The sequence below is a fragment of the Mya arenaria genome, chromosome 8 (assembly GCF_026914265.1).
Source record: "Mya arenaria isolate MELC-2E11 chromosome 8, ASM2691426v1".
Classification (NCBI taxonomy): Eukaryota; Metazoa; Mollusca; class Bivalvia; order Myida; family Myidae; genus Mya; species Mya arenaria.
Window position 1 is genome coordinate 37,156,024 of NC_069129.1, and position 121,896 is coordinate 37,277,919.

Here is a 121,896-nt window from a genome sequence, read left to right on the forward strand (position 1 = left end):
AGAGTTAATGTTGGCGTTGTCAGTGCATGTCTTGATTTTGTTGTCTTTGCATCTATCGCAGGTTCGGTACATACATGATTTTTGCCGATCATTACAAGTTATGTCCTTTATAAGTTTTCTCAGATCCCTGTGTTCAATAGCTTTTTCAAAGTTGAGCTTGTTTAATTTCATTAAAGGGTTTTCATGGACTTTACAAAGACACGTTTGTCGATCTTTTTCGCTTGCTTGAATAACCCAAAACGGTTTCAAGCGTGCAAATAGGCTGTAACTAATTTTTGATTTATTTTCAAAAAGGTATTTTTGGTGAAGGTTGGCAATAGTGTCATTGAGTAATCTTACTTGCATTTTTCTCTTTCTTTTTGTTCTAGTGGACTTTTTACCTGCCTTAAATCTGGAGTTGTCATCTCTTACAAGTAAAGAAACTTTCAATAGTTCTCCTTATAGCTATTTGCTTGAGTCTGAAATTGCTCTCTCTTGTTCTTGTTTCTCTCATAGAAATCCCTGTTGCTTTGCCCGTATAACTTTTCAGTTTATATTTCCTCAGCATAGACTCTCTAAATACAAGACTTTTCAGTATTTGTTTTATTTTGCGGTTGGATGAAGCATATTTTGTTCGCAAGTTATTGACAAGGAGACAGTAAAGTGTCAATGTTGATTTCATTGTTTTCTGAGATGACATGATATTTTTAACAGTTTCTTCTACGTCATCCTCTTTCTGGGACCTAATCAGCCTATAGTATCTAGTTTTATACTTATTTTTCAAGCGTCGCTCTTTGTTTAGTTCTATTTTCAACCTGAACTGTGCTCTATACGCTCTAGATCGATTCAAATTCTTCTTTCGTCGCCCCCTAACTTTATTACATTGTTGCTGTTGTTGTTGCTGTTGTTGTTGTTGTGGAATTGGTTGCAACCCTTCGGGTGAGTTTGGTGGCGTGCAGATAGATGCTAAGGCAGTTTTAATACTTTTTTCTTTATCTCTTTTGTTCTTGGCATGTGTTTTCCAATTCCGACGCTTTTGACGTTTTTCTCTTTCTGTTAGATCTTTAATTGGTTTTAGTTGCCCGAGCGCTTTTCTTTTTTTGTATCTTTCCCTTTCTTTCCTTTTGTACTCCTCGTGTTTGGTCTCGTTTTCCCTTTGCCTCTTACGCCACAGCGCTGATCGTTCTCCAGAAGTAAGAGCCATTGTTCAATCTGTCGCATAAACAAATCACGTCGCTCTTTCTTTGCTTCGACCGTACTTTTTAAGGATTCAAGTTCCTCTCTTACGGTGACCGAGTCACTTATTTGCACTTGGTTAATGAGCCTTTCGGTGCGGGCGATTTGATTATCTAGACTGGTGATTAAATTTCTTACACTGTTCATACGTTCCTGTGTTTCTGGAAGAACAAAGCGCAATACTTCTAATTTTCGTCATTACCGAAACGTTACAAACATGTTTTAATTCTTTGTTAGTATGTGTACATTGCACCAATTTACAAAAGCTAAGTATTTAATTGCTTTGTGTTATAATGTTTAAATGCATTGACACCTCATATTCAATGCATTATATTTTTAAGACCATATTTATTAAGAATGTTTACAAACTTATCAAAGTTGTAGTATTTTTTGCAAAGAAAGTTAAACTAATGGGAGTTTCCGCAATGTTCAAAATCACGTTATGAAAACCTTAAAGTTTAAAAGTTAAGTTTTATGATTGCAATTGATTTATTTGTCTAATATATAAATAAAGTTATTAATCTTATATTTAAAGAAGTTGTTAAACACTTAATTGTCATTTCCGAAACGCCCTTGTCATTACCGCAACGTTTTATACGTTGTGGTAATGAACGTTTCGGTAATGATGTTTTAATAATATTTTTCATAAAGCGTCTACATGAACTAGAGTGTGCACTGTAAACATTGTTGAATATGATGATTAACTCACATGATTTCAATACAAAAAACTTAATATATAGTAAAGGCCATTTTGCATTTGTAATATGACGTTCGGTAATGATGCTTTAAAAACATACGGTTGCAAAAATGTAAACTTACCGACGATCTGGAACTGTTCGGCCATTTCATTTAAACTTCACCCCGCGCCAAAACTTTTCGCGCCAATCACAGGTATTGATGACGTAGGCAAAACATGTGAAATGCTGCCTATCATGAATTTTCATTTAAAAATATTGGTCTGTTGCGGTAATGACAGTTTTTCTAGTTACAACACAAGTTCATAATTTTCTTAAAATGTATTGGTTCTTTGGGTTGTATACGCATTTTTATTTTAATGATTTAAACATTACAATGGTATATAGTAGAAAAATAAATGCATTTATGCGATAATTAATTGTATTATTTGTTCCGGAGTCAAAGTACCCCCTTTGAGTGACACGCATATTTTGGCATAGCTGCATAGATGAAGTTGTAAAAACAGCAGAACAAACTTAGATATTTAGTATTTCTATTGTGGTTATCTTTAAAGGGTTTATAACCATATATGAAGGCTACCACATATTGGCATATTTCTTTTTCTTTCATTTAATTCTCAGATTCGATGTCAAGTGACAGCGTTTCGGTATTTTTTATAGAATTGCCCAACAGCGTTATCGGTCTGTAACTTTTGCATTCATTCTTTGGCTTATTTGCTTTGTGAACAGGTATGATAATGCCCATTTTACAGTCTTTTGGAACGTATGACTTTGTTAGAATCATTGTAAAGAGTTTTTTGTAGATACATGCGAATAATTGTTCCTCCGTAGATAAGATGTTCATTTACAACTTTATCATGACCGCCGGACTTTCGCTTTTTGAGATTACGTAACAATGTTTCAATTTCTTCAGCGGTTACGTCGCAGTCCAGTATATTGTCAGTGTTGCAGATTCTAGAATCAGACTATACTTTATATCTTTATCTCTTTGCATGCTGAGTATTCCTGTGCAGTCTGTTGGTGTACATTGCGTAGTGTAGTTCATAATAAATAGTTAGAGCACACTTGTGTTTCTTATTTATTAAATCACATTAGTGAGCATTGAACATACACTACAACAAGGAAAACAAAACATGGTGTCAGAAGTTATTTGCACAGTGACTTGAAGGGAATGTGCTGAATTTTGACCTCTACAAAATTCATCAAAGGGGTCACTCATACCAACTATCTAGCATAAATAACTATGAATTACGGCACTTTTACAAAGTCAGAAAATCTCGATTTGTCTAATAATATTTTTTTTATTTTTTTTTTAATTGCTTTTCAATGTGTAGTTTAAAACCTTTAATGCTTATACAGGAGATAACTTTAAGCCTACCTACCCTACCTTTTGAAAAGGATGTAACCCTAACCAAACATTATTTTTTTAGGCCTTACAATTGACTGATGCATTAGCTTGTGTATTCAGATAAAGTTAAGAATATATATTTATTTATATAAGTTATACTTTGCAATCTAAATCAAAGACTTGAAAAAGGTATCCTTTATCAATAAATGCAAGTATACATAAATGACTGTGCAAATCTTTATGTATCATCCAAATATGAGTACCTTGCAGGGTGAATGTTATTTGTAAAAAATATACCAAGTGAGCTTTCAAGATTACTTTTCCAATCGCATACACAATGCAGTTTGAAACCTGGATAATTAAAACAAATCTTGGTTGTAGACCATTACTATTAAATATTTGATAAGTCACAGACATTATAAGGTACAGTTTAAAGGGGCTGTACTCAGTTTATGATGAAAAAGCAAAAATTTAAAGAAAAATGTAGAAAATTGACATAAACTTGGTATCGATGTGTACAATTAACATTGACTTACTAACTGATGATCCCCATAGTTTACAAATGATTTATTAATAGCAGTTATTTCGTGTTTTTCCATTTAAAAAAAGATTACTAGGTATGTCTACCGAGTAGAATTCATTCCTTATGCGTGATCTGCCGTTGATGATATTACATGATATTAGCGAGTTAGGTATACATCTGGAAAATTCCACCCAGTAAAAGTAAGTCTTCATAGCATAGTGGATACGACACTTCACTGCATTTTTGGGGGTATTTTATTTACAATAACGATATCAAAGAGTAAAATATTTTATTCAAAAAGTGTCCTTAGATTCGTTACAGGAAAAAAACAACTTTTTTGGTGCCAATCTGGTGTACAGTCCCTTTCATAAACAACAAGTGAAGCCAATGCTGTATTAATTTGAGACAAACAAAAAGAAGACAGAACAAAGTTTAAAAAGTGTGACCAATGTGAGAATACCTTACATAATTTATCAATTTTCATGCGATTCAGACAATTTTAATGCTAGAATTCACAAAAAAATCATTCCCTTGAATTATTCCTGTCATAGTTTAAAGCTGCACTCTCACAGATTTACCGTTTTTACAACTTTTTTTGTCTTGAAAAGAGCATATTTTTGCGCAAACATCTTCAAACCAATGATATCAGATTGCTGACAAACAATCAGCTCATAGTTTGTCATATTTCCGTTCGAAAATTAATGTTTTATGGCTTAAACCGTTACTAACAGTTTAAGAATAATGCTTAAAACATCAATTTTTTAACTTTGATATAAAAATCTGCCATCTAAATTTTGGTAAGCAGTCTTATAGAACTGGTTTCCATGGATTTTCGCAAAAATTGGCTCGTTCCAAGACAAAAAAAAAGTTGTCAAAATGAGAGTGCAGCTTTAAACTCATAATAAAATTTCAATGCACTACATTTGACATAATTTTAAACAGATGTAAAAATGTTATTTTTAAAACGCACAATATATCCTTTATGTGACCTTACATTATAATGAATTTATTCAGATCATTAATAAGTGACTTTTCTTGCACTTAAATGTGAACAAGAAAGCTTGGGATTGAACACTAAATGAAACAAGAATGAAATTAAATGAATCACAAAATATCATCAAAATTATACACACAAATGTTCTTTGATAAACAAAAAAAAGGAAACTTTTTGACTTTCAAAAATTAACATTTACTTTATACGGTTATATAAAATGATGAATACATTTGTAGGATTTGATATCCTACTAGATGTAACTCGGCTTCTTTCATTTTTCTAAACTTTCGCTCTGTGATGAGGAATAAATTTTATTCACTGCAGTTGTTTTCTAAGTTAATGAAATAAGAACAATAAGAACAATTGAAACAACTCATTAACTACCGTTGATCAGTGCAGATTGTGGGAGGTCATGATTGATTTCAATGAACCACCAATAAGCCTTACCAAAATTGGATACTGATTGGTCAGTCAGGTGCTTTTGGTTGGCATGATTAGCATGAATGTTAATTTTAACCATCATTTATGAATGTTTACAAAATCATTGAATATTGAAATAACAAGCGAAATGTTAGTTTGAAAGATGAAAGCCATGAAATATGTGAAGTATTCAAAAAGAGACCATTTTTTCAGCTTGTGTAAATAATGAGAAAATTGTTAAGTAATTTTTTTTATTGTTTATCAGGAAAATGTTGAAATCTCATGTTTAGGCTTGGTTGCTATGTTATTGCAATATGTTTTATTCATTGCAATATTAATGTAAAACATTTTTATGTTGACTTAAGTTTGTAGATAAAAACTAATGGTATGATGATATGAGAATGATCTGTTAAGTCTTTAAAATCCCTTTTGGTATTAATCTCATGTTTAGGCCTATAGTGATCATACTTGATTGCTATGTTATTGGCACTTATTGCAATATGTTTAATTCATTGCAATATTTATGTAAAACATTAATTATTATGTTGACTTAAGTTTGTAGATAAGAACTAATGGTATAGGTGATGTTAGAATGATCTCGTAAGTCTTTTAAACCCCTTTTTTGCTCCAGTCTTGTTCAGTTTAGCTTTTGAAGATTTTTAAAGTAAATGCAAAACAAGTCCAGCACGCTGTCTAGAAAGACTATGTCAAACCCTGACCAGATATAATTTCTTGTCTTTTCAAATTACCAACTTGGCAATGGTTTTATCATAACATAGGATATTGGTTTTAAAGAACATGTTAGTGTTTTTGTATGTGGAATGAAATATCATAAGTGACACTAAATTGAACATAATTTATAGTTCTCATTGATATTACACATAGCCTCAAGTACATGTTGATCTAAGATTTAAGGCTTGGATGGAGTCAGGGCAAGAAAAATGCATATTAATACATTGTACTTTCCAACGCAAGAACTGTTTGTTTATTAAAGTAAATAAAGCAATCCCCACACCAAGGAACTGCAGTATTGCTTAACCAGCTTAATTGACAATATGAGTTGGAGTTCAAATTGCTGCAATTAAAGGCACATCTAGTTTGTAGAATTATTCAAACTCTGATTTAGCAACCTTAATATAGTTATATGAACTACTTTTGCGAAATGAAAGCTTTTTTAGATTTACAAGGACGGGTGAATTGTATTTTCCAAATGTACTGCAACACCTGATACCTGTTGCCTAGGAATCCAACAAATTCTTGGCACTCCAAATGTTACAGTACTATTCAATTTGGAGTGCCTGAAAAGAAAGCTTCTTGATTCTACATTCAACATCTTCTTTCTGTATGACATATTGGACCAGGGAATCATGAACCTACAACCTTTTGCATCTATTGAGATAGGGAGCTATCAGGACAGTGACAGAAGACAATATAAGAATGGCCAACTGCTGCATTTATTGAGTTATCTAATGCATACAAATTAAGACGGAGAAAATAATTCTAGAGGCCATTGAGTCTCTAGTGGAGGAGAACAAGGAAATACAAGAGGAGCTTGTGAATTTGACTCCGAAGAAGGAGACCTCTTACGACTCTCTGGATGCTTTACGTCGTGAACGCTCGGTTCTATAACAGCAGATAGAAGAGCGGCGTACCGACGTCACAAGAGTGGTATATGGCCGTATTGCACTGGAGCGGAATATGGGTTAAAATATTTTGTGATATGTTTTGCATGTGGATTGATGATGGGTATAAAATAAAGAATAAAATTATGTTTGGTATTCCATTCTCACTAGCAGTGTGATGAACTGCTGATACCATGTTATTAAATTTGATGATCAAAGTATTTAAAAGACATTTCACTATTTCATACTTTAAAAACGATATTCATCTCATCTTAGTCTACTCAACTTGCTTTGCTATGTACAAAAGTCTGCAGCAGTTATATGAAAAGCATTAGACAGAAGGCAGTGCCTAATATTTATCAACAGCACTAAGTTATCATGGTAACATGTTATATGAATTGAATACCAAGCACAAATTAAGAGGGAGAAAATAATTATTCACTTTTTAAATAAAAACTACTTCCTAATAGCATTGTGTATGCAGTATGACATAGGTGTACAATGTAGATGTCTTTTACAAAGATTGTTTAAAGTATGGCTCTGTGGTTTAAAGTTCCCCTGAAAAAGAGGCGACAGGTTTTCTATATAGTATATAATTACATCATTGAAAATCTTCTCTGAAACTGCAAATAACAGTCCTTTGATTAAAAGGAATTGATCAAATTAAAGAAGTATGTGTGCCAACCACGTAAATTAATTTGTTCAAGTCTGATTTAACGACTTTGGGAAATTCAAAAGAACTATGACTTTATCTGATTTAACGCTTTAGCCCCACACACCCCGCACTCTACATACACTTAACTAGATTTTTCAAATTTCCTTTGCAGCTTGCAAGCAGTTTTAGTCTAAAGTTTAAGCTAGCCCATTAAACAGTGACCCCTTGTGATATGAGCCGATTTTTTCAATGCTTAGAACATGGTTGTCAACATTCCCCTGAATGAGGCCCTAGTCCATCAGTGCTTTCAGCACTTTGATTCCATTTGTGTTGATTTACTTTTCAGTCTGTTGGAATGTTTATTAGAAGTGATGCGCATTGCTTACTGCAACCAATATTTATTTTCTTTATAAAGTTGAATTTAGCAAACACATAACATGTCTTGTGATTTTACAGATGCATGTTTATTTCGTTGATTGTATGAGTTTATTTTCTCAAATGATGTAATAAAAGTTATTCTGAATGACTGTCCTTTTTTGTTTGAGGAAAATGTGTTGAGGTTTTGCATAGCATAGTGTCATCATCATCATCATCATTGTTGTTGTGTACAAATAAAACATTCAAAACAATGTATTAAAAAGCAAATAGTCAAGCCAAGTACTCAAATAGGCACAAGGATATTGCTAGAGAGACCAGTAATACATTTAGACAAATAAAATGCAAAGAAAGATCTATAATTCTGACACATGGTAATGCTTTAACTAGTCCTCTCATTGTGTGTTTATGGTTAAAGTGGAGACATACAGTATTTTTTGTAATGAAGACTTAAATTTGTATGGCAACTTAAAGCCATATATGGGGATTAAACGCCAGAAATATTGTGAAGTCTCCCAAAAGACTCAATGCACTTTACTGTAAAGTGCCTGGCACAGAAATGAAAGTAAAAATGGGAGCAAAACCTAATTTATCATTAATTTTACATTGGATTGCATACAGATGGCTCTGTCATTACTTGACTAATATTAAAAACAAAATTAAGAGACATGTTGATCAAACTGTAATTATTCTTGTTTGCATTTTATGGAGTTGGACATAAAAGAGTCATTTGGTGAAGAGTGATCTGAAGGCTAATTCTTCAAAATAGATTAAGTATTATTGAAAAAAGTCTGGTTTACATTGCCGAAAAGCTTAGTAACCTGGCTAAATATTTGTTTATGGCTTTTATTTACAAAAAAATAAATCAGTTGAGTATCTTATCAGTTACTCTTTTGGTGTTGTTGTTTTTAATAAAAAATGACAATTTACTCAAAGATATTGAGACTAATAATTATGGATTAAGACAAGTATAATGTGTAAGGAAACTTCTAATGAGTGGGTTTTATCCACAGCCTAGGAGGTAAAATGAAGCATGATCTGCCTTGAACAAATACAATTTTAAGACAAGATCTGTCAACTTAGTGCACCAGTCAATTGTAACCCCCCCCCCCCCCAGGTCTGGGGGAATACTGGGGTTAACCAGGGGAAATGGGCCGTGTTTTTACCTATCAGGTGGCCCTGCAGTGCTGGTTGAATGCGGTGGTTTTATCTTCGCTTAAAATATAGAGGGGAATGGACCTTACCTAGAGTCCCTGGGGTGTGGGGGCATTTGGCAGGGATTTTGCCATTGGATTGTCCGCGCAGGGTGGGGATTTTAGCCGGGGTAGCTGTACTGAAAGTCAAAGTCCACACTATTCCCCAGACCTGGGGGGGGGGGCGTGGTTACAATTGTCTGGTGCATATCCACATGAACGTTGTACTGGTACTCTAACAATTGAACTTACTGCGTAGATAGTCACCGCCCCACCCCAACCCCACAGTACTGTTTACACAAAAAAAATCTACAGCCCAAACCCAATAATGCTGAAGTAAAGGCATGCATAGATTTCAGCTGGTAAAGCTGACTGGGTGCCAAGCTCACACCCATCCTACCACAACCCACAAAACTCTGCACAATGCAATCAATGATTTTACAGAATAGTAATGTTGTTTTAATGGCAAGGCATGGTGTGAAAAATAACACGGCAAAGTATATTCATAAAACGAACATTCTTTGAGGTTACAATAAGTATTTACTCTTAAACAAGCACATTTAATTTAACACAATCCATTTCCTTGTTGTTACAATGGGCCTTCTTAACGCGGATTGAAAACGGTGTTAATCGCCGACAGCCGCATTGCACTTTCGTATATCCTTACTACTATTTACGAGGTCTATCTCGAAGCTTGCCAGAGATGGCCGAGTTGTTACGATTGACGATTCAATGACTGAAACCGACATTTTTTATGCGCATGCGCACCGGAAGGCGATAGTACGATGATGAAAACACGACAGTACGATGATGAAAACACGACAGTACGATGATGAAAATGCGATAGTACGATGATGAAAACCCGATAGTACGATGATGAAAACACGACAGTACAATAATATAAACGCCACAGTACGATGGTGAAAACGCGATAGTATGATGATGAAAACACGACAGTACGATGATGAAAATGCGATAATACGATGATGAAAACGCGATAGTACGATGATGAAAACACGACAGTACGATGATGAAAACACGAAAGTACGATGATGAAAACGCGATAGTACGATTGTGGAAACGCAATAGTACGATGATGAAAACACGACAGTACGATGATGAAAACGCGATATCACGAATCTAAGATGGTGAAAACGCGACAGTACGATGGTGAAAACACGATAGTTTATCGCATTATCATCATCGTACTGTCATATTTTCGCGTATTCATCATCATACTATCGCGTTTTCATCATCGTTCTATCGTGTTTTCACCATCGTAGTTTCGTGATTTCGCGTTTTCACCATCGTACTATCGAGTATCGCGTATCAGATCAATACATTCCCTAATGGCCCTAATAGCATTCCACAGACAAGACACCAGACACAGCAAGACGGCGTGACAAGACACCAGACACCGCCAGTCAGCGTGACAAGATACCAGACACCGCCAGTCAGCGTGACAAGACACCAGACACCGCCAGTCAGCGTGACAAGACACAATGCAGACACCGCAAGTCAGCGTGACAAGACACCAAACATCGCCAGTCAGCGTGACAATATACCAGACACCGCCAGTCAGCGTGACAAGATACCAGACACCGCCAGTCAGCGTGACAAGACACCAAACACGGCCAGTCAGCGTGACAAGACACTAAACACCGCCAGTCAGCGTGACAAGATACCAGACACCGCCAGTCAGCGTGACAAGACACCAGACACCACCAGTCAGCGTGACAAGACACCAGACATCGCCAGTCAGCGTGACAAGACACCAAACACCGCCAGTCAGCGTGACAAGACACTAGAGACAGTCTGAGACACCACCAGTCAGCGTGACATGATACCGTACACCGCAAGCAAACAATACAAAAGAAAGGATTACGAAATGGGAATTCCCTTAAAAAAAGAGAAAAGTATGTATTGATGAAGACGAAGATGTTGTAATAAGTCACGTAGAGACGAGTAGCATCATATCATTTGACCCGGTAGGTCATACTTGGCAAAATGAAAAATGTCAGGTGTTGGATAGTAAATTAAGTACGGAACTATCACAGACAGGTTCGGAACAGACCAGTTACTATTACTGCCAGACCTAAGAATACGGCACAAATGAGAGGAGATGGCAATTGCTTATTTAGAACATTTAGCTATTTGCTATCGGGAGTGCAAAAGCTACCATGCCAAAGTAAGACATAGCGTTGTAAATTACATCTTAACTAATTCGGCACTCTTTGAGGAATATACAGATGAAACTTTTTCTTCGTATGTAAATAAAACCGAAATGTGGAAATGTGGGTTTTGCCACAATGTTGAACACGAACGTGTTTGTATACTGCAAATATGGAGGACAAATGTGCCGGACAAAATTTTCGCCAATTAATTCAACAGCCAAATGCAACGCATATTAGCCGTAACCGATGATATCTTCAGCAAACCCCCGTATCTACCAATTGGAAAATATGTTCCAGAACAATTTAAGGTATATGTGTCAGGCACTGTGCTGGGTGCTGCACTTGTGAACGACTTCTGCGATGAGAGAGTGATAGAGGAATCTGAACCGCGCCCGACATAATTTATGTCCGTGCTTTTAATTCCAACCCATACAATATTCCTGGAACCGAACGTATAGCAAATCTTCTGGACCCAAATGTTTTCAATCTGCTGTGCGACGAAGAGGACTTTGCTAATCACTGGCTGTACTTTCAGTCTCTCAAAGTGCGGTAACTGTTTACTGTCCCATATATTAACACACTGGACGCATATAACTATGATTTGAAAGTTTAGTAGATGATTTCATGTTTATAGTCATGAATGTACTTCACATGTTTGATATGTTTGAAGGAGCTAAGAACTCAGTTTTCTTGTTTGTTGTTTTTCACAAAATCGTGGATTTGATCGTGTTTTGTCATTTTGCATGCGTTTGGTCACCCCATAATGTGGTAATCGTAATAAAACTTTGGTTATTAACAATTTTTCATTTATAACCCCCAATAAACTAAAGAATCACAAAAACTCCCACCAAAAACACATAATTAACGCCATTAAAGGTATTCAAAAGATGTTCATATTATCATATAATTCAAATCGGGACACAATTTCTACAATCACTGTAACCGATATCCCTGTTTTATTAATTCTTAATTATTAGCTATATAATAATACTATAGCTTAATAATTTAATCATTATTAATGTCGTTGTCTTATTAATTCTGTGATATAACTTTATGAAATATTTGGTTTGTTACTATGACATATATATATATATATATATATATATATATATATATATATATATATATATATATATATATATATATATGCACAAATAAATCTATCTAATCAACTTATAGTCGTAAAGGTTGGGAATGGCGGGACCTTTGAGCCGATTGTGATCACCCACTGTACGTCCATCCGTCGTTGGTTCAGAATTGTTTGTATATACATGGCCCGAGTGAGTTTGAAAGAGACCACATTTTGCAAACAGAAATGCACAACTTGTATTGGTGTAATTGGTCAGATCCCATTATGGGCTTTTCAGTCACGATGCATTGAAGAGCAAATTTGCTATTCTGGTTTTGCAGCCATATATAATATATTAAATATTATATCGGATACACACTTTCAAAATGTATGTGTCATCATAGGCGTTGTGCGAAACTTGGTAGCATTGAAAAATATAGGTCATCTGTTCAAATAGAAGGGAAAGCTTGTTTACACATTTGATGTGCATGCTAAAAGGCTAAGACACATAGGGGTGTTTTCAAAAAAAATGCAGCCTTTTCTTTAATCAATGTTTTAATGAGATATATAGCAAATATATGCAGATAGTGTGTACTATTATGTGGAGTGCTTGTTTGCCTATAATTGTGCCAAATTTTACAGATAGCATTATCTGTTAAAAAGTTACAGTGAAATATGTAGGCAAAAATGTCACAAGTGTAACGCTTTTTGTGTGACATTTCTAAATTACCCTTTGTGTAATTTGTTAATTAAAGCTCAAAACTTTTTTGTATTAAAAAATGACTCAATGTAACTGAAAATTTGCTATAACCACTTCAAACAGTTTTATACTTTCACTTATAATTCTTACTAGTTAAATTCATAACTAGCATGTTTTAATTCACACCTGTTGAAATTTCAATCATTCAGAATTTCAGAGTTCTCAACGTACTGGAGCTGCCTTGAAAAGTTATAAGGCACTATATAAAGAGACTATTTTTCTGATGAATAACAATCTGTTGGCTTTGTAAAACAACTAGCATATTAACTCAAAACAAAGAGAATTTGTATCTAGTCTAGATTAACTAACATAACATAGGAATGTCACAAGTGTAACATTTTGTGTTTTAAACATCATCATTTTTCCCATTCATATTTAACAATGCATTTTTTTTCTTTTTTTCACTTCCAGGAAGTCCAAAAACAACATGTATAGAAAAAATGATCAAGTGGGGAAGTGAATGACTACACTACCTGATCATAACTGATGTCACAAGTGTAACGCATTTTGAGCATGTGGCATATTTTTAGACATCCATAACTCCATTACTCTTCGTTATGTTAAGTTAACATGCAGGAACATTAAAATATATTTTAAGTATAGCATAGCCAAGTTTTGAGTGAGTACCATTTAAAATACATGACAATTTGTTTTTGTAGAAATGCAGAAGGGAACATTTTCTTTTTAAAACTATTTAGTCAAGTTTTTTTAAAACTAAATTTAATGATTGATAATTTACATGCTCAGAAATAAAGAAAATATGAAATAAATATGATTATAGAATATAATTATTTAAGTTTTGCAACATGAAACGTTACGCTTGTGACATAATATTCATCTTTTGACTTTTATGAATGATACTTTTGATTTACACGGGTAAATGGTAAAGAATAACAATTAAACATGCAACTGGTGGTCAAACTCCCTTTTAAAGGGAAAAACTTTAAGAATAAGGATAGGGATAGTGAAAGCAAGCCCTCTTCAAGCTCAAAAGAACGGGTAAAAAGGTACAGGGAGAAACTAAAATCAGATCCCAAACTTAAGAAAAAGTTTGAAAAGTTGAAACAAGAGAAGAAGGCCGAGAATGGATTATATAGACAGAAGGTTAAAGAGCTGAGAAAAAAAACAACTCTAAATATGATGCAGAAATAAAAGCCAAAGCCAGATTAAAGCAGAAAAAGCACAGAAAGGCTGCTGCTCTTAAAACAGAAGCTGCTAAAAATGCAAGTATGTCATCAGTTAAGTTACTAAGGTCATAATCAGCTGTGAAAGGGCAGACAACCAGAAAACAAACAGAACGTGCAAGAAAAACTTTACCAAAAGAATCACATGCATGGGCTAGCACAAAAATTACAAAAGCATATGTCTAACATTAAAGCGTTCAACATATGACAGTCATTTTCTCCTTATCTACATGTAAAAAGGACTGTCATATGTTGAACGCTTTAATGTTAGACATATGCTTTTGTAATTTTTGTTAGTTTAAAGTTGAATAGTTATGTGTTATAATGTATTTTAATCAGTAATCATTACATACATATATGCTTGGTATAATGATAATTTATGAAAGACTTCTTTATTTAAAGAAATTACTTTAAGCACTATTGTTGTCACAAGTGTAACAATTTCTGGGAAATATATAAATTTTTAAAAAACATGCATAACATACTAAATACTTAACATACTTATATGAATTTTGAAATATGTCTTAAGAATACCCTAAATAGTAAGTAAATACATTTTTGTCACTGTAAGATACTTAATTTGTCAACAACAAAATCATTTTGATCTATTATATGAATATTTAGGATTCAAATTTGAGAAAAATTCTTAAGATTTTTTTTTTCTCAAGTTATTACATTAATGATACATCACAAAAGTGTATCTATATGTCCATCATTGGATACAGAGCAATAACCAATGATTCTTAAGACTGATTATGTTTATTATCAATTCAAAATCTGCCATATGAATTGCAAAAATGTAATGAAATATAGTTTAAAATGTGAATTTGTTATCACCCGCAATGCCATGCTATGAAAAGGAGAGGATTCGATTTCGCACAAAATTGGATTAAAACAGAAAGTCTCGAAAATGAGTCAAAGCCTGTACGTCATGCCATACTTTGGATAAAATTGTTTTGTTAATTGAAACCATTTTCATAAAATCAGCGTTGGGTTATTTACAAATTATTTGTTAGATGTTTTTACACCTGTTATTTGAAATATGCAACTGTGTTTGTAACAGGTTGGCAAACGCCAACGATTTAGGATGTTGCTTATTGCCAAACAAAGGAGGTGTCATTCGAAGCCATATTGACTTAAGCTTACTGTTTTATTGTTCCTTTGTATCTAATTTAGCACCTTGACATATGTTTTGATTAAGAACTATTTGAAATCAGAAGTAATTAGTTTGAGCTGAGCTGACAGTCTTTATGAAGTATTTCCTGTTTTTCTATTGGTTTAATTTATGGTAGGCTTGACCGGGCTGCACAATATAAGGTAACATATATTTTAATTAGAAAGAAAGAGAGGAGAAAAAAGGTAGTTCTTCATAGAAAACAGACTCTTGAAATTTGTCTGAGCTCGAAGGTGGTTTTACCACAGTCCAGCAAACTATAGCGTTGTCGCTGTTGTACAATATATTTGGTGTTATTTTTTGGACTACACACACTGTGTTATTACATCAAGTATTTGTTAATGAAAGAACAACATAATAAAATCGTGAAAAGAACTTGGTGTCGTGAAAAGGATTTTGTTTTGGACTTCAAGAGCTAATTCCCCATAGGTGTCAAATAACGGGTTTATAGTTTAAAACGAACGGCACAACACCTGTTTCTTTTGTCGAAACAAATATTTTATCAAACTGCACACACTATTCATTCTTCAATATACTCATTATTATTTAAGGAAACTATGTATCAATTGTCTAGGAAGACGTGTAAATGATTTGCAACTTATTTTATCAAATGGTTTCTGAATCAGAATTTGAAGTCGATTAGGGGCCAAATTCGAGCAAGAGTAACTTTATTATTTTGAAAAGGCTGATCACATGAAACAAACTTTATTTGAAAATTTGCATAAATGGACTGATATTGGTGCTCCATCGAACATTATAGACTGGATTTCTAACGGTGTCAAGTTTCCTTTATGTGAAAAAATTGAGCCTTTTGAATGTTCTAATAAATGTTTTACTTCTAAAGAAGAAGAATTTCTATCTTCTGAAATTAAAAACTTGTTACTTGGGACATATTGACATTTGTGATGAAAAGCCATTGTACATCTCGCCAATAACTTGTGTTCCCTAGAAAAATGGTAAACTTCGTTTGGTAACTGACTTGCGTATTATTAATGAAAAATGTACAGCGCCAAGTTTTAAAAATGAAGATATTAACATCATTTCTTTAGTCAAACCAAAAGATTATATTATAACTGCTGATCTTAAGAATGTTTTTTTTTCACATACCGGTGCACAAAGATCACCAACATTACCTTGCGTTTAGTTTTCAGTGTATGTTCTACAGATGGAATGTATTACCGTTCGGACATTCGTGTAGTCCATATTTTTTCAATAAAGTGTTGAGGCCAGTGATAGCGTTTTTACGCTCCAAAGGGCTACGAATTGTGGTGTATGTAGATGATTTTATATTATTCGCAAGTCTAGCTGATATTGACACACATAAATGTTTATTTTTGCAAACATTACATGAATTAGGTTGGATTTTGAATTTTGAAAAATCCTCTTTAGAACCTGATTTGGTGAAGTATTTAGGTTATATTATAGACAATTCAGGTGTTAAGACAGTGATAAAAATTTCCAAAGATAGGATTAGAAAGTTGAAAAGAAGCATTAAGACAGTTCTGATAAAAGGTCAGGCTTCGGCCCGTGGATAAGCACGAATTGCCGGACAGTGTGTATCTATGTGTAAATGTATATTGCCAGCAAAATTATTACTTCGCAACTTATACAGACTTATTTCGTTACGCAAACATTGGAACGAAGTTTTGACTATTGATAAATACTCCATTAATGATTTACAATGGTGGTTTGATTCAGTTTTGCATTGGAATACACATGTGGTTGTTGATAGGAACATTGAAGCACAATTAGTGACCGACGCGTCTAAAACAGGATGGGGAGCTTGGATACAAGATCTGCAAGCACAAGGATTCTGGAACGGCAGGGTCAGTCAGTCAAGTTCCAATTTCCGAGAATTGTTCGCGGTTTTGATGACAATATTATCTTTCAAGAAAAAGATTCACGGGAAACACATACAAGTTTTGTCCGACAACATTACAACTGTGGCTTTTCTCAACGGCATGGGAGGTTCAGTCACCTCGTTAGACAAAATAGTCAGAACGATCCATTTAGAAGCAATAGAGTGCAACATTCATCTTTCCGCACGTTATATTTCGGGTCGCAAAAATTGGAAAGCAGACTACCTATCCAGAATCAAATCAACATACGAGTGGAAGCTTCATCCGGCGTTATTCAGAATGTTAGATCGTGTTTGGGGACCTCACAGTATAGATCGATTTGCGTCGATAACATCAACGCAGTTACCCCGTTACAATTCAATGTATTACGATCCATTGACAGCAGGAATGACTGTGAATTTCTGGGCTATAAAAAATGACACTAACAGACAAGGGTTTGTTGTCAATATTCCACTATCAAATGACCCACTTTGTGATCCAGTACAGTGTTTACGGACTTATATCGCTAGAACTGAGCATCTTAGATCAGAGAATTACAGACCACTGTTTTAACATTGTATGCACCTTATACAGCACTTGCGGCAGACACGGTGGCTGGTATTTTGAGTGACAGTATTAAGCTAGCAGGACTTTCAGGCCAAGGTTACACTGCTAGATCTTTCCGACCCACCGGCGCTACAAACGCCATAACCATAGGAACGTTGCCTGAAACTGTTATGAAAATTGGGCGGTGGAAAACAAAAGAAGTTTTTTTTAATCACTATGTTTACGGACGCGTTAGTGAATCATACACTTCGAAAATGTTACAATCTGAATAGTCAGTGCTTATATATATACATTATGTTAGTTTAAATGTGAATATGTGAGTTAATAGTTTCGTAATTATGAATTTTCATTTGGATTATATATATATAAGTGAAGGCATCACTATGTAAATGTGTTAATTAATCTCTAAATGCAGCACAAAATAAGGTGAGATTTAACGTTACATTAATGAAATGTAGTGTTGTATTTGTTGATCTAAGTCTAAATTGATTGCCAATGAAGTATAATATTGCAACCATAATTAAGATTCCCAAGAGTTAAGTCATAAAGTTTAACTACTAAATAAAATAACTACGCGCTCTCATTGCAGCGGGAGTATGTAAACCGTCCATATACATTCTAGGTTGTTTTCGATAAAAATGGCCGAGGAATTCCGAATGATAAGCCTGTCATCATTCGGAAACCCTCGGTTGTTTTCGATAAAAATGGCCGAGGAGCTCCGAATGCTGCCATTTGTAATAGACTGGTACCCTTCGTTACTTTTTGATAAAAATCTATCTTAACTATTCGAAAAAAGTGAGGGCACATATGTCAAAAATATTAAAAATGTCAAGAATAGTCATATATAATCAGAGAAAAAAGTATAATAAATCTAAAAAATGCTATGTGCCATGCAATGAATAGTTAAAAATAACACATTTTATCCAAAAAACGTATCAAGGTGACAAGCAAATTTTGTCCCAAAAAAGACGGTACCGACTTCTGAAGTATAATTATTCAACTAAGTTTGTCTTGTTGGTAAATAAAGAAATAAGATTGCGATAATGTATATTCGTCGGAAATGGAGTGAATAACACCAACATACCAACATTTTATACTAAGGAAAACTAAAACGTTTTTAGTCTTTAGAGAGCGGTATTTCAGAAACGCGACTAGTCGCCTGACACGACATATTGAACATGAATATATTAATACACACCACCTGCGTAGCAACAGAACTACTTACGTTAATGTGGGGCGTCAAGTACTTGCTTATGTGTATTTAACGCGTTATTGCCTTTTTTATGACAAACATTGCGTGTTACTCTTAGTATAGTTGTACCGTTGCAATTTGGTGAGTTTTATTGAACAATATAATAAAAAATAATGAAAGTATAGCATTTACATACGAAGTCATTTTACCCTACATCCAATAGAAAGCTACACCACATGTTTGCACCCCGTGTGACGTCACACATATCCCGGCATTCAAGACTGACCCGGCAAACCCCGGCAAAGAACTTATTTTATGAATGAAAGCTATTAAGAAATAAATCATACGCGGTTAAAGAGTTCATGTCATGTAATATTTTGTTAAATAGCTTTTATGTTTCAAATGATTTTTTTCAGCAGCAATCGAACTATTGTATTTGTTTGAGTAAATTATTTGGATTATACCTATCACAGTGTGTCAACGTTATGCCTATTGTTATTTTGAACTATAGGGGGGGTGTAGTTTTTAAAGTCATACACAATATGGCGGCGATTATGCGGAAATGAAATTGAATGTTACTTCGAACACGTTCTTCTACAAAATAACCTACCTGTATTTAGTGCTATTGCTTTAACATCAATAGAAGCAAAAATGGCATCAATGTATGCGTCTAAAAATGTTAAATTTAGATGGAGACAATCCAGAAATGAGCTGCCAGGAAGTGATCGATTTCGGACACGAAGGTACATGTACATTAGTCTGAAATAATAGACGTGTTATACGGGATTCTTCCAATCCCTAACGTCTAAACGGTTTTGTGCAAAAAGCGGGGGTGTTTGAAAAATATTGAAATTGTATTAAGTGAAACATTTTATGGTTGAAATGGATAATAAAGGAAAGATTTATATTCATATTTTACCATGGAAGTGCAAAGCTATTTTGCAAAAAACAAGCATTTAATGCATTAAAACACATTATTCACCTTTTCATTAAAAGGAAAGTTGACTGACACAGACAACAATTATGCCAAGTGGAACAACTTGACCCTATCGTAATAATTCGGCCACCTCCGACAAGCTTCGAGATAATACAATCGTAACAACTCAGCCTTGGCCGAACAATCTGAACACCTCAGCCAGTATCCAACAGGGATTGACTATCTCGAAGCTTACCAAAGATGGCAAGTTGTTACAATTGATGGCCGAAATGTTCCGATTGTTGTAAAATTGTGAACTGCAGCCTTGCAGGTGCCCTTCATGTATATATTGTTATGTTTTGACAGAATGAAATGAAGAAAAAACCATCAAACTCATAATTATTTGCTTGATATTCCTTTTTGGTTACGGAATTTTTATAAAATAACATTATCTGGTAATATTTCTTGTTTTTATGATATGTTATAGATGCAATATGCTTTAACCCGGAATCCCGATCGGAATAACTACCCACTTTTCGTACAAAACAATTTGTACGTGAAGGATTTGCTGTATCAAAAATCATAAAAAAAATCTGTCAACGTACAATTATTTGGACTAGAAGGTACATCTAGCTGATCTACATCTCTTAGTCTAAGTATTTGTACTTTGACGGACTCTTTTTACGATTAAAAAAAATGTATATATATAATATATATATGGCAAATCCTTCACTACAACATCTTCATGTTACTTTCAATTCAGAGTTGATTATTCACTAAAATTATTTTGCATTTTTAATTGTTGTTTAACCTGAAACGTCTCAACCATCAAAAAAGAACATATATGCTTCAATAGTCTAAAAAAATAGACGTGTTATATGGGATTCTTCCAATCCCTTACGTCTAATCGGGTTTGTGCAAAACAGGGTGGGGGTTGAAAGATATTGAAATCGTAGTTAGATAAGTATTATATGTTTGAAATAGATATTAAAGGTTTATATTCGTATTTTAATTATTACCATGTAAGTGCAAAGATTTTTTTCACAAAACAAGCATTTAATGCATTTAAACACAACCATTTTACATCTATCGGGGTATGTAAATCTATGCACTGCAGCCTTGCAGGTGATCTTCATGTATAACAGTTTATATCATTATGTTTTGACAGTATGAAATGAAGAAAAACACTCATCAAACTCATAATAATTCGTCAGCTTTTATTTTTTGTGTACATAACTCATATTTTAGATATATATAATTATCTGACCCGGAATCCCAATCGGAATAGCTACCCACTTTTGGTACAACAAAATATGTATGTAAAGGATATGCCATTTCAAAATTTGTAAAAAGATCAGTTAAGTTACTATTATTTGGACTAGTGCTTCAAGTGTTTGATTTATTGTCTCTATAATGTATAATGCACCTTTCAATTGTAGAGCCAAGCTGGGAGCTGCCTAAAAATCAGTTACCCAGTTAGCTCAGTTTGACAGATCTCCATGCAAGTGTTCACATGGTCGTGGGTTCAAGCACCATACCAGTAGCATCTTTTCTCAAAGGTTTACTTTAGAACCCATCATCCAGGAGTAAACAATTATGATTTTTTTATTAAATATTACAGGCCATGTTCTTTTGTAAACTTTCAGATTGATTAGTGCCTGGATACAAGGCTAGTATTGTTAACATCATCTGATACAATCAACTGGAACAAAGCTGAAATGGCTGCCTGACCTGACTTAAAAATTGGATGGCAGTATATCAGACTAGAAGATTACAAGTATTGAGGTGAACAAAATGAAACCTGAGCCTACCAAAGCTGACAGATTGCACAAGAAACACATAAATGCAGGTATTTACTGAGATATTGTAATTATTTTTTGAAACTTCTCATTCATTTAAAAAGTTCAGTTGAAACAGAGTTGGCAAAGAAAATGAACAAAGGTATATACATTTTGAATTCTAATTCAAATGAGAACTTTACTGGCCAGCACAGAATGGTAAAATGCTAGTCTACCAATATAAATGTGCCTGGTTTGAATCAGTAAAGCTGATGAATGTTTAAGCTGCACTCTCACAGATTGTCTGTTTTACCAACTGTTTTTTTATTTCTTGGTCTTGTAAGGAATTATTTTATGCGAATTTCTGAACACTGGACATAACAGACAACTGGAAAAAGGTGATCGCTGCTTTCTTATATTAATTTAGTCAAAAAAGGCAACTGAAAATATTGGAACGCTGTTTTCTTATTTTAATACGGTCAAAAGATGATGTTCTGTGCCAAAAATCTCATTATTAGTAAAGCGTTAGGCCATCCTTAAAAAATTGAATGTTTGCTGTAACGCGACCGACTCACGAAATTACCGCGACTCAACTTTTTTTAGGCCCTCCAGGACGAAGTGTTTTTTTTCGCATCTCCGAGCGTACGGAAAATAATCTTTCTGCTCATTATATTTTCTTTCCGCTCATTATTTTCCTTCGGCTCATTTATATTACGTCATGCGGTTGACTTGTTTTTATCGACAAAATGGCCGACGAAGGCGAGCGTGTAACCTTTGCGGTTACAGTTATCGAGAAAAAGGGGCCTGAAACCATATTCCATGCTCGAAACTCCATTAGAAAATTCAGCACAAACGAGTCCTGGTTTGATGTCTTTTCCGCTTTAACTGAAAATGTCGCAATTGACCCTGAAATAGATGAACATTTTGAGAAAATTGCGTCGGTGCAGGTGTCCTCGAATCTGGAAAATCCTACATAATTCAGTCCAGATACTTACGATAAAATAAGTGTCTTATATGACTTTGACAATTTCAAGAGATTAGGGTGTCTGCAAGGTAGCAGGGGTCCGGCCCTAGGCTGTAAATTCCTTTAGGCCCATCTGACTGCTACTGTCTCGCTTGGTTTGTCTAGCCTGACTAATCATGAGCAATCAAAATGATGTAAGCTTTACTTTAACATGGTATATCATAGGTCAGCCCAAAATCCAGGTTTACAACACATTCATGGGTCATGATTTGTACATGATTTCTACAGCATTTTGGTCCCTCTTGCTGTTCTCAGTTACTGATAGGAGTATGGGAACTTTATAGAACTGGTAAACAACTCAGGATGACTGAGATTGCCCAGGAACATTGTGAGTAGGTTTCTAAAAATGTTACTCAAACAAAGCCAATAAACAAAAATGATGCAATGCATTAGACTTTATGAACAGGAAACTTATTTTGGATGTTCATTATAAATACCAAATTTATTATTATAATGTTCTGTAACTATTTATATTGTAATCCTATGAGTTTGTTGTACAACTATGTAGACACACTGATGAAGTATCTAAGTCTGTGTCCATGGGATCTGTCCAAATGAGGATGATGGAATGAGACATGTCTGATGATAGTCATCACACTGTACTACATGATAATGGATTAATGGATGAGGTCTGTCCAAAATGAAGTGTCAAGCAATCTGAAATGATAAGAAACTTATTTACTGAGTAATTTAAGGCACACAATGGGGAAAAAAAAATCCCTACCTACCTACTCACTGTAAAAATGATGGGTAGCGTTACAGCAAACATACAATTTTTTAAGGATGGCCTTAGTAATGCTTTTAACCATAAAACCAATAGTTACAAATGTAAATATAAAAAACATGATCTTATCTTTTGTCAGCAGTCTTATTTCATCAGTTTTCATACTGCTTTTCATTAGCTTATTCCAAGCCAAAAAGTAAAAGAAGTTGTCAAAACCTTTAATCTGTGACTGAGAGTGCAGCTTTCTTACAGATTGAATGTTTTGACTACTTTATTTATTTTTTGTCTTGGAACGGGCCAATTTATGTGAAAATGCATGTTAACCATTCATATAAGATTGCTGACAATAAATTTGTCAGAAAATGTTTATATTTAAGTTCAAAATGTTTTATGCATTTTTCTTAAATCGTTAGTAACGCTTTAAGTCATAAAACCTTTGTTTTCGACCTGAAATATGGAAGTCTGCAATCTAATATTTTGTCAGTAGTCTTATATCACTGGTTTGCAGATATTTTAGCAAAAAAATAGGTCATTCCAAGACAAAAAATACAAAAGTTGTAAAAACAGTAAATCTGTGAGAGTGCAGCTTTAAATGACTAAATGTTTTGATTTGGCTCAATTTTAACCTAAAATCTTATAGTTTTGTTGCACCTAAATGGTATGTTTTTAACAACATTACACATGCATATGTATAAATTTGTTCTTAAATTTGTAATTAAGATTGGAAGATTCATTCTCTGGAAAGTAGAAAAGGGCATGTTACATACTGTTATCATTGCCATGACAGAAACCATATTGAGGAGCTGGTCCACCTGTAGGAAGAATTGCGCTATTGGTTGGAGCAGCACTATTACCCAGCCATACACCAGCACTTAGTTTGTCATAGGGAGCATTTCTGAGCAGTTATGGAGACCACTAACTATGCAGGTATGTCATAATCAAAATCTTGGTTTATATATTTTTTTATAATTTAGCATCTGTTGAGAAGAAATTTATTTCTAGATTGAAGGCACACACTATAGATTGATGCCCAAAAATATATTTCTTATTTTAATGCATTATCATGTCTAACTCATTTGACTTAAATGATCAAAGCAAAAGAAATGCAAATGATTAATCTGCAGATATACAAATGTAAGCTTTTTTAACTGGGGAAATTGTTGCCACTTGTCTATTAATTAAAGAACACATTTATAATTAATAATGTTTAATCTGTACACAAATCATATGCCTTCTTTGTTTTAACCATCAATGTCAAAGAGTCCAGCATGATAATGCATTAAATTGAAAAAAATCATTAATTTATATGAACCCTTTAAAACAAAGACATTTCCTAAATCCAATAAAAAAATAATTGAATATTGATGCAGAGTTCAGTTAGAATATAATATAACTTTTTTTGTAGTTGTTGCAGTGAAACTTGCACCAGTGTGTTTTCTGTGGAGATAAAGAGATAGTGTCCAGCAATGAAGACCCAACTCAAGATCTGACCTTGTAAGGCCAATATGAAATAACTGTGTGGGAAAATGGGAAAAACCTGCAGTCAGGAATGCACGGAAATCATCAAAAGAACAGTGTTAAATTAATCTTGAATAACTTGACATTTATTTTGTTTGACATATTTATTCATGGTGCAGTGAAAACATTCTCTTTTTCTCATGGTTATTTAAATTTAGAATTGATAGGAGGGAACATCACTATGTAGTTTCATGTTCATAGTCAGATCAAAACCCATTTACATGCCCAAATGAGCATTCGAAAATATCAAAATGGTACTTGTTGTATGTAGTGTAAGTTAATTAACGTAATAAACAAAAATATTTAATCAATTTCAATTTATTATGCCCCTTTCAAAGAAGAGGAGTATATTGCTTTGCACATGTTGGCCGCTACGTCCGTCTTTCTGACAGTACCCAAAGCTTTTCCGGGTGATAACTCTACAATTCCTAGACCTGTTGTCAAACTTGACATGAAAGTTTGGTTTAACCAGTAGATGACCCCTTTTGATTTTAGGGGAAATATGGTCAAAGGTCACAGTGACCTTGAACAGGAAGGTGTCAAACCATACATCTGACTGATAAGTTGACAATGCCTGCACCTATGGCCCTCAAACTCAACATGGAGGCTAAGCCTGACTATTAGAAGATCCTATTGATTTAAGGGGTCATTGGGTCAAAAGTCAAGGTCACAGTCACCTTGAATGCTAAAAGGTTGTACTAATAATGACTGGACAAAGCCTGCACCCATGGCCCTTGAACAACTTGACTTTGGGGTTGGGCCTGACCAGTAGGTGAGCCCTATTGATTTGTCACAGACCATTGAACGCAAAAAGCTTGCCTGTGTGACAACTCGACAAAGTCTGCACCCATGGCCTTCAAACTTGAAATTTAGGTTTGGGGTGACCAGCAGATGACCCCTTTGGATTTGGAGGTCAAGGTCACATCTCCAATATTGGTCATTAAAACTATGTCATTTACTTATTCCCTGCTGCTAAGAGGATACATGTTTATCAGCAAATATCAGCCATCATCTGAATATGAGTGAAAACTGTACCAACTACCCTCATACTTTGAATAGCATAATCTTAAAACTGCCTCAAAGGCATCTTTTGTCAATGAAAAACCAGCTGTCATTTTGGTCCATGCATATTTCATTCAATTGTCCAGATATTCTTGACAACATGGTGCTAATTAATGCTGCAGGTTTGAAATTTAAGACATTAGTTTTTTTTCTTCAGCACCATGCAGATTTATTAACACTTTCATAATAAAAACAAACTAGAAAACAAATTTTAAAGATATTAGTTTTTTCATGGTATGATGCCACAGCACCATGCAGATTGGTTTTCACTTTTATATCAAAGAAAGTAACTCGAGCACAAATTTTGTAGATATGTGGACTCTGTTGATAGAAGTTCTGGGAGTCATTTTTAGGCTTGAAAGAGCATCATTTTAAAGTTATATTTTTATTATGTCCCTTGAATCTTGGGTATAGTTTGTATTGTATTTGCATTTTAAAGACATTGGCTTCAACAGACCCTAATGAAATGAAGGAATGTAATTGCTTACTGAAACTGTTATAAGCGACGTCATAAATTGAAGCAATTTTAACATTATGAATATGCATTTAACTAATTTAAAGCGGTTCAAAATTAGGAAATTTGAATTAAGAATCTTGTAGGCCATTGGATACATGATTAAGTAGGCCCAATATATTTGTGCTTATTATAATCACATTTGTCATTCTTCATCTACCTTAAAGAGTGTTCATCATTTGTATGAAATCATTTTATCACGTTTCATTTGAAAGAACTTTGCGGTAGTGTGTGCTTGCTTCAGTTACGTCACCGACAGTCTTGCAGCGCTTTCAGCGCTTTGATTTACATCGGCTCTCCGGATTGTTTACTACTTACACCGCCATTTTGATTTGGTTCCCGTATTCCTAATACTTTTCGATTGCACGACGGGCACCTGGTTTAGCTGATACCGGTCTCTTTTTGTAGAAAAGAGAATAAGGGTACCAGTCTAATTTGTAACGATTTGTAGTGGTAGCCAGGGTTTCGAACATTTTTAGCATTTTCTTTTAAAGTTGTAGCTTGTATTCTTTATAAATAAAGATCGAAGTAATATTCAATTTGTTTTAAATTGTTTAAATATTGCTTTTTCTCTTTTCAAATCGTGATTTTAATACGTTTATATAAGTTCGCATCGGTGGTTTGTGTAGAAAGCTAATCGCTTGTTAGGTAATTTCTCCAAAACACCCAAACACAACCGTCTGAAAGAGACAATATGGCTTTACAGTACATGCGGATCGCTCAGCGAGTAGAGCGCCTTCTTCAGCTTTCAGTGTCAAGGGGATGTACGCAAAAGGAGGTATGTATAAATATAAAACATTATTTGCCGGAGTAATCGGGTCCGATTAAAACATTTATTTTCCGATAGGTCAAGACCATTGAAGATATCATGTTTTGCGAGAGTCAGTAGGTAGGTGAAATTCTGGAACATTAAGATTTTATAGTTTATATGATATTAAGTTAATCTATTCAGTATATGAACTAGGATAATTACATCAAGTTTTCAGACTTGTATAATTGGTAACAAACACTGTCTAGTTAATGAAATTCATTTACTGGCTAAGGTCACAAATCCAACACTTTTGGAGGTTTTTTACATTTTTTATCTTGGGTACTTTTTGTTGTTGTCAGTTGAAATTTGGTATGAAACATCTTTGTTAAATATGACAAGGCCAATAATAAAATATTCTTTGTTTCCCCTCTCACGACCCACGAAAAAATTTGTTGGTTAGGTAAGTAAAATAGTTTTTTTTATTTTTTTTATCATTTATTTGACTCAAACTGTTAAGTTGTTCTTTATATGGTTTACACTATTTAAGAAAGGACCAGTTATACTGTGAATAAACCATTAATATCTGATTTCAGAAGATCTACTTTATCTGACTGCTTTGTGTAACAAATATATGATATTAAAATGTATCCATAGCAGGACATGATTCAGCATTTATGCATTCAAATAAAGTATAAAAAATTGAATGTCTTTGTTGTTCTTCAAAACAGGTATGTTCATTTTACTTTTGAAAAGGTTTACTACTGAACATTATAATACTACAAGAACTACAAGGAAGAAGGATTGTTTTATTAAGACAAAGCCTCACAGAATTTAACCTGAAAGTTACACAAAATGTTGGAACATTTGTAAATGGTCAAAGTATTTTGAATACTGGATTTTCTTCAGTCTGGCTTTAAATATACTTATAGCCTGACTTTAAGTATAGTGGTACTTAGCAGGGCCGTAGCTAGGGCCTAAAAAACCGTGTAGGCCTGATGATTCTATGTACTTGCAATGATTACAATAAAATCAAGCAATACACCTTGCACAAAGTTTTAATAAACACCAAACTTGCCAGAGTTAAAATAAAACAAACTTTTGTTCAAAGTGTTTGGGTAGCTATTATATTTTATTGCATTTTTTTTGGTTATTTAAACTTTATCATTTTTAAAAAAAGTTGTAGGCCAAGGCATACAAGGCCTAACTTTGTGAAATTTATGTGAATAACGACATTGTTGCAAACTTTTAAAGGTGAAATATATTGTTATGTGCTCATATACAGTACACTCCACGCGGAACTACCATTTTCCTTGGTCACTACGAGGGTTTTTTAATTTATCGCGGACATCCGCCGAATACGTGACCGCTTTCCTCGCTAAAATCTGCCAAGTGTCGCCGAGTTGCTCGTTTTCCGCCAAGGGTTTTATTGCCAGTATCGCTGGTAATCGGGTTGTTTTATTGGCCTCAAAGCGGAACTCCCGAGTTGTATACTTTGCTTCTACCTTGCTACTATTGAAAATAAATAATTACATATGCAGTTATTTCGTTTATAAAAATCAATTTCTCGTAAAGAAAGAAAGAATACATATTCAATAAAACAATACATCTTTATCTCGTTCGGTTAATAATTGACCTTTCAACTAATATTCGTTAATTGCCTGATGATATCCACACATTTAAGATATAACACCACATGTTGTTTGTTTACCATAATTACGTCATACAGCTTTTGTGTTGTTGAGAACTAAATTGGATTGGAGTAATGCAGGTGTTGAGTACCATGTAAGTGTGAATATTTTTCCTGTCACTTTTTCTTTTGTGATACATATCAGTTATTTTTCCGCATTCCAGATAATATTTAAATTGCATTGTTAATTATGACGTTTAAAAAGTATGAAGGTAACTCATGTTCTGTGGTTTAAAAATCGCTGATTTAATCTACATCTGCATGAAGATATTGTCGTAATCTATTTCCTACTCTAAATGAATATAATTCAGCTTTCAATTGAACTATTTTATGAAAGTTATGGTGTAAGTATGAATTTTTATGTTTAAAAAATATTGACACCATAACTTCTTAGTTAATAATTAGAAATCATTAGTATGAAACGCAGTCTAGTATTTTTGACAATGTGGAAGTCACGTGATATGCAAATTTCATAGTGACATATTGTGTGCTAAATTTAGACTACTTTTGGTTATCTGGCATGTTTGTTATTGCAAAAAGTGCATTTTTAGCTCGACTATTCGAAGAATAAGGAGAGCTATACTACTTACCCAAGCGTTGGCGTCGGCGTCACCCCTTGGTTAAGGTTTTGCGTGCAAGCGCACATAGGTTAATATCTCAGCAACTAATTGAGGTATTGCATTGAGACTTGATACAATGGTACTCAACCATCCAACCTACTTAATTAACCAGGTTAGATAACTCTAGTTTGCATTTAATGCAAATAATTGCCCTTTATTATTCGACTCAGAAATTCTGGTTAAGGTTTTGCATGTAAGCACACATAGGTTAATATCTCAGCAACTACTGGATGAATTGCATTGAGACTTTATAAAATGGTACTCAACCATCCAATCTACTTAAATAACCAAGTAAGATAACTCTAGTTTGCATTAAATTCAAATAATGACCCCTTTTTAGCTCACCTGTCACTTTGTGACAAGGTGAGCTTTTGTGATCGCCTTTTGTCCAGCGTCCAGCGTGCGTAGTGCGTCGTCCGTCAACAATTTACTTAAAAAACATCTCCTCCTTAACCGCTGGGCCAATATTAATAAAACTTCATAGGGATGTTCCTTGGGTGGTCTTCTATCAAAGTTGTGCAAAGAATTCAATTCCATGCAGAACTCTGGTTGCCATGGCAACCAAAAGGAAAAACTTTAAAAATCTTCTTCTCCCAAACCACAAGGCTTAGGCCGTTGATATATGGTAGGTAGGATCACCAAATGGTCCTCTACCAAAATTGTTCAAATTATGGCCCTTGGGTCAAAATTGGCCCCGCCTCGGGGGGGTCATGGGTTTTCTCTATATGTTTATAGTGAAAACTTCAAAAATTCTCTCCTTTGAACTTACTTGGCCTAGAGCTTAGATATTTGGCATGATTCATCGTCTAGTGGACCTCTACAAAGTTTGTTCAAATTATGGCCCTTGGGTCAAAATTGGCCCCGCCCCGGAGGGTTAGGGTATTCTCTATATGTTTATAGTTAAAACTTCAAAAATCTTTTCCTCTGAACTTACTTGGCCTAGAGCTTAGATATTTGGCATGATTCATCGTCTAGTGGACCTCTACAAAGTTTGTTCAAATTATGGCCCTTGGGTCAAAATTGGCCCCGCCCCCTTTGGGGGTCATGGGTTTTCTCTATATGTTTATAGTGAAAACTTCAAAAATCTTCTTCTCTGAATTTACTTGGCCTAGAGCTTAGATATTTGGCATGATTCATCGTCTAGTGGACCTCTACAAAGTTTGTTCAAATTATGGCCCTGGGGTCAAAATTGGCCCCGCCCCGGGGGGTCATGGGTATTCTCTATATGTTTATAGTTAAAACTTAAAAAATCTTCTCCTCTGAACTTACTTGGACTAGAGCTTATATATTTGGCATGATTCATCGTCTAGTGGACCTTTACAAAGATTGTTCAAATTATGGCCTTGGGGTCAAAATTGGCCCCGCCCCGGGGGGTCATGGGTTTTCTCTATATGTTTATATTGAAAACTTCAAATTTCTTCTCCTTTGAACTTACTTGGACTAGAGCTTAGATATTTGGCATGATTCATCATCTAGTGGACTTCTACAAAGATTGTTCAAATTATGGCCTTGGGGTCAAAATTGGCCCCGCCCCGGGGGGTCATGGGTATACATGATGTGTTTATAGTTAAAACTTCAAAAAATCTTCTCCTCTTAACTTATGTTGCTTAATGCTAAGATATTTAGCATGATTCATCGTCTAGTGGACCTCTACAAAGTTTGTTCAAATTATGGCCCTGGGGTCAAAATTGGCCCCGCCCCGGGGGGTCATGGGTTTTCTCTATATGTTTATAGTGAAAACTTCAAAAATCTTCTCCTCTGAACTTACTTGGCCTAGAGCTTAGATATTTGGCATGATTCATCGTCTAGTGGACCTCTACAAAGTTTGTTTAAATTATGGCCCTGTGGTCAAAATTGGCCCCGCCCTGGGGGGTCATGGGTTTTCTCTATATGTTTATAGTGAAAACTTCAAAAATCTTCTCCTTTGAACTTACTTGGACTAGAGCTTAGATATTTGGCATGATTCATCGTCCAGTGGACTTCTACAAAGATTGTTCAAATATGGCCTTGGGGTCAAAATTGGCCCCGCCCCGGGGGGTCATGCGTATACTTGATATGTTTATAGTGAAAACTTCAAAAATCTTCTCCTTTGAACTTACTTGGACTAGAGCTTAGATATTTGGCATGATTCATCGTCTAGTGGACCTTTACAAGATTGTTCAAATTATGGCCTTGGGGTCAAAATTGGCCCCGCCCCGGCGGGTCATGGGTTTTCTCTATATATGTATAGTAAAAAAAATCAAAAATCACCTCTGAACTTACGTTGCTTAGAGCTTAGATATTTGGCATGATTCATCGTCTAGTGGACCTCTACAAAGATTGTTCAAATTATGGCCTTGGGGTCAAAATTGGCCCCACCCCGGGGGGTTAGGGTATTCTCTATATGTTTATAGTTAAAACTTCAAAAATCTTCTCCTTTGAACTTACTTGGACTAGAGCTTAGATATTTGGCATGATTCATCGTCTAGTGGACCTCTACAAAGATTGTTCAAATTATGGCCTTGGGGTCAAAATTGGCCCCGCCCCCTTGGGGGGTCATGGGTTTTTTCTATATGTTTATAGTGAAAACTTCAAAAATCATCTCCTCTGAACTTACGTGGCTTAGAGCTTAGATATTTGGCATGATTCATCGTCTAGTGGACCTCTACAAAATTTGTTCAAATTATGGCCCTGGGGTCAAAATTGGCCACACCCCGGGGCTGATGGGTTTTCTCTATATGTGTTATAGTGAAAACTTAAAAAATCTTCTCCGAACTCACAAAGACAAGTAACGTCTTAATTTAAACTGGATAACATATTTAGTACACATACCAATTTTCAATATGGGCCACATACAACAATTAATAACAAATATACATATATAGATACACACGTAAAATCAAGTAGTGACAAGAGCTTAGATATTTGGCATGATATATCATCTAGTTGACTTGTACCAATATTGTTCAATCTTTGGCCCTGGGGTCAAAAAATGGCTCCACCCGGGCGGTCATGGGTTTCCTTATATATGTATATGATGAAAACTTAAAAAATCTTCTTCTCCGAAACCAAAAGGCGAAGGCCTTAGATATTTGGTATGAAGCATCGTTTATCGGACCACTATTAAGATTGTTCAAACTTTAGCCCTGGGGTCAAAATTGGCCACGCCCCGTGTTCATAGGCTTAGGTTTTCAATATTTGTATATAATAGAAGCATAAAAAAAAAATTCTCTCTGAATTCACAAGGACTAGAGCTATTTGGCATAATACATCATTAAGTGGACCTCTACCTTTATTGTCCAAACTTTGGCATTGGGGTAAAAAATGACCCAGACTTCTAAAAAACCTTAACTACTTTGAACCATCCAGATTTCTTTTCAAACCAATGTGCAATATATGACAGGTGAGCGATTCAGGGCCATTTGGCCCTCTTGTTATTCAACATAGAAATTCTGGTTAAGGTTTTGCATGTAACCACTTTTAAGTCAATGCTTCAGCAAATACATCATGTATTGCATTGAAACTTTACACACAGGCTCCCAACCATTTAACCTTATTTAATCAAGTAAGATAACTCTATCTTTCATATTATATAATTTTGGCCCCTTTATTATGCCACTTGGAAATTCTGGTTAAGGTTTTGCATGTAAGCACACATAGGTTAATATCTCAGCAACTACTGGATGAATTGCATTGAGACTTTATAAAATGGTACTCAACCATCCAATCTACTTAAATAATCAAGTAAGATAACTCTAGTCTGCATTAAATTCAAATAATGGCCCCTTTTTTATTCAACATAGAAATTCTGGTTAAGGTTTTGCATGTAACCACCTTTAAGTCAATGCTTCAGCAAATACATCATGTATTGCATTGAAACTTTACACACAGACTCCAAACCATTTAACCTTCTTATTTAATCAAGTAAGATAACTCTATCTTTCATATTATATAATTTTTGCCCCTTTATTATGCGACTTAGAAATTATGGTTAAGGGCTTGCATGTTAGCACACATAGGATAATATCTCAGCAACTTATTGATGTATTGCATTGAGACTTTATACAATGGTATTCAACCACCCAACCTAATTGAATAATCAAGTTAGATAACTGTGTTTTGCAAATAATGGCCTTTATTATTACACTTAAAAATTCTGGTTAAAATTTTGCATGTAACCACATTTATGTTAATATTTCCGCACATGCATTGAAATCTAATCTAACAATGATCCATGCATGTTTCGCCAAAACTTTTCAATCCTTACACTGAAAAGCGGCGGAATAGTCGAGTGTGCTGTCTCTGTGACAGCTCTTGTTTTCTTGACCAATAAGCTCGTGCCAACCATGGGTATTGCATAATTTTTAATAATAGGATGTTGTTTAAGCAGCTAATTGATATCAGATTAATGACCCTCTGTAATTGTTTTTTTTATCTGCAGAATGTTCATGCCTTCTCATTTGTTTTGTTTGACAAAACAAGCAAATTTTTGTTGGAAACACAAATTCTACAGAATTCAAAGATTATAAATTGCCTACCTTGTTCTTCTCTGAGTTTATCAGAGTTTGGGCTTAATATATATTTTGCATTGTAGTTGTTCATTTTCTGAAAATTTATTATGCTGAATGCAAGGTATTTGGAGACGATTGGTTGAAGCTATACAAAAACACCATCATCCATACAAGGGTCTTTACATGTCAACCTTTGTAAACTTTGTGTTTCCTACAGTTGATAAGATTCACTTGCTGCTTCAAGAGTGCATATTGTCAATCCATGGTAGATGGTGTTTCCTACAGTTGACCTGATGCACTCTCTGCTTTAAGAGAGCACATTGTCAACCCTCAGTAGGCAGTGTTTCCTAAGGTTGACTAGATGCACTGTCCGCTTTAAGAGAGCATAATATTGTCAGCCCTCAGTAGATGGTGTTTCCTACAGATGACTAGATCGAGGGGTGAATGCAAAAATGTTCTAAGTGACATTAAATAAAGAAGAGGATAGAAACTTTTCACTTTCACCCCTCGAAATGCTCTCTCTGCTTTAACCCTTTACTTCATAAATACGCAATTTTATTTATCTATCCATAGCTTCATAGATATGGATCTTAACGTTTTATCGATAGCTTCATAGATACGTAATCCTACGTATTCGTAATGTATGGGCATTTATTTTCATACCTGATGCTTGTTTATTCGCTTTAAATTCATATTCATGAAGTATAAATATCGATAAATACAATGCACTAAAAAAAACACTATGTTACTATTTAAAGAATTTCGGAAAATCGCGAAATAAGGTCACTGGTATCAAAGATGGGTAAAACGTTGAATGCGCAGGTTTGTGGGCATTCCTGTCTCGTTTTCCTCTCAGAAATTTACACACTACTGCAAGTTATAATTAACTACCAATAATACAACTATATTTTATTGATCACGCGCCTGACGTCACAGGTCATGGTTCGGAATCGTGTCAAAATGTCGGCCATGCTGGATAAACAAATCAAAGCGCTGAAAGCGCTGCAAGACTGTCGGTGATGTAACTGACGCAAGCAAACTCTACCGCAAAGTTCTTGCAAATGAAACGTGATCAAATGATTTTATACAAATGATGAACACTCTTTAAGGAAGATGAAGAAGGATAAATGTGATTATAATAAGCACAAATATATTGGCACTACTTAATCATGTATCCAATGGCCTACAAGGTTCTTAATTCAAGTTTCCTAAGTTTTAACCGCTTTAAATTAGTTAAATGCATATTCCTTATGTTAAAATTGCTTCAATTTATGACCTCGCTTTTAACAGTTTCAGTAAGCAATTACATTCCTTCATTTCATTAGGGTCTGTTGAAGCCAATGTCTTTAAAATGCAAATACAATACAAACTATACCCAAGATTCAAGGGACAAAATAAAAATATAACTTTAAAATGATGCCCTTTCAAGCCTAAAAATGCCTCCCAGAATTTCTATCAACAGAGTCCACATATCTACAAAAATAATTTTGTGCTTGAGTTACTTTCTTTGATATAAAAGTGAAAACAAATCTGCATGGTGCTGTGGCATCATACCATGAAAAAAAAACAATATCTTTAAAATATGTTTCTAGTTTGTTTTTATTATAAAAGTGTTAATAAATCTGCATGGTGCTGAAGAAAAAAAACTAATGTCTTAAATTTTAAACCTGCAGTATTAATTAGCGCCATGCAGTCAAGAATGTCTGGACAATTGAATGAAATATGCATGGACCAAAATGACAGCTGGTTTTTGTGTCGCCTGAAAAGACGACATATAGGGGTTACTTTTGTCGGTGGCGTAGGTGTCAGCGGTGGCGGTGGCGGCGGCGTCCGCGTCCCATTTTCGCTTGTCCGGGGTATATCTCCTAAACTATTAGTGGTATCAACTTGAAACTTCATATGTACATAGATCTAATTGAGGGCAAGTGCAGTGCACAAGAACTGTTACTCTTGCTTCCATATTTTTAGAGTTTTGCCCTTTGTTATTTTTCATGCTTAAAGTTTTGTCCGGGGCATATCTTGTAGAATATAAGAGTTATCAACTTGAAACTTCATATGTAGATAGATCTCATGGAAGGCAAGTGCAGTGCACAATAACAGTAACTCTTGCTTTCTTAGTTTTAAAATTATTGCCCTTTGTTAATTTTCATGCTTAAAGTTTTGTCCGGGGCAAATCTTGAAGAATATAAGAGGTATCAACTTGAAACTTCATAGCTAGACAGATCTCATTGAGGGCAAGTGCAGTGCACAATAACAGTAACTCTTGCTTTCTTAGTTTTAAAGTTATTGCCCTTTGTTAATTTTCATGTTTAAAGTTTTGTCCAGGGCATATCTTGAAGAATATAAGAGGTATCAACTTGAAACTTCATAGCTAGATATATCTCATTGAGGGCAAGTGCAGTGCACAATAACAGTAACTCTTGCTTTCTTAGTTTTAAAGTTATTGCCCTTTGTTAATTTTCATGCTTAAAGTTTTGTCCGGGGCATATCTTGAAGAATATAAGAGATATCAACTTGAAACTTCATAGCTAGATAGATCTCATTGAGGGCAAGTGCAATGCACAAGAACCGTTACTCTTGCTGCCATATTTTTAGAGTTATTGCCCTTTGTTAATTTTCTTGCTTAGGTTTTGTCCGTGGCATATCTCGTAAACTATAGGAGGTTTCAACCTGAAACTTATTCCGTAGGTATATCTGATTGAGGGTTCAAATGCCACCTACACTTGAAAGTTAAATGGCAACATCATTGTCTATAAATGAATAAACTGCCAATCTAACAGCTATAATGTCGACAGTAAATAATTCGTCAGGCGACACATCCGACTCGCGGAGTTCTAGTTCATTGACAAAAGATGCCTTAGAGGCAGTTTTAAGATTATGCTATTCAAAGTATGAGGGTAGTTGGTAAAGTTTTCAATCATATTCAGATGATGGCTGATATTTGCTGATAAACATGTATCCTCTTAGCAGCAGGGAATAAGTAAATGACATAGTTTTAATGACCAATATTGGAGTTGTGACCTTGACCTCCAAATTCAAAGGGGTCATCTGCTGGTCACCCCAAACCTAAATTTCAAGTTTGAAGGCCATGGGTGCAGACTTTGTCGAGTTGTCACACAGGCAAGCATTTTTGCGTTCAATGTCTCTGTGACAAATAAATAGGGCTCACCTACTGGTCAGGCCAAACCCCAAAGTCAAGTTGTTGAAGGGCCATGGGTGCAGGCTTTGTCCAGTCATTACTAGTACAACCTTTTAGCATTCAAGGTCACTGTGACTTTGTCTTTTGACCCAATGACCCCTTAAATCAATAGGATCATCTAATAGTCAGGCTAAGCCTCCATGAAGAGTTTCAGGGCCATAGGTGCAGGCATTGTCAACTTATCAGTCAGACATTCTTTGACACCTTCCTGTTCAAGGTCACTGTGACCTTTGACCATATTACCCCTAAAATCAAAAGGCGTCATCTACTGGTTAAACCAAACTTTCATGTCAAGTTTGACAATAGGTCTAGGAATTGTAGAGTTATCAACCAGGAAAAGCTTTGGTCTACTGTCAGACAGACGGACGTGGCAGCCAACATGTGCAAAGCAATATACTCCTCTTCTTTGAAGGGGGCATAATAAATTGAAATTTATTAAATATTTTTGTTTATTATGTTAATTAACTTACACTACATACAACAAGTTCCATTTTGATATTTTCGAATGCTCATTTATACATGTACATGGGTTTTGATCTGACTATGAACATGAAACTACATAATGATGTTCCCTCCTATCAATTCTAAATTTAAATAACCATGAGGAAAAAAAACATGTTTTCACTGCACCATGAATAAATATGTCAAACAAAATAAATGTCAAGTTATTCAAGATTAATTTAACACTGATCTTTTGATGATTTCCGTGCATTCCTGACTGCAGGTTTTTCCCATTTTTCCACACAGTTATTTCATATTGGCCTTACAAGGTCAGGTCTTGAGTTGGGTCTTCATTGCTGGACACTATCTCTTTATTTCCACAGAAAACACACTGGTGCAAGTTTCACTGCAACAACTGCAAAAAAAGTTATATTATATTCTAACTGAACTCTGCATCAATATTCAATTATAATTTATTGTATTTAGGAAATGTCTTTGTTTTAAAGGGTTCATATAAATTAATGCATTTTTATTTTCAATTTAATCCATTATCATGCTGGACTCTTTGACATTGATGGTTAAAACAAAAAGGCATATGATTTGTGTACAGATTAAACATTATTAATTATAAATATGTTCTTTAATAAATAGACAAGTGGCAACAATTTTCCCAGTTAAAAAGTTTACATTTGCATATCTGCAGATTAATCAATTGCATTTCTTTTGCTTTGATCATTTAAGTCAAATGAGTTAGACATGATAATGCATTAAAATAAGAAATATATTTTGGGCATCAAATTATAGTGTGTGCCTTCAATCTAGAAATAAATTTCTTCTCAACATATTCTAAATTATAAAAAAAATATATAAACCAAGATTTTGATTATGACATACCTGCATAGTTAGTGGTCTCCATAACTGCTCAGAAATGCTCCCTATGACAAACTAAGTGCTGGTGTATGTCTGGGGAATAGTGCTGCTCCTACCAATAGCGTAATTCTTCCTACAGGTGGACCAGCTCCTCAATATGGTTTCTGTCATGGCAATGATAACAGTATGTAACATGCCCTTTTCTATTTTCTAGAGAATGAATCCTCCAATCTAAATTACAAATTAAAGAACAAATTTATACATATGCAAGTGTAATGTTGTTAAAAACAAACCATTTAGGTGCAACAAAACTATAAGATTTTAGGTGAGAATTGAGCCAAATCAAAACATTTAGTCATTTAAAGCTGCACTCTGACAGATTTACTGTTTTTACAACTTTTGTATTTTTTGTCTTGGAATGATCTATTTTTTGCGTAAATATCTGCAAACCAGTGATATAAGACTACTGACAAAATATTACATTGCAGACTTCCATATTTCAGGTCGAAATCTAAGGTTTTATGGTTTAAAGCGTTACTAACGATTTAAGAAAAATGCATAAAACATTTTGAACTTAAATATAAACATTTTCTGACTAATTTATTGTCAGCAATGAATATTAACCATATGAATGGTTAACATGCATTTTCACATAAATTGGCCCATTCCAAGACAAAAAATAAATAAAGTAGTCAAAATGTTCAATCTGTGAGAGTGTTGCACTCTCAGTCACAGATTGAATGTTTTGACAACTTCTTTTACTTTTTGGCTTGGAATAAGCTAATGAAAAGCAGTATGAAAACTGATGATATAAGACTGCTGACAAAAGATATGATCATGTTTTTTTTATATTTACATTTGTGACTAATTGTTTTATGGTTAAAAGCATTACTAACGCTTTACTAATAATGAGATTTTTGGCATAGAACACCATCTTTTGATCGTATTAAAATAAGAAATCAGCGTTCCAATATTTTCACTTGTCTTTTTTGACTGAATTAATATAAGAAAGCAACTATCTACTTTTTCCAGTTGTCTGTTATGACCAGTGTTCAGAAATTCGCATAAAATAATTCATTACAAGATCAAGAAATAAAAAAAGAGTTAGTAAAACAGTCAATCTGTGAGAGTGCAGCTTAAACATTTAAAGTGATATGCATTATCAGCCAAGTGCAGACCTATTCACATCCTGGCTACACAACCAGTACATTCATCAGCTTTACTGATTCGAACCAGGCACATTTATATTGGTAGACTAGCATTTTACCAATCTGTGCTGGCCAGTAAAGTTCTCATTTAAAAATTAGAATTCAAAATGTATATACCTTAGTTCATTATTTGCCAACTCTGTTTCAACTGAACTTCCTAAATGAATGAGAGGTTTCAAAAAATAATTACAATATCTCAGCAAATACCTGCATTTATGTGTTTCTTGTGCAATCTGTCAGCTTTGGTAGGCTCATGTTTAATTTTGTCCATCTCAATACTAATAATCTTCTAGTCTGATGTATTGCCATCCGATTTTTAAGTCAGGTCAGGCAGCCATTTCAGCTTTGTTCCAGTTGATTGTATCAGATGATGTTAACAATACTAGCCTTGTATCCAGGCACTTCTCAATCTGAAAGTTTACAAAAGAACATGGCCTGTAATATTTAATAAAAAATTTATAATCGTCAACCCCTGGATGATGGGTTCTAAAGTAAACCTGTGAGAAAAGATGCTACTGGTATGGTGCTTGAATCCACGACCATGTGAACACTTGCATGGAGATCTGTCAAACTGAGCTAACCGTGTATCTGATTTTTAGGCAGTTCCCAGCTTGGCTCTACAATTGACAGGTACATTATACATTATAAAGAAAATAAATCAAACACTTGAAGCACTAGTCCAAATAATAGTAACTTGACTGATCTTTTTACAAATTTTGAAATGGCATATCCTTTACATACATTTTTTGTTGTACCAAAAGTGGGTAGCTATTCCGATTGGGATTCCGGGTCAGATAATTATCTAAAATATGAGTTATGTACACAAAAAATAAAATGCGACAAATTTTTATGAGTTTGATGAGTGTTTTCCTTCATTTCATACTGTCAAAACATAATGATATACCGGTAAACTGTTATACATGAAGAGCACCTGCAAGGCTGCGGTACATAGATTTACAACAATCGGAGCCTTTTGGCCATGGTCATGTTGTTAAAATTATATATACAAAAGGTGACTGGTCTATCTCGAAGTTAACCTGAGATGGTCCAGTTGCTACGCTAGGTAAAATGGTTGTGTTTAAATGCATTAAATGCTTGTTTTGTGAAAAAAATATTTGCACTTACATGGTTATAACTAAAATACAAATTAAAAACCTTTAATATCTATTTCAAACATATACTACTTATCTAACTACGATTTCAATATCTTTCACCCCCCCCCCCCCCCCCACCTGTTTTGCACAAACCCTATTAGACTTAAGGGATTTTAAGACTCCCATATAACACGTCTATTTTTTTAGACTATTGAAGCACATATGTTCTTTTTTGATGGTTGAGACGTTTCAGGTTAAACAACAATTAAAAATGCAAAATAATTTTAGTGAATAATCAACTCTGAATTGAAAGTAACATGAAGATGTTGTAATGAAGGATTTGCCATATTTATATAATGTAAATATATGTATATTTTTTTTGTTTTTGAATCGTAAAAAGAGTCCGTCATGTACAAATATTTAGACTAAGAGATGTGGATCAGCTAGATGTACCTTCTAGTTCAAATAATTGTACGTTGACAGATTTTTTTAACGATTTTTGACACAACAAATCCTTCACGTACAAATTGTTTTGTACGACAAGTGGGTAGTTATTCCGATCGGGATTCGGGGTTAAAGCATATTGCGTCTATAACATTTCATAAAAACAAGAAATATTACCAGATAATGTTATTTTATATAAATTCCGTAACCAAAAAGGAATATCCAGCAAATAATTATGAGTTTGATGGTTTTTTCTTCATTTCATTCTGTCAAAACATAACAATATATACATGGAGGGCACCTGCAAGGCTGCAGTTCACAATTTTACAACAATCGGAACATTTCGGCCATCAATTGTAACAACTTGCCATCTTCTGTAAGCTTCGAGATAGTCAATTCCTGTTGGATACTGGCCTAGGTGTTCCCATTGTTCAGCCATGGCCGAGTTGTTACGATTGTATTATCTCGAAGCTTGTTGGAGGTGGCAGAGTTATTACGATTGGGTCAAGTTGTTCCGCTTGGCATAATTGTTGTTTGTGTCAGTCAACTTTCCTTTCAATGGAAAGGTAAAAACTGTGTTTTAATGCATTAAATGCTTTTTTTTTCAAAATAGCTTTGCACTTCCATGGTAAAATATGAATATAAACCTTAATTATCTATTTCAACCTAAAATACTTCATTTAATACAATTTCAATATTTTCGAAACACTCCCGCTTTTTGCACAAACGCCTTTAGACGTTAGGGATTGGAAGAATCCCGTATAACACGTCTATTATTTCAGACTAATGTACATGTACCTTCGTGTCCGAAATCGATCACTTCCTGGCAGCTCATTTCTGGATTGTCTCCATCTAGATTTAACATTTTTAGACGCATACATTGATGCCATTTTTTTTTATTGATGTTGAAGCAAGAGCACTAAATACAGGTCGGTTATTTTGTAGAGGAACGTGTTCGAAGTAACATTCAATTTCATTTCCGCATAATCGCAGCCATATTGTGTATGACTTTAAAAACTACACCCTATAGTACAGAATAACAATAGGCATAACGTTGAAACACTGTGATAGTTATAATCCAAATAACTTACTCAAACAAATACAATAGTTTGATTGCTGCTGAAATAAATCATTTGAAACATAAAAGCTATTTAACAAAATATTACATGATATGAACTCTTTAACCGCGTATGATTTATTTCTTAATAGCTTTCATTCATAAAATATGTTCTTTGCCGGGGTTTGCCGGGTCAGTCTTGAATGCCAGGATATGTGTGACGTCACACGGGGTGCAAACATGTGGTGTAGCTTACTATTGGTTGTAGGATAAAATGACTTCGTATGTAAATGCTATACTTTCATTATTTTTCATTACTTTGTTCAATAAAACTCACCAAATTGCAAGTACAACTATACTAAGAGTAACACGCAATGTTTGTCATAAAAAAAGGCAATAACGCGTTAAATACACATAAGCAAGTACTTGACGCCCCGCATTCACGTAAGTAGTTCTGTTGCTACGCAGGTGGTGTGTATTAATATATTCATGTTCAATATGTCGTGTCAGGCGACTAGTCGCGTTTCTGAAATACCGCTCTCTAAAGACTGTCGGCTTGCAGCAGACAGTCTAAAAATCATCTGGCTTGTATAAACAAAGGCCATAAATCATTATATGGGACATATGTGTCACTTCTGTTTCGCTAATCCGGTCATAAAAATGCGCATCTGCTTCTACAAATTGAAAGTAAGTACAAATGTGTTATAAAATAATGACTATCCCTATTTGACATGACCCAATTTAACATCGATCAGCTGTTGAAACAGTGTTTTCGAATACACAAGAATGCAATGTAGAACTAGTTTCTGCCCTTGTTAACTTCAGTGTTAAACAACATTCCTGAATAATGTCATTTATATTTCAGTGATTGTCTGACGAATCGGAACATTCTGGCTTCGATTAAAATGAGTTTGAGTACGACGTCGAGATGGCGAATTCGGACCTCGGCGTCACACACAAGGATACGTGAAATGAGGATTTTTAAAATAAAACCCAATTATGACAATACCTGGACATGCAATAAACGATATAAATTTAGTAAACAACAACATGCAGGCCTCATTTAGTAGTTGAATAATAACTTTATTTGTTCATTGTAGTGTTTAATAACTGAAAGTTATACGTACTGTGACTGTTGATCAACTTTGTTTTTTTCTTCTGTTTCATATATATAAATATACCGTGCTTCTTTATTATGCCCCCTTTTGAAAAAAGTGGGGTATATTGTTTTGCACATGTCGGTCGGTCGGTCGGTCGGTCGGTCTGTCTGTCTGTCGGTCGGTCGGAATACCAAATGGTTTCCGATCAATAACTTGAGAACGCTTTGACCGAGGGACCTCATACTTGGTATGTGTATTGGTCATCACCAGCAGATGAACCCTATTGATTTTGAGGTCAGTGGGTCAAAGGTCAAGGTCAGTGTGACCTTTACATGAAAAACGGTTTCCGATCAATAACTTGAGAACGCTTTGACCCAGGGACCTCATACTTGGTAGGTGTATTGGTCATGACCAGCAGATGAACCCTATTGATTTTGAGGTCAGTGGGTCAAAGGTCAAGGTCAGTGTGACCTTAACATGAAAAACGGTTTCCGATCAATAACTTGAGAACGCTTTGACCCAGGGACCTCATACTAGGTAGGCTTATTGGTCATGACCAGCAGATGAACCCTATTGATTTTGAGGTCAGTGGGTCAAAGGTCAAGGTCAGTGTGACCTTTACATGAGAAACGGTTTCCGATCAATAACTTGAGAACGCTTTGACCCAGGGACCTCATACTTGGTAGGTGTATTGGTCATGACCAGCAGATGAACCCTATTGATTTTGAGGTCAGTGGGTCAAAGGTCAAGGTCAGTGTGACCTTAACATGAAAAACGGTTTCCGATCAATAACTTGAGAACGCTTTGACCCAGGGACCTCATACTAGGTAGGCTTATTGGTCATGACCAGCAGATGAACCCTATTGATTTTGAGGTCAGTGGGTCAAAGGTCAAGGTCAGTGTGACTGTAAGCTGAAAAAAGGTTTTCTGATTGTCCATATTTTTTTAATGCATGCACAGATGATTGGGATTGATGTATAAATGTTTGTATAGAAATGATTTTCTTTTATGTTACTATTTTAGTTGGGCATTTATTTGCCTTCTTAAGTTATCATAAGTAAAGTGCATCTTATGCAATTTTGGAGAAAATTTGCCTCAAGCTCCTCTATCCACTAAGTGCCATGTTTGTTTCAAACTAAGATAGATGATCATCAAGGATATATTTTCTTCAGTAAAGTTTTAAAGTAAGAGTATTGTTCTGATATTTGTCTTATATAGTAGACAGTAGAAATTTATATGTCACTAAATGCATGAGTTGAAGTATCAGTTTTCAGTGAACATCTAGTTTAATTATGCCCCCCTTCGAAGCAGAGGAGTTATATAATTGCTTTGCACATGTCGGTCGGTCTGTTGGAAGACCAAAGCTTGTCCGAGTGATAACTCAACAATTCCCGGACCTATGGTCATCAAACTTGACATGAAGATTAGGTATGACCAGTAGATGACCTGCCTCATATGCATCCAATGACAAATCAGCTGTCATTTCAGTCCATGCATATTTCATTCAATTGTCCAAATATTTCTGGCAACTTGGCGCTCAGGGGGCATAATGTTTGACAAACATCTCTTGTTGTGAATTATTTTTTAATTCTGTCCATCTTTGTTTCAATTCAGGTTGCATTAAATGAATTATAAAAATATGTTGTTTATATAATATTTTGTGTTTTGTTTGATAAATAAAAGTGTAATAAAAATTAAATTTCATCAAATTTGACATATTTTTCTGTTTATTTATGAATATCATGCGTTAATAATTTAGATAACAAAATAAAATTTATATGACTGGATTGGAAATTTAATTCTCTATAAACTTTACATTGATGACTTATTGATTAAATCAAAAGAAGTACTAAGAAAATAGGTTTGTAATACATGAGGGTCAAAATTCCAATAATAACCAATAATCTATGAAGTAGGGGTACTGATATGAACTGATACGCCATACACTGGCAGCCTGATATGGCTTAGGTTTACATGAAGTAAAAGGTTAAGAGAGCATATTGTCAACCCTTGGTAGATGGTGTTTCCTATGGTTGACAAGATGCACTTTCAGCTTTCGGACAGGATATTGTCAGCCCTCAAAGCCAGTGTTTCCTAAAGCTTAAAAGTTGATAACCGATTTGGTCTGGTTTCCAAAAATAAAATGTACTTAAAATTTTCCAGGTTCAAAGAAAAATACACATGCTTTCGAGTAAAAAAGTTAAAGACCTAAGAGTTTTGATCAAAGAATGGTTTGTTCTAAGAAGTGAAGATGGTTGGAAAGGTTTTGGAAAGGATGCAGGGAAAAAGAAAGCCAAATCAGCAAAAGAAAGTGCCAAAGAAACACCTAAAGAGGCGCCAAAAGAAGCTGAATCATCAAGAAGCAAAACTAGGGACCCTAAGAGTAGTTTCAAGGGATTTGGTAAAGGAACACCTGGAGGTCCAAAGTTGTAAGTTTGAAAAGTATTCTTGATTAACGTTAAAAGATGAAACCTTTTTTATATAACACACGTTCAAAGGTTGATAATAATGAAAGAACTGATGCATAGTCGCAAAATATTGATTATACTTGGTAAAATGTTTAAATCTTCATTACATTGCTGATAATCAAGATACTCAACATGAAATAATAAATACATACGATTGAAATAGATGATTTCTGTTTTACATAAATTTAGCCCTGGAGGTCCAGATAACTTGCAAACTGGACTGGTGATAGCTGGCTTCCTGGGGACAGTGGCTCTCTTGTACTATGGCACTATGTATAAGGAGATCACTTTCAAACAGCTTGTTGAGGATTATGTGCGTACTGGCAAGGTAGAGGAAATTGACATACATAAATATAAATAATAGGGATGTCCGAGTACATGAGTACTAATTCTCTACTCAAGAACTCAATTATTTTTTTTTAAAAATCACCAAATACACGATTTACAGATGACATACAGGCAATGTAACAGTACTTGCGCGTTGGCAATAAGACAATTTACTTTCCCTCTAATCCCTGGTATTTGCAAAATTGACACATCCAAATTAAATGACAGTTGTTGTAAGAGAATACGAACTGTCAACGAAGGGCTGAAATTTGCAATTAGCACTGATGCCAATTAGCGAAGTTTTGATAGTGGTACATCGCCTGAACAATTATATTGTTTAGTTAGAGAGTTTTAACCAAAGAATGCACATTGACAAGTGAATTTGGAACAACCATTATGTTCAAGCATTTATTCATTAATGCAAAATATTTATCACAATTGATTGGTGGATATCTGAAATAAGGATATATGGATATTAATGAAGTATTAAAAATATTACAGTATGAAGAACTCTCATTCTGATATAAAATTATATAGAGTAACCAACTAAACATACATCGCAATTAATTATGCAGCTGGCAAAGTCCACACCGTGGAATTTTTTAAAAGAGCAGCCGACAGTAAGTCTTGTTAATGTACGCTGTGTGGTGTCGAGCATTTAATGGTGGCACTACAAGCAGAAAATTGTTCAATATAACGAAGTACAATTTATTCATGTACAGTCGAAACTCGATGGCTCGATATTCTAGGGACCGGCCAAAGTACTTCGAGCCTCGAGAATATCGAGCCAAGCGGGACTGCTTACAGAATGTTATTTTTTCATTTGTTACATAAAGTCTTATTTACCTCGTTTGTTATTGGCTACGCTATCTCCGCAAGAGAAGGAAGAGTATTTATTGGGCATAGTTACGCACCCTAAATTTCGTAATATGACTTATTCGATTTAATATTAGAAAATATCATTTTATTTTTTTATTTATAATAAAAATACATTTATGCGAAAACAAGCAATTGTAAAGAGTGGGTAACACAAACATAGCTCAAAAGTTATATCAAAATGCATAGTAATTTAGGGATGGATAACATTTAGAGACAGAACTTAAAGTGATGGCATGTTTATTCAAACTGTTCAACCATTTAAATTTGATAATAATTATAATATCAGTCAAGCAATTCTAATTAGCGCCTTGTGCTAAATGAAGCCAATCAAACAAATCAAGGTGTGAGATTCTTAACTGAACCGGCGAAAATGACATCGACCCAAGTAAACAAATCAAAGTGTGAAATTCTTGTTTGGGACCGCGAAAACAACTTCGAGAATGGAGAAATATTGACCCTCAAGATATCGAGCCATCCGATCGAAATTTATATGAACAAAGAGTAAATAAAAATCAGTCCTTTTAATCTGGTTCGAGCCAACGAGGATATCGAGCCATGAGATAACGAGCCAACGAGTTTCGACTGTATGTGCTTTTTGTTATTATTTGGATATGTGTACTTTGTATTTTAAAGTTTAATGTATGCTATTAAATTTTGTTTATTGTAATTTTGACTTTTGTTCATCATGGAGTATAGCTTATATGCTTACGTTATGACATGATAATTTTTTGACTATATAGTTAACTTCTTCCCATGTGCTGTATTGTAGTGTCAGATATTTATGTATAGAATTTAAATAAAAATACCAAATTAAAATAATAAAGCAACTTTTTTTCTGTTAAAGTACATTATTTCATAATGATAGACTTATATAAAGATAGAAATGATCAATATAACTATTACCCACGCACATGGTACATGAACAATACCTACATAAACTTGTATCCCCAAAAACCCAATACAAGTTTTCAGTTAAAAGATTGTCAGAGTACTCAAGTACCAGTTTTACTACTCGTTGCCATCCCTAATATATAAGTATAAATCATTATTTCAGTATAAATATAATTTTATGGCATAAATACTACGGATGGCAACGAGTAGTAAAACTGGTACTCGTGTACTTGGACATTCTTCCGATTGAGTACTCGGGTAATCGATTACTCGGAAAACTTGAATTGGTTTTCGTGAAAGACGAGTTCATGTATACATATATCGTTTATGTACTTAGTGCATTGGTCGTACTATTGGCCATTTTCATCCTTCAATAAGACTGTCATTGTGTACCTTAACAGAAAAATAAATAAAGGGAAACAAATGTAGTTTCATGGTTTTAATTTGTCCTTTTCATTTTATACATACATATGTACTAAACTATAAATGGAAAGTAAGACTCGGATCATATTCGAGTGTCTAGATGATCGAGACTACACTCAATAATGAACAACGTTCAGAATTGTATTGAACAAAAATTATTTATAAGTTGGTTTTGTTGTTAACGAAAAAATATTTCAAATGGCAGCTTTTCATACTGAAAAAGTGTTGTTTACCTTATTAATATGCTTAATTTCTAAATTAAGATATCCACCAATCAACTGTGATTATCATTTTAAACTATACGCCTATAAAGGAATCATTGCTCGTAACAGTCGTTACAAATTCGCTTGTCAAAGTCCATTGTTTGGTGAAAACTCTCTAATACAATTTTGGAAGAGATTTACCGCTATCAAAACTTTGCTAATTGACATCAGTGCTATTAGCAAATTCAGGCTCTTTGTTGAGAGTTTGCAACTCTCACAACAACTGTCAATTAATTTATTGGGGTCAATTCTGTACACAGCATGGATTAGAGGGACCGTAAATTGCCTTCTTGGAAACGCGGCTGATTTGATACTTCGTCTGTAAATCGGGTATTTGGGCCTGACCAGTAGATGGCCCCTTTTGATTTTGGGCGTCATCGGGCTAAAGGTCAAGGTCACAGTGACCTTTATCGCGAAAAAGTTAACAAAGCGTCTCCCAGTGATATCTCAACAATGCCTGAATCTATGATCATCAAACTTTACATGGAGGTTTGGCCTGACCTATAGATTACCCCCTTTTCATTTTAGGGGTCAAAAGTAAAGGTCCCAGTGACTTTGAACGTAAAAAGCTTGTCTGTGTGATAACTTGACAATGCCTGCACCCATGGCCCTCACACTTGACATTTAGGTAATGGGTGACCAGTTCATGACTCCTATGGATTTTGAGGTCATAGAGTCAAAGGTGATGGTCATAACTCATATTCATCACAAATTTTTTGTAATATTTACTTATTCCCTGCTGCTAAGAGGATACATTTGTATCAAATATCAATCATCATCTGAACATGATTAAAAACTTACCTACTATCCTCACACTTTGAATTGTCATAATATTAAAACATCTCTTATTGCTTTTGACATATTTTATATTTATAATTAGGCATAATAAAATGACATACTTTGTTGTTTGGGCAGGCCAGGAAGAGGACGTAGTCAACCTCACTTTTGGTACCGAGTAAGATGACGAAACTTGGGACATTTAAACTCTGTTAATCCGAAGTTGTCGGGACTCAGATAAAAACTTTGTATTTACAATATTTTAGATGAAAAATTATAAGAAAATGACCGTGTTTGTGAATTATTGGTGACATAAAATATTTGATCCTGAAGATTGCAAAGTTGGCTTCACGTTACCAACATGTTGCATTTTTCAGTTTACATGCATTGAAAATAAACTTAGTTAACTCAGTATTGTTTGCGGTCTTTTTAAAGAATGATGTAAGGTTTTGCTGCACTTTGTTATCATACTTCTCTTGGCCAATTTTTGAATTGTGGCGCCACTGAACACCCCACCCTTTCACTTCTGATCCAGATATCCGCACCGGTTGATAACTGGGCCCTTTTCCTGATTGTTCAGCAGCATTTGAGATAGACATTTCAAATGGTAATCAGCCATTATATACAAACTAGACCACCCAAAATAAATCACTCATTTTCTGACATCAATATTTGTGCCATTCCTTACAAGAGCTAAATGTGCTTCATTATCCCCTCAAACCGATGCCTTCGTGCTATCGCCCTATGATGTGAAAACTATGAGATGACTGAGTTCGAAATAATGATTGATAAATAGATGTGAAATACCAATTCGGGACCATAATTTTAACTTTGAAATAGTGATAATTTCAAAATAGCAATTTTAGATAATTGATAAAATTTTAATTAAACATAGATGTAATAAAATCGGGATCGAAAAGTAAATTTGAAATAGCGATAATTTCAGATAAACAGTGTTCGGATTAACGGTGTTTAAATGTATAAAGGAAGTGTTTATGGAGACCTTTCGTGGGATTGAGTTTGGGGTCCTAAGGTCAAGGTCAAGATTACTGATACTCAAAATAGAAAAAAGTTTGGAATTGACTTAAGTTAGGGTTGACATATTATGACCAAACTTAGTTTATAGGACGAGTTTATAGAGACCTTTTATGGGAATATGTATGGGGCCCAGAGAGTCATGGTCAAGGTACTCAGTCTCTGTAAATAAAAATAGAAAATTATTTTTTTTGCTACAGAATAAGTTTGATAGGGTTGACATATTGCGCCCAAACTTGATATATAGGAAGAGTTTATGGAGACTGCATGAGATTGCATTTTGGGCCTCAAGGATCAAGGTCAATGTCACTGTTACTAAAAACAGATAACCTTTGATACTGAATAAATTCAGTTCAGGTTGCAAGATTGTGACCAAATTTGATATGTAGAAAGAGTTTATAGAGGACTTCCATGGAATAGTATTTGGGGCACCTAGGGTCAAGGTCACTGTTACTAAAAACAGTTAAGGTCAATTATTGAAAAACTGGTTGACTTTTTTATTGCTTTTTAAAGGCACATATTACATCATTCATTTTTAAGTAAAAGTGGCGTATAGTTGAGCGCGCTGTCCTATGACAGCGCTTGTATATGTACAATTATGTTCTTGTTAGTATTAACAGTTTGATGAAATATGTTTACTGGTAAATGTATTATATATATTTTAGAGTTTTAAATGTTCTTTCAGGTAGAGTCTTTGTACATTGTGGATAAAGATTATGTGGAAGTTAAAGTCAGGGCTGCGGTAAGTTTTTATTATCTTCCTGTAATAGGACATTTAAGTACAACTAAGACATGGCATGGAGAAGTGTACAGAGTCCAAGCATTCGTGTGTCTGTAAATAATTGTTTGTTATACAGTCTCCAGTTTTGATTGTATCTCGATAAAACTTAAACAGTAGCATAATATCCAGGAGAGCCCCTTTTAAAAACGAGCCCCTTTTAAAAACCAGCCAGACCACACGTGCATGACTGGATTATGGCTCTTGAAATAAAAATAAATAAAAGAAGCTATTCTGAGCCAATTGTAGAATTACCGAGAGACTTCCTGTTTTAGAGTGAGTAGTTGGTTTTTAGCTCACCTAAGCAACAAGTGCTCAAGGTGAAGTATTGTGATCAGTCTATATCTGGTATCTGGTGTCCATCATCAGCGTCTGGCATCAACAATTGCCTGTTATTATTATCTCCTTTAGAACCGTCTGGACAGTTTTAATCAAAATTCAAAAGGATGTTCCTTTGGTAGTGCCCTTTCAAAATTGTCCAAAGAAATGAATTCCATGCAGAACTCTGGTTGCCATGGCAACCAAAAGGAAAACCTTCAAAAATCTTCTTATAAAAAAACATGAGGCCTAGAGCTTAGATATTTGGTGTGTTACATTGTCCAATGATCATCTAACAAGTTTGTTCAATTTATGCCCCTGGGTTCAAAACTCGCATTGTCTCAACTCTCATTTTTCTATTTTCACTTGCATTTTGTGAGTGTGCGAGTGCTAAATTTGAGCCCTAAAATAACTGATAATTATGACTTTAAGTGGAGCAAATCTTTGTAAAATTGTTTCTGGGTCAAATGGCCTTACTTCAGGGGGTTTCCTACAGACTTTTATAAGAAGAACATGTTGTTAAAATGTGATAGCTATGTAATGTTTACTCTAGAAGCAAGGGCAGAAAACTGACTATATTATCTCCCTTGCTCTTGTAGCTTATATATCTATTTTAAGAAACAAGGGAATATATTTTATACTTAATGAATTCTTCAAAATTAGTGTTTGAAAATCGCACTCCATTTGCTATCAATAATCAAATCGAATCTGACCAGGCATTTCGATTTACTTTCGGACAATAATCGAAAGTTCATTATATCTTACAGTAAGGAATACTTTTTTAAACATCATGATCATTTAAATGGTTAAACCTGAAATCAGTATGTGTCATTCTTTTCGCAACAGTAAGTAAATTTCCATAACCTTTTTCTGTCTTTAATCACTTTTCAAAAAATATAAAAACACAACACATACTTAATAATTGCACATCAATTGCAAAATGATGCCCTCCGCATCAAGTAAGTTATTTTAGCATTTAATCCATGTAGAAGCATACTTAGTATTTGTGATCCAGCTTAATTTATGCCTCCAGGTAACACAAGTTTCCGTTGCCTTTTAACTTATATAAGGGAAATCTTTGAAAATCTATTTTGAAACCCGTAGACTCAGACCAATGATATTTTTAGTATGTAGCATCATCTAGTGTTCCTCAACCAATTTTGTTCAAATTTGCCCTTGGTATCAAAACTCCCCCTGCACCAGGTCACAGGTCACAGGTTTCCTAGACATATATATGAAAAATTTCAAAATCTTATTGTTTCAATCTACAAGCCCAGACTGTTGAGTTTGATATTGTTATGTAGCCTCATAGGATGGCAGACACCGCGAAAACTTTTTTTTCTTCACAGGACATTGTGAGAGATGAACACTAAAAACTTACCGGCCGCAACAATTTTTTACCTGTCCCAATGTTTCAAACAGTATTGAATAACATCAGTCTAAATCTTGATTTTAAGCCTCTTATTATGCCTCCCTTCGAAGAAGAGGGGTATATTACTTTGCACATGTCAATCAGTCGGTTGGTCGGTCTGTCGGTAGACCAAAGCTTGTCCGAGTGATAACTCAACAATTCCTGGACATATGGTCATCAAACTAAACATGAAGGTTGGGCCTGACCAGTAGATGACCCCTATTGATTTTAGAGCTCATCGGTCAAAGGTCAAGGTCACAGTGACCTTTAATGATGAAAGCATTTTAAAACTTGTCTGAGTGATAACTAAACAATGCCTACACCTATGGTCATCAAATTTGATATGGAAGTTGGGCATGACCAGTAGATGACCCCTATTGTTTTTGGGGGCCAAAGGTCAAGGTCACAGTGACCTAAAATGGTCAAAGGTTGTCGGGGTGATAACTTGACAATGCCTTCACCCATGGCCCTCAAACTTGACTTGGAGGTTGGGCCTGACCAGTATATGACCCCTATATATTTTAGGGGTCATTGGGCCAAAGGTCAAGGTCACAGTGTCCTTGAATGATAAAAGGTGATAACTCAACAATGCCTGCACCTTCAAACTTGACTTGGCTGTTAGGCCTGATAATAGATGGCCCCTATTTATTTTAAGGATCAAAGGTCAAGGTCACAGTGACCTTGAAAGCAAACTCGACAATTCCTGGACCTATGGTCATCAAACTTGACATGAAGGTTGGGCCTGACCAGTTGATGACCCCTATTGACTTTGGGGGTCAGCAGGCCAAAGGTCACAGTAACCTTTAGCGCAAAAAAGTGAAGAAATCTTCTCCCAGTGATATCTCAACTATGCCTGAACCTGATGATCAAACTTGACATGGAAGTTGGGCCTGACCAGTAGATGGCCGTTAGTGATTTTAGGAGTCATCGGGTCAAAGGTCAAGGTCACAGTGACCTTGAATGCGAAAATGTTGTTCCGAGTGATAACTTGACTATGCCTGCACCCATGGCCCTCAAACTTGACTTGGGGTTGCGTCTGACCTGTAGATGTCCCCTTATGATTTTAGGGGTCATCTGGTCAAAGGTCAAGGTCACAGTGACCTTGATAGAAAAAAAGCTTATCTGTGTGATAACTTGACAATGACTGCACCCATGGCCCTCAAACTTGACAATTAGATTTTTGGTGACCAGCTAATGACTCCTATGGATTCTGAGGTCATATAGTCAAATGTCATGGTCATAACACACTCTATCCTCACACTTTTAATATCCATAATCTTAAAACTGCCTCAACGGCATCCAATGTCAGTGACAAATCAGCTGTCATTTCTGTCCATGCATATTTTATTCAATTGTCCATATAATCCTGACAACATGGATTCAATTGTCCATATAATCCTGACAACATGGCTTTCCGGGTGGGCAAAATGTTTGACAAACATCTCTTGTTTAAATAAGTTTTGTAATTTACCACTATAACATGTTTAGATTTTCTTGATTAGATGTGTCCTACTGTTATAAAATAAAAAATGAAGCTAAACATCAAGACAAAAAAAATAATTTGGATTTTCATTTTTTAGCTCTACTGGCCAAAGGCCAGAAGAGCTTATGCGATGGTAATGTGTATGTAGTATGTGCATCCGTGTGTCCCTGCGTTCGTGCGTCTGTAAACAATTGCTTGTGAACACGATACAGTCTTCAGTTTTGATTGTATCTCGATGAAACTTGTACAGTTTCTAGATATCCATTAGAGCTGGGTTCCTTTCGAAAACCAGCCAGATCCGCCCATCCATGCCTAGATTATGGCCCTTGATAGTATAAAAAATGCTATTGTGTAAACAATTGATTGTGAACACGATACAGTCTTCAGTTTTGATTGTATCTCAATAAAACTTGTACAGTATCTAGATATCCATTAGAGCTGGGTTCCTTTCGAAAACCAGCCAGATCGGCCCATGAATGCCTAGATTATAGGCCATGAAAGTTTTAAAGAAATGCTTTCTATTTTTAGCCAGGTCTGCATGAGCGAATTCTATTTTTAGCCAAGTTTACACGTACATGTCAATTCAAGTCTAGAGTTAAGGGAGACAATTTGCAAGTCTAGGATTTTGAGAGACAATTTGCTTTTTGCTTCTGCAGTTGATTTTGTGAATTACTCTGCCTTGTTCTTGTTGAAAGCCCAAAAGCCATTTTTTAGCTTTAAGTTCTGTAGTTTGTGCATTCATCTTGACAAAATTGGTTGTGAATGTTTAGGTTATGCACCTGGTGTCATTACTGGCCACACCCACGGTTCACAGGTTTGGTAAACATAAATCTGGAAAGGTTTGAAAATCTTTTTGTGTGTTGTGCATCCATCTCAGCACAATTGATTGCGAAAGTTTGTTCAAATTGATCAATGTTGTCCTAGGTTGCCCTTGACTTTGATGACCTTTTTACCAACTTTTTTTAACTTTTAAAACTACAGAAATTATTACTATGAGTACAGTTTTGAAAGCATTTTTTTTTGTCAGATGACTTTTACTTGGCACATATTAAAATAGTTCATGCAACTAATCTGCTTACAATACTTTCTGGGCTCAGATGTTGAACGTGCTACGTTTTCAGGTAACCCAAACACAAAACATAAACTATATGTCTGTTGCCTTTTACCCATACATACATGCTGTAGATTGATATGACCACAAAAGCCATGCCAGTAGAGCATAGGCCCTTTTGGGCCTCTTGTTTCTTCCCTTTTCTCACAAAAAAACAAAATATTATAAGTCCTCTGTATCGTCCAACCCTGAGCAGCTTTATATATCTCTTAATTTATCTTTGAATTAAATAATACAGTATGGTTATGAAATATAAAAAATAGTACTACAAGGCAAAATCAGACACAACATTAATGCAAAAACAAAAGTACAGTTTTTGTTATTGATAATGTTTAACAGAGCAGTATAAGACTGTCAGTACGGGGTTTACAGATAGTGATACACGGATTAGCAAGCTGAATAATCATGATAAAATAGTTAAAAATAACACTGAACATTTATTGAAAACAATCAAATAGAATCTGAAAGTACACATTCCGAAAATTAAACGGTGATGACTGTATTTTTTCACCTGACATTGTGACCGACCAAAACAGAAGTTTCATCGGTCAAAATGGAAAAATACGGGACATGTCTAGGGCTCTCACTAGGCTGAAAATTTTGGGAGAAGTGACTTCTCCCTTCAGTTAATTTAGGGAGAAGTGGGGAGACTTTAAGGAGAAGTGATACTTTTCGTAACACCTGATACAAAAACTGTGCCATACCACACACCTCAGTTTATATTCACATTCAAATTGATTGCTATAACTATATAAAATGTTCATAAAATAATGTATCATTTTTGGCTCAGCAAAAGTGTATTTGTCAATGTCACATAGTTTATCTCCAAATAGCATCTAAAATGAAACAAAAACCAAGACAGCTAAGGATTTGAAACAATCAAAATGACCAATAAATTAACTGTCAATATAGTAGGGGGACGAATCTTATTTTGGTACGTTCGGGATAGGGTACGAATGTCACATTCAGCTATGCTGTTATTTACTTGTCTCTGGCAAAATAATTTAAAATAAGCTGACATTTAAGAACCAAATGACATCCTTGTCCTTGATGAAAACTTTACCAATACATAATGGGAGGTTGAGAAATTAACTCCCAAAATTGTTCTGACAAAATGGCGATCTCGCCGATGTTTTTTTGACATCGTAAACAGGAGAAAAATACTGTAAGTATTAAAACTCTACATAAAGCAAAAAAAATAATATTTTTTTTGTGTTTACAAATTAATTTTTTATCATGAACATTTCACTAAAACCAATCAAATATTTGTTGATACGTCATGTTATTGATTTGCTTAGCGCCACCTTGCCGATGGCCCGAGATGGCTATAACCGTCTGCTTCAAAAGCAACAATGTTTAAAATGTCTTGCATTGTTTGTTCAATACATATATCAATTACTTTTTAACTTCATTAATGCTTGACACAATTTTTCATAATTATGTCGCCTTTTCTATCTCATTTTAACGAGCGTATATCATTTTATCACGGTCTTCTCAATGTACATTCAGATTGGTTAACTTTCAATAGCTCCGCCTACCGGCGATGTTTTGGTAATTGGATGACACTGCCCAATTATCAGATTAGGAGATTACCAAATTTTATGAAGGAGATTACCAAATTTTATGAATGGCTAATTGCGATGTCTTGACTAATGGGAGAGTGGCCAAATACTCGCTGATTGACAGATTGACAATGTGTTATAATTTCGGGCGAAGTCAATTTCGCTTTGATGATACAAATGGGCGAAGTATGGGAATTTTAGGTGAGCACTTCGCCCAAGTCGCCCCCTCGCGAGAGCCCTGATGTCCGACTGTCCGACAGACATTCACGTTGACTGGGATGGCCCACTACCAAGTTTGTTCAAATTAACCAGTGGGGTCAAAGCTGGCTCAATCCATTTTGACCTACATTCTTATTTTTGAAGCTACAGCAATTAAATTGGGTCCATATGTATAGTTATGCAAACATATATCATATTGTCCATGGATGACCTTGAATGTGACCTTTGACCTACTTCCTTATTTTTGAAGCTTCAGCAGTGGAATTTGAACCATGTGTACAGTTTTGAAAAGAAAATTATAAATGTTGTGCTTGGATGTCTTTAATTGTGACCTTTTGACTTACTTCCTTATTTTTGAAGCTATTGCAAAGAAATTTAGACTATGTTTACAATTTGAAAGAAAAAAAATCAATAGTGTCCTCTGATGACCTTGGCTTTGACCTCTTGACCTACTCCTCGAATGACATTGACTGTGAACATTTGACCTATTTTTAACCAGGTTTTCAACGAAAACCGGGTTATTAGAATGAGGTTGTTAGAATGGCTGATGGGCGGGCGGGCAGGCGGGCGTCAAACATAGGTTTCTGTTCAATAACTTTAGTTAGCATTGATAGATATTGATGAAACTTGGTGTGTAGGTAGCTTTTGGGAAGAGCTAGCTTGGGATTGCTTTTGAGGGGGTGGGGATAAGGTCAAGGTCACTGTTACTAAAAATAGAAAAATGGTTTCTGCCCAATAACTTTAGTTAGCATTGATAGATATTGACACAACTTGGTGTATAAGTTGCTTATGTGAAGAGCTAGCTTGGGATTGCTTTTAAGTGGGGAGGGGCTAAGGTCAAGGTCACTATTACTTAAAATAGAAAAATGGTCAAGGTCACTGTTACTTAAAATAGAAAAATGGTTTCTGCCCAATAACTTTAGTTAGCATCGACAGATATTGATGAAACTTGGTGTGTAGGTAGCTTATGTGAAGAGCTAGCTTGGGATTGTTTTTGAGGGGGGTGGGGCTAAGGTCAAGGTCGCCTGTTACTAAAAATAGAAAAATGGTGTCTGCCCAATAACTTTAGTTAGGATTGATAGATATTGACGAAAGTTGGTGTGTAGGAAGCTAATATGAAGAGCTAGCTTGGGATTGCTATTGAGGGGGGAGGGGCTAATGTCAAGGTCACTGTTACTTAAAATAGAAAAATGGTTTCTGCCCAATAACTTTAGTTAGCATTGACCGATATTGATGAAACTTGGTGTGTAAGTTGCTTATGTGGAGAGCTAGCTTGGGATTGCTTTTGAGTGGGGAGGGGCTAAGGTCAAGGTCACTATTACTTAAAATAGAAAAATGGTCACGGTCACTGTTACTTAAAATAGAAAAATGGTTTCTGCCCATTAACTTAAGTTTGCATTGACCGATATTGATGAAACTTGGTGTGTAGGTAGCTTATGTACAGAGCTAGCTAGGGATTGCTTTTGAGGGGGGTGGGGCTAAGGTCAAGGTCGCCTGTTACTAAAAATTGAAAAATGGTTTCTGCCCAATAACATAAGTTAGCATTGATAGATATTGATGAAACTTAGTGTGTAGCTAGCTTGGGATTGCTTTTGAGGGGGGTGGGGCTAAGGTCAAGGTCGCCTGTTACTAAAAATTTAAAAATGGTGTCTGCCCAATAACTTTAGTTAGCATTGATAGATATTGATAAAACTTGGTGTGTAGGTAGCTTATGTACAGAGCTAGCTTGGGATTGCTTTTGAGGGGGGTGGAGCTAAGGTCAAGGTCACTGTTACTAAAAATAGAAAAATGGTTTCTGCCCAATAACTTTAGTTAGGATTGATAGATATTGACGAAATTTTGTGTGTAGGTACTAGTTGCTTATGTGAAGAGCAAGCTTGGAATTTCTTTTGAGGGGGGTGGGGTCAATGTCACTGCTACTAAAAATAGAAAAATGGTTTCTGCCCAATAATTTTAGTTAGCATTGATAGATATCGATGAAACTTAGAGCGAAGGTAGCTTATGTGAAGAGCTAGCTTGGGAGGTTGGGTCAAGGTCACTTTTCCTAAAAATAGAAAAATGTTTTTCTGCCCAACAACTTAGTTAGAATTGATGGATAGTGATGAATCTTAGTGTGGATATAGCTTATATGAAGCTGCAGATTGAACTTGCTTTTGAGGGTGGGGAAGAAGGTCAAGGTACTTGATTTGTTGAGTGTAAGTTAAAAACTTAAGGTTTTTTTCAAAAAGCAGACAACTGATTTTTGAGAATATTTTACAAGAACATGCATGCCTTTGAAGTGAAGCAGGGTCTGTGTTCACTATCGTCATGACTCTGAGTTTTAGACTCAGACTCAGAAAAGGGAATTTTGAAATGTTATATAACATCTTTAATATAATCAGCTTGACAAAATAAGAGTGTGTTATCATTGAATATGATTTTAAATATGTAAAGCCATTTTCTCAAATATTGCTCAGCAAACAGTGAATTTACATTGAAATTGACATTTGCATTTTATTAAAGTGTTAATAATCAGATTAAACATTTTGCTTTGTAATAATAAATTGTCATTAGTATTCAGTAGGGATGCAAACGAATGGCAAAATTGATATTCGAATATTCGGTAATTCTTTCGAACGAATATTCGAATATTCGATTACCAAAATACATCTTTTAAAAGTTAAGTAAATTATGAGACCGGATGAGACCGGATTTTACGAGGAGAGACCGGGAAATAGTATCGCCCGTAAACTATTACAATATCATTCGGAACTCCTCGGCCATTTTATCGAAAACAACCTCGGATGTATGCAGGTACATCAGTTGAAGTAATTCGTAAAATTTTGAATTATATCATTAATTAAATGTAGTGTTTTATAGTTGTATTTATTGATCTAAGTTTAATTTGATTGCCATTAAATTGTATTATTGCAAACATAATTAAGAATCCCAAAAGTAATGTCACAAAGTTTAACTGCTAAATAAAATTACTACGCGATCTACTTGCAGCGGACTTAAACGTACCACTTTTTGAGTATGTAAACCGTCCAAATACATCCGAGGTTGTTTTTGAAAAAAAATGGCCGAGTAGTTCCGAATGTTACAATATTCGCTAAAGTAATTGCCGGTGCATTTAAGCTCTATTGTGTCGTAACCACTACGCGCGGCGGACACTGAATTTCACCAAATGAGCCTCTGAAATTCCTCATTTTAGAAAGACAAAAATAATACTTTATGATCAAAGATAGAAACAAAAACTTTTAATTTATAATCCTCTGCCTTTATATTTGTAAACAACGGGAACTTGGATGGATTTCTGGTCAATTGTTGTTATGTGCCAATGGAGGGTCTTTCCGTAGGACGAGCAGCCTCGTTCTGGGATTGACCACTACAAAAAAATGGAACAACCAAACCAACTTGGGAACTAGTTTATTTCAGAAATTCTTAATTGGTAGAGGCAATCTACCGAAAATATTTTTTGTCTCACTTGTCTTTCCGCCAATAATTGTAAAATTACGGGGCCTTTTTATCGCCGGGACCCGACGATATGTCCCTTAATGACACATGACGCGTGTTTAGTGTATTGTCATCACATTCACACGTCTGACATTATGGGCCAATCGTTGTAAAAACAAGACAAACGAATCTAAAACACTACAACCGAGGTGTTGGCAAAATAATTATCATTATATTTATTCAAGAACAAAACATCGAATATTCGAATACCGATTTTGACATTCGAATACTAAACGTTTGATCGAATATTCGAATATTCGAATATTCGTTTGCATCCCTAGTATTCAGTGATGTTGGCTTGCAGAAAGTTAAATCATTGTCATATGCAAAAAAATAGGTAAAAGATATTCACAATTATGAGACTTAATATGAATGTTGCAGCGAAACTAAACACATAAGAAACTTAATTAGAGTAATTTTCAGTTACGTCTCTTTTTGATAAAAGTAAAGATAAAGTCATACAACAAATTAATTGGCTATAATTTCTGATTGCCCATAACAAAAACCTGGTTTCGTCGCATTGCGGCGCTTCTAGTCTAATTTTTGAAGCTGCAGAAATAAAAGTTGGACAATGTGTATAGTTTTGCAAACATGTATTAAACATCAATCTTTTCCTCGAATGACCTTGTCTGTGATCTGTTTACCTACTTTCTTATTTTTTGAAGCTACAACAATTAAATTTGGACCATGTGTACAGTTTTGAAACTTATATCAATATTGACATTGACCTGTTGACCTCCCTTATATTTTTGAAGCTACAACAATGAAATTTGGGCAATGTGTATAGTTTTGCAAACAAGCGTCAATGTTGTCCTGGGATGACCTTGAATTTGACCTTTTGACCAACTTTTAAAGCTACAGAAATGAAATTTTGACCATGAGTATAGTTTTGAAAGCAAATATTTTTTACCCTCAGATTACCTTTTATTTGAGAACAAAATATCAAGCTCAGATTTTTGGTGTGTATCATTGTCAAATGGTCCTCTACTAAGATTGTTCAAATTATGTCCCTGGGTTCAAAGTTGGCCGCGCCCTTAGGGTCACATGTGTTACAAAAAAATATAAAGGAAAAAACTAAGAATCGTCTTGCCTGAAACCGAAAGGCCTAGAGCTAACATATTTGGTGTGAAACATTGTCTAGTGGTTACAATGGTTTGAAACTTTCACTTAAGTGAGTGATTTAGGGCCATCATGGCCGTCTTGTAATTGTCGCTTAATCAAACATATACAGCAGTTTGATATCCATAAGAGCTCTGTTCCCTTTGAAAACCAGCCAGATCCACTCACGTATGAGTGGATTATGGCCCTTGAAATTGTGTAGCCTTATCAAAGTATACTCTATTAGAAAGACAATAGTAACAGATACTTGTGTATTGTGATGTTTGTCTCCCTTTGTCCTTTGAAACATATGGTTCAGTATAATGACTGTTGCTGGTATGTACATTTTTTTACTATGAACAACTCTGTCCTTACATGTTGAACATGCAATGTTTCCAAGTGAACTATAAGTATATTGCCTGTTACCCATACATACATGCTTTTGATAGAAAATGACCACAAGAGCCATTCGAGTAGAGCATAGGCTCATAGGCCCAGTATAGTTAGTAAGTTTTAGGATAGTTATGTCTCCCCCTCTCTGGGGGAGACATATTGTTTTTGCCCTGTCCGTCAGTCCGGTAGTCCGTCAGTCCGTCCGTACGTCACACTTCGTTTCCGATCGATAACTGGAAAACCGCATGACCTAGGATCACCAAACTTGGTAGGGAGGTTGGTCGTGAGGTGTAGAGGATCCCTATTGTTTTTGGGGTCACTAGGTCAAAGGTCAAGGTCGCGGCGACCCCAATATAAAAAACATTTCTGCTCAAAATCTTGAGAATGGTTTAACCTAGGTTCACCAAACTTGGTAGGGAGGTTGGTCATGAGGTGTAGAAGATCCCTATTGTTTTTGGGGTCACTAGGTCAAAGGTCAAGGTCGCGGCGACCCCCAATGTAAAAAACATTTCCGCTCAATATCTTGAGAATGGTTTGACCTAGGTTCACCAAACTTGGTAGGGAGGTTGATCATGAGGTTTAGAAAACTCCTATATTTTGGGGGGTCACAAGGTCAAAGGTCAACGTCGCTGTGACCTCTAATGTAAAAAAATATTTCCGTGCATTATCAGGAGAATGCTTTGATCTAGGTTCACCAAACTTTGAAGTGAGGTTGGTCATGATGTCTAGATGATCCCAATTGTTTTGGGGGTAACAAGGTCAATAGTCAAGGTCGTGGTGACCTTCCATGTAAAAATCATTTGCGTGTAATATCTTTATGTCTCCCCCATTCATGGGGAGACATATTGTTTTTGCCCTGTCCGTCAGTCAGTCCATCAGTCTGTCAGTCAGTCAGTCAGTACGTCACACTTCGTTTCCGCCCAATAACTATAGAACTCTTAGACCCAGGAACTTCATACTTGGTATGCTAGTTGGTCATGACTAGTAGATGACCCCTATTGAATTTGGGGTCACTAGGTCAAAGATCAGGGTCAACGTGACCTTGAGGTGAAGAAACGGTTTCCACTCAATAACTAAAGATCCTTTGGGTCCAGGAACTTCATACTTGGTATGCTAGTTGTTCATGACTATTAGATGACTCCTATTGATTTTGAGATCAAAAGGTCAAAGGTCAAGGTTACCTTCAGGTAAAAAATGTTATGTTGGCAGTGACCTTAAGCTTAAAAATGGTTTCTGCTCAATAACTAAAGAAAGCTTGTACCCAGGAACTTCATAGTTGTTCATGACTAGTAGATGACTCCTATTGATTTTGAGATCAGTAGGTCAATGGTCAAGGTCACCGTGACCTTGAGGTGAAGAAACTGTTTCCGCTCAATAACTAGAGAACGCTTGCAACCAGGAATTTCATACTTGGTATGCTAGTTGGTCATGACTAGAAGATGACCCATATTGATTTTGAGATCACTAGGTCAAAGGTCAAGGTTGCCATGACCTTGAAGTGAAGAAAAAGTTTCCGCTCAATAACTAAAGATCCTTTGGTTTCAGGAACTTCATACTTGGTAAGCTAGTTGTTCATGACTAGTAGATGACCCCTATTGATTTTCAGATCAAAAGGTCAAAGGTCAAGGTTACCTTCAGGTAAAAAATGATACGTTGGCGGTGACCTTAAGCTTAAAAATGGTTTCTGCTCAATAACTTAAGAACGCTTGTACCCAGGAACTTCATTCTTGGTACGCTAGTCGGTCATGACTAGTAGATGACCCCTATTGATTTTGAGATCAGTAGGTCAAAGGTCAAGGTTGCCATGACCTTGAGTTGAAGAAATGGTTACCGCTCAGTAACTAGATTAATCAACAACACTTTCTTCTCTTCACTATTTAATATAATCGAATAAATCAAACTTCACTGTTGGTTTGTCTCCAGTCCAAAGTTACAAATTTCATGTCCATCATTTATTTTTTCTCAGCTACGACCACACAATAGGGGAGACAAGCGCTTTTTCAAAAAAGCAATCTCTAGTTATTAATATTTTTCTTCAAATGATATCTTATTTAACTTAAAATTAAAAAAATATATATAAACATTTCAATGTTAAAAATTAGTCACAGGCATTTTTTGTGCACATATTTCTTTCAAATATTTGTTTTCAAGAATAATGGGTCCTATGACTCGTGAAATGGAACAAAAAGAGTGTGTGAATATCTGTATTCCCTTGATAGGTATCTGATGGGAAGACTCCGTGGTTCAATATTGGGTCAGTGGAAAACTTTGAGAAGAATTTGGAAGATGCTCAACAACAAATGGGCATAGACCCTTCCAATTACATTGAGGTGAAATACAAGAGGTAAGGTGGTTGTTGGTCGTAATATCATTTATTTGTATATGACTAAGTAACATAGGTGCTAATACAGTTTCAGAATAAATGATAACAACATAATGATAACAACATTTTTAGCTCAACTATTCAAAGAATTAAGGAAAGCTATACTACTCACCCTAGCATCGGTGTCGGCGTCACACCTTGGTTTTGCATGCAAGCACCTTTTAAATCGTTATCTCAGTAAATACATCATTTATTGCATTGAAACTTTGGACATGTATTCGCAACTGTCTAACCTACTAAATTAATGAAGTTAGATAACACTTATTTGAATATAATGCAAAAAATATTTTATATTTTATGATATGACTTAGAAATTCTGGTTAAGGTTTTGCGTGCAAGCGCAGATAGGCTTCACCTCAGATAAGTAGATCCAATAATTTAACCATGCCCACGGGGGAAGATAAAATGGCTGTATGGAACTCCTTTTTAATGGTCACCGCATTGTAATTACCTTTCTTGTTGAAGACTGTAGCATCATGGAAATCTTGTCGTGTGGCAATATTTAGAACGCTTATTAATTATTTCTCGCTTCAAATGTCACCACAAAACAGCTTTCACTCACATTTTAAGAAGTAATGCTTCACCACCCTTAGAACTATTTCGAGACTGATTTGACTATTAACATAATCTGAATCACTGCGCGGATATCCATGACAACCACGAATTATCGCATATCCATACGCAATTATTTTCACTTAGCACAACAGAGTTCCAGCAAAAAATACATTTTTACTAAATTTTGTTTAACTGAGGTGGAAGAAAAAGCATCTACCATAGCGGCTCTTGTAAGATAGGTTCATCCCGACCCTCGCGCACTCTCATCCATGGAAGATACTTATAATCTTGCATATAATATAAATTTTGCCCCTTTATTATTCGACTTAGAAATTCTGGTCAAGGTTTTGCATGTAAGCACATATAGGTTAATATCTCACCAACTGCATGATTTATTGAATTGAGATTTAATTAAAACAGCACTCAATGATCAAGCGTACGGTCAATATCTCAGCAAATACATAGTGTATTGCAATGAAACTTTAGACAGGTCTTTCCAACTATCCAACTGACTTAACTAATCAAGTAAGATAACTCTATTTTGCATATAATGTAAATTATGGCTCTTTGTAATTTGACTTAAACATAGGGGTTGACGTTTTGCACGTAGGCCTGTAAACATCAATATCTTATCAACTACTTCATGTATTGCATTTAGGACTTTAAACGAAGGTACCCAACCATCCAACCTATTCAAATAATCAAATTAGATAACTCTTATCTTGCATATAATATAAATTTGCCCCTTTATTATTCGACTTAAAAAATCATGTTAGGTTTTTGAAAATCATGTTACGTTTTTGCGTGTAAGCACATATCACTAAATCATATCAATGTGAGTTATAACATGAAAAAAACATATGAGTGTGGTGTAGTTGATAGTCACTTTTCAGAGCACAAGGCAATATTCATTTCTTTTGAATAAAAAAAATGAATAATGCACTGCACAGAAATAGTGCAAATGTATGTTTATATTCAAAAACAGTTTTATATAAAGTATATTACCTTTTAATAAATCATAGAAATACTGTTAAAAAACTGTTACTTTGTGTACAAATAGTTTTCATGTACTGTAATGTGTACGTAGTATGTGCATCCATGCGTCTGTAAACAATTTCTTGTTAACATGATACAGTTTTCTTCTCGGTTCCTTTCGAAAACCAGCCAGATCCGCCCATGCATGCCTAGATTATGGGCCTTGAAAGTAAAAAAAATTAGTGTGTCTGTGAACAATTGCTTGTGAACATGGTACAGTCTTCAGTTTTGATTGTATCTCGATGAATCTTGTACAGTAACTAGATATCCATTAGAGCTCGGTTCCTTTTGAAAACCAGCCAGATCCGCCCATCCATGTCTAGATTATTGGCCTTGATGGTAAAAAAAATCAGTGCGTTTGTAAACAATTGCTTGTAAACACGATACAGTCTTCAGTTTTGATTGTATCTTGATGAAACTTGTACAGTATTTAGATATCCATTAGAGCTCGTTTCCTTTTGAAAACCAGCCAGATCCGCCCATGCATGCCTAGATTATGGGTCTCGAAGGTATAAAAAATGGCATTTTTAGCAAAGTCTGATTTTAACCAAGTCTACATGAGCGAAGTCTATTTTTTAGCCAAGTTTACATGTAAAGTCACAATTGCTTGTGAATGTTTGTTCAAATTATGTCTTCTGGGGTCGTTACTGGCCACACCCCCAGGTTCACAGGTTTGGTATACCTAAATTGGGAAATGTTAAAAACCTTTTTGTCTGAAACAGCTATGAAGATCCTTGCTATTTTGAACAAGGCTTGATTTAGTGGTCCACTACCATGGTTCAAAACTGGCACTGCCCAGGGGGTCACAAGAGACTTATTTAAGAAATATTTTCAAAATCTTCTTGTTTCAAACCACAAGGCCCATACCTTTTATGTTTGTTGTGGAGCATCATATGATGACCGTCTAGCAAACCATTTGAAATTATGCCCCTTTGGCAAAAGTTGGCCTCACCCCTTTTCACTTTTTAATTTTTAAAGCTACAGCAATGAAATTTTGACCATGTGTACAGTTTTGCAAACAAGCATCAATGTTGTCCTCAGATGTCATTGTCTTTGACCTTTTGACCAGTTTTTTAGCTCACCTGAGCACGAAGTGCTCAAGGTGAGCTATTGTGATCGCCTTGTGTCCGTCATAGTTGTCCGTCGTCAAAAATTTGACTGTTAACACTCTAGAGGTCACAATTTGGGCACAATCTTAATAAAACTTGGTCAGAGTGTTACCCTCAATAAAATCTTGGATGAGTTCGATATTGGGTCATCTGGGGTTAGTTTTTATAAAAACTAGGTCACCAGGTCAAATTAAAGGAAAAGCTTGTTAACACTATTGAGGTCATATTTATGACTGTATCTTCAGGAAACTTGGTCAGAATGTTAATATGAATATATTCGAATCTGGGTCATGTGCGGTCAAAAACTTGGTCACCAGGTCAAATTGAAGGAAAAGCTTGTTAACATTCTAGAGGTCACATTTATGAGTGTATCTTCATGGAAGTTGGTCAGAATGTTTATATTAATCTCTAAGTCAAGTTTGAATCCGGGTCATGTGTGGTCAAAAACTAGGTCATTGGGTCAAATCATAGAAAAATCTTGTTAGCACTCCAGAGGTCACATTTATGATGTATGTTCATGAAACTTAGTCAGAATGTTTATATTTATTAGCTCTAGGCCAAGTTTGAATCTGGGTCTTGTGCGGTCAAAAACTAGGTCACCAGGTCAAATAATAGGAAAAGCATGTTAACACTCTAAGGGCCACATTTATGACCAGATGTTCATATAAATTGATCAGAATGTTATTCTTGATGATCTTTAGGTAGAGTTTGATACTGGGTAATCAGAGGTCAAAAACCAGACCACTAGGTCAAATCATAGAAAAACTTTGTAAACAATGTAGAGGTTAAATTCTCTCTTTGATCACCATGAAACTATGTCAGAATGTTTGTGGTTATGAAGTCTATGTCAAGTTTGAAACTGGGAAACCTGAGTTCAAAAACTAGGTCACGAAGTCAAATCATTGTTAAAACACTGTTGGGCCATATTTTCTACTTTATTTATATAAAACATGGTCAGAATGAACTTATTACAGCAAGGTAAGGTTTGCAACTGGGTCATCCGTGATATTAAAAAAATCATCTGTGATATTAAAAAAAAACTTGGTCACTAGGAAGGATCTAAGTAATATATATTTTAATTCCAAGTGTTTTAATCACACTCACTGCTAATATACATTCTGAATTAAATGAGTACAGTTTTGAAAGCAAATATTTTTTTACCCTCAGATAACTTTTACTTGGCACATATTAAAATAGTTCATGCAACTATATATAATTTTTTGTTGCCTATTACTAATACGTACATGCTCTGAATTAAAAAGACCACAAGAGCCATGCCAGTAGAGCATAGGCCCTTTTGGGCCTCTTGTTATGGAAATACATGTGTAACATTTATTTTGGAATTAATTCTATTTGTGTTGATGGTTTGTTTTAAACAACAATGTACAGTGTTTGCCAGTCAAATATTACTCATTGTGTTCTTTGTCTCTTGTAAATCTTGCCATTTTTAGCTCACCTGTCACTTTGTGACATGGTGAGCTTTTGTGATCGCCTTTTGTCCGGCGTCCGGCGTGCGGCGTCTGTCAACAATTTACTTAAAAGACATCTCCTCCTTAACCGCTGGGCCAATATTAATAAAACTTCATAGGGATGTTCCTTGGGTGGTCTTCTATCAAAGTTGTTCAAAGAATTCAATTCCATGCAGAACTCTGGTTGCCATGGCAAACAAAAGGAAAAACTTTAAAAATCTTCTTCTCCCAAACCACAAGGCTTAGGCCATTGATATATGGTAGGTAGGATCACCAAATGGTCCTCTACCAAGATTGTTCAAATTATGGCCCTAGGGTCAAAATTGGCCCCGCCCCGGGGGGTCATGGGTTTTCTCCATATGTTTATAGTGAACACTTCAAAAATCTTCTCCTCTGAACTTACTTGGACTAGAGCTTAGATATTGGGCATGATTCATCGTCTAGTGGACCTCTACAAAGTTTGTTTAAATTATGGCCCTGGGGTCAAAATTGGCCCCGCCCCGGGGGTCATGGGTTTTCTCTATATGTTTATAGTGAAAACTTCAAAAATCTTCTCCTCTGAACTAACTTGGCCTAGAGCTTAGATATTTGGCATGATTCATCGTCTAGTGGACCTCTACAAAGTTTGTTCAAATTATGGCCCTTGGGTCAAAATTGGCCCCGCCCCCTTGGGGGGTCATGGGTTTTCTCTATATGTTTATAGTGAAAACTTAAAAAATCTTCTCCTCTGAACTTACCTGGACTAGAGCTTAGATATTTGGCATGATTCATCGTGTAGTGGACCTTTACAATGATTGTTCAAATTATGGCCTTGGGGTCAAAATTGGCCCCGCCCCGGGGGTCATGGGTTTTCTCTATATATTTATAGTGAAAACTTAAAAAATCTTCTCCTTTGAACTTACTTGGACTAGTGCTTAGATATTTGGCATGATTCATCGTCTAGTGGACCTCTACAAAGATTGATCAAATTATGGCCTTGGGGTCAAAATTGGCCCCACCCCGGGGGGTCATGGGTATACTTGATATGTTTATAGTTAAAACTTCAAAAATCTTCTCCTCTTAACTTACTTGGACTAGAGCTTAGATATTTGGCATGCTTCATCGTCTAGTGGACCTCTACAAAGATTGTTCAAATTATGGCCCTGGGGTCAAAATTGGCCCCGCCCCTGGGGGGTCATGGGTTTTCTCTATATGTTTATAGTAAAAAAAATCAAAAATCTCCTCTGAACTTACGTTGCTTAGAGCTTAGATATTTGGCATGGTTCATCGTCTAGTGGACCTCTACAAAGATTGTTCAAATTATGGCCTTGGGGTCAAAATTGGCCCCGCCCCGGGGGGTTAGGGTATTCTCTATATGTTTATAGTTAAAACTTAAAAAATCTTCTCCTCTGAACTTACTTGGACTAGAGCTTAGATATTTGGCATGATTCATCGTCTAGTGGACCTTTACAAAGATTGTTCAAATTATGGCCTTGGGGTCAAAATTGGCCCCGCCCCCTTGGGGGGTCATGGGTTTTCTCTATATGTTTATAGTGAAAACTTCAAAAATCATCTCCTCTGAACTTACGTTGCTTAGAGCTTAGATATTTGGCATGATTCATCGTCTAGTGGACCTCTACAAAGTTTGTTCAAATGATGGCCCTGGGGTCAAAATTGGCCACACCCCGGGGCTGATGGGTTTTCTCTATATGTGTTATAGTGAAAACTTAAAAAATCTTCTCCGAACTCACAAAGACAAGTAACGTCTTAATTTAAACTGGATAACATATTTAGTACACATACCAATTTTTAATATGGGCCACATACAACAATTAATAACAAATATACATATATAGATACACACGTAAAATCAAGTAGTGACAAGAGCTTAGATATTTGGCATGATATATCATCTAGTTGACTTGTACCAATATTGTTCAATCTTTGGCCCTGGGGTCAAAAAATGGCCCCACCCGGGCGGTCATGGGTTTCCTTATATATGTATATGATGAAAACTTAAAAAATCTTCTCCGAAACCAAAAGGTGAAGGCCTTAGATATTTGGTATGAAGCATCGTTTATTGGACCACTATTAAGATTGTTCAAACTTTAGCCCTGGGGTCAAAATTGGCCACGCCCCGTGGCTTAGGTTTTCAATATTTGTATATAATGGAAGAATGTGCAATATATGACAGGTGAGCGATTCAGGGCCATTTGGCCCTCTTGTTAACCAATTCCTTTCAAATTTTATGACACTTGACTGGTTAGTCATGAAATCTGAATTGTTGTAGACTTAGAATGTTTTAGAATTGCCTTTTAACCAATTGCTAAACTGTATTCTGCAGAGTACAGGTTGGGCCAGTAGACGTACTTAGAGTTCTTCCTTTGATCCTCATCGGCTTATACTTCTATCAGGTAAAAAGTAGAAATGCAATATATTTGTAAGCTGCTTTGGGTAAAAATATTGAGATAATAATGTCAATGCCAATTTCTTAAGGGGTGATGTTGATTTGCAATTGTGTTGCAGGATAAGAAAATCCTTGTGGGCTTCTTTCATATATATATAACTATGGAACTTTATTTTAGACCAAAAAAATTTGATGGTTCCAAAACATTTCAATTTTACAAAAGAGCTTTTAAACCCATTAACTATGGCATTGCTTTTAAAATTGATTATTAATATCTTGAAAGCACTTAACAAAGAATAGTCTTTTGAAGAATTTTACTTTAGACATAACGCTAAACACTCTCAAAATAATTGCTTAGGTACATGAAGAAGCCATTTAAACAGATATGTTGCTACAGTTTGTGTGCAGGTGGAGAAATTTTGCTTGGACATAATTCTTTGGATATTTTGATTTATGCCAGGGGTGATCCCAAAGTTCGTGTAAATTGTTCATAACATTTTTATTTTTATTCCAATACATCTGAAACTGTATTATCCACAAGATCAATTTATTATCCCCCGCCTATGAAATAAGGAGGGGGATATTGAAATGGTGTTGTCCTTCCGTCCGTCCGTCCGTCCGTCTTTCCTTCCGTCCGTCCTTCCTTCCTTCCGTCCGTCTGTCCGTCACCTGCGTTTTCTCAGTAACTAGCCGGTATAATTTCATGAAACTTAAAATAAATATGAACCACTATACTAGAATGATGCCCGTCCAAAAAAAAATTTGATTGGTCAATTGTCCTTGGAGTTATTGCCCTTGATTTTTTGAAAAATGCACATTCACAGCCATTTCTCAGTCACTAGCTGGCAGAATTTCATGAAACTTAAAATAAATATGAATTACTATACTGGGATGATGCCTGTTCATTTTTTTTTGGATTGGTCAATTGTACTTGGAGTTATTGCCATTGATTTTTTGAAAAACTCATTTACAGCCATTTCTCAGTAACTAGTTGGTAGAAATTCTTGAAACTGAACCAACATACTGCGATGATGCCTGTTTATTTATATTTTGGATTGTGTAATTTCTATATGAGTTATTTGCCCTTGATTTATTAAAAGATCCATGTTTGCAGCCTTTTCTATGCAACTAGCTGGTAGAATTTCATGACACTTGGAATAAATAAGAACCAACATACTGTGATGATGCCTGTCTATTTTTCTTTTGGATTGGTCAATTTTCCTTAGAGTTATTGCCCTTGATTTATTAAAAAATCATTGTTTGCAGCCGTTTCTCAGTAAAACCAATGTGCTTATCTTATTATTTCTGAGATTTTTTTTAACCTTCAAGCACAAACTAGCCATCAAGCACAAACAAGCCATCGTTGGCAGGGGATATCTTTTCACTGAAAATGCTTGTTTCGAGATAAAATATGAGGCGAAATAATAATCAGCTGACGATAACAATAATAAACGGTATCCTTGGTAACGCATCAGGCCGTAGTCGGCGCACGCCGAAATGTGTATACTTGTTATCATTCATTCACCTTAAGTAATGAAATGTGTACACTGGTTCTTATCATCAAAAATCTGCGCACGTTCAATGTCATGACTTCATTTCCATAAAATTCTTCGTTGTTTACTACATCCGGTTTGAAAATAGCAGCTTGTTTGTTTGAACAGTCAAGGAAACCAAACCTGCGTCATGACGTAAACTGGAAACATTGAATTACGGAGCGTCATTAAATTTTGTGTCAGAATGAGAGAAAGGGAGCGATACTTTTAATGGAGTTTGGCCAAGCTTTCGTCTACAAATGGCACAGAGATTCAAGAACGGCAGAAATTGTTTGAAGACAATAAGAGAGAAGGTAGGCCTTCTATCGTGATTCCTAGTGTCGAGAAAAAGTGAGGGGTTTTATTCGGGAAGACAGACTATAAACGTTGAGACAGATTGCCAGTGAACTCGACATATCTCCTTCAACTGTGCATGGGATTCTTACGAAAGAGTTAGGTATGTCGAAAGTCAGTACGCGCTGGGTCTTAAAGTTGCTGTCGGACGAAGAAAAGCAGACGTGTGCAAGGTGTTCAGCTGCATTCTTGGATCAGTACGCAGCCGAAGGTGACAAATTGCTTGATAAGATAGTAACAACAGACGAAACTTGGCTTAATCACGATGATCCGGAGAAGAAGGCCCAATCGTCAGTGTGGAAAACACCAAGAACACCGCCACCAAATAAAGCTCGGGGGCAAAGAAGCTGCGGAAAAGAGATGTTCATTTTCTTCATGGATCGCTGCGGGATGATCCTTTAGCACAGAGTCAAAGAGGGAAGAACGGTGAATGCTGACTATTACTTATGGTAAATATATATGCAACCCACGGATGTATCTAATAAATATATTAATAAACTACACCTGAACACCGTTAATCCGAAATCATAGGGCCCAACAAATTACTTCGGAATAGCGGTGCTTTGGATTAACAATTTTACGAAAATGACAGCGTTCGCGAATTATAGATGATGTGAAAAACTAATTAAGCCGTGAAGATTGCAATGTTTGTTACACGTTACCATTACGGTACACTCGGTTTGAGTTATCTTTCGTATACAAAAATATTTGTTGATTTAGTGTTTAATAATTGACAAATAATTTTTTATTATACTTCTTTATTAAAACAACATAAAACATTTAAAACAAAATGACAGCACATGTATTTATTTGGATTGTTCAGTAGCGGGTCGAGCAAGCAATGCAGTGATCAAATCAGATGAGATAGACATTTTCGAATGATAATCAGATTGTGTTTACCAGCAATTATATATACACTATTTCACCTAAATGAATCGCTCATTTTCTGACACGCATGTTTGTAACATACGTATGCTCAATGTCATTCTTAAACAAGGGCTAATTGTGCTCCATTGTCACCTCAAGCCGATGCCTGAGTGCATTCGCAGTAGGGTGTGAAAAAACTTTGACACGATCAAGTTCGAAATAAGAATTGATAAATAGGTGTGAAAAACCAAATCGGGAATTTACTTCGCAATAGCGATTATTTCGGAATAGCGATTTGGGAATAAAGACCAAACATTTAGTTAAACAAAGACGGAGCAAAATCAGAACTGAAAAATAATTTCGAAATAGCGATAATTTCGGATAAACGGTGTTCGGAATAGCGGTGTTCAACTGTACAATGATATAAAAATAAAATATATTTGTATAAAAACATAGCGATTTATTAATTTTATATTACAATATTACAAATTATAACATCATCGCTAGCATTGCTAACTGAAACATGTTGATTTTCAGTTATTGAAAATGGATGTCATCAATGCTCTTAAGAGGAAACGGCCTGCTTTGTACCTTGATCGGATTATCCTGCACCAGGATAATTCTCCTGTACATAGGGCCAACTCTACACAGTTAGAGATTACATTACTTAGATTTGAACATATAAGAACACACTCCCTATAGCCCTGACTTAGCACCCATAGATTTCAGGACCTTTCCCGAGATAAAGACTTCCTCCGTGGACAGCGCTTCCAGGACGTTGCTGATTTGACATTGGTAACCGGTCGAAAAGTTTCACAATTTGACACAGACTGGTACTGGGAGACATTTACCAAGTAGATTGCGAGACACCAGAAATGTGTAGCCTTGCGCGGTGACTACGTAGAAAATGTGCGCCGTTCATTGAACATGGATGACGTGTGACGTTAATTGACGTTGTTTACGTTTTGAGCTTGCGTCAAGTGACGCACAGTGACTGTGTTGTAATTGATGTAACTTTCAAACTGTTTAGTGGATTTGTATAATATTTATCGTGAATTATTGTAATTCATTAAACATTATTGTGGTATATTTTTCGTTTATTTATTAACAATAAAGCACAAATTACAGTATATTTACATGAACTTCACGATCACCCCTCGTATATATAGGGGAAATTATGATAGGACACTTTCCTGGTGACCTGTATCACGTCTATTTCGGTGTGTAAACACGGATACATGTTTACTCACCAAACAAAACTATTGAAGGTCACCAGAAAATTGTATATTGTAATATACCATTTATTATATATAGTCGAAACTCGTTATGTTGACTTTGTTGTTCTACACATTGGAATTACAAAAACATATCACCAATCCAGTTTGATATGTGTCGGACATCTGAATTCTGCAATTTAACGGTCGTGTTATATATTATATAAAGAGATAAAAAAATGAATTATTTGGGCCAAATTTATTTAATTCACGTTTATGGATTACACAAATTAGATACAAAACCACAATTAAATATTTACCCCTCAACTTCCATTCCTTAAATGAACTGCCTTTCGGTAATTGCGTTTATCAATCGATGAACGCAACATCTTCGGATATGTTTAGATTGCAATTCATTTCATAACAATATACATGAAAACTTGTTAATGATTTTATTGTGTCAGCAGGTCCCGAAAAATATAAATCAAATTTTTAGAAAGTGTTAATTATACCCCCACAAACGAAGGAGTGAGCTTGTCGGTCAGTCGGTCAGTCTGTCGGTTTTCATGGTTTCCGGACGATAACTCATGAAAGGCTAGACAGATTTGAAAATTTTTTGGTACACAGGTGTAACATCAGAAGATACAGGTCAAGTTCGATATTGGGGCTGGTGGGGCCAAGGTCAAGTTCACTGTTACTAAAAATAGAAAAAAACGGTTTCCGGACGATAACTCATGATAGGCTTGACAGATTTGAAACTTTTTTGGTACACAGGAATATACAGGTCAAGTTCGATATTGGGGCTGGTGGGGCCAAGTTCAAGGTCACTGTTACTAAAAATAGAAAAACGGTTTCCGGACGATAACTCATGAAAGGCTTGACAGATTTGAAAAATTTTTGGTACACAGGTGTAACATCAGAAGATACAAGTCAAGTTCGATATTGGGGCTGGTGGGGCCAAGGTCAAGGTCACTGTTACTAAAAAAAGACAAACGGTTTCCGGACGATAACTCATGAAAGGCTAAACGGATTTGAACAATTTTTGGTACACAGGTGTAACATCAGAAGATACAAGTCAAGTTCGATATTGGGGCTGGTGGGGCCAAGGTCAAGGTCACTGTTACTATAAAAAGAAAAACGGTTTCCGGACTATAACTCATGAAAAGCTAAAGGGATTTGAACAATTTTGGTACACAGGTGTAACATCAGAAGATACAGATCAAGTTCGATATTGGGGCTGGTGGGGTCAAGGTCACTGTTACTAAAAATAGAAAAATGGTTTCTGCTTCATAACTTTTATTGGGCATGAGATATTGTGATGAAACTTATAGGTTGTATAGGCAGCTTCTGTGAAGACAATGCTTGTGATTGAAAATGGGGCCAGTGGAGTAAAGGTTTTTGTGCACTGTTACGAAAATAGAAAAACGGTTTCCGGACAAACAATACATGCATGATAAAAGAAGATGCAGTGTGCAGTAACCTTGGAGTTATGGCCTCTTTTCAAAGGAATGGTTAGCCATTCCTGTGTCCAGGCGGCATTTGGGGGTATTCGTCACTCCTGTGACAGCTCTAGTTTATTATATTTTAATTGTATTGTTGCCATAAGTGTTTCAATTTTTATTTAAAAGTGATTTCAAGTGGTTGATCTTTTCCCACGTTATTGTGACGTCATTTGACAATCAGGTTCTATTAACAGAATGGGTAAGAAAGGATTCTTGAATGAAATAATGCACTATTGGTGTAAATATAAGGAATGAATTGTGGGGTTGATGTCTTTATCGGGGATTTAAACACAATTGGGCTGGTCAAAGTACGCACCAGGAGTCCTCTCCAGACACTTGGACCAGCCCAATTGCGTTCATACCCCGATAATGACATCAAACCCTTGTATATTGTAAGAAAACGGTAAAGCACATATGACAACAACTTAAAATATCACATTTGTTATGTATGCCCGTTTGTTTTCTACATGCAGTATAGAGAAATTACATTGTCACTAAACTTTCAATGTTGTAGAATTTTCCGATGATGTCATCGTTGACCTTAATTGTGCGTTTCAGTCACAGCTTGATCAATAAAAGACTCTTTCATCAAAAACATCTTTAATTATTTACACTTACCAAATGACATCCAATTATGACAGTTTGTTATTTTGACATGCACAGTAATTTAGTGACATGCCGCAAACCGTCATGACAACTTCGCACGTACAACCTCGATCAGTTCGACATAAGGGACAAGGAAAATGTGTGAAATTTGACCACTGGGACTGAAATAGGAGGTTGACGTAGCGAAAAATCGAGATAGAAAAGTCGACTCAAGCAGATTTATTTTATATAGAATAAGAAGGAATGAATTCGGGACCAGAGATATCAGACATCCACATAACGAGTTTGGACTGTACCTGCCTATTTTATTATTCCTTTTTATTTTTCGGTTTCAATTTGGTTTAAATTTACTGCCATCTGTCAAATGTGTGTATGAATTCAAATGTGTTACGTAGTTTTGTGAAGTCAAGGGAGGCTACTTCAGCGAAACGAAGTAAGAAGTTACAGAATTCACTTTATTGAGCGAAATAAGAACAAAATATTTTATGTCTTAGCAAAATTAACAAATTGCTAATATGAAAACAATTATTTAATGTCACAGCCAAAAAAAAAAACCTACAAAAAAACGGTACTTATTGTACGAGTATACACTAATCGTCATTTCCTGTAGACTAAACGCGGCCATTTAAAGCAAAGTAAATATTTGTGGGAGTTTTTGATGATCATAATATGCAGAATTGACGGAAGTTTGTGAGTCAATTGCTTTTTCTATTGATGGCGCAAATTTGCTTTTTTCTTTGTATTAGAGAGCTGCTCATATTTATGATAATAAACATGGATAATGCAACAATTTATGAACTTCAAATTGGCAAACAACTAGTTTACTGCAGTAGCTGTCTATATAGATTGTAAGTGTTCTCTGATTCGTGCTTATCCTCATGGTTCTTTGAAAAACCATGTTCCTGAATATTTACATGCTTCTGGAGCGTGAGTAAAGTTTGATAATTTATTTAGAAGTTGACTGGTTCTACCAGTTTTTGTTTTGTCACGCTATTTTTAGCAATGCAAAAGTAGTTCTGAGACTACACATGGTACACGCATGATACGGAATCAGAAAACGACAGTATCATGATACTGATTTTTCAATACGGCATGCTGTATTTTCACTGCTGGATATGGAAAAGGAATTTGATAGGCATATAATAAATATATATATATATGTAACCATTCTAAAGAACAATACATTAAATATTGAGTTTGAATGCACTTTTGTAGACTTGCACTTTCTGTTTATTTCTCCCCCTTTGTATATCTTTAGTTCACTAGGTAAGAGCTGAAAATGATGGGAAAACTATGAATTTGTGTTCTATATGTGGGGGCCATGTTTTACATCTCCAGTGTCTTTGAGCATGCTCTGCTTCTTGTGGAAATATCATATGTGTATTTGCTAGGTGAGAGAGAGATTCTTATTATTTTTTTTCCACTAGATAAATTGTTCGATGGAACCTAGTTTTAGCTTGTCCGTTATTTTTGCCATAGGTTTGGTTTAGTTTCCCCATCATCATGGCAGAAGTTGTGGTATTGATGCGGAAAAGTTTAAACCTTGGCAATAAATCAAACACTATTCTAGATGAATCTTTATATACAGCTTACCACAATTTGTTGAGTTATGCCCCTTGTCTGACAGTAGAATAAAAGCAGACAATCATTTGCATCCATTTTTGGTGCTTGTTTATGGTTCCCTTTTCCCTTAAGACGATTGCAAAGAGAGGAGGGGCCACTGGTGGACCATTTGGTGGAATCAGCAAGTCTAAGGCTAAAATTGTCCAGAAAGATACAGGAGTCAAATTCAAGTAAGAACTAGTTTAAAAATGTTCATCACAGTTGCATTGTACAAATGTAAATGCTATAAATATACACATTATGTTGAAGTTGTAATCTTTTTTGGTAATTTGTAACTGGAAGAGAAAGGCATTAACCATTTAATGAAATACTTTATTTGAAAGAGCAACACTTGTTTTAAAAACATGGATCTTTTCCATAAAAAAGTACTCTGACATAGGAATTAAATTATAATCACTCTTCAGGTATTGTTTATTGATATCCATTTATTGATCCCAAAAAGTTAATTGTATTTTTATGATTAAACTCTGTGTCTATTGTTGGCAATTGTCGAGTGGTGAGCATATCAGACTCTGGATCAGACAGTCTGTGCTTCAATTCTTACTCAGGGTTTAATTAATGAATTGTACTGGTTTTTAAATGATTGTACATTAAAATTTGAACTCTTCATACTTTCATGGCCATAAAGCTCTGAAGAGCTCATGTAGAGCTTGCAACATAAAAAGAATCTTTACCTTTTAAATTTTACCTTTATGTTACAGAGATGTAGCAGGCTGTGAGGAAGCGAAAATTGAAATCATGGAGTTTGTCAACTTTCTGAAGAACCCACAGCAGTACATAGATCTTGGTGCCAAAATCCCTAAAGGTGCTTTACTAAACGGACCCCCAGGGACAGGGAAAACATTATTAGCGAAGGCCACGGCAGGGGAAGCAGGTGTCCCATTCATTACAACTTCAGGGTCAGAGTTTGTGGAGATGTATGTCGGTGTTGGGCCCTCCAGGGTAAGTACATGTACATCTAATTTGGTCTTTTTGTGTCGTTTAACAATAGATAAAAAGCATTATATGTATGGAAGATGGGTGGAATATGGCTTTGCTATTCTTAGAAGCCTCAGTGCCACTTAAGGATTGATTGCATTTTTTCTTGCGTTTATGCTGTATGAACGCAGTAGGGCACGCGAGCAAACTCCATGAAGCACTTCTTAGTCAATAAATAAATAAGTATTCTTTACGATTCAAAATTATAAGTATCTCCGGTAATTTAATATTTGTTCATAAAGAGATGTAACCGACAACATACGTTTATATAAAAGAATTGTTGATATTTGTAACGTCGTATATAATTTGTTTAATGACATCGCGCTTAACCAATAGGAGTGAAATATTGAAATGAACAATGGTGTCATAACTCCTTGCATGTTATACAATAGAAACATCAAGCTTGATCTATACAAATGGATGTAAATATTTAGGATTTTATGTTTAGAGAAAGATATAAAAGTAATTATATACCTATGATAGAGTCACATATAATGTCTGATAAATTCCCCAGGTCCACACGATGCTTTATCAAAAAGAAATGTATAGGAAATACCAAAGAAATCCCAAAATGGGCCACTGACTGACACACTGACTGACAATATGCAGATAATTGGGCAGAGCATAGCATCAATGTTGTTAAGTGATAGATACCTGCTCATGTTTTTGTAAAATGCACTTTTTGTGTATGACAAAATAAAGTGTGGCAAATCATTAGGAGTATTAAAACTAAGATATACTATAAGCTGGAACCCCTTAGCAAATGTTTATATTTGCTCAAATATCGTTTTTGAAGACCAAGAAATTCATATTAATAAGTGTCAACAGCTTTGTTGTTGCATTAATGGATGATTGTAATTATCCTATGATGTTATTAATGTATGGTAAGTTTGTCAAAATATTGTTTTTTATGTATGAAAGTCCATGTGGATTAGGTGTTGTTTATCTATTGTTTTCTTGACTTTACTGGCGTGGTTTTGCACCCCACCTAAACAAAAATATTTGTTATACTAGAAGTCATTTCAGATGCACCGGGAATACTATTAAAACCAAAAACTTCTTGGTTAAAAAATGCAAATCATTAGTATAAAAAGCAACAAAGAATTTTAGCATTCAGAAAGTCATTTGATAATGCAAATTTTGTAATGACGTTGTGCCCTCTAACTTTAGATTATACTTTCAGCTTTGCTGCATTTTGTAATTGCGTTAAATGCATTTTCTTGGGTTAAAAAATGTCAAAAAGGTTCAGAGAAGTCATTTGGATATGCATTCAAATAAACAAGTTTACCATAGAGACTTAAAATTTATTTAAATGCAAAACGTTGTGATGTTGAATGAATTACAGCTTTAGCAATTATATTAATTTTCTTAGTTGTCAGTCACTTCAGCTCTCCCAAAATGTAAGGCTTCTCTTTAGTAAGGTTGAGCATGCTGCTTTTTCCAGGTTCGAGACTTATTCAAGACAGCTAGAGATAATGCCCCCTGTATATTATTCATTGATGAGCTGGACGCAATTGGAAAAAAGAGGAGTCAACACTCTTTTGGTGGAAACAGTGAACGAGAAAATACACTTAATCAGATCCTTGTGGAAATGGATGGTTTGTGGTTTAAAGACCTAGCATGTGTCGTATAAAAACTTCAGAGAAATAGAGCAATTTTTACATTTTTATGCCCCCCTTCAAAGAAGAGGGTTATATTGCTTTGCATGTGTTGGTCAGTCGGTAGGTCTGTCAGTAGTTCGGTCTGTCCGTCTGCAGACCAAAGCTTGTCCAAGTGATAACTCAACAATTTATTGACATATAGTCATCAAACTTGACATGAAGGTTGGGCCTGACCAGTAGATGAGCCCTATTGATTATAGGGGTCATTAGGTTAAAAGTCAATGTCACAGTGACCTTTAACCGTTAAAGGATTTTAAAGGTTGTCCAAGTGATAACTCAACAATGCCTTGACCTGTGGTCATCAAACTTGACATGGAGGTTGAGCCTGACCAGAAGATGGCCCCTATGGATTATGGAGGTCATCGGGCCAAAAGTCAAGGACACAGTGACCATGAATGATAAAAGGTTGGCAGAGTGATAAATGGACAATGCCAGCACCCATGGCCCTCAAACTTGACTTGGAGGTTGGGCCTGACCAGTAGATGACCTCTATCGATTTTAGGGGTCATCGGATCAAAGGTCAAGGTCACAGTGACCTTGAAGGCAAACTGGACAATTCCTGGACCTATGGTCATCAAACTGGACATGAAGGTTGGGCCTGACCAGTAGATGAGCCCTATTGATATTCGGGCAAAAGGTCAAGGTCACAGTGACCTTTAATGTGAAAAGTTAACAAAGCTTCTCCCAGTGATATCTCAACAATGCCTGGACCTATGATCATCAAACTTGACATGCAGGCTGGGCCTGACCAGTAGATTACCCATAATTGATTTTAGGAGACATCAAGTCAAAAGGTCAAGGTCACATTGACCTTGAATGCGAAAATGTTGTTTGAGTGATGACTCAACAATGCCTGCACCCTTTGCCCTCAAACTTGTCTTGGGGGTTGGGCCTGACCTGTAGATGAGCCCTTTTGATATTAGGGGTCATCAGGTCAAAGGTCAAGGTCACAGTGATCTTATACGCAAAAAACTTGTCTGTGTGACAACTTGACAATGTCTGTACACATGGCCCTCAGACTTGACATTTAGGTTTTATGTGACCAGTTTATAACCCCTATTAATTAAAGGGGTCATCAGATTAAAGGTCATGTCCTGGGCTTCTAAAATTTTGGAACCTCAATCGGTCCGGATCCGGCCACAACACAATCGGTCTGGACACGGCGACCCCCCCCCCCAAAAGAAAAAAGAAAGGCCTGTTCAAAAGTCCGATTATTTAGAAATGTCACACATTTTCGCGACGTATTCTCTGTCAATATTTTTTCCCAATATCGCAATTCCTAACAGGGTTCTAGAGCCGCATAGGCGATTCAGATAGTCATTGATTCAAGTATAATTCAAATGAGATTCTCATCGAGTTCTGCGGCTTTCTAATAAGAACTACTGCGATCGTAAATAACTAGGGCTGTCGGGAAGCGGTCAGACAACAAAAAGTGAAACAGTATTATGATTTATTTGCTTAATGCATCTTCAGTGGGTCAGCATTCAACTGATCCTCTTCAATAATAATATATATCTAGATTTATAATTTGAGGCTTCAAGCTATAAGTGTGATATCGACAACGAGTTTTTCATTACTGCGAATTAAAATGACGTAAGCGGCGCACTAAGCCTTCAGACTTTGTGGTTAATCAAGCCTGTCGCTGTTGAAACTATATATGACTTGGTTCGGATTAACAATGACATATGCAATTTAAAAGAACAATTTAAATTTAACAGTTTGGTAATCAACAAACGGATATATCATGTAATGATCGACGACGACATAGCATATTCATATTGCCATGTGGAAATATGGACCGATTTTTACACTTAATCAGGATAGCTGCAAGCACACGATTAACACATAGTTTGTTTAATTGTGTCTTCTGGGACCTACCAATACACGTGATTAGACCAATTGCGAGCGTCTGCTAATTAACAGATAGGCTATGGAGTGATCAGTGTACCGTAAAAAGCAGCTGGTCGCATAAGTCACATGGTAACTAAGACACTTTTATGACCTATTGGGGGTAGTTTTGAATGTGTGAATGACCCATGAATATTTGTATATTACAATTTCTGCAACTTTTACTGGCCTAGTCGTTTTGGACGGAAATTATTAAAAAAAATGAGAACATTTCGGACCAATTTTTTTTACACTTTTTGAAATTGAAACCGGTTTGGCTTGGTCAGAATCGATCCAGACCGGAAAATTGCCGGTCTTTAGAAGCTCTGGTCATGTCCATCATTAAACTTTTGTCATATTTACTTATATCCTGCTGCTTAGAGGATACATCTTTATCTGCAAATATCAGTCATCATCTAAACATGATTAAAAACTGTACCTACTATCCTCACACTTTGAATGGTAATAATCTTAAAACTGCCTGAAAGGCATCCAATGTCAATGGCAAATCAGCTGTCATTTCGGTCCATGCATATTTCATTCAATTGTCCAAATAATCCTGACAACATGGCGCCTGGGGGTTGGGGCATAATGTTTGCCATACATCTCTTGTAATGATATCTTAACTTAATAATTATCAAAAGTGACCGCTTACTATTTCTCTAGTGAAAGTTTATATGTACATTTGTCCTATTTTTGAGAATATATAAGAACTGCTCAATACGGTACTTGGGTTTCCAGCTCATAGCTGGTTAATCTGTTCGGGTTCATGCAAAAATTTCATATCCCTGCAGGTTTCCAGACAGAGGCTGGTGTGGTTGTCATGGCAGCTACCAACATTATTGACACACTAGACCCTGCCCTCCTCCGCCCTGGTAGGTTTGACAGGCAGGTCTACGTCTCTGCCCCTGACATCAAGGGCAGGTAAGCATGATATTTTTATTTTTATTACAAGTTAAACATTTCATGGAAACTAGGCTTTTGGATAGACAAGCATAAATATTTACAGGGATTTGCGTCAATTTTTTCAATATCCTCAACTTGAGCAAACCCGGACAGCTTTTTACCATAGTACACAGGAATCCTTGCTTAATGTCTGGGATGATATTGCTTAAGCAAATGCTCTCCATTAACAAATAGTAGAATGGAGGGAAAGCTTATGGTCCACCTACAGAAATTCCATGTGATATATAACACAGGGATTTTCTACCGAACAACCTGAATGGAAAAAAACAAGATTGAGTAGTCAAAAATAGATGGTTTAATGTTGAGGTTGTGGATAATGGATTGAATAGGTGTAGATTTGTTATTTGCTGTAGAACAACAGCATTAGAGTATTTGGTATTCGCCTAAATAGCAAAATTATCATTGAAAAATTACTTCTACTTTAAGTCAAAGATTAGATCATTCGTTCATTTTTAGTCATTAATAAGTGCAATTATTAAAATAAGATGCGAAATTTCAGCTTTAATACCTTTTTAGGGCATCCATTTTTAAAGTTCATTTGAAGAATCTAAAAACAGAGCTTGACAAAGATGACCTAGCAAGAAAAATGGCGGCCTTAACACCTGGATTTACAGGTGAGTATCTTTTAACTAGGGATGGAAACCGGATACCAAATCGGTATCCGGATATTCGTATCAAGTATTCGAATACTATCCGGATACTCATATCAAATTGTTTTCGTAATAAGTAAATTATATGTCACCCACCTTCTGTTATTTGACATAATTGTCCACTTAATTTATAATTTGTCATATGGCAATTTCACTTTATCATTCATTCTTTCTCAGTCTTAATAATTTATAGTGTTATAATCAAAGCTTAACAACTTATTTTACGTCATAAAACTCATGATGAATACCACATAAACACCTCGCGAATTTGATAGTCACTTCGGCCGAGGTGGTTGCTTGGTTACTGCCACTTGCTTTCGAGTTTGTTATTTATCAGCAGGTTTCATGTTCAATGACACTTCGATTATTTGATAGTCGATTGTAATTTTATTTCATTACATTGTTTGATTAAATGCAATACCTACAATTTCTGTGGTGTTTTGTAATGAAGGATATTACCAGCCTCGGATTTTGTGAAATACTTCCAAACACTTGAAGTCAATGTTGGAGGCATATTTCCGTAGTCGTGATTCAGGAATAACGATTAATAATTCAAAACACAATTACAAGATGCAAAATGATGGAAATTTGATTAAAAAGTGAAAAGATAAACAAATTTGTTTTTGTATTTATTGTTCAGATAGCAATAATTCCTTAATGCATATTCATCAAAAATACGATTGGTCATTAATAGCTTTGATTGCACGACCCTTAACTTGTGATTGGACGATCAATATTTCAATTGAGAAGTTTTATAACAATTGCTATGTCTCTGCTAAGCTATTTCATTGAAATTTTAATTCTTAACGAATATTCGAATACCCAATTTGGTATCCGAATACTTGCGTGATATCCGGATATCAGGATACTCGGATATTCGCTTCCATCCCTACTTTTAACCTTTTGATAATGTACATTGATTTGGTATATGCAGACCTTCCAGCCATTGCTATTTTTTTCCTAGATTTTCCTAGTTTTTTAGCTCTACTGGCCAAAGGCCAGAAGAGCTTATGCAATGGTAATGTGTACGTAGTATGTGCATCCGTGCGTCCGTGTGGTCGTGCGTCTGTATACAATTTGTTGTGAACACGATACAGTCTTCAGTTTTGATTGTATCTCGATGAAACTTGTACAGTATCTAGATATCCGTTAGAGCTCGGTTCCTTTCGAAAACCAGCCAGATCCGCCCATAAATGCCTACATTATGGGCCATGAAAGTTTAAAAGAAATGCTTTCTATTTTTAGCCAGGTCTGCATGAGCGAATTCTATTTTTAGCCAAGTTTACATGTACATGTAAATTCAAGTCTAGAGTTAAGGGAGACAATTTGCAAGTCTAGGATTTTGAGAGACAATATGCTTTTTGCTTCTGCAGTTGATTTTGTGAATTACTCTGCCTTGTTCTTGTTGAAAGCCCAAAGGCCATTTTTTAGCTTTAAGTTCTGTAGTTTTCGCATTCATCTTAACAAAATTGGTTGTGAATGTTTTAGTTATGCACCTGGTGTGATTACTGGCCACATCGTGGGTTCACAGGTTTGGTAAACATAAATCTGGAAAGGTTTGAAAATCTTTTTGTGTGTTCGTGCATCCATCTCAGCACAATTGATTGTGAATGTTTGTTCAAATTGATCAATGTTGTCCTAGGATGCCCTTGACTTTGAACTTTTGACCAACTTTTTTTGTGTCGCCTGAAAAGACGACATATAGGGGTTACTTTTGTCGGCGGCGTCGGCGTCGTCCGCATCCCATTTTCGCTTGTCCGGGGTATATCTCCTAAACTATTAGTGGTATCAACTTGAAACTTCATATGTACATAGATCTAATTGAGGGCAAGTGCAGTGCACAAGAACTGTTACTCTTGCTTCCATATTTTTAGAGTTATTGCCCTTTGTTATTTTTCATGCTTAAAGTTTTGTCCGGGGCATATCTTGTAGAATATAAGAGTTATCAACTTGAAACTTCATATGTAGATAGATCTCATGGAGGGCAAGTGCAGTGCACAAGAACTGTTACTCTTGCTTTCTTAGTTTTAAAATTATTGCCCTTTGTTAATTTTCATTCTTAAAGTTTTGTCCGCTGAAACAATGACCAGATCGGATTAACACCTAAGCGACTATAAAAGTAGTTCCCATAATTATAACATTTTAGGCTAAAATGTGGTAACTGCGTTTTGATCCGGATATGGCGGAATGTCATATTTGATTCTGGTAGTTTTTTGTAGATTTTGATTTTACTCGGCTTGTGCCTTGTGGTGTCCGAATCTGCAAAAATCTACTTGAGTCGAATACAACCTACTGGATCAAAACGCCGTACTTATAACCCTATTATGTACAAAACCTGTTACCCCGTGGACAGAGCATCTTTAACCCACAGGGCCATTGTAACTTTGAACAGTCATTGTAAAAGACAACTACATACATGTACAAGATGCTTAACCCTTTACTTCATGTAAACCTAAGCCATTTCAGGCTGCCAGTGTATGGCTTATCAGTTCATATCAGTACCCCTACTTCATTAGGAGATTATTGATATTATTGGAATTTTAACCCTCATGTATTACAAACCTATTTTCTTAGTATTTCTTTTGGTTTAATCAATAAGTCATCGATGTAAAGTTTATAGAGAATTAAATTTCCAATCCAGTCATATAAATTTTATTTTGTTATCTAAATTATTTACGCATGATATTCATAAATAAATAGAAAAATATGTCAAATTTGATGAAAATTAATTTTTATTACACTTTTATTTATCAAACATAACACAAAATATTATATAAACAACATATTTTTATAATTCATTTAATGCAACCTGAATTGAAACAAAGATGGACAGAATTAAAAAATAATTCACAACAAAGAAGCACGGTATATTTATATATATGAAACAGAAGAAGAAAAAAAAGTTGATCAACAGTCGCAGTACGTATAACTTTAGGTTATTAAACAATACAATGAACAAATAAAGTTATTATTCAGCTACTAAATGAGGCCTGCATGTTGTTGTTTTCTAAATTTATATCGTTTATTGCATGTCCAGGTATTGTCATTTGGGTTTGATTTTAAAAATCCTCATTTCTCGTATCCTTGTGTGCGTGACGCCGAGGTCCGAATTCGCCATCTCGACGTCGTACTCAAACTAATTTTAATAGAAGTCAGAATGTTCCGATTCGTCAGACAGACACTGAAATATAAATTACATTATTCAGGAATGTTGTTTTAAACTGAAGTTAACAAGGGCAGAAATTAGCTCTACATTGCATTCTTGTGTATTCGAAAACACGTGTTTCAACAGCTGATCGATGTTAAATTGGGTCATGTCAAAGTTTAACAATAGGGATAGTCATTATTTTATAACACATTTGTACTTACTTTCAATTTGTAGAAGCAGATGCGCATTTTTATGACCGGATTAGCGAAACAGAAGTGACACATATGTCCCATATAATGATTTATGGCCTTTGTTTATACAAGCCAGATGATTTTTTGTTTATCCAACATGGCCGACATTTTGACACGTTTTCGAACCATGACCTGTGACGTCAGGCGCGTGATCAATAAAATATAGTTGTATTATTGGTAGTTAATTATAACTTGCAGTATTGTGTAAATTTCCACGAGGAAAACGAGAAAGGAATGCCCACAAACCTGCGCAGTCAACGTTTTACGCATCTTTGATACCAGTGACCTTATTTCGCGATTTTCCGAAATTCTTTAAATAGTAACATAGTGTTTTTTTTAGTGCATTGTATTTATCGATGTTTATACTTCATGAATATGAATTTAAAGCGAATAAACAAGCATCAGGTATGAAAATAAATGCCCCTACATTACGAATACGTAGGATTACGTATCTATGAAGCTATGGATAAAACGTTAAGATCCGTATCTATGAAGCTATGGATAGATAAGTAAAATTGCGTATCTATGAAGTAAAGGGTTAAGGAAGTAGTTTGGAAAAATTTAGAATTATTTTCTCCGTCTTAATTTGTATGCATTAGATAATTCAATAAATGCAGCAGTTGGCCATTCTTATATTGTCCTCTGTCACTGTCCTGATAGCTCCCTATCTCAATAGATGCAAAAGGTTGTAGGTTCATGATTCCCTGGTCCAATATGTCATACAGAAAGAAGATGTTGAATGTAGAATCAAGAAGCTTTCTTTTCAGGCACTCCAAATTGAATAGTACTGTAACATTTGGAGTGCCAAGAATTTGTTGGATTCCTAGGCAACAGGTATCAGGTGTTGCAGTACATTTGGAAAATACTTTTCACCCGTCCTTGTAAATCTAAAAAAGCTTTCATTTCGCAAAAGAAGTTCATATAACTAAATTAAGGTTGCTAAATCAGAGTTTGAATAATTCTGAAAACTAGATGTCCCTTTAATTGCAGCAATTTGAACTCCAACTCATAATGTCAATTAAGCTGGTTATGCAATACTGCAGTTCCTTGGTGTTGGGATTGCTTTATTTACTTGAATAAACAAACAGTTCTTGTGTTGGAAAGTACAATGTATTAACATGCATTTTTCTTGCCCTGACTCCATCCATGCCTTAAATCTTAGATCAACATGTACTTGGGGCTATGTGTAATATCAATGAGAACAATAAATTATGTTCAATTTAGTGCCACTTATGATATTTCATTCCACATACAAAAACACTAACATGTTCAAACCAATATCCTATGTTATGATAAAACCATTGCCAAGTTGGTAATTTGAAAAGACAAGAAATTATATCTGGTCAGGGTTTGACATAGTCTTTCTAGACAGCTGGACTTGTTTTGCAGTTACTTTGAAAATCTTCAGAAGCTAAACTGAACAAGACTTGAGCAAAAAACTCGCAATACTAAAAGGGGTTTTAAAGACTTATGAGATCATTCTCACATCACCTATACCATTAGTTCTTATCTACAAACTTAAGTCAACATAATAATTGATGTTTTACATAAATATTGCAATGAATAAAACATATTGCAATAAGTGCCAATAACATAGCAATCAAGTATGATCACTATAGGCCTAAACATGAGATTTCAACATTTTCCTGATAAACAATAAATAATTTTACTCAACAATTTTCTCATTTTTTACACAAGCTGAAAAAATGGTCTCTTTTTGAATACTTCACATATTTCATGGCTTTCATCATTCAAACTAACATTCCGCTTGTTATTTCAATATTTAATGATTGTGTAAACATTCATAAATGATGGTTAAAATTAACATTCATGCTAATCATTCCTACCAAAAGCACCTGACTGACCAATCAGTATCCAATTTTGGCAGGGCTTATTGGTGGTTCATTGAAATCAACCATGACCTCCCACAATCTGCACTGATCAACAGTAGTTAATGAATTGTTTCAATTGTTCTTATTTTCATAAACTTAGAAAACACAACTGCAGTGAATAAAATTTATTCCTCATCACTGAGGCCACAACAAATTGATCATTTGTTCGTCGGATTTGCCGCACCTAAAATTCGAAAAACGAAAAAAAAATAAAAAAACTTTTTTTGCGCCGGCACATACTATTTGGCCTCGCATATTTATATTTTTTGTTGACTTCTAAATTTCCTCTATTTTCTGAAATTCTTTTACTTAGAATTTAAACCTGCAACGTCGACCTCGCCTTTTTGAAGGTAATTCCATGCTTTACATTCTTTGCGAGCAAACTTTCCTCGTGTCAGGACAAAATAAGGTCTGGGTAACCGCAAAATAGCCGATATTTGTTGACAGTCTTTTTTGTCAGGAATATTTTGCAGGACGCACCATTGTTATTCATTTCCGGTATTAAGTTTCAGGTTACTTTCAGTATTTGTAATGTAAAATACAAGTTTTAAGTGAAAATCAGTGTCATAGTCAATGGATTATTGTCTTCAGTAAACAATAAGAGTTTCACAGCGTCGAAGGCAATAATTATTTATGTGTGTTTTAAGTAATTTATTGTTTTGTACTCAAAATTTAATGTTAAATAATAACTAAATCGGATTTTGAGTGCAAAACTTATATTAAAATACACGAACACACGACTTACGGTACAACCATTGAACATGTTTTCGTGAGTTATTTTTTTAAATTCTTAAATGTCTCAGTTTTCATATAATCATAATTGTTTAAAACAGATAAAAATAGGACTTGTAAATGTTTTAGAAAAATTCTGTATAAATTTATGCACCAGTCAATTGTAACCACGCCCCCCCCCCCCCCCCCCCCCAACCCCCTCCCCTCAGGTCCGAGGATAGCCGGGTAAATGAACCGTGTTTTAACCTTCCAGGTGTCCCCGCAGTGCCGGGTGAATGCGGTGGATTTGCCCAGCGGGGTTGGCTGGACCGAAAGTCCCCGCTATTCCCCAGACCTGGAGGGGGGGGGGGGGGGGGGGGGCTGGTGGTTACAATTGACTATTGCTTAACACATACAGTTTGAAAATAACATCAGTTAAATCAGAAAATAAAACCTTTTATAAGTAAAATGACTGTTTTAATTTTCTCAATTCTTTGTGCTTATCCAATTTTTTCTTTGACCGAGTTGTAGTAAAGTGGCCTGTTTCTTACGGTCATTGAAGCTATGGGGCCATCATGTTATTCTTTTTAAGGCACGGACCTATACAGCATAGGTTCTTGGTCTAGGCGAGGTCTTGAAAGGGAAAATAATAAACGGTGCCACATTTGCAGAATTGTTTGATCCTGCTTCAAGTATGTTGTCCCGCAATTCAATCCACAGTGTTTCTTTTTTTAGAAATGTTCTCTGTGTTATTTACTTTTTCAATCTTCTGCAATGTCAATGTCACTACAATTTTATCATGTTCTTCAAGAGGTTCAAATTTAGACCTGACCCAACATTTGGAAATGCTCAAATGATGAATTACTCTTACTAGTCTAAAATGTTTTTTTGTGATAGTAAGTTACGGAATGAATACAATAGTTTTCTTTTTGGTCCTCGAATAATTTCACGTTACTATGAGGAATGTTGTCTTTACAATATATCCACGTTTAAATTTAAGTTAATAGTAAAGCACTGGATCTCATTGCCATTTGTTAAATATTGAGACAGATTTTCATGTGATACAATCAAAACCTTTTCATTTATAACTGGGAACCTTTGTTTGAAATTGAAAAGCATTTCTTCACATAATTGTATGATAAATTTGGTAAGAAATAAACTTTTTTATTTATTTTTTAATTTTTCGCTCTTCGCGATGATATTTTCTGATTCATTTAATTGACATTTTATTATGAGTTTAAAGCTGCACTCTCATTTTGACAACTTTTTAAATTTTTGTCTTGGAACGACAATACCTAGTAATATTTTTTAATGGAAAAACACGAAATAACTGCTATTAATAAATCATTTGTAAACTATGGGGATCATCAGTAGTAAGTTTCAATGCATAAATTGTACACATAGATACCAAGTTTATGTCATTTTTCTACAATTTTTTTCAAACTTTTGCTTTTTCATCATTAACTTAGTACAGCCCCTTTAAACTGTACCTTTTAATGTCGGTGACTTATCAAATATTTAATAGTAATGGTCTTCAACCAAGATTTGTTTTAATTATTCAGGTTTCAAACTGCATTGTGTATGCGATTGGAAAGGTAATCTTGAAAGCTCACCTAGTATAATTTTTACAAATAACATTCACCCTGCAAGGTACTCATATTTGGATGATACAAAAAGATTTGCACAATCATTAATGTATATTTGCATTTATTGATAAAGGATACCTTTTTCAAATCTTTGAATTAGATTACAAAGTATAAGTTATATAAATAAATATTTATTCTTAACTTTATCTGAATACACAAGCTAATGCATCAGTCAATTGTAACCATGCCCCCCGCCCCCCGGTCCCGGTATAGCAGGGACTTTTACTTTCGGTCCAGCCAAACCCAGCTAAAGTCCCCGACCTGCGGAGATAATCTGATGGTAAAGTCCCCACCAAATGCCCCGCACCCAAGGGACATTAGGTTAAGCCCCATCCACACTGTATTTTCCGGGAAGACCAGGCACTGCGGGGCCACCTGAAAGGTAAAAACATGGCCCATTTCGCCGGCTATCCCCGGTATACCCCCGGATGTGAGAGCCGTGGTTACAATAATTATTGACTGGTGGATAATGATACATAGTGATCCAAGCTCATGCCAAGATGATTTCTGGTCTGACATCACGAGGTTAGATATTCCTAAGCATAAAAAAGCCTTGACAGCATTTGAGAAAGACTGTTGTGAGATTAAATCTTCATTACTTTACTATTCCACAACATAAGGGATCTTTATTGAATATTTTGATTTTGTTCCCTAAACGCCACAAGTCAACTGATTAATTAATACAAATTCAATTATATCTCCACAATTTTCGGCACTGCATTGTTAAATAAAACTCAAAAGTTACACTTGTAAATTATTTAACCAAATACCTTTCCCTCAAATACTTCACAAATTTATATTGATCTATCAACAACAATGCATCACCATACTGTATCTCTGACTGATTTTTGATTTTCATTCTTGGCTAGAAAACAAAAAGTGAGCACAAAGCGTCTTCAGAAAAAGAACTTGTAAAGTATGCCCCAGACAATTGTAACCACGCCCCCCCCCCCCCCCCCCCCCCCCCAACCACCGCAATCACCCAGCATTGCGAGGACACTAGTTCTGGCTTCCATAACTGTAATATTGATATTTATTTTTTTGATGTTTACAACACGTCCAAAAAGGTAATATATAATGTGTTCGCTGAAGTTCTTTAGCTACGAGGGCACCTGAAAGGTAAAAACACAGCCCTTTTCCCTGGTATATCCTCGAGGGGGCCGTGGTAACAATTGACTGGTGCATTATGTAAGAGAGGAAATCAAAATTGAGCATGCAAGATTGTTTTATCAATGCCATGGCGATGGTTTATCACAATGTCATGTACTTACACTGAGAGTGGCTCCAAGACTTTTCTATGCACATAGGTAAACAATCATCTTATTCACAGATGCTGTGCACATATCCATATATTTGGCTTCATTTAGAATGAAACTTCATAAATAAGTATGCGCATATTTGATATTTTTTTATCTCCATTTTGCAAAATTGAAATCACATGAGTTTTTCAAACGAACTTGTATTGCTTGAAAATTAACGTGTCAAATTAAAAATGCTACCCTCGGTAAGATGAAAATAAATCCGTTTGATGGTGGTAAGCATTCAATGACGGCTTTATTGATAAATTTCCTCAATAAAACACTATGAAATTCACATCATCAGCATCCGGAAGTAGTGATAACATACATGTCTGAATCATTCGGCCGCTCTGATCAGAGTAAATTTTGAGGTCAATAAGTAGACTGGTACCCTGATTTACTTTTCCTCAAAAATATAAAGTTATACAGGTACGCGGCATATGGTTTTTAGTTAACATTAATAGTATTTGAACAATAAATACCAAAAATCATGTTGTATTTAAAAAAAATGCTAAGTGCCATGCGATGATTAGTTAAAAAAAACTTTGTATCGAAAAGAAAAAATCACGGAAACATGCAAATTATGTCGAAAAAAAGATCAGGGACCGACTTCGGAATACCAACATTGTATACAAAGGATAACACTACTTTTTTTAAACCAACTTTCCTGGTTGTTTTCTACTTAGACCGCACGCTTTATTCGCTTTTAATAGATATGAATTCACAAGACATTTCGATTGCGCGACGGGCACCACGGTTAGCTGATACTAATTTCTTTTCGGATAAAAGCGAAAGAGGGTACCAGTATATCAATACAGAGCATTGAACGGAAAAACCTTGATGCGTACTTTTCCAATATGTTCATATTCTTATTGCATATAATCTGACCGTATGCAAGAACATTCATGTGGTTAACCCGATTAACTCACTCGCTACGTATGCATTTATTGTGCTTCATTAAAAGAACATACAGTTAGCTTGAATTGTTAGGAGAACTATTTTTATTGGATGTTGTGATTGTAATCAGTTCTGGTACTGCTTTGATTATTCAAATTCGCTAACGGCAATCCAATCATAATACAGCGTATGAATACATTACGTCAGTGAACCCTCAGATGCGGCTTGAAAATGCAGACATCGCGGTTATGGCTATGAACTAGGCCACGAGTGCCCCAGTCCAAAAATTGTCCCCTGTGCACCGAATTGATGCATATAATACCTTGCATATATAAAAGCATTACATGAATCATTTAAATTTGATTTGATGTTTTTAATTGTGAGGATAAAATCAAAATAGAAGATTAAAACAAAATATGGTCCTCAATATTGAAATTATATTTAAATTAATTAAATAAACCTTTAAAAGTAAACATTTAATGGCTTTATAATTAAATAATAGAAAACAGTATTTATAACACACTAAACATCCAATTGCTATCAAGTGATGCCTAAATATAACATACACACTTCTCAGAATGTGGAAATAGCACCATACTGATCAGTTATGACATATTATTGAAATCTGTTAAAACAGGGTGCACAGGGGACATTGCTTTAAACCATGCAGATGCTTTGATGTATGTGAGAGGCTGAAAACTGTCTTTGCATCCGTTGTCACTTCCTTTTACTGGGAAATACAGCAGAATATCATTTTATTGAACAAATTATAGAAATCTGACAACTAACAACCGAAAAGGTGCACAGGGACAAAATAATGTATGAAATTATAAAACATGTTATTTATTCAAAGCTGGCAGGTCAAAGTTAGTAAAATAACATGATAATTTAAAATAAATAGTGCTTTAATGGATTGGTAGTGTTCCCAATGTGAATTGAATATTCTATCTTCTTTTTTAAATGAATGGGGGTCCGTCATTTGACATTAAAATTTGGTTAAAATAATACATATTTTATTTTTTGAAGTATGTTTTTTAAAATGAAAAAGGGTTAAGTTACATAAAAAACAATACCAAAATACTATTTTATTCAGTTTAAAAAAATAAAACACATTTGAATAAAGGTCTTCATGTAAAATGCCACGCTTTTTTGGGTGCACAGGGGACAAATTTAGCAACATATTCTTACATAACTTTTTTGCCGATTGAGTCATCCATTTGAAACTTAAGAAGTATGTTAACACATATTATTGGCCCATAATTTGCACGAATACACTTTCCAAAAGTGAAAGGAATAGAAGTTAGAAGAGATAAAAGAAAAAGCCTCATTATTTTGAAAAGCACCCATCTATGCATTTACACATCTTATCTTCCATTTTTTTCTGTCTTGTCAGAAACAAACAATGTTATTATTGGCTCATTTTCAGTATTTTATAACGATTAAAATTCTAATTCATTATTAAACAAATTAACAACTACAGACGTAAGAAGATACCTTGTGTTTTTCGCTTCAAATATGTGACCGTGAGGCAGTGTGTTCAATGCTCCTCAGAGTCAAATTCAGAAATAAATATCCATTTTGACTATGATGAACACGATATCATTTCGCAGTTTGTGTTTGTCAGAAGCTTTGCATATTTGAGCTGTAATCCAATTCATCCTTTTTAATATACGATGTGCGCCAACCACTTTTGTATTGACAAACACAACCCATGAATTTCTGTCTCCTTATTTTAACCGGAAGTTACCTAATCATTCCACAAATCGCGAACAACATACTAGATCTACAAAAAAACACAATATACACGCCTTAAGTTATTGACGTTTTGATTTAAATAAAGTAACATAAACATTGGAACGTCTTGATAGTAAAACCTTTCTATATAGCTGCAGAAATTGCGAGAAATAAGTGTTATGACATTGACTCGCTACTTTCACTTTTGACAGGACGTTGTTATGGTTACGGGTACCTTTTCTGTTTCCCGCGTATTTCCGACTGGTTTACATATTATTATAGTAAAAAGACCGATAATGAATGACAATTAGTACACTCAGTTGCTTCTGAGATATGGGTTATAGAACACTAATTTTATTTTCTTCGTAACATTGGAGCAACGTTCGTCGGAAAAAATAAAAATAAAACTAGGAAATTTTATTTTATTTTTATTTGGGTTTTGAAATATTTAGGTACAGCGCTCCCGTAAATCTAAAGATATAAAAACTCTGGCCTAGCATACATTCAGAAAAAGACCTTGACAAGTCACTGTCAGTGTCTGTATCATCACTGTATACCCCCCATCCCCCCATTTGTTTCCATCAGCATTTCTTTTAGAACTGACTTCACCATTGACCTGGACACACGTTCTTCAGGATCAGTCTGGATTTCAACATCCTCTGAAATGAGATGGAGGCAGCTGAAGATGTTGCTGGCAGGTGAAGGTGTTGATGGTTTTATAATCTTCTTCCTGGATTTGGCACAAAACCCAATCGTTTACGGACTTTTTTATAATGTCTTTGGAACATGCAAAAAAGAGTCGACCATAGAGGCAGAAAGTCCATTCCTCTGCTAAGGTGATCTTGAGCAGACTCTTCAACCACTTCACTTGACCAGCCTTGGACAGCAGAGACATCTGGGAGCATTAGATACTCGCCAACAGTTATCTTGTTGTTCTTCTAAATATTGAATAATGGATAATTAATAAATCAAACTTCAGGGATTTAAAGGGTTTTCAATATACTAAATTTACATTAACACTGATAAATTTACAAGACTACTTTGTTTTTAATTTGCCATGTACTATTATCATGTTAAATCTCTACACTTATAACAAGCAAAAGTTAGATCATTTGCATTTATTTGACCTGATGCTAATTTGTGCTAAAAATCAATAGTTAACTGTAAACTGCATTATACACTACTTCTCCACAGTCCTCATACACACAATATTTTCATCTGTGAATGCAGACAAAGAGTAGTCTTGAAATCAACCCAGCACAAGTGCAAATTATAACACAAACTGAAATGCTCAAAACTCTGTGGACAATACAAATCAGGAAGTGATGCTGGCACTTATCATAGAGGAATTACTGCCAAAGTTTCAGGGCTTGAAACATCAATCTAACCCCCCAAAAAAATAAAAAATAAAAAAATGATAATAAATAAATAATAATAATAAAATGAAATTAAAATAAATAAAAAAAACACTTTTAATTCGGACATACATACCTATTTTGCAAATCCTAAAAATTCATTCATATTAAAATTTTGCAGTGAATTCAAACATTTCGGCTGTGATTTGAAGTTTCTTACACCACGATTATTGACTATAATTTTTCTGATAATCTAACAAGTCTAGACGCAGACCCGGTAAACACAGTAGATGGTTAACTAGCCTAGAGTAAAATGGGATGACTGACCGATTTAAACACAATACATTTCCATGCGACTTTAATGTTAAGTTTAACTTATTAACACATGTATTGAAATGTGTCGTATATGTCGGCTGCATATCAAACGGAAAAATGTGATGTGTTTGTGCTCTGACGTCACAAAGTGTATCGCTTGATCTGCAGCCGACATACACGACACATTGCAATACATGTGTTATTTAGTTATCCTTTCGCAGGTGTTTGTGATGGGATGGGACTTGCATTAGGCGAAATAAATAACAATTGATTATTGCGGATTAATTATTGTTAGGATTAATGAAATGTGTCTAAAACCTGCCATTTACCCTGTGTATATGCAAAGCCTAATCATAAGTAAGAAGTAAGTTTTATTTTAAAAAATTAACTTGGCAAACAATATCTGAAATATTTGCATTATGCAGTCAGCAAAATGTGATCTACCAAGTGTTTGGACCGATTACACCCATCTGCCATCACAGCATCGAAGATATCGAGTGTTCATCGTAGCGAAACATTTATTTTTAGCAGGTGGTCGTGTTAATCTGATGGTTGTAATTTTGCAACTTTTATTGGGGTGTCAGGGGATTATAATTTTCACTGACTAAGCCGTTTTGGATTGAAAATAGAAAAAAGAACACATATCAGACCGATTTTTTTAACCATTTTCTTTTCCTGAAGTGTCCTGCCAACAAATCAAAATAAGAATCAATCAAATATATAAACTAAAACGAGAAATATCACACTTTTATGCAACAGGTCTATAATAAATGGATGAATACTCAATGGTATTGAATTATTCATACTTACGGATGGCTGTTTGTGGCCAAAAAAAAGTCATCTATGTTCTTTTTTTGACATCGGCAATGTTTTCTTCTAACAGGAAACCGTAACTGCGCATGCGCGAATTACGGAGAATTCTTACCAATATGATTTCGAACCTGAAGACTCTTACTTACGCCAAAGTAAGAATAGATAATCAGTATTAAATATGTCAGAAAAGAATGTGACCTTATGGTTTTAAACAATTCTAACCGGCCGATTTCTGGTTTAAACCGGTCAAATAGGCCAGTGGCCGGTTCATTTTGAGAACCCTGCAAGGTCAAGGGCACAGTTACTAAAAATAGAAAAACAGTTGAAACTGAATAACTTTAGTTAGGGTTGACATATCTTGGCCAAACTTGGTATAAAGGAAGAATTTATGGGTACCTATCATGGGATTGCATTTGGGGTCCCTAGGGTCACTGTTACTTAAAATAAAAAAAACAGTTGAAACTAAATAACTTTTGTCATGGTTCACATATCTTGACCAAGCTTGGTACGGGCGGCGTCAAACTCACCTATGAAACTGAATAACTTCAGTAAGGGTTGACATATCTTGACCAAACTTAATCTATAGGAAGGGTTTATGGAGACCTTTCATGGGATTGTGTTTGGGGTCCCTATGGTCAAGGTCACTGTTACTAAAAATAGAAGAATGGTTGAAACTGAATAACTTTAGTCAAGGTTCACATATCTTGACCAAACTTGGTAGAAAGGAAGTGTTTATGGAGACCTTTCATGGGATTGCATTTGGGGTCCCTATGGTCAAGGTCACTGTTACCAAAAATAGATGTATGGTTGAATCTGAATAACTTTAGTCAGGGTTCACATGTATTGACCAAACATGGTCTATAAGAAGAGTTTATGGAAACCTTTCATGGGATTGCATTTGGGGTCCCTAGAGTCAAGGTCAAGGTCACTGTTACTGAAAATAAAGAAAGCGGTTGAAACTGAATAAGTTTAGTTAGGATTGACATATGTTGACCCAACTTGGTATAAAGGAAAAGTTTATGGATACCTTTCATGGGATCTTGTTTGGGGTCCCTAAAGTCAAGGTCAAGGTCACTGTTACTAAAAATAGAAAAACGGTTGAAACTGAATAACTTTAGTTAGGGTTGACATATCTTTACCCAACTTGGGATAAAGGACAGCTTATGACAGCTCTTGTTGTCAATTACTTTTCTCATATTGTGTATAGGAGCTGACATTATGAACGTGTGTAATGAAGCCGCACTGATAGCCGCCCGCGATGGAAAGAAGACAATTGAGATCTTGGACTTTGACAAGGCAACAGAGAGAGTGATTGCTGGTATGTTACTGTATTGCTTAATAAATGACATGTGTTTCAACCTTGAACATTTGTTATCCAAACTTTACCAAACTTAGTCACAATGCTCATTGGCATAATATCTCTACTGGTGTTAATAATAACTTCAGAATTATGGCCCTTGAATTGTTAAAATTTGACCTAATTTACCATAAATGACTGGTTATAAGACGCACTTTTTTCCCTTAGATTTCGGTAAAAAAAATGCCTGCGACTTACAAACAGTAACAAGCTTTTGACATTTTTTTCAGAAGTTGATTTTAGGCTGAATTGGGCTTTTCAGAGAAATAAATGAGGAAAAACTAGTCTGTTATGTTTTTTAGAAATTGATGTAACTCAGAACAATTTGATTAAGTTTAACCGAGTTAAAACGGCAGATGAAGATCAGGATAGGGTGTGTTGAAAAACGTTAATTATTTAAAAGTTTCACTATTGTGCGATTTTATTTTTCAATATCATTTTGTATAAAACAAAAATTAAACATGCATGTAAATAAGCATAGATGTGTAGTGTCGAAATATTTTTTGTCAGTGGTATGAAAAACTCACACTGCCTTTAAGCAGTGTACAACTGTTTAAATAGATAATATTCTTGTTTTTTCGTACTTTGCCATGTTCTTCATACTTTGCTGAAGGTGTTGACATGTTGAACAAACACGTACAATATAAGGTTTTTGCTTTTTTTTATATTTCATTCTTGACAGGTTAGAAAGAAAGCTCATTTCAGTGCCATCCATTTGCAAATTGTCACAAATGGTAAATTCAGTCCCTATATAACCTGCTTCCCATAATTATTATAAGATGAAACAAATAAACATATTTTGCTTTGTATCATCGATATTTTTACGAAAAATAATTTTGTCACTAAACAATCATCGTCTTATAATCAGTCATTTACTGTATTTTCTCCGACCTTTAACGTGAGCATTTCTTATCCAATGTTTACCAGGCTTGGTTAAAATGTGTATGAGCATATAAGTATTTTCCATGGCCAAGAGTGTAAGATAGGTTCATCTTGACCCGGTAAACCTCGTTTTCGCAAAACACCCTGTGGGAGGGTTGGGATGAACTTATCTTACACGAGCGGCTAAGGAAGATGCTTTTCCTCCCACCTCAGTTCAACAAAATTAAATAAAAAGTGTATTTTTGCTGGAACTCTTGTGCATACTGAAAATAAAATGCGTATGGATATGTGATAACTCATGGTTGTCATGGATATGCGTGCAGTGATTTAGATTATGTTAATAGTCAAATCGGTCTTTAAATTGTTCTAAGGAGGGTGAAACATTATTTCTTGAAGGTGCGTGAAAAAAAAATTATGGTGACATTTGAAGCGAGAAATAATCAATTAGCATTCTAAATATTGCCACAAGACATGGTTTCTATGATGCTTCAGGCGACAGTCTTCAACAAGGGAGGTAATTACAATGTGATGACCATTAAGAAGGAGTTCCATACGGGCCCGTGGGCAAGATAAGAATTTCTAGCATGGTCAAATTTTTGGATCTACTTATCTGAGGTGGGAGAATTATAACTCTACAAAGCTGGAGTTATGGCCCTTGATTTGTACACAATTTACCAAACTCCCCTTTAGAATCGCTTTCTAAATTGTTTATTTGTTATCCAATATTTACCTTACTGGGTTATATCTGGAACAAAGTAAATCAACAGCCAGATAACATAATTCATTTTCTGTGTTCAATAGTGAAACAATCACACATATTGCTGTAGTTTCATCAGTCATTCCCATAATTATTATCTTTTTCTATTCCAAAAATCTGTTGTCTAGAGCATGCGCTATGTACGATTTGCAGAATTCTTGTTAATTTAAATTTTACCAGTCCGAGGGTCAAAATTAGGAGATGCCAGGTATCCTCATTCCCAGCACTAATAAATTGCTTGCTGGGCTTGTTTGAATTTTTTTAGCAGGTCTAGTTATAGTTTTGAGCCAGTATGTTATATACATACTTATATGTTGAAAAACTTGTACCTTACTTTAAATTTGACTATAAATTATTTAGAAAATCAACTTAAGTTAGGAAATGGCTTCAATATATTGAATGAAAACAGGCTTGAAAGCAAAAAAATGTTTTGGCCATTATTGCCAAATTTTAGATTTGATGTCTGTCGGTTACCAGTTGTCGGTAAAATAAAATAGTAGACAGGATTCCAGCTTACTTCATCTAAGCCATTCTTAGCAGCTTATAATAAGAGCTTTGTAAAATTAACATGCCTGTCATGGTATATTTTTCATCTACATTATGTTATTTAGCGACATGATTTTGTTTGTTACGTGTATGACACGCTGACATAACATTAGTTTGAATGTGGTGTGGGTGATTCGTGGTACAATACATTATTATTATTACTTTCAGTCACTGCATCAAACTATTTATGAGATAGGTATGTGTATATTTGTATTTTATGCAGTTGGTCAATTTTCTGTACATTTTATTCAGGCCTTGAGAAAAAGACCCAGATTCTGCAGCCTGCGGAAAAGAAGATTGTGGCATACCATGAGGCCGGACATTGTGTGGCAGGCTGGTTCCTCCAGCATGCTGACCCACTTATTAAAGTATGATTGTTACGAAGTTTACAAACAATGCATTAGCATTTCTGATTTTGAACGTGTAGTTATGAAGAAAAAGGTTAAGGTCAAAGTCTTCATGTCATTATGTCTCCCCCCATAAATGGGGAGACAGATTGTTTTTGCTCCAGTTGTCTCTCCCTCCGTCTGTCCCTCACAATTTGTGTCCCCTCCATATCTCTTTTACCGCTTAAAGGATTTTGAAAAAAACAACATTAATGTTTACCATATCGACACCATTTGCATAGGGCAAGTAACAACCAGCTCAGTTCAAGGTCAACGTCATACATACAGGTCAAAGGTCATATGACTACATTTTATGTCGGCTCCATATCTCTTGAACCCATTGAAGGATTTTGAAATAACTACCTACAAATGTTCACCATATTAAAACAATGTGCAGAGCGCATGTTACAATCAGCTTGGTTTAAGGTTGCGTATAGATGTCAAAGGTAAGTCTCTTTGAAATAACTCGCCACAAATTCCCACCATATCAAGACAATGTGCATAGGACTCAGTTCAAGATCAAGGTCACACTTTGAGGTCAAAGGTTATATGACTATTTTGTGACCGCTCCATTTCTCTTGAACAGCTTGAAGGATTTTGAAATAACTCGCCATGAATGTTTACCATATTGAGATGACATCACACTTAGAGGTAAACAGTTACTGTAAAATCATTTATATTTATTGGCATGAAATTTCATGGTTTTCGGAAAAATTTAATTTTCGTGGGTACTTGAATTTAGGGTTTTTTATTTTTTGAAAAAGAAAAGAATCCGAAAACTGTGATCAACCTAAATTGTCTGCATAATCTCCACGCGCTGGGCGCGTGATTTCTATCTTCTACCTCACACGGTTTATGACACTACGATATGCCAATAAGTGCATATACCCATGTCAGTTATCAATTAAATTGGAAATTAAAGTCATAAAAGAAGATGCATTAAAGAAAAAAATCAAGTACCGACACTCAACACCCACATCTTGTAAACCTGGAGATTTTCATGAGGTTCATAAAAAACACAGTGAATTGTTTTGGTTTATTATTTGTTAAAAGTAGATATAGTATATTAACAAGACAATAATAGTAAGATATACAGACAGTGAGTTTGGTATTTACGCTGTATACCACTGTATACTGCAACCTCTGTAAAGAATATACCAGCGTATGTACCAGGGATGATAAAATTCCGGATTAACCCGGAATTCCGGATTTAAGGCCTCACGGATCGATTTTGAGATTAATGTAAATCCGTTGAGGTTTTTTTCTGGGGGGGGGGGGTACAGGGAGCGATTCGAGCTCAGTTCGAACAATATGGGTACGAAAGGTGAGTTTTCCGGAAGTGTAAAGCCGGAAATATACAAACCTAATTACGTCTTGGCAATCGAGCTATATGATTGGTTAAGATAGCATCCGGTGATTATGGAAATTACCGATGGGACTAGAAGACAGTATCCGGATGGTCGTATCCGGATATGACAGACGACGAAGACGAATAAACGGGTTTTGGAAAATTAGAGAAAAAAACGACCACCACCAACTTCTAAAAACATTGATTCCTCGATTTTAAGGGTATATTTGCCATTTATTTTTAAGAGAAATTCCTGAAACGTTTCTTTTTAAGTTAATAGAAAGTGATCAAACTGAGAATGAATTTTGCGCATGTAGCATTATTTCGGACATTTCGATTCGGATTGTGTCATAATAATCAATTTTTATTTTACAAATTTTATTTGGCCGATTGAAGTTTACGCTGTAAACCGTTTCTTTATTATTCTCATAATGTTTGAAGCTTTGTTGACCATAATGGGAGGTTCAAATGAAAATTGGTTTTGTTCAAATTTAAAAAAAATGAATAAATATTTTGTAGAAGTAATATATATTACGTAGAGGCAGTCATTTTATTTTCTATTTGAGACAGTTCAACAAAACTTCTTGAGGACCCAGTTTGAGTGAGATTTAAATTTGTATTTCCAGGTATGTTAACCTGTATGGTTACAAAAGTCCGGAATGAACAGACACCTCAGCCAGTGCATCTAATTGTTCCTGTCAATGACTGACAATTCAATCCAGAGGCCATGATACTTGGATTTATGGCTGAACATGCTCCCTGGCACCACAGTAGTGTGTCTTACTTAAGACACTTGCCAAAGATACAAAAGCTCTCAGCGAATTAAAATTCAAAGGTGTACAGCATCATACAAGATGACTTACACGGAGTGGCTAGCCATTTCAATGATGAACATGTGGAGGAGTTAATGGATCTCGGTTTTGTTTAAACTAAGACAAGTCAACAAACACAAACAATGAGAAAACTGTTGCAGCTATTTTTCTGGCATTGTGAAAGAATTAGTGTTGAGACATTTGGCCTCCTTAAAAATCACAAGGGCTGATTCTGAATCAATTTTCATAGAATTTGAAAGCCTGTTTGAGAGACTTGAACTGCCGTGGGACAATCTAGTTTGTGTGTTACTGGACTCATGTAACACCATGAGGGGAAAAAATCTGGCTTGGGGACCAGAATACGTCAAAGTCCACCATGTCCACAACGGCTACGCTGCCAAAGCATTTAAGTCCCGTTTGGATATAACTTGTAATATTATATATAATAATTAATAACATTATATTCTCATCAAATGTGCAGAAAATTGAATAAATACTCTTATGATACATAAAAATTGAATAAATAACACTTTTACAATAAACATTTGCAAGCATGATAATTGATGTTATTCATTATTATAAATCAAACATCCCACAGTGCAGACACAGGCATTTGATCATAGCCAGTTGAGTTTTATGGGAAGTGGACAACTAAACCAAAATGTCAGGTACATGTCTAATACCTGTGACTTCAGGTAAAAAAAAAGTAAATTTAACTTTGTTTAAAAGACAAAGGTGTTAAACTTCACTGCTAAGATTCCTGATAATTGTTCTGATTGTGGATGTCTCGTGTTGAACATAATTTTATCTACCAAACCGAAAGGTGTACTCCTATTCTAAGGCAAAAGGGTATTAGAATCCCTGAAATACGGAAAGCTTCGGGGGGGGCTTTGCCCCCATTGTTCCCCCATCAGGGCTTTGCCCTGGACCCATCGGGGGCCTCCAGCGGCCCCCAGAACCCCACGCAGACATTTTCAGGATTGGCAACTTGGCTCTGTTATCATCCCTGATGTACATAACATGGCAATAGAAAAAGTGAATAAAGGGTATATAATTCATGGGATCTTGAATTTGTGGATCACCCACACCACGCAAACAATGAACATTAATGTCCCAGGAACATTACTGATTTTCACAGTATATGACAACCATAAATTACTGATTATTAGACACACTTTTTCCCCTCAGATTTTGATCTAAAAATCTGCCTGCGTCTTACAAACAGTAAAAAGCTTTTGACATTTTTTTCTGAAGTTGATTTCAGGCCGAAATTGGCTATTCAGAGAAATAAATGGGGGGAAAAACTAGTTTATTTAGGTTTATTTATTTAGAAAGGGATTTAACTCTAATCACCCCACATCATTTTGATTAAGTTAAATCGGCAAATGAAGATCCAGAAAAACATTTTTTTTTTTAAAGTTTCAAAATATTGTGCTATTTGAATTATTCAATATTATTCTGTAGGAAATAATAATCAAAAGTGCATGTAAAGAAGAAAAGCTGTGCACAGTCAAACTATTTTTGGTCAATGGTGTGAAAAACTCACACTGCCTTAATTTGCGATAATAGTCATGTTTTTTGCACTTTTCCACATTCTTCATACTTTGCTGAAGGTGTTGACATGTTGAGAACAAACACCTACAATATAAGGTTTTTGGTTAACAAAATTACTTCATTTTTGACATGTTATCATTTACAATGCACCATTAGAAAGAACAATTACAAATAGAAGGAAGTGACCTACGGCTGACAGAATGAGATTTTGTTTACGCAGTGTGCTGTGAATTTTTACTGTGCTTGAATGTATTTCATTTTAAACAATTTGTTATGTATTATTATATGAAACAAATAAACAAAGAAACATATTTGCTTTGTATTTAATATTTCATGGTTTACAATAACCATCGCCATTTTCATGGAAAAAAATTGTCACTGTAAACAAACATTGTGGCCACTGGTGGCAGACGATTTTTTCATTTCGTCCTATAACCCATAACATTGATTGAAATATTTTTTCTTGAGTTTTTCACGGAGTTTTTTGCCTGCATCTCATATACACTAGCGTCTTATAATCAGTTACGGTATATTCAACATATTGTGAAGATGTGCATAAGGGGAGACACCATTTTTAGCTTGACTATTCGAAGAATAAGGAGAGCTATACTACTCACCCTGGCCTCGGCGGCTGCGGCAGCGTTGCTGTCACACCTTGGTTAAGGTTTTGCATGTAAGCACCTTAAAGTCTCAGTAAATATATCAGTTATTGCATTGAAACTTTGGATATGTATTCCCAACTATCTTACATACTAAATTAATGAAGTTAGATAAAAATTATTTGAATATAATGCAAATAATAGGCCTTTATTATTCGACTTAGAAATTCTGGTTAAGGTTTTACGAGTAAGCACACATAGGTTAATATTTCAGCAACTACTTGAGGTATTGCATTGATACTTGATACAATGGTACTCAACCATCCAACCTACTAAATTAACCAAGTTTGATAACTCTAGTTTGCATTTAATGCAAATAATTGCCCTTTATTATTCGACTTAGAAATTCTGGTTAAAGTTTTGCGTGTAAGCACACATAGGTTAATATCTCAGCAACTACTTGAGGTATTGCATTGAGACTTTATACAATGGTAGTCAACCATCCAACCTACTTAATTTACCAAGTAAGATAACTCCAGTTTGCATTAAATTAAAATAATGGCCCCTTTTTTATTTGACATAGAAATTCTGGTTAAGGTTTTGCATGTAACCACTTTTAAGTCAATACCTCAGCGAATACATCATGTATTGCATTGAAACTTTACACACAGGCTCCCATCTATTTAACCTTCTTATTTAATCAAGTAAGATAACTCTATCTTTTATAATATATATTTTTTGCCCCTTTATTATTAGACTTAGAAATTCTGGTTAAGGTCTTGCATGTTAGCACACATAGGATAATATCTCGGCAACTATTTGATGTATTGCATTGAGACTTTATACAATGGTATTCAACCACCCAACTTAATTGAATAACCAAGTTAGATAACAGTATTTTGCAAATAATGGCCCTTTATTATTAGACTTAGAAATTCTCATTAAAATTTTGCATGTAACCACATTTATGTTAATATCTCAGCACACCATGTATTGCATTGAAATCTAATATAACAGTGATCCATGCATGTTTTGCCAAAACTTTTCAATCCTTACATTGAAAAGCGGCGGAATAGTCGAGCGCGCTGTCTCTGTGACAGCTCTTGTTTATTACAAAAACAATCGTTTAGTTGATGTTGTTATCATGTTGTCATGTAGATAGTTTAATGTTGGACTTATTTTGAAAAACATTTGATAATTAAATAAGTTTAATGTTGGACTTAATTTGGAAAACATTCGAGATATTGATAAGAAACTAATTTTCAGAACCAGACAAGCCTCATGCATTTATTAAAGATGTTATTGTAGAATTCTAAATCATTCAAACATACAAGGTCGCAAAAAATCTATTTTCTGTGGTATTAAATATGCTGTATAAATGTGTATTTACGGTATGATATCATTTACCAAAATCTATTTTCAGGTCACCATTATTCCACGCACCAACCAAGCATTAGGGTTTGCCATGTACCAGCCTAAAGACCAGTATTTATTCACTAAAGAACAGGTAAGAAAGAGAAACAATCTCACTGATATTTGGAATGTCTTCCATAAGTTTATTTGATGTATCCCACATGTTAATTTGGTAAAATGAAAATTGAAAATAGTTTTCAATGGAGTAGTAGAATGGGAGTTGTATAATGTTAGCACAGGAAATTGCTATTCTGAATCCAATCTATTTAACTATTTACATTGTTACTTATTGAGTGGAATTCACAAACGATAACTAGAGAGTGCCTGAATCTTGAATGCATTGTTAGGTAACTGGTAACACGATTCTTATCTAATTAACCAGTTAGTATTTTACTTATTAAGAGAAATTTGCAAATCATAACTAGATAACCAGAAAAGCCAAAAAAGCATCTAAGGATAAGTGGTAACTCAAATCTAGTTAAAAAGTTATTATGTTACTTATTAAGTGGAATTTGCAAACCATAACTAGTCAACCTGTTAATGTTGTACAGCTAAAAAAAAGGTAACAGGTGGCAATTCTGGGCACTGTCAAGCCTGTTTTCAGTGTAATATTTGTTTTACCAAAAATGTTTCGCGAATATTAATTACATAGCTAGCGTAAATTAAGTGATTAATACGGAACATTTCACACATGTTAGCATGTTATCTTACAGCATTTATATGCCACCAGATTAACCCTTTAGCGCATGTATACGAGATAGGCCAACATAGCTCATTAGCACATGTATACACATTTGGCCGACCGTATCCATTACTGGATGTATACACATGGCCCGCATATTTCAATAGGGTCATTTCAATATTTCAATTTTGCATCTTTCTTTTTGTAAACAATATCCCGGATGTTTATAAAATTAAAGTTCAACCTTTTGTGTATTGATTTTCCCTTGAACATATCGTCTGCTTAAATGAGGTGTTTAAACTCCCAATCTCAGGTATGATATCCCATTGTGATGTAATAAGACCATGAGCCAAGTACTGTATGGAAAATCCCCCAAATTCATTGATGCGTAAATCATTAAATATATTACGTCAGTTCAGTTTACCATTAAAATCAATAGAGATTATATTTATTTAAAAGTAATATTTTGTTTACAAACAATAGAAACAATTAGTAGCTGAGAAAATGATGAGTAAATTTTCTGTGAAGCTGATAGATGTCCAGCATGGTTCCGGCCGTAAAATAGGTCAAGTAAACACATTTGTGCAAGCGTTTTGGATGATCTAGATAATTTTATTCATACCAGAAAAACATTTATCGGCTTTCTTTTTGTAAACAATTGAATGAGGGGGTAATAAAGTTAAACAGACACTTTGGACTGGATCTCTCAGTTGGATGACACTGGATATTCCTGCCATATTTCTGTATTATACACAAGAACATCAATTGTTGGCTTTTTAATCCAGATGGGTCTTTCTTATGATAGGGGTAATACAATTTAGATTGATCCCAGCATTTTATTACCCTTTGATTTAATGCAATTATGACATTTCAAAGAAATGATACAATTCCATCTTGGAAATGCATTCTGTGAATAAAAATAATTTAATTTTTCTTCTTGACACCATTTATTAGATAATTTAATTATCTATAAAAAATGTATTCACATAAAAAAGTTTTGGACACAATTATTTGGAGTAATATTGATTTTAAGGCCATACTGCTGTTTTCATTTGCTCATTTTCAAATATCCTGAAAAGTACCTATACAGATAAGGACTGCTTATCAGTAAGTTGGCTATTGACTGGGAGGTGTAATCTGGCCACTTGTCTATGTGCTAGAGAGTTAAATAAACCAATTATTTTTTACATGATTTAAATCTTAAAATATATATATATATAAATATGATTTTTAGCTCGACTTTTTGAAGAATATGGAGAGCTATACTACTCACCCAAGCGTCGGCTTCGGCGTCACCCCTTGGTTAAGGTTTTGCGTGCAAGCACACATAGGTTAATATCTTAGCAACTACTTGAGGTATTGCATTGAGACTTTATACAATGGTACTCAACCATCCAACCTACTTAACCGAGTTAGATAACTCTACTTTGCATTTAATGCAAATAATAGGCCTTTATTATTTGACTTAGAAATTTTGGTTAAGGTTTTGCGTGCAAGCACACATAGGTTAATATCTCAGCAACTAGTTGAGGTATTGCATGGAGACTTGATACAATGGTACTCAACCATCCAACCTACTTAATTAACCAAGTTAGATAACTCTAGTTTGCATTTAATGCCAATAATAGGCCTTTATTATTCGACTTAGAAATTCTGGTTAAGGTTTTGCGTGCAAGTACACATAGGTTAATATCTCAGCAACTACTTGAGTTATTGCATTGAGACTTGATACATTGGTACTCAACCATCCAACCTACTTAATTAACCAAGTTAGATAACTCTAGTTTGCATTTAATTCAAATAATAGGCCTCTATTATTTGACTTAGAAATTCTGGTTAAGGTTTTGCGTGCAAGCACACATAGGCCAATATCTCTGCAACTACTTGTGGTATTGCATTGAGACTTGATACAATGGTACTCAACCATCCAACTTACTCAATTAACCAAGTTAGATAACTCTAGTTTGCATTTAATGCAAATAATAGGCCTTTATTATTTGACTTAGAAATTCTGGTTAAGGTTTTGCGTGCAAGCACACATAGGTTAATATCTCTGCAACTACTTGATGTATTGCATTGAGACTCGATACAATGGTACTCAACCATCCAACCTACTTAATTAACCATGTAAGATAACTCTAGTTTCATATAATGCAAATAATTGCCGTTTATAATTCGACATAAGCACACATATAGGTTAATTTCTAAGCAACTACTCGATGTATTGAATTGAGACTTCATAGAATGGTATTCAACCACTCAACGTAATTGAATAACCAAGATATATAACTGTATTTAGCAAATAATTGCCCTTTATTATTAGACTTAAAAAATCTGGTTGAAATTTTCCATGTAACCACATTTATGTTACTATCTCAGCACATCATGAATTGCATTGAAATCTAATATAACAGTGATCCATGCATGTTTGGCTAAAACTTTTCAATCCTTACACTGAAAAGTGGCGGAATAGTCGAGCGCGCTGTCTCTGTGACAGCTCTTTTTTTAGCTCTACTGGCCAAAGGCCAGAAGAGCTCATGTGATGGTAATGTGTACGTAGTATGTGCGTCCGTGCGTCTGAAAACAAATGCGATCAAAACAGGAAATTAACAACTATACGGGCACCTGTTTTCCCGCGCTTTTGAGAACATGCGTTACAAAATATTTATTTTTTGATCACATTTAAAACGTTTGCAATTTATGATACACAATATTTTCCAGACGATCAAGAAGATTTTCCAGTCTATGAGCTTTTTTCCGTTTGGAGATGCATATAATTTTGATAGAGACATGTCAACAATCGGCTGTATAAAGCGATCACGTGACTTACCATGGTCACATGATTAAAGCACTCTATATAACCACCTGTAAACCCCATATCGTCAGTCTTATTTCGGCGTAAAAATACACAACTATAGTTCGAAAAAAAGTTCAAAACACTAAATTTCCTTAACCATGTATCAACTTTGAAATTTGAATGGAATATGGGATGTTTTCCGTGTTTTAATTTTGTTTTTTTACTCATTTTGTCACTTTCTTTGAACTTACCTTCATGATCTTTTGTCCGTAAAATATGTGAAAAAAATCAATTCATCAATTAAAAGCTATCATTCATAAGACCAAACAAATCCATATGAAAACAATGAATTTGTATACAAGAACCCTCCCTGACTCGTTAAGCACAACAATAGGCCAATAGATCAATTATCGGGTGATTGACGATGACCTCGACGACACACTTACTAATTAACGGATTAGTGTCAACATGTCCTGTGTTTTACGACCAGTGTCCCGGACAGGCAAAATAGCTGACTTACATTGGTAAAATTAAGATAATCGATTCATTTTGACCATGAGTATGGTTTTGAAAGCAAATATTTTTTACCCTCAGATTACCTTTACTTGGCACATATTGAAATAGTTCATGCAACTAATCTGCTTACAACACTTTCTGTCCTCAGATGTTGAACGTGCAGCATTTTCAGCCAACCCAAACACAAAAAGTGAACTACCCTATTATACTATGCATAGGACGCACTGCCTGCGTCCTTTCTATGCTATTAGTATTTTATCAGTTTTTCAAGTCCATTTCAGACCGAAAATGTCGGACCGGAGACAAACACGGTAATGGTAAGTACCGATACTGTGTCCACTGAAGAGACCAACTGACATAGGTAAAATAACGCAAGTTAACACACGCAGAAATATATTGAATGTTTACTTTAAAATGATTTATTGAGAAATAAATTGAAAACAAACATGAGTGTTTACTTTTTTTACAAAAGGGACGCTACTCACAAAAACTCGATGTGAGTCAGCGCTTTAACTGGATTGAGTTATAACGGCAACAGAAAATGAGGTAAATATCAATTAAACGTTGTTCAAGATTTTAACGTTTCGATATTGATATTTTACAAAACATTTTGTTGTATGTTACTGTTTTAAAATAATAATACAGGAATGTGCATACCGCAAAGTAGCACTATTGTCACTATCAAATCTTTTCAAATGTGCGAAGGTGTGAAAAACACCTGCTGTCTGTCATTAGAGAAACATCATTAGAACGAACTTTTGCGATGGTAATACCGTGTGGTTGTTTGTTCGCACTTAACCACGTGTTTTAATACCTATCTAAGGGTGTTGACATTTTGACAGCATTCGCGCATACTATAAGACTTATATCATTGTTGTTTACGATACACTGTCAGAAACGACAAAGGCGAATTGAAGAAAAGCGTCACCAGGTTGACAGAATAAAAACTGTATTATTTCCTGTGCTATTGTTACTTTTCTTGCGTATCTAATGTATAAATTTACTTGAAATAAACAACAAAGTTCATATCAGTTTGCTATAAAATTTATTATTATTCCTCACGTGACCTGCCCATGTTAATTTCTCATATACCCATCATGGGCAATTTCGTACTGTCACACACTGACAGTACCGTTTTGACCGGTTGACATGATACTGTCACATAGCACGCGTGTCTAAAAATAGGCATTTTTATACCCCTGACAAACAAAGTTTGAAGGGGGTATATTGGAGTCACCCTGTGGTCGGTCGGTCGGTTTGTTGGTAGGTCTGTTGCAATTTACCTTGTCCGGAGCATAACTTAAAAACTACTGGATGGAGTTGTATTAAACTTCATACAATGGTAGAGCATAATGAGAGGAAGTGCAGTGTACAATAACCATAACTCTATTTCAGGTAGTTACAGAGTAACTGCCCTTTGTTACTTTTTTCTTGTCCGGGGCATATCTTGAAAACTATTGGATGGAATTTAATAAAACTTCATACAGTGATAGATCATAATGAGAGGGAGTGCAGTGTACAGGAACTGCAATTCTATGACAGAGTTACTGCCCTTTGTTACTTTTTCTTGTCCGGAGCATAACTTGAAAACTATTGGATGGAATTTAATAAAACTTCATACAGTGATAGATCATAATGAGAGGGATTGCAATGTACAGGAACCGCAATTATATTTCTGCTAATTACAGAGTTATTGCCCTTTGTTACTTTTTCTTGTCCGGAGCATTACTTGAAAACTATTGGATGGAATGTAATAAAACTTCATAAAGTAATAGATCATAATGAGAGAGAGTGCAGTGTACAGGGACCGAAATTCTATTTCAGATAATTACAGAGTTACTGCCCTTTGTTACTTTTTCTTGTCCGGAGCATAACTTGAAAACTAACTATTGGATGGAATTTAATAAAACTTCATACAGTGATAGATCATAATGAGAGTGAGTGCAGTGTACAGGAACAGCAATTCTATTTCAGCTAATTACAGAGTAACTGCCCTTTGTTACTTTTTCATGTCCGGAGCATATCTTGAAAACTATTGAATGGAATTTAATAAAACTTCATAGTGATAGATCATAATGAGAGTGAGTGCAGTGTACAGGAACCGCAATACTATTACAGCTAATTACAGAGTAACTGCCCTTTGTTACTTTTTCATGTCCGGAGCATATCTTGAAAACTATTGAATGGAATTTAATAAAACTTCTTAGTGATAGATCATAATGAGAGTGAGTGCAGTGTACAGGAACCGCAATAGTATTTCAGCTAATTACAGAGTTAATGCCCTTTATTACTTTTTCTTGTCTGGAGCATTACTTGAAAACTATTGGATGGAATTAAATAAATCTTCATATAGTGATATATCATAATGAGAGGAAGTGTAGTGTACAGGAACTGCAATTCTATTTTAGCCAATTACAGAGTAATTGCCCTTTGTTACTTGTTTATTGTCTGGAACATAATTTAAAAACTTCCTGATGGAATGTAATAAAACTTAATACAATTTACAGCACAATGAGAAGGAGTTCAGTGTACATGAATCACTACACTATTTTTTTGCAAATTACAGAGTTATTGCCTTTTTCTTTGTTTCTTTTTTGTCAAACTTTTGTCTGGACAGTAACTTGAAAACTACTAGATGGAATAGCATAAAACTTCATACAATGATAAATCATAATGAGAGGCGGCATTCGGGGGTATTAATCACCTCTAGTGATAGCTCTAGTTTCTAGACAACTAATGAAAACCAGCAATAATTACAGAATAAATTGATTAAACTTGAAAGTTGTGTAATGGTGAAACATCTTTATATATGTATATAAATGTAACTGTGTTCGGTATAATAAAATAAATATTGCATGGCTTCCAGTGTGACAGTACATATTGTTAACATTCGGGTAAATACTGTTACCCTCAGCTTCGCCTCGAGAAACAGTATTTCCCTCATGTTGACAATATGTACTGTCACACTGGAAGCCATGCAATATTTATATAATATTGGATGGTTTATATTGACCTTTGCCATTTTCACGATCCCAAAAAATAAATCGTGAAAACAAATATGGCAGATACTAGACTTACCGAAATACGCTAAATTACCGAAATACGATGATAATTATCGAAATACTCAAGACAATTATTATACCCCCACAAACGAAGTTCATAAGTTCATAATGTAAGTAATAAAAGTAGTTTATTTTATTGAATTTATTTGTATTTTGTCAACATCTGATGGCGTGGATATTTATGCTGGTCAATATATTCGCGAATTTTGTCAATTCGCGAAATTCGCAAACATTTCCATGTCGCGAACTTAACAACTTATACAGTATTTGTTGCCTATTACTCATACGTACATGCTCTGGATTGAAAATGTCCACAAGAGCCATGCCGGTAGAGCATAGGCCCTCTTGGGCCTCTTGTTTATTGAAATTAACAAAGGTGTATTATATTGAAACACATATTTTGTTAATGTTTACTCAGTTTCAAATACCCAGTAACTTGGCAAATGATAAACCATATTTCATACAGAAAAGTAAGAATCCATAATATGCATAACTGACCACTACTATACATGTAAAATGGTTAGGTTTAGGATATTACAGGCCATTTAAATGCGTAACTATTTCAGTTTATGCAGATCTGCGACCTATGTCATAAACTTACAAACTAGTACAACAACACCCAAAATGTACATGGGTACAGGAAAATTAACTTAAATTTAACATATTGTAGCTTTTGTATAGATAGTGGCCGAGGTTCTTCTTTCACTTATTAATTCAGTATGTTAACAGCTTCATTTTAAAGAACACTCAAACTTAAGCTGCCATCTCTTTTAATATGTTGACTTAAGAAATTTTAACCTTACATACACAGTATAACAATTACAAAAACACATATGGTTTATGAAGATCTGAAGTGAAATATATTGAGTATGAACAGCATCTTTCTGATGATTCACCAATTAATGCAAGTTAATTGTTGCAGTTAGCTTGGGTCTGCCAGACTGACACGTAATAAAAGTCATTTACACAATATATTATGGCCGTTTTCCAGCTGATGGACCGGATGTGTATGACACTGGGTGGGAGAGTTTCAGAGCAGATTTTCTTTGGGAAGATCACCACTGGGGCTCAAGATGACCTTCGCAAAGTCACCCAGAGTGCATATGCTCAGGTTGGTCCTTTGATTTATTTTTACTGCAGGTAGAAATATCAGGGAGTTATTATACCACTGCTTCACAAAGTGAAGTGGCAGCTATATAGGAATCTTGTGCATCGTCACGTCGGTCTGTCAGTCAGTCCTTCGGTGTGTACTGTTTTTTAACTTAAAGGCTGTGTCTAATGGTCCGTCCTGTTTTTGTCTGGTCCATATCTTTCTCATTTATGGTCAGATTTGAAAATTATTTGGCAGAAGTGACCACAATGCATGAGGATGTGTCGCACACAAGTCTTCCTACCGTTAAGGTCAAGGTCACAGCAACCTTCTGAACTTAGTATGGCTTTATAAGCCTTACTGGTTACAGTTTGTGTGCAGTCTATATTTTTCTCATTCATGGTCGAATTTTAAAATTATTTGGCAAAAGTGACCACCATAGCATAAGGATGTGTCATGCATAAGACCTGTCACAGCAACCTTCTAAACTAAGTATGTTTTGCTATATAAGCCTTACTGATAGTAGTTTGTGTCCGGTGTAATCTTTCTCATTCATGGTCAGATTTTAAAATTATTTGGCAGGAGTGATCAAAATTGCATGAGGATGTGCACAAGACCCGTCTCCCTACTGTCAAGGTCAAGGTCACAGCTGAGCAATCTTCTGAACTTAGTATTTTTGCTATAGAAGCCTAACTGATAATAGTTCTGTACAGTCCATATCTTTCTCAATCATGGTTGGAGTTTAAAATTATTTGGCAGAAGTGATCACCACAGTATGAGGACGTGCTAAGATTGGTGACCCTACCTTCAAGGTCATTGTCACAGCAACCTTTCAAACTTAGTATGTTTTGCTATATTAGCCTTCCTGAAAATTGTTTGTGTCCGTTATATCTATGCAAACAATGCCAGATTTTAAAATTATTTGGCAAAAGAGACCAACTTAGTATTAGGATGTGGCAAAATAGACCTGTGTCCATACCTTCAAGGTCAAGGTCACAGCAACCTTCTGAACTTAGTATGTCTTGCTATGTAAAGTCTTACTGATTAGTGTCTGGTGTATATCTTTGTCATACAAGGTCAGATTTTAAAATTATTTGGCATTCCGAAACTTGGGCGAGCGGTGATATTAATAAAATTCTGTGATAGCTCTAGTATTGAAGTTGCCCTTATTTGTCCTGTGTCATTGCATCAACAAGAATTGTTTACTGTCTGGTACTAGTATGCGGACAAGCAGTCACATAAATCTTGATTTTTTCAAGAGTTATCCCCATTGATTGAATTAATAAAATATTCAAAAAGAATTTGTTAAAGTTTAATGAATTTCATGAATGCTCATTTTACAAGAGTACATTGCCAACATGCAGACAACAGTAATTTTACTCAAAATTAGCCATATTATGATTTGAGAAATTGTGCTAATTTATGAAATTTAATAGATAAAAATACTGACTCAAAATAATTTTCGAAACTTTAAAACAAAATGATATCTAATTGTTTTACAGGTTACACAGTTTGGATTCAGTGATGAAGTTGGTCAACTTTCGTTCCAAATGCCACAGCAAGGCGAGATGGTATTTGACAAACCTTACAGTGAGGAAACCGCACAACTTATCGACTCAGAAGTGAGAAGAATTGTAAAATTTGCCTATGATAGAACTGTAGACTTGTTAACTAAACATAAGGACTCTATTGAAAAAGTGGCGCAAGCATTGTTAGAAAAGGAGAAGATTGATAAAGAAGCAGTCGTGGAATTAATTGGCGCCAGACCATTTGAAGAAAAGTCGACTTACGAGGAATTTGTGGCAGGAACAGGTATAGTACTTACATAACTTGTTTGGATGTTTAAATGTATTTGTTGACATATTTAACCCAATTTACATCAATTGACATTTAGAATATGACATATAATAGTTTCATCTGTGGCAAAAGGGCGGATTCTAGTATGTTTTCTGATCAATAACTTAGCATTTGTCCATTCATTACCAAATTTGATCAGAATGTTTATGGGCATAATATCTCTAGATAAGTGTGATAACTAGCCATACTGCTCTTGTCACTCATGAGTTATCACCCTTAAATAATAGAAATTACCTAAAATCCTTCTTTTCAGATCAATAATGTAAGAAACCTTAGTCCAATCATCACCAAATTTGGTCAGAATGTGTATGGGAATAATATCTCAAGTTTGTTAACCAGCCATAGTGCTTGAGTCACTGGAGAGTTATTGCCCTAATTATTGAAATTACCTAAAATTGATGTTATTTGATCATTAACTGTAAAAGCTTTTGTCCAATCATCACCATATTTGATCAGAATGTTTACGGGCATAATATACTGGACAAGTTTCATTACCAGCCATATCACTCTAGTCACTGAAGTTATCCCCTTTAATCGTATAAATTATCTACAACTGGTCTTGTCTCATCAGGTACTTTAGAAGCCTCTGTCCTTTCATCACCAAATTCACTCAAATGTGTGTTGGTATAATATCTTGGACGAGTTTGTTTACCAGCCATAGCACTGGAGTCACTCAAGAGTTAAATCCCTTTTGTTATAGAAAATACCTAAAATTAGTCTTGTCCAATCAATAACGTATGAAGCCTTTGTCCAATCATTACCAAATTTAACAACCATTTACCAACAAACTAAAAAAATAAAATAGGATTGGCATAATTTTGAGACAGTTGGCACTCTTGTTCCAATATCTTGTGAATAAACAACATTATAATTAGATTTTGGGCTGCTAGGATTGTCCCTGTTTTCATTGCATTATAAATTTTGGCCATGGCAAATTTGTCTTATGATACTAAATTGATCTTATGATAAGCAGCATCTCGCTGGTAGGTTTTGGGCTTCAAAATATTGCAAACTGCTCTTATGTAGCTAATATGGTAACCATATGACACAAGCTCAGAAGAAGAATAAAATCCATAAAAAAAAGTTTAGCTTTATTTCTTTACGAATCTCCAAGTGTATAGTTCGGTCATAAAGTTTTCTATAGCTTCATGAGCAACTGCTGTATTTTTCTGAAAGAGGTTGAATTAAGCATTGAGGATAGTCTTTTTTCTTGGACATATGTTGATTTGTTTGTGCTTGGTAGGTAGGATTTAGAATTGGTACCTGATGCTTAACATAGAATCAATTTGTTATAGCCTTATCTAAAAATGGAAGCTGCAACATCTTTGAAACATATTGAATTATTATCTCAAAAAGAAGCTTTTAAAATTTCTATTTTATTCACTTTGATTGCTGTGTTATTCAGGTTCATTTGAGGAAGACACCACTTTGCCCAAGGGTTTAGAAGGCTGGAATAAACCCAAAGAATCAGAAGAACCCAAGGACAAGAAAGAGCCTACAAACACTAGTAAAGAAGTGGCAGTGTAACAGGGAATTAAAGAACAGTTGCATTTGTGGGAGAAAAATGTAATGACTTATACAAAGGAAATATAGAGTAAAACAAGTTTGTTACAAGTTGAGAACATCATGTGAATTAAAATGTTATAGTTTGAGATGATTGGGTCAAAATATTATTCCTCAAAGGGTTTAATACACATTTTGTTTTATGACATGAACTGCTAATAGAATTAGACCCAATATTGTATAAAATCAGGTTTATGTTTGTTATATACAATTAAGAAATAATTGATAAATTATTTTTATAATCTGTCACTCTGAGAAAAGGTAAAGATGACTGTTATGAAACTGTTTGAAAGATAATGTTGACTTTGAAAATTTCAAAATGTGAACAGGGTAGTGCTTTCTTTTTATTGAAGCCAATACTTATTGTTCTATGGTGAAAGACAAAACATTTGTTGATATTTTGGATTCGGTTTTATTCTGTTTTGGATGGTGCAAATTAAAGCAGTAATTAATTATTGAATAAACATCCAAGTATTTGTAGTAGCCCATCATAGCTTTTTTAGAAAGTCCAGTAGGTCAGGAAATATTTTGGTTTTTATTGCTGAATATTGACTTAACATTAATGAACATGCAATAAAACCAAACAAAGGGCACAAGCCAAAAATTATTAGATGCAGATGGGCCTGCCTATATTGTCAGTGGTAGCACGTTTACGAGTTTGATGTCAATACCTTGGATGTTTGGAACGATTAGGTTATGGATTAGTTTTAAGACTATCAAAGGGCATAATTAAAATAAAATTAAAAACAAAGCATTGGCACTGGTGAAATGTGTTTTAAGATTCATGGAAATACATGAAATCATTTGGTAATGGTTTTTGTTTGCAATACAGTCTAGCTATAAACATTTAAATCCCTTCAGTTCTTTTTAAGTTAAAAGTGAGTAACTTTGTTATTAATATCATTTTTTGTACACCACTGTCATTTTTGTGTCGCCTGAAAAGACGACATATAGGGGTTACTTTTGTCGTCGGCGGCGGCCGCGTCCCATTTTCGCTTGTCCGGGGTATATCTCCTAAACTATTAGTGGTATCAACTTGAAATTTCATATGTAGATAGATCTAATTGAGGGCAAGTGCAGTGCACATGAGCAGTTACTCTTGCTTCCATATTTTTAGCTCACCTGTCACTTTGTGACAAGGTGAGCTTTTGTGATCGCCTTTTGTCCGGCGTCCGTAGTGCGTCGTCCGTCAACAATTTACTTAAAAGACATCTCCTCCTTAACCGCTGGGCCAATATTAATAAAACTTCATAGGGATGTTCCTTGGGTGGTCTTCTATCAAAGTTGTTCAAAGAATTCAATTCCATGCAGAACTCTGGTTGCCATGGCAACCAAAAGGAAAAACTTTAAAAATCTTCTTCTCCCAAACCACATATACTTGATATGTTTATAGTTAAAACTTCAAAAATCTT

At 35.1% G+C, this 121,896-nt stretch overlaps 2 protein-coding genes and 2 long non-coding RNA genes across 7 annotated transcripts in view; 2 read left to right on the forward strand and 2 right to left on the reverse strand.

The window, feature by feature from the left end:
• Window positions 1-1,183, reverse strand: part of LOC128244167 (uncharacterized) — a 3,509-nt gene extending 2,326 nt beyond the window's left edge. The window contains exon 1 of the mRNA XM_052962184.1: window positions 1,008-1,183. Within this exon, the coding sequence (XP_052818144.1) occupies window positions 1,008-1,183 (176 nt within the window). The remainder of the gene's footprint in view (window positions 1-1,007) is intronic.
• Window positions 1,184-19,549: 18,366 nt separating this feature from the next.
• LOC128243291 (uncharacterized) lies at window positions 19,550-25,265 on the forward strand. 2 transcript variants are annotated; one of them, XR_008262810.1, is made up of 4 exons: window positions 19,550-19,741; window positions 21,561-21,763; window positions 24,161-24,367; window positions 24,846-25,265. It is a non-coding gene; the product is annotated as an uncharacterized LOC128243291 (long non-coding RNA). The 2 variants fall into 2 exon arrangements; XR_008262811.1 differs by having other exon boundaries at window positions 24,228-24,367.
• A 1,875-nt stretch (window positions 25,266-27,140) lies between these two features.
• On the forward strand, window positions 27,141-120,960 carry LOC128243278 (AFG3-like protein 2). 2 transcript variants are annotated; one of them, XM_052960933.1, is made up of 17 exons: window positions 27,142-27,312; window positions 45,659-45,924; window positions 46,153-46,291; window positions 51,244-51,300; window positions 64,646-64,770; window positions 71,301-71,370; window positions 79,134-79,231; window positions 79,763-80,003; window positions 81,484-81,637; window positions 84,382-84,511; window positions 85,070-85,167; window positions 100,471-100,581; window positions 103,058-103,173; window positions 108,928-109,011; window positions 116,966-117,085; window positions 118,567-118,876; window positions 120,327-120,960. In XM_052960933.1, exons 1-17 carry the CDS (start codon window positions 27,229-27,231, stop codon window positions 120,446-120,448), a joined length of 2,325 nt encoding a protein of 774 aa, XP_052816893.1. In that variant the 5' UTR covers window positions 27,142-27,228; the 3' UTR covers window positions 120,449-120,960. The 2 variants fall into 2 exon arrangements, with proteins under 2 accessions (XP_052816894.1, XP_052816893.1); XM_052960934.1 differs by lacking the exons at window positions 45,659-45,924; window positions 46,153-46,291 and having other exon boundaries at window positions 27,141-27,312.
• Window positions 37,473-40,582, reverse strand: LOC128243292 (uncharacterized). Of its 2 annotated transcripts, none has more exons than XR_008262812.1 (3): window positions 40,008-40,582; window positions 38,617-38,756; window positions 37,473-38,137 (listed from the first exon to the last, which is right to left on the reverse strand). It is a non-coding gene; the product is annotated as an uncharacterized LOC128243292 (long non-coding RNA). The 2 variants fall into 2 exon arrangements; XR_008262813.1 differs by having other exon boundaries at window positions 38,617-38,823.
• Window positions 120,961-121,896: the final 936 nt, after the last annotated feature.

What these genes read in the sequence shown, in the direction of transcription:
- LOC128243278 (XM_052960933.1), top strand. Translation starts at nt 27,229, where the DNA reads ATGGCTTTACAGTACATGCGGATCGCTCAGCGAGTAGAGCGCCTTCTT. An exon ending in ATTGAGGTGAAATACAAGAG is followed by an intron (nt 64,771 to 71,300) that starts GTAAGGTGGTTG and finishes TGTATTCTGCAG; the next exon opens with AGTACAGGTTGGGCCAGTAG. An exon ending in TCGGCTTATACTTCTATCAG is followed by an intron (nt 71,371 to 79,133) that starts GTAAAAAGTAGA and finishes TTTTCCCTTAAG; the next exon opens with ACGATTGCAAAGAGAGGAGG.